The sequence below is a fragment of the Typopeltis vanoorti genome, chromosome 20 (genome assembly GCF_054136105.1).
Source record: "Typopeltis vanoorti isolate ZY-2024b chromosome 20, IOZ_Tvanoo_1.0, whole genome shotgun sequence".
Taxonomy (NCBI): Eukaryota; Metazoa; Arthropoda; class Arachnida; order Uropygi; family Thelyphonidae; genus Typopeltis; species Typopeltis vanoorti.
The window spans coordinates 31,824,263-31,945,165 of record NC_143568.1 but is presented as its reverse complement, the minus strand read 5'-3'; the positions used below and the strand labels follow the sequence as shown (position 1 = coordinate 31,945,165).

Here is a 120,903-nt window from a genome sequence, read left to right as displayed (position 1 = left end):
TTTTAGTGAAGATGGTAAATTATATATGGAAATAGACAACAGAATCAATTTATATGGAATAAGAGAGAAATTAGTCAAAACACTAAATTAGCTGTATACAAGACAGTGTTCAAACCAATTTTAACTTATGGATCTGAGTCAGAAGTAAAACACTTGACCAAAGACTAGAGACCACAGATATGAGAGTCCTGAGAAAGATTAGGGGCGTGAACAGATGGTATCAATGGCAATATCATATTAAAAACGAGGATATTAGGAAAGAACCTGACATTGTCAGCATCCATAAAAAGCATTAGCAGAGCTAATCTCAGGTGATATGGTCACTTAAACAGAATGGACGAGGAAAGATTAGCCAAACAAGTGTTCTCTGCCAGGTTGGCAGGAAAAAGACCAAGATATAGGTGGACTGATACGGTACAAAGTGCCTTAGAAGATAGATATAAAAACGTAAGATCTGACAATGTTGTAGCTTTGACATGTAACAGATTGATTTGGCAGAAAATTGTAGGTAGTAAGTTAGTAATGATGTAAATTTTCATGTAGTACTATCATATCCTGTACATCCTTTGAGGATAAATATCAGGAATTTGATGATGATTTATATATAAAAAAAATTAATAAATATGCTCATTATTTAGATGCACACTGCACTTAACTGTTAAATGACTGAATCTTGAGCACAGTTCTGGAATGGATTTCCTTCAGATTGCTATCTGACTGGCAAAGTAAGCCAGATATTAATAAGTTGATGTAATTACCATCTAAAATAATGTATTCTAATACCAAGTAAACATTGAGTCTTTTGTTTAATTTAGAAATAATACATACATTCATCATTGCCACTGATTCCAAAAATGATCACTCTGACTATTAATGACTTCTATGTGGCACAATCCAGATATCATGTTTAACACTTTCCACTGTATCTGCATTACGTTGTCCAAGTGAAGTCCTATCAGGATCTTGTAAAATGGCAAAATGATTTCGTTATCCTTACATGTCAATGTTCATTTCAGCATTGCAGTTATTTTTGAGGTTGTATTTACAATCTTTGATATATGGCTACTAAACTTCAACTATATATGTGCTGGGTAGTTAGTCTAATATACTAGATTACATTGAAACGGTTAAAGAGGATTAATGAATCCATACAAAAAATTTGAACAAAAATCATATAAGACATTTATTTGCCTAATTTTCACTGGTATAAAATTTTCTATTAAGAGTACAATTCTGTTTTGATAATCCACTTTTAAAAATAGAAGATTCATGACTGATTAATGAACAGCTGTTTGGAAAGGTTGTCAACATTTCTGCATCATGTAAGACATGAAGTGGTTTTAAAGCAAAAAATTTAAAGGGAGGAAAACAAAAACACTGGCTATTAGTTCTTTAAATGGCAAATAGTTGTTACATACAGATCACTGCAAACACTTAGAATGTTTATTTATAAATATATTTTTAAAAGTTGAAATTATGTACATGCTAGTGTATGATTGAGCATGTTTAATTATAGTTAGCATATCAATGCTATCTTTCTTCAAGCTTCATGGAGTAGCCTGTTAAAAGCATTATATGAAGACTCCAAGTCAAAGATTAGTTGTCGTACTTGACTTTCAGTGAGTTCATCAGAGGCAGCCATGGCAGACATTGTTTGTAACCTAGAACAAAAATAAATAAATGAATATCATGTGGCTATTAGATAGTTCAACATTATCTAAGTGAAAAGCAGATTAGATGGTACACAATTTTTCATCATCAAATAGTATTTTATATACACCTTATACAAATGTAAACAAAGTTGCTTAAGGGTCAAAGCCAAATAACTGGGAAGAGACCACCACATTCACCTTTAAGGAATGCAGAGAATTGACTGTGGACTTCTGACCTAATGTCCAATCCTCACTTCAGGTGGTGCACCCCCACATTCTTCAATAACTGAGTCCACTGGATACTGAAAGAACAAGGATCTGGCAATCTGGAACTTAGCTGACCAAATTGCATTCTGTATTAGCTTAAACCAGATGAGATTACATGATGGGTGGGGCATTACCCAGTTAAACAGGATCCCCCTGCTGTTTTGTCAGGAAAGCAGTGAAAAGTCGGCACTGGAACAGACTTGAGTTCAACATCTATAAGAACTGACATCAATATAAGGAATTTTAATGGAAAGGAAATTGAGCTTGCAAAATAACTGGAAAAGTACCATGTGGACATAATTGGCATCACTGAAACAAAAGACAAAAACGTGAAATCTTACTAAATAGTAACTATAGTATGTTATATTCGAGCAATAATGTTCAAGGAAAGGAAGGAATAGCATTCAACACCAAACATGATAAACTTCTTGATGTGAAGGTAATGAGTGATGTGGGCACACTTCAAAATGGGGAAACGGACAATGACACTAATTTGTGCCTATGGTCCCACGAAAGGTCCACAAGTATAATGACTTCACTACAGAGGTAGTATGGCAAATTAAAAAAAAATGATATGAATGATAATCAACCTACGAGGGTTGTCTGAAAAGTTTTGGTAAATTTCCAATAGACAGTGCAACAATTCGTTCATTCATACCCGTGTTGGCATATATCATCTTTTTCATGATCCCCTGGCAAAATTTTAGCCACATGCGATGCATAGTTCTCATTTGGCAAACATTTAAAATGACCGTGTTCGCATTTTTCATAAAAATGGAGAAAAACGAATTTTGTGCAGTGATAAAACACTTTTATTTGAAGAAGTGGATGGCCGCTCACATCAAAGCCGAGTTAGATACAGTTCATGGAGACTCTGCACCAGCATTAAAGACTATTTATTTTTGGATAAATGAGTTTAAACGTGGTCGTAAGTCTATTGAAGATGAAGTGCACTCTGGACGCTCGACTGAGGTCACTACGAAGGAAATGATTGACAAAATCCATGGTATCGCTATGGAAGACTGCCGAGTGAAAGTGCGCAAGATTGCTGAGGTTGTAGGCATCTCAACTGCACGGGTATAAAATAATATCCTGGACGAAAAATTGCACATGAAAAAGCTGTGTGCACAATGGGTGCCACGATTGTTGACTGATCAAAAATGCATGCAAAAAGACATTTTCAACGCAGTGTTTGGTGATGTTTAATCGCAATCTGCAGGACTTTTCTTGCGTTGATTCATAACTGTATACGAAATTTGGATCCATCACTACACATCTGAGTCAAAACAGTGAAAGAGCACCGAAAACAGCGAAGTCCGTTTTGTCAGCTGGGAAGGTGATAGCGACTGTTTTTTGAGATTCCCAAGGAATTATCATGATAGACTATTTGGAAAAGGGTAAGACAATAACAGGAGTCTATTATTCATCACTGTTGGACCATTTAAAAGAACTGAAGAAAAAACGGCCAAGATTGGCACACAAAAAAGTGCTCTTTCAACAAGACAATACACTGTCCCACACATTGAGGTTCGAATTGGTTCCACATCCATCTTATTCTCCAGACTTAGCCCTGTGTGACTTCTTGTTCCCAAACTTCAAAATTTGGCTCAGTGGGCAAAAATTTGCTTCGAACGAGGCTGTCAATGAATATTTTTACAATTTGATATATCCTACTTTTTAGATGGGATGAAAAAATTGGAAACTCACTGGACCAAATGTGTAGACCTCGATGAAGACTATGTTGAGAAATAAAAGTGATTTTTTTCCAAAAAAAAGTGTTTAACTTATTTTTTTTTACCAATCTTCTCAAACAATCCTCTTACTATACATTCAGGTTAAACTCAAAGTAGGTATATATCATTAGTAACAATATTGATTCATTTCAAAGTTTCTGGAACTAAAACTAATCAAAATGAATAATTTATTAACTAAATTGAGGTGCTGACAATGAAAAGGGTGTAAGTGCCAAAATCCAAATTTTACAGGAGAAGCAAAAAACTGAATGATCACCTATATAAAGTTGTATCCGGCGTGCTCTGTTGACGTGAATTAGAATGAATGGGCTAGGGAACTTGTCTCCTTTTTTATACTATTGGTGTTGGAACATACATCTCTTTCAGTGAGAAAACTTTTTGTAAATTTTGGCACTTACACCCTTTTCATTGTCAATGCCTCAATTAATTATTCACAAAATATTTCATCAGCTCAAGCTAACCATTATCAAAGGCACTTTAACAATGCACACTCAGCAAAGACTGAGCACAAGAGCAAAATTGGTGCTCTTAGTCATCATCATCACGAACCATGGGCTCACTGCCCGTTGATGTCTGATGCCTGTTTCACTATCTTCCACCTTTCTTTGTCCAGTGCACAGTGTCGCAGTTTTTGTACACCCATTCCACACCAGTCTTTTATATCGTCTATCCATTCTCTGTATGGTCTACCTCTTCTGTTTAAACCATCCAAAATACTAAACATAAATGTCTTTATCTTCCGGTCCTCACTCATTCTATGGATGTGTCCAAATAATTGCAGCTTCTGTTTTATAATCTTCTGCATTAGATTCTGTTTTGGTTGTATCTTCTGATAGAGCTCTTCATTGGTGATTTTCTGTATCCATCCTATCCTTAGAATCTTCCTATAACAAATTCTTTCAAATGCCAAAATTCTTTTTCTTGATTCCTTATTTATTACCCATGTTTCAGATCCGTACAGTATACCACTGAAGATGCATGTTTCCAATACTCTTAGTTTTGTTTGCAGACTTTACTTTTCCAGATGTTATCCATGGCCTTCAGATTTGTTCTTCCCTTTGCAATCCTGATCTTTATTTCTTTTTTACAGTCCAAGTCATATGTCAGTTTACTTTCCAAATATGTGAATTGTTCTACATTTTCTATATCAGTTCCATCCACTTGCATCTTTTGTTTCATGTTCTTCTCACCAAGTACCATTGTCTTTGTTTTTTCAAAGTTCATAATAAGTCCAAATCTCTTCCCTTCCTCATTTAACAGTTTCAGTGTTTTTGTAGTTCTCTTTCGTCTTCTTCAATAATAACAATGTCATCTGCAAATCTCAGATTGTTAATTCTCATTCCGTGTACAGATATTCCTTTGGCATCTTTTCATTTTATCAATTGCTCTTTCTAAATGTGCGATGAAAATGCTAGGGGATATTGGATCCCCCTGTCTAGTACCTCTGCTTGTTTTAAACCATTTCCCCAAATCCTCACCTATTCTAACTGCTGCAACTGCATTCTGCAAAAAACTAATAGCTATATCTTTTAATATAGCTATTAGTTTTTTTATCAATTCCATAGGATTCCAGAACTGCTAATGTCACTTTCTGGTCAATACTGTCAAATGCTTTCTGAAAATCAACAAAGCAAGTATATATGTTTTTTTTTTCTCCTAGCTTTCTCTGCTATTAACTTCATTGTCAAAATCTGTTGAATTGTAGTTCTATCCTTCCTAAATCCTGCTTGCTCGTCTGCAAGGTATGCTTCCAATTGTGTTCTCAATCTTTCTATCAATATGATCATTATCACTTTACCAAGGTGACTTATCAAGGCAATTGTTCTATAATTTTTACATTCTAGCTTATTTCCTTTCTTGTATAATGTTACTCATTGATTTCACCAACTCCTCTGGCATTTTCCCTTCTTTCTATACCATATTACATAGTTGGTGCATTTCTGTAACCATACTTTCACCACCATATTTCTCGAATAATGTTATCGTTACCAGGACTCTTGTTGTGTTTTAGCAGTCCTATTGCTTTTTCTACCTCCCCTCTTAAAATGTCCATATCATGCTCATTACTTTGGTGGTGATATCTGCTTCAATTCTTCAGTCAGTTTCCCAACGCTATCTGAATCTAGTTCTTCTTCATATAACTCACTACAGTATCTTGTCCACCGCTGTACAATTTTTTCTTTATTCATCAATACTTTGTCTTTTTCATCTTTAATTGTGGTCTGTTTTGGTTGCCACTTTCTATTAATGGTTCTGATCATTTTGTATATCTCCCTTGTTTTATGCTTTCCATAGTACTGTTCTATATTGTTGCATTGGGCTTCTAACCATTTCATCTTATCCATTCTGACTGCTTTTTTCACCTCATTACACTTTCTTCTATATTGCTCTTCTATTTGTTCTGATATATCCCTTCTTATCTTCAACATTCTTTTCTCCTGTACTAACTGCAGTGTTTCTTGTGTAATCCATTTGTTCTTGATCTTATCTTCTTCTGGTACTGTTTCTTCAACTGCATCTTCTATCACCTTCATTACTCTTTTTACTCTTAAATTCGAGTTTTTTTCTTTCTCCACACTTTTAAGTTTCTCTTCTTAACACTGTTCTGTACCTTTTTCCTATTTCTGCTTCACTTATTTGTGCTGTATCTCTTCTATTCTGATGGTGGGGTTTATATTTCTTTTTTAATTTCAACTTGATGTTTGCAATCACTAAAACTATGGTCTGAGTCTATATCCACTCCTTGAAAAGTTCGATATCGCTGTACTGATGTTATCCATCTTCTTTTAATCATATCAATCATGTTTTTGGTTTTCCCATCATTTGATCGCCACGTTCATTTTCTACACTCCTTTTGTTGGAATCTTGTGTTACAGATCATCATCTCGTGGTCCACAGCAAATTCTAACAATTTTTCACCTTGTTCATTTCTTTCTCCCAAACCATATTTTCCCATGACTCTTTTCCAACTTTGGCATTTCAATCTCCTTCAATAATTAGCACATCTTGCTTTGGTATTGTTTCTATTGTCTCTGTCAGATCTTTGTAGAATAAGCCAATATCCTCATCTGTGCTGTCAGATGTGGGTGCATGTATCTGGACTATTGATATGTTGAATGGCTTTGCCTGAAATCTTGCCACTATGATTCGTTCATTAACTGGTTTGTAGCCTAACAGTGCCTCTTGAGCTCTTTTGCTAAGAAGGAAGCCAACTTCTGCTTCGTGCATGGTGTCATGTCCTGACCATATTACTTCGCATCCATTGATCTCTCCAGATGATGTCCATCTCATCTCTGCCAATCCTAGTATATCCCACCGATATCTCTTCATTTCCTCACGAAGTAGTTCTAATTTTCCTGACATCCAGAGTGTCCGCACATTCCACGTTCCTACTGATAACAGTTCTGTTAGTTTCTGTTTCCTTTCAGTATCCCACTTTTCGATCCAACCCCAATCGCTCGATTGGTATCACAGGCCTTGTTTATCCGGGCAACGCCTGAGCCGGCATGTTGTAGCTGTTGATTGTATAGGCATCAGATAACAATCATGTTATCTGATGCCTTTACAGTCAGAGAATCGACACTCATCTGACCGACCCTCCTCCTCTATCCAGGCTTGGGACTGGCATGAGATCCCTAAGCTCTTAGTGATGATCTTTAATTATTGTTGACAGGAAGATAAGGCAATGTACCAAATTTTTAGCAGCACCACACACCAAAGTATTGTTAATTATATTCTGCAGAACTTGAGCTGCTTCCAATCTTTGTGATTTAAATTGTTTTTTTTTTTTGATGGTCCATCCTGTCTGTCCAAAATAAAGTTTCTAATTACTCATTCTAATTATCAATGGAACCAAAAAAAATGTATTTTTACTATGAACTGTTAAAAATATTTATTTACTTCAGATTCAATAATAGGGTATAAATAGTAAATTTGGAAATAATAAAGAAAGCTTTGAAGATGCAACTTTTCTTTTTAATGATAAAGAATATTTTTTCACGGATCAGAGTACAATGAAAATCTTATTATGGAAAAAAGTTTGGCTTGAGCTCAACTAAGTTATGTAAAGCTTTAGGAGGAAGGCATAATTGAAGGTAATATAAAAATATAATGTAAATGATTTTTTCTCTTATTTTTCACAATGCAAAGAACGCTTACATTTTTTTAAAATTCAATTTATGCTCAAAATCTACACAGTTACCAGTAGTCTACAAATGAATTTTTTAGCATTTCTTTTTAAAAAAATAAGTGTACATTAAGAGATCAATGAATATGAATTACTGTTCAATGATCAGAGTTTATTAGAGTGAATTTGAGTCTAGCTTACAGAATCTGATTGAGAGTATAACAAATGAACATGAGCAAGTAACTAACACCTAATAAAAACTGAGAGATCAAGAAGCAGAAAGATAAGTATTGCTTGTGAAATATGCAGCTGTTACACTATTACCATGATGAATTCATGACAGCTTTTATGAAGTTCATGCCACCTTTTCAGTATTTAATTCCCATTATTAAACTCACAATTACCATCAAAAAGTTCATGCTAAAGCTACACAGCATTCTGTTATCAAGAAAATAATTATTTTTATCACATGACACCCTACTATAACAAACTGCTTCTGTGAACCATACAAGTTTGTTATAATGAGAATTCACTGGGTAACTATCTGCAGACAGATCATGAATTTATTTTTTTTATAGTGAATATTAGCAATTTTAGTAATAAGTTTTGGTTTATCTTACTTATTTTAGAGTGTAATGTTGAGCACATGTGTTTATGAAATTTAATATGGGATATCATATTAAATTTCAAAGTGTTTTTATACATGGCACTAATGCATACAAGGAAAATGGCACAAGGCGAATGGGTTGTGGTACAAAAAGTGAGAATGGAGAGAGAGAATTCTGTGTGCCAGTACAAGAAATGCGAATCATGTGGAAAGCAGAAAAATGAAGTGATAAATATTAATGATGTAAGGAAAGATAGCAAAAGTGTTCTAGTGAATGATAGTGGGCAGAATGAGAGCATGAAAGAAGTGGCCGAAAGTAATGTGGGTGATAAAGTGACACAGTAAGGAGTGAAATAGTGCGCTTATGTTGTCTTTCACAAGACAAAATGGGAGCTAGAGTGACTGGAGAAACGAGGTACAGCAGGTGCGAGAATGAAAGAAAAAGTGATGCAAAAATCAAGAATGTTAGTTTGCAGAAGGGAGAAGTGAAGGAGATGATTGTTATGGTAGGAACAAATGATTTGAAATGAGAAAAATATGCAATGAGAGAAGATATGAAAGAGATGTTGAAAGAAGAGTAAGGAAGTAAAAATTGAGTCTGCTGCCTCAGTATAATAGGACAGAGTTGAGAAGGGCCATGATTGCTAATGAGCATATTGTGCAGGAGGAATGGCATCCAGTTCATTGATATACGAAGTGAATTTGATGGACAAAAAGACTTATGTGCCTGACTGACTGCATTTAAGTGTTGCTTTTATTGAGAGTTTGGAAGTGTAATATCTGGAGTATACACATAAATACAGAGACGAGCTAAATTACATTTCACATAGTATGCTGAAGAGACAATGATTTGATCAACGGTTATTCTACTGGCTGACCTCTAGTGAAATTAAAATAAAATTACAATAAATGAATGAAATAAAATAAATTAACTATATCCAAGTTATATTCTATTTAAGACAACATCAGAGAAACATTCTTTCATATAGATAGTTTTGTTACAGTGAAAATAATGTTCTAATTTAACATGACAGTTGTTATATTAGATTTAGAATTCTGGATTACCTATGTTTCTATCTCTTAGGGAGAAATAACAGTGGGTAGAATATGTGCCTTCCATATGTTTGGGATTTTTAGACCATCATTATTGTTAAGATTAGGATGATTGATAAGAATCTCACCGGCCTCCTTAAATTTGCGTTCATACCATGTTTTTGGTGTGATGTAAACAACATGTGCTTTTCAAGTCAATTCTATATAAAATGTTCAGGGCATGATCAGAAAGACCAGCTTGACCATAGTTATTATATTTAATGTGCTGTTTATGTTCCTTTTTTCTGATAGGAATTGTGCATCCTGTTTCCCTTATATAGGGCAAATTACAGGTGCAATGAATATGGTATACCCCAGGGTGGGCCAGTGGGGGGGTGGATCCTTGGATGTATTGAGTAGGTTCTTTAATTTTGCAGGAGATTTAAAGGTGGCTTTAAGGTTGTATTTTTGTGGTATTCTGTTTATTTTGTCTGATATCCCTTTAATGTATGGAATGGTTAGTTTTATTACAATCTTCTTTATTTTTGTTTTTAAGTGAGGTCTTGTATACAGAATTTTGTCAATAGTATTTTGGCTGTAACCATTTTTAGGAAGGTATTGATAACTTTTAATTTATCTTTAAGTGCTTGTTCATTGGAGCAAATCTTCAAAGCCTTGTTTTTAAGTGTATTAACGACCCCTAGGTAGGAGTTTTTGGTACATATTGGCCAGTATGTGTCGGGTTTCCATTTCTAGATACGCTTGTCACACATCTTCCTTCTGGCAGTCTTTCCTTCACTGCCAGAAGGAAGACGTGTGACAAGCGTATATCTAGAAATGGAAGTGTGTTCTGCTTTTCAATCTCGATTGTGACTTGTATGTGTTTACGTTGTTTGTTTAGGTGACTGAGGAAAGTGTCTGGCAACCATGGGGTCAAATAGCAAAAACATCGTCAACATATCTAAGTGCACATTACTCAAAATGTTCCATGTAAAAGTTAGCAATGGGGGGGGGAGATAATGGTGAGTCCATTGCTATGATTTTTTTTTGTAAGTTGAAAATGTTTTGCCCCACAAAATAACCAGAGCATAGTACATGCGCACAGCACTCTTTGCATTAGAGGGATAGGACAGGAGTTGGGATATTGCTGATGATAGCTGAAGAAACAAAATCAGAAGTTAAAAGAGGATTTTAGGTCTGGGGGGGGATGGTTCATTTGAAGCTCTCTAGTGTGAGAGGCCAATCAGACAATATATATTGTAGGTTGCCGCTAAAGGCTGAGGGTCCACAGGAAAATGTAAATGCCATGTATAAGCAGAACAATTATTAGAGGAGACTAACTATGGGGACACAGACTGGAGGGAGGAAAGGGGGTATTGGCAAGATGGAAGAAATGAGGTATAATAATTACCTGAAATAACATGTTATAGAGGGGGGGGACCAGGGGTTGGAGAGTGCTGGATTTGGTAATAGCATCAGAAGATGCATCCATAACCAAGATAGACACTCTGCCTCCAGTTGGGGAGAGTGACCATGCACTCTTGTTTTGGGAAACTGTCAAACATCTGGAATTTTCTGTCAAGAAAAGGCTTATGTTGAACTTGAAAGTTGGTAATTATGACAGACATAGGAGGCAGGAATCTTGGAACAGTACCATGGCTTGAGAAGCTACAAGGAAAGAATGTCAGTAGTGCAAACAACATAGGATTAAGTGGATGAGGAGAGATATAAAGCAAGAGTCAAGGAGATTAAAGAAGAAAGACTAGGCTGAGCATCACAGGCATCTGTTCTGTAACCAATGTTTGATTTGAAGCTTATAGGATGAATATAAAGTGTAGTACAGAACCCTGAGGTTCTGTACTAGGGCTACTACACTTTAATTTGTATATAAATGATATAGGGAAAGATTTAAGGGGAGATATTCAGTTGTTTGCTGATGATGCAAAACTGGAGAGAGCAATAGTGGATAAAGGTGATGTAGTTATCCTGCAGGATGATTTAAACAAATTGGCATTGTGGGCAAAGGAAAATGATTGTCATGTTGCAAAATGTAAGGTTATGCACTTCGGGTTGAAAAGGTAGTATATGGTGTATCATATTGATGGTACTGAATTGCAGGAAATTGTCTATCAGAGGGCATACTGCAAAAGTTGGTAAAATAGCTGTTTTTCAACATCCAAATAAAGGATTACTTGGATGTTGAAAAGCATGCTAACAAGTCAAGTTATCATTCCCCTTTATACAGTATAATTCGGTCACATCTTAACTACTGTGCACAGATTTGGTCACCAGGAGGTGATAGAGAAAATTCAGAGACAAGTGACTAAACTGGTGACAGGTCTGTGGAATGCTCCCTATAAGGATATGTTGTAGGTGTATGGGTTACAAAGTTTAATTAATAGGCAGACAAGAGGGGACATGATAGAAAGTATTAAGATATTAAAGGGATTTTATAAAATTGATGCAAAGAAAATTTTACAATATATGACAAATAGTCAGAGAACCAGCAGTCATCTGTGGAAGTTGTGTAAGAGTGTGTAGACTAGATTTTTTTACACGGAGAGTGGAATGGATTGCCGGAATGAGTTTAAGGAGAGGCATGATAGGTTTTGTGTATATAATAGTTAGTTTGGATCTCCCATGATGAGTCTTTGGATTCCATGGAGATACTCTATAATAAACTAAACAATTAAAATGAAAATTAATATAATTTTAGACTGAAAAGTAACAAAATTGAAAAAACATAACACCGAGGTTTTGGACACATCTCATCATCAAATTCCTGACATGTACCCTCAAGGGGTGTACAGGATATGATAGTACTACATGAAAAATTTACATCATTACTAACTTCCTATCTACAATTTTCCTCCAAATCACTCTGTTACTTGTCAAGACTCCAACATTATCAGATCTTATATTTCTATCATCTAAGGCACTTTGTACCGTATCAATCCACCTATATCTTGGTCTTCCTCTGGGTCGTTTTCCTGCCAACCTGGCAGAGAACACTTGTTTTGCTAATCTTTCCTCACCCATTCTGTTTAAGTGACCATACCACCTGAGATTAGCTCTGCTAACACATTCCTAGATGCCGACAATGTCAAGTTCTTTCCTAATATCCTCATTTTTAATATGATATTGTCATTGATGCCATCTGTTCACGTGTCTAATCTTTCTCAGGACTCTCATATCTGCGGTCTCTAGTCTTTGGTCAAGTGTTTTACTTCTGACCCAGCTCTCAGATCCATAAGTTAAAACTGGTTTGAACACTGTCTTGTATACAGCTAATTTAGTGTTCCAACTAATTTCTCTCTTATTCCATATGAATTTATTCAATTGATTTCCTACCATACCAGCTTTGTTGATTCTGTTGTCTATTTCCATATTTAATTTACCATCTTCACTAAAAATCGTGCCTAATAGCTGAAATGTTTTACTTGTTCCACAGGTTCACTACTCACAACAATTCTACCTATTTTCATTGTCTTTGTCTTTTTAATGCTGACTTTCATACCATATCTATTACAACAGTTATTCAATTTAGTCAGAGAATTTTGCAGACTTGTAGCGGAGTTATTTAGAAGTATAACATTGTCCGCATAAAGCAAAGAGCTGACACTAACATCTCCAATTTTGATATGTTTAATACCACTTTCCTTCATAATGTGATCCATATAGATAATGAATAACAGGGGGGATAATGTACATCCTTGTCTCACTCACACCAGATTTAACATTAAACCATCTTCCTGTACTTCCTTCAATTCTAACTGCTGACTAAGTATTGCTTGATATTATGCCCCATTGACACCATATAACTGTAGCGTATCGAATAGCTTCTCTCTTGGCACCTTGTCATATGCCTTTTCCAGATCTTTGTTATATTCCCATACTTTCTCAACTATTTGTCGTAAATTGAAGATCTGATCCTGACAGCCTCTAGTTGGCCTGAATCCAGCTTGTTCTTCACCAGGCTTTTCTTCCCCAATTCTTCTCAACCGTTTCTCAAGTATACTTACATAGATCATGCCAGGAACACTCAGTAGGGAAATACCTCTGTAATTCTCACATTCAGTTTTATTTCCCTTTTTATATATGGGTACTATTAGAGCTCTACTCCAATCATCGGGAATTCCTCCCTCTGTCCAGGCTTTCTGAACTATGCAGTGCAGCCGCTGCAAGACTTTTATACCACCACATTCCAGCATTTCTGGTCGAATATCATCTACTCCTGCTGCCTTTCCACATTTCAAGCCTTTGGGCTTTTTCTACTTCTAGTATGGATATGTATTCCTGACTGTATGCCTGTTGGGCGTTTTTTACCAATGTGCTATCACTGCTTGTTTCATGTAGCAATTTTTCGAAGTAATTACTCCATACTTGAAGGATATCTTTTTCTCATGTTTTCATGTCGGCTTTATCATCTTTAACTCCTTTTACAGCACTCTTTCCTCCATTTCTTCAACAACCTCCAGAATATCTTACTACCTTCTTGATATTTATTTTCTATGTTCCTGCCAGAGTCCTCCCATGACTTTTGTTTAGCTAGTTTTACACAGTGTTTAGCTTTCTTACATTTGTCTCTGTATTCTCTAAGAGCAAAAGCTGACTTATTTGCCAGGAACTTTTCATATGCTTTCTTATTTTCCTTCACTGCTTCTTTAACTTCCTGTGTCCACCATGGAGTTCTGATTTTTCTATCCTTGCAGACAACCTCACCACATGCCTCTCTGGCTGAATCAATCAGGGTTTTCTTTCATGGCTTGCCACTGAATCTCCAAGGTTTGATTCCTGTTCTCAAACTCTTTCATTTTTTTTTCAATAATCTTTGTGTATTTTAGTCTACAGTTCACATCTGAGAGCTGCTCAACTTTTATTCGCTTTAAAACTTTCTTACATGTTATTCTTTTCAATATGAAATTCAATTTTATCCTGCTCAAGACTAAATAGTGATCGCTTCCAATTTCAAATCCTCTGTACACTCTGGTGTCCTGCACCAGGGAGAAAACATCACTATCAACAATAACATAGTCAATGAGACTTTTCTTATTCCTTGCCTCTTCTCTCCATGTGAATTTGTGCACATTTTTATGTTGGAACATGGTGTTAGTAATAACCAGTCCATGTTCTGAGCAGAAATCCAACAGGTATTTGCCATTATTATTAGCTTTGCTCTTTTCTCCAAATTTTCCCAAAATATTTTTGTATGTCTGACAATCATTTCCTACTCTGCTATTTAGATCCCCATCAAGGACCAACTTTTCCTTTTTCATTGTGTCAGTTGCTTTTTCTAAAGCATCAAAAAATTCCTCCACTTCTACCTTAGTAGAACCTTTTGTGGGACCATAGGCACAAATAAGTCTCATTGTCCAATTCCCCATTCTGATATTTGCCCACATCACTCTACTTGAGACTGCCTGGCACTCAAGAAGATTAGCCTCGTATTTTGTGTTGAATACCATATCTACTCCTTCTTTTCCTTGATTGTTATTGCCTGAGTATAACATTTTGTATTTATTGCTCAGAAAGATCTCACCAGTTTTTGTCTTTTTTGTTTCAGTCACCCCTATGATGTCGATCTAGTACTTATCTAATTCTTCAGCTAGCTCCATTTCTTTGCCATTCAGGCTTCTTATGTTGATAGTACCAATCTTTAACTCTGGTGATGTTGAGTTGGGGTGTGCTTTCAGATTTGTTCCAGTAGCTGACTTTTCGCTGTTCGCCCCTGATTCCCTGGCAAAAACAACGGGGGGCCTTGTTTAACCAGGCGACGCCCCAGCCGGCATGAAATTTTGTCATGTTGTACCATCATTTTCTATATTGGTTTAAGCCAATAAGAGTACAATTTGGTCAGTTAAATCCCAAACTGGTAGCCCATCCTTGTTTGTTCAGTATCTAGGTAGATACCGAATAGGGTGCACCACGAGGTGAGTATTGGACATTAGGTCAGAAGCCCTAGTCAGTTCTCCACATTCCTTTAAAGGAATTTGGACACAAAATTGGACACAATCTTAATATTGTAAAGGACAATGTCATATAAAAAGTAAGAGTAGTTGACTTTGTAATCCATAAAAGCATAGGAAGCATCTATAGTATGTAGATATTTCAGATAGAAGAGCAAAGGTTATTCAGATAAAATTTGTGTTAAAGGATGCTTATAAACATGTACAGGACATCTGCCTGAAAAAAATATAAAATAACCAACACTGGAGGCAGTTCTTTAAATATGTAACACAAAGGGAAAAAAATATTTGTCACACTTTCTTTGGAAGAGTTGTCAAAACCAATGAAGGTAATTTTTCCATTTTGTGATGTGACTTACTTCATAGTGTCATAGTGAGTGAAATCATTTTTCATTATACTCAGCAGGTTCTATATTATTTTCCTGTGTTTATATACTGCATTATGCTATGTATATTGTTCAGCATAATACAGACTTCAGTTCTATTATGTTCTAATAGAACATATGTTCTGTTACAGATATGGCATCATTAAACATGATGCCATATCTGTAATTGATTGGAAATCTTATATTCAATGTTTCAAAATTGAATGAATATGTCTGAATAATGGTATTTTCTGAAGGCAGTTCTGATATCAGGATTTGTCAAAAAGGCATGATCTCTCTGCTTAGGTTTTTTTTTTATAATACAAATCACATCCATTAGAGGTTGCAACCCTATAACACATTAATACTGTGGATGGGCTAAGGGTTACATAATCCAGATCTTCTGCTCTAGGGATGAACATGCTACTATTTCAGGCCTCTAATAAACAGGGTGATGGCCTCAATGTAGGACAATGAAATTCATGTGTCACCAAAATACATTAAAACATCCAAGCCTCACAATGAGATTAGGACACAAAGCCTGCTGCCTGGGAAGCAACGATGCTATCTGCTTCACCAACAATGCCAGTAAATGGTCATATATTCCTTGAAGAAACAATGAATGTAAATATCTGAATATGCTGAGAAACTGACTTGGCAATGCCGAACTGCCGTGAGGCATTGTGGGGCTGTGTATTTCACACAAATTCCCTCGGGGGCACCAACAAAGATATTCACTGCTACCTCATTTAAGTCCCTGGAATTACTTTGTATGGGGGGATTCCTCAAGAACTAAATCTTTGCCTGTTAGTCATCACAAGGCATAACAGCCTAGAGAAAGAAATGTGCAACACCATTTGCCACCCACAGTGGACGAAGTGTATCAACCAGTGAATTCTTCACTGGTTCACATCCATGTTATAGTAGATGAACACCACTATAGCGAAATGATGTGCTATAATGGACTATAGAAAAGAACTGGCCTAATGCCCATAGAACCAAGGCTATTTTAAGGCTCATTACTGCAAAAGTACAATTGCAAACTGAATTTCCTCACAAATAATGTCTCAACACAGCTGTCAAGAGTACTCCCGTGGAAAGTACTGCATAAAATTTATCCATGTTTTGTATTAAAACTAGAAAATAAGAGAGCAGAAAACTGTTCCTTTGTTCCATTTCTCACCATTTTCTTTGATTGACCTCAGCTACAGTTTGGCAATAATTGCACACAGATGATAGAATATAAATGACTGGTATCAACACAAAACCACAACATGAAAAAATATAAATGCAAACACATAAAAGAAAGAAGAGAATTACAATAGTATGAAATTATAACAATGAAAATTAACATTTAAATTTAAAAATGTTATACTGCTTAAATGAATGCCATTTATCTGAAATTCTTTATGGCAAACTATACATGTGTGGTCTGTACCATTAAAATCAAAAATAACATGTAAACTTCAGCAGTCAGTTAACTTTATAGGTCACCCTCCAATTACAAAGAAGGAAAGGATATAGTGATGAACAGACAGCTAGCCTGCATTAGTCAGCTTAAGGGGGAATGGAAAACGATGTCATAGCCCACATAAACAAATCACCTTATTAGTTTACAGAGATCTAATATCCATCATAAGATCCTTATTCAATTAGCAAGATGACTTTTTTTTTTCACAAGCTGTGCCAATCCTGCTCTTAGACTGATAAATGCATGTTAGTAATACATCGCTTGTATCCTTATAACTGAAGGTGACTGCTGAGGTTATCATAATCATTAAATTCCTGATATGTACCCTCAGGGGTACAGGATAATTATGATAGTACCAGAAAGGTCTCACCTGTTTTTGTCTTTGTTTCAGCCACACCTGTTATGTTAATTTGGTAGTTATCCAATTCTTCTGCAAGTTCCATTTCTTTTCCATTCATGCTTCTAATGTTGATAATACGAATCTCAAATTCTGCTGATGTTGAGCTGGGATGTGTTCTGGGATTTGTTCCAGTAGTTGACTTTACACTATTCATCTTGGTTTCCTGACAAAAACTATGAGGCCTTGTTTAACTGGGTGTCATGCAGCTGGCATGAAATTCTGTTCATGTCGTACTATCATTTTACATTGTGGTTTTAAGCCAATAAGCATACAATTTGGTTGGCTAAATTCCAAATTGCCAGCCCTCCCTTGTTTGTTCACTATCTGGGTGGATACCTAACAGGGTGCACTATAAGAAGGTGAGAGTTGGATATTAGATCAGAAGCCCCAGTCAATACTCCGAATTTCTTAAAAGGCTATGTGAAAGTCTCTTCTCTTCCAGCTTTGACCCTTAAGCATCCCCCCCCAAGGTTATCTTGGAATAATAAAATATATAAACGGATAAAGAGTGCTTGAATGAATTCTTCCCTCACCTTGCTAATTATTACATGGATTTTTGAATATGCTCTTGACACAGCTCCACTTAAACCTACTATCTGGCTTAGATGTACTGACAACTTATTCTCAAACTGACCTCATGGCCTAGAATAGAATATGCATAAAATTTCTCACCCCCCCTCTAAGCAGTACAGCATTATTAAATCTGCAATAGAGCCATCAATCTCTTATCTTATCTAATCCTCAACCTTATCAACATCTCCTATGTTTGGAGTACATCAGAAGAAATAGCTAGAACTTTGAAAAAGTTTAATCTCTGCCTTCAAGCACCACTTGAATCCAGCAGCTGTCCTTATCTATTCATTCCTTTAAAGACTATTTTCTTTCTCTCTTAGTACCTGGAGGTATAAGGTTCCGGCAAGTTGGCCTACTAAGGACAGACTTGAAGATCAGCCAACATTCACTTGAAAGAACATAGATATTACATCAGTAATCATGCTATAGAGTCAGGTTTATTAGGCCATGGGAAAAGCCAATATATGATGCATTTCACCATTTTTTTTTTTTTTTTTGTGGTTAAATAATCTGTAACTGTTCTTAAAATTCAACCTAATTTAAATAAGTTAAACTTCCCAAAGTAGGGAAACAGTAAGTAATTTTTGTACATCCTGATTACAACGTAGGTTTCTTGCTAGTATCCATAGAGGTGCATCCTACCAAGCTAGGAATCTAGACTTTGAGTAGGCTGTGTGCTTGTTACAATTTAAATGTTATGTATTATTTTATTCATTCCTTGTGCTGCTTTCATTCCATTAAATGCCCAAAATAAGTTCTAACCATCACCTAAGCACACAGTTCCAAAGAAAACGATATTAAATTCAGAATCATACTAAAAATTAGGCATTAAGTAATATCTGAAATATTCAAGCAAGGTATTCTGAGGTGGTGTTATCATTTAAATATGACAAAAAAATGAAGATTAGGCAAGCGTGCGCACACACACACACAAACAAACAAACAAACAACAGATTACATAAAATTGGCTGGAAAGGCCCAGACTGAGATATAAATGGACCTATGCAGATAGGACTATCCCGGAGGATAGGATATGCAAGGGGCAGAATTCACTAGACCTATAGAAATAACAAAATAATAACACTAAAATTGCTGATACAACTTGCTAGATTGTAACTGTAAGCTTTAAACATAAAATGAATATATATATACACATATAAAAACATAAGCAGTCAAGCTTCAAGTATTATTTGTACAAATACAAAACTAATAATTATGGCTCCTTACCACTCATTAACTTTTGTCTTTCCTTCAAAGTCTGCAGGGATTAAACTTAGCCTACTCATTGTTTCAATAAGCTCTCTCAATTCAGGTTGTAACTGCAAAAAGTTAAGACTTTTATATCAAGATACAATTCATCATATTTTTCATGTATATTTTTAAAATAACAGGATTAAACTGTTAACATACCTGTTATCTACCATTCACCAATCCAACTTTTGCAACAGTCTACATTGTTTTATGGCTATAATAAACCAGACTGGAGGTCTGAAGTGGCTTGAAAAAGTTCTTATGTGTAATCTCTAGAGAAGAATTTCTGGATTATATAAAATGATGTAAATGCTGTATTCAAATCAAGTTCTTGCAACAACTTTGATACCTCTAAAAAATCTGCCTTTATTCTCCTGTCTAGTCAGCATCCCAGAAGATCTGCCAAGAATGTATATTTTACTAAAGTGAAAAATTAACTCTGCTATTTCTAGTGCATGTGACATTTTCCTATCATCCACATAGGTTATCATATTCTTCCTTTGTTCTTCTTCCTTTTACTTTCTACATAATGATAAAATTCTCTGAGATTTCCCTTGGCCTGTTCAACTGACCTTTTCACAATGTAATTTTGCTTTTCTTATAATGGCTATTATTCTCCTGGGCTGCTTTTTTTTTTTCTGCTCCTTAGCCTATCATTACCATTCTTCTGATATCAGATCTACAACACTCTTTTTATACAGTTCTTGCCTTAAAGTGTTATTCAGCCATTCAACAATTTTGACTATTTCCCATGCACTGTTGATTTCTCTAATATCATGATGTTCATGCAGGAGATGCTGGCTGGTCTATAATTTGCTGCATAATTTCACACCAACCTGCCTTCTCGGTTTATTATAATCATATGCCTTATAATTCCACATATGCACCTTCTTAGTCACAGCTCTCCTATGCATTGTCACCACCAAAGCCTAAACTGCATGATAATTCTCACCAACTGGAGACATAAACAGTTATTTATCATTTACAGATTTCTCAGTCATTATTATTAGATCCAATATTCTTGTACCATGTGCTGCTTAAGACAATTATCTCTCAGTAATTCTATAAATTATCTTTCCCAGATTAAGCTCACTTTCTCTTCCATTTGCCCATACAAATTCAGTGTGCTCTTCAGATGACCCCAGTCTGGTGAATTGGGTTTAATTCCTGTATAATCATTAGCAATACTTGTCAGCCTTTTTCATCTTGCCTGACCTTCATGAATACACCCAATCTATCACTTCGATTCCTGTAAGGATATCCTTTTCATCTCACTAATGTTCATAACTTTTGGTCTTGCTACATCTATAAATGATAAGCACTCCTTATCTTTATTTCTGACATGTCTAGCATTATTAAATATACATGAAAGTTAAACACAAGACTGGTAAATTAAAACACCCATTCAAACAGGAAGCAGAAGTTGATCCCTCAACTGGAAATCCTGACCACATTTCTATAGTTTTCACTCTTTTTTTTTATAGTCCTGTCATGCTGGGGTCATCCCTAACTTATTATCAATCTCTCTCTCTCTCTGCATCCACTTAATCTATGCTTTCAATGCAACCAGCTACACATCTAGTTTTTCTAACTATTTACATTCACTCTTTCACTAAACAATTTCTCCAATCATGTAACACTAAATCTATTTGAGTATAACCATCCTTTTCTTTCAATCCTTAAAATTACTCCATACATCAATATACCACACACCATTTCTCCTAAACAAATCAAAGCTCTGTCTCTGCTCACTTTTGTCACACATTATCAATACACATTGTTGAATTTTTTTTTTCTGCCTCACTCAACAGCTCTTTCACATTTTCTGTCACCGTATACTCATGTCCCTTGAAAAATCATTTATTCTGATAAACAGAATTATATCAATCCATTAATTCTACTTGCCCATGGGGGGGGGGGATTGAGACAGCTTGCCTGTGCCCCCCCCCCCTTCATCAGTAGTGTCACCCTTGTGGTATATTGCTGGTAACATGAAGCTAATGTCTCAAACCAGGTGTCCAAAGATACCAAGCCTCCTGGACCACTTGCAGCAACCATGATAATTACACCACTCAAAAAAACTGAATGCTAGCTCGATCATTGCCTGGAATAACAAAGATCGCGTTGCTTATTTGGGAGGAGGGCAAGCTTCGAAAAATAAGTTACAGTCCCCTAAACAACACTCTCTCTCAAGATCTGTTCCTTAAACATAGAAGGCTATCTAAATCCAAAGTCAAAGACAAACTAATTGATGTCCTGGCTCTCCAGGAAACTCACGTGCCTGACACAGCTCTCACTAGACTAAAGATCCCAGGCCTAATTCTTGTGTCTTATAACTTACAACTACATCCGGCCTGGTCTCAAGGACATAACCCAATATGTGCCTGAAGCAGAATACTCCATAGGTATTAAAATTCAAAATACTACCATCTACAAACCACCATCACAATCCTGGCCTGACCAGATGGAATGGCCGCCACCTCACCATGCTATCTATGTTGGTCACTTCAACTCTCATCACACCATGTGGGTTATTCCTCTAACAACCAAGATTCCTATAACAACCGTCATAGATCAAATACATTTGATCTATGATGCCAAGCAGGGGCGAGCTTCACTCAGCCAGCAGCATCTGGCTGAGTGAAGAGTGCCAAGCAAGAAGGCACTCTTCACTCAGCCAGATGGAACAGAACCTACAGCCCTAATCTGTGCATAGTCTCTGAAGACCACCCTCTGCCAACTAGAACTATCCTCAACAGATTCCATAACAGTTAGCATTGTCCTACAATAATAGAGACATGCATATCAATCCCAATCATCAGTAGAACACCAATTGCTAGACGAAACCTTTGCAGATCCAACTGGAATTTATTTGAGAAGCAAATTATTACAGCAATACCATCCACCCCTAATTGCTATCCCATATTTATCGAACTAATCAAAACTGCAGCCAAAGCCTCTATTCCTAGAGGCTACAGAAAATAATACATCCCACGCTGGAGTAGGGATACCGAGGAACTTTTAGCCAAATATGAAAAAACTGAAGATCCAACTATTGCCAAGGAGCCCATAGCAACGCTCAACAAAAACAGAAAGGAAAGATGGATCTCAACCAATGAACTTGACTTCCAACAAATCTAGCTGAAAACGCTGGTCACTTCTGAGAAAATTAGGAGGAGGGGGGGGGGAAGAACTATCAACATACAAGCCACCTTATCAAATGGCTAATCATTTACTGAAACCTCCAAGTAAGTCCCAGCTCTACCAGGAAAATAACTGTGCAATCTTCCAAACAGAAAAAATCCGAAGATGGCCTCTAAGCTTCCTGAACTTGTATGCCAAGTTTCTCTGGAAGAGGGTACAGGAAGCCTTAAACCTCACCAAGAATGACAAGGCTGCAGGAGTGGATAGTATCAAGTTTGTAAAACATCTCAGCCAACGAGGTCAAATATGGCTGGCTGCCCTTTTATCAAAAATTATAACAACTGGAAAACTACTAAAACTGTGTTGGGAAGCCAAAATAATTGCTGTGCCCAAACCAGGGAAGGATCCAAATAATATCAAAAATCTACGACCTATCTCCTTGCTTTGCTTCACCTTTAAGCTCGTTGAACGAATTCTCCTTAAAGGAATTTCACCACTCATCAAAAGAGCATTCCCAATTGAACAAGCAGGCTTCCAGAAGAAACTTAAATCCAGAGTCACTTTCATTGACCTAACATCAGCTTATGACACAGTCTGGATCAGGTACCTCCTCCTAAAGTTAAGCGATATTATAAGGTGCAAAACAACTTTCCAAAAGCAAAAGGTTTATAGTTAAAAATTCAGACGTAATTGAAGAAAACTACGCATAACACACTTGTGTCGCGAAGGCTCGTGAATGACTGAAGCTCCTTCTTACTGATCATTATGCCATTACATACTGTGTGATTCCCCCATACATGCCCCTAATTGTGTGTTGCTTCCTTTGCAACACACAATTTAAAATAAAAATTCAGATCCAAAAAAATCCATAAAGTGAGAACTACCTGTAGTTGAGAAATCATGAGAATATAACAAAGATCTGTATTTAAGTTTCGTAGACCTGCAAAAAGCATATGACTAGGTGCCAAGAGAAAAGCTATTCAAAACGCCAAAATTATAGGGTGTCATTGGAGCATTACGTTGAGCAATACTTTGTCTTTGAGTTGTAAGTCTTAAAGTAAGTTGTAAGTTAGAATTGAAGGAAGTACAGGAAAATGGTTTGATGTTAAATCTGGTGTCAGAAAAACATGTACATTATCCTCTCTGTTATTCATTATCTATATGAGTCACATTATGAAGGAAAGCGGTATTAAACCTGATATCAAAATTAGAGATGTTAATCTCAGCTGTTTATGTTAAGCAGATGATGTTTATACTTTTAAATAAATCCAGTACAAGTCTACAAGATTTCCTGACTAAATTGAATAACTATTGTAATAAATTTGGTATGAAAATCAGCAATAACAAGACCAAGACAATGAAAATATCAACTGCATCATGAATGGAGAACCTATGGAACAAGTAAAACATTTCAGCTACTTAGGCACAATTTTTAGTGAAGATGGTAAATATGGAAATAGACAACAGAATCAACAAAGCCAGTATGGTAGGAAGTCAACTGAATAAATTTATATGGAATAAAAAAGAATTAGTCAAAACACTAAATATGCTGAATACAAGACAATGTTCAAACCAATTTTAACTTATGGATCTGAGATCTGAAGGGTTAGAACTAAATTTGTGGTCTCAAAAACTAGAGACCACAAATATGAGAGTCCTGAGAAGGACTAGGGGCATGAACAGATAACATGAATGACAATATCATATTAAAAATGAGGATATTAGGAAAGAACTTGACATTATTAGCATCCAGGAATGTGTTAGCAGAGCTAATATCAGGTGGTATAGTCACTTAAACAGAATGGGAAAGGAAAGATTAGCAAAACAAATGTTTTCTGCCATTGTTGGCAGGAAAAATACCCAGAGAAATAGAAGACAGAAATATATTTGACAATGTTGGAGTCTTGACAGATAACAGATTAATTTGGAGGAAAATTGTTGATAAGAAGTTAGTAATGATTTAAGTTTTTTTTGTAGTATTATGATAATATTATGTACACTCCAACATTATCATTACAATTTGATTGATGATGAAAAATCCATCAAAAACTTCAATTGTGAAAGCTGAAGTAGATGATATTTGACCAGAAATGCTCAAATATGGAGGTATAAAAGTTTTGCAGTAGCTACACTGCATAACTCAGAAGACTTCTCTAATAGTTCCCATCTATAAAAAAAGGGAATAAAGCTGAAGATAAGAATCACAAAGGAATTTCTCTACTGAGTGCTCCCAGTAATATTTATGTAAGCATACTCAAAAAGAGGTTGAGAAATATTGTGGAAGAGAAACTTCGAAAGAAAAATCTGGGTTCAGGCCAAGTACATGTTATCAGGATCAAATTTTCACTTTATGACAAATAACTGAGATCACGGGAATATAACAGGGATCTGTACTTAAGTTTTTAGATCTGGAAAAGGCATATGACAAGGTGCCCAGAGAAAAGCTTTTCAAAACAAATATATGAAGTAAATGGAACATTATACAGAGCAATACATGGTCTATATTTAAGTTTTAATTCAGCAGTTAGAATTGAAGTAAAAGGAGGAAGATGGTTTGATGTAAAATCAAAGGTAAGACAAGAATACGCATTATCTCCACTTTTATTCATCATCTATATGGATGACATTATTAAAGAAAGGTGGCATTAGGCCTAATATTAGAACTGGAGATGTCAAACTTAGCTCTTTGCTTTTTGTAGATGATGCTGTACTCCTAAACACATGTAGTTCTAATCTCTAGGATTCTTTAACTAAATTGAATAAAAGCCAGCAATCATCATCATCAAATTCCTGACATGTACCCTCAAGGGGTGTACAGGATATGATAGTACTACATGAAAAATATATGTCATTACTAACTTCCTATCTACAATTTTCCTCCAAATCAGTCTGTTACCTGTCAAGACTCCAACATTATCAGATCTTATATTTCTATCATCTAAGGCACTTTGTACCGTATCGATCCACCTATATCTTGGTCTTCCTCTGGGTCGTTTTCCTGCCAACCTGGCAGAGAACACTTGTTTTGCTAATCTTTCCTCACCCATTCTGTTTAAGTGACCATACCACCTGAGATTAGCTCTGCTAATGCATTCTTGGATGCCGACAATGTCAAGTTCTTTATCTAATATCCTCGGTTTTAATATGATATTGTCATTGATGCCATCTGTTCACGCCTCTAATCTTTCTCAGGACTCTCATATCTGCGGTCTCTAGTCTTTGGTTAAGTGTTTTACTTCTGACCCAGCTCTCAGATTCATAAGTTAAAACTGGTTTGAACACTGTCATATATACAACTAATTTAGTGTTCGGAAATTTACTTTTCTTCCACAATTCTACTCGCATAGATCTTGCCAGGAACACTCAGTAGGGAAATGCCCCTGTAATTCTCACATTCAGTTTTATTTCCCTTTTTATATATGGGTACTATTAGAGCTCTACTCCAATCATCGGGAATTCGTCCCTCTGTCCAGGCTTTCTGAACTATGCAGTGTAGCTACTATAAGACTTTTATACCACCATACTTCAGCATTTCTGGTCGAATATCATCTACTTCTGCTGCATTTCCACATTTCAAGCCTTTGATGGCTTTTTCTACTTCAAGTATGAATATGTATTCCTGACTGTATGCCTGTTGAGTGTTTTTTACCACTGTGCTATCACTGCTTGCTTCATGTAGCAATTTTTCGAAGTAATTACTCCATACTTCAAGGATATCTTTTTCTCCAGTTTTCATATCACCTTTATCATCTCTAACTCCTTTTACAGCACTCTTTCCTCCATTTCTAAGCTTCTTCAACAACGTCCAGAATATCTTACCATCTTCTTGATATTTATTTTTTATGTTCTTGCCAAAGTCCTCCCATGACTTTTGTTTTGCTAGTTTTACACAGTGTTTCGCTTTCTTACATTTGTCTCTGTATTCTCTAAGAGCAAAAGCTGACTTATTTGCCAGGAACTTTTGATATGCTTTCTTCTTTTCCTTCACTGCCTCTTTAACTTCCTGTGTCCACCATGGAGTTCTGATTTTTCTATCCTTGCAGACTACCTCACCACATGCCTCTCTGGCTGAATCAATCAGGGTTTTCTTCATGGCTTGCCACTGAATCTCCAAGGTTTGGTTCCTATTCTCAAACTCTTTAATTTTTTCTTCAATAATCTTTGTGTATTTTAATCTACAGTTCACATCTGAGAGCTGCTCAACTTTTATTCGCTTTAAAACTTTCTTACATATTATTCTTTTCAATATGAAATTCAATTTTATCCTGCTCAAGACTAAATAGTGATCGCTTCCAATTTCAAATCCTCTGTACACTCTGGTGTCCTGCACCAGGGAGAAAACATCACTATCAATGAGACTTTTCTTATTCCTTGCCTCTTCTCTCCATGTGAATTTGTGCACATTTTTATGTTGGGACATGGTGTTAGTAATAACCAGTCCATGTCCTGAGCAGAAATCCAACAGGTATTTGCCATTATTATTAGCTTTGCTCTTTTCTCCAAATTTTCCCAAAATATTTTTGTATGTCTGACAATCATTTCCTACTCTGCTATTTAGATCCCCATCAAGGACCAACTTTTCCTTTTTCATTGTGTCAGTTGCTTTTTCTAAAGCATCAAAAAATTCCTCCACTTCTACCTTAGTAGAACCTTCTGTGGGACCATAGGCACAAATAAGTCGCATTGTCCAATTCCCCATTCTGATATTTGCCCACATCACTCTACTTGAGACTGCCTGGCACTCAAGAAGATTAGCCTCGTATTTTGTGTTGAATACCATATCTACTCCTTCTTTTCCTTGATTGTTATTGCCTGAGTATAACATTTTGTATTTATTGCTCAGAAAGATCTCACCAGTTTTTGTCTTTTTTGTTTCAGTCACCCCTATTATGTCGATCTGGTACTTATCTAATTCCTCAGCTAGCTCTCTTTCTTTGCCATTCAGGCTTCTTATGTTGATAGTACTGATCTTTAACTCTGGTGATGTTGAGTTGGTGTGCTTTCGGATTTGTTCCAGTAGCTTCCTTTTAGCTGTTCGCCCTGGTTCCCTGGCGAAAACAATGGGGGGGCCCTTGTTTAACCAGGCGATGCCTCAGCCAGCATTAAATTTTGTCATGTTGTACCATTATTTTGTATATTGGTTTAAGCCAATAAGAATATAATTTGGTTGGCTAAATCCGAAATTGCCAGCCCATCCTCGTTCATTCAGTATCCAGGAAGATACCCAACAGGGTGCACCATGAGAAGGTGAGGATTGGACATTAGGTCAGAAGCCCTGGTCGGTTCTCCTCATTCCTTTAAAGGCTATGTGGAGGTCTCCTCTCAGTTATACCAAAACTATGCAAATAGGCAGAAAAACATTATACACATCAATTGCATTCTAAATGGGGGCCTATAGAACAAGTAACATTTCTGCTATTTAGGCAGTTTTTGGTGAAGATGGCAAGTTAAATCTGTAAATAGACAACAGTATAAGCAAAGCTGATATGGTGGGTAGCCAGCTCAATAGTTATATGGAATAAGAGAGAAATCAGCCCAAACACCAAACTAGCAGTATACTCAAACCAGTTTTAAGTTATGGATCTGAGAGTTAGGTTAGAAATAAAGCAATTGATCAATTTTCTCAAACCCTCATATCTGAGACCACAGATATGAGGGTTTGAGAAAAATAACAGGAGTGACCAGATGACATCAATGGCATAATCATATTAGAAATGAAAATATTAGAAATGTATTTGACTGTTAGCATTCAAGAACATGTAAGCAGAACTAATCTAAGATGGTATAGTCACTTAAACAGAATGGGAGAGGAAAGCTAGCATAACAAGTGTTTGATGCCAAGACGGCAGGAAGGAGATGTAGGGGAAGGCCATGGTGTAGATCAGTGTTTCCCAAACTTATGGATGACAAGGCCCCCTTTGGAAAAATTAAAATAGTTCACGGCTCTCATCGAAAAAAAAAAATCATAATATACACATATATTATTATAATATTTATTGTATTTATATTCAAGATTGTGTTTGTAATCTTTTTTGTGTTTCTTATCAATACCTTTGAAATGAAACTTATATGAATCAGCATATCTCATCTCATCTTCCTTATACCCTCTTTTACCTTGCGGTGTCGAGGGTCCATTGTTTGTCGAGGGTCCATTGATCATCGGACCTCACTCCGTTTACAGGATAAGGTGGTCAGCCATATGCCCCGGTGTATCCTATGGCCTGTAGTGTTGAGTTCTCAAGGCCAGTTTTGCTTGCTATGCGGGATGAAAAACCCCAGAATAAACTGGGAAAAAAACCCTGCTGTCCACGCCCAAGACTGGCTAACTTGGCTATGGCTGAGGAAGATCCTTCAGCTTCTCACGTCACTGACGGGAATCGAACCTAGGACACTCCTTCCCCAGGCATATGGTTGCGAAGCGCATAACCACTAGGCTAACCGTGCGGACTTGAATCAGCATATATCTACTAATATTCATTAAGTGCCGAAACATGCAGGAAGCAAAATTTGGGAACCATCACCAATGTGTGATTTTTTTCATTAAAATATAAAAAAATAACAAAAAAGAAATAATAAATAATAAAAATTAAATATGTTTCTTTTAAGATAAAAAAAATCTACTTCGTCTTAAAACATTTTAAATTTGTTTTCATTATTTCACGGCCCCAAGGGCCACGGCCCACAGTTTGGAAAGCGCTGGTCTAGATCAGCGCTTCCCAAACTTCTGGATGTCAGGGTCCCCTTTGCAAAAATTAAAATATTTCACGCCCCCCCCCCCTCAAAAAAAAATCGGAATAGAGAGATATATTATTATAATATTTATTGTATTTATATTCAATACAAAACATACACAGCGAATATTGCAAAAATCAAATGCATATATTACATTTTTTGCCTCTTACCGTTTGGTTCTGAAGACGATGCGAGCTGTTCTGGTAAAATATGAAATACTGTCTTTTTTTTTTTTTTTTTTTTGAGTCTGTTTTTGCTTCTTCTGATTGTTCGCGGGATTTTTTTTTATTTTTTTATCAGTCACTTATCCATCTCAGGGTTAAATTTTTTAAAGTAGAATAGATCAAATAATATCACCACAGACTGATAACATGAAAATAGTGAATATTACCTGAATAAGGGAATCCCCGGACAAGGAACATTTTTTTTCTCTTTTGTGACTTTTTCCCCTTTACGGTAATTAAGCCTAAAATTAAGCCAGACAGCAAAGGCAGGTTATTGAAACGTGCATATGATTGGTGCGGTATTAACAAAAGATCGCGCAACCGAAAGATAAAAAAGCATAGCTGACATGCTAACTCTCTTCAACCGAATTCCATATGTGAAACTGCCATAATATTCATTATATATATATATATATATATATATATATTACTTAGTTTTAACACTTTTACGAATTTTAACACGTTCGGTTGAATTTTATTGGTGCCTTGGGAAATCGAACTCACACACATCTAATTAATAACAATAGTTTTTAGTTAGATACTGTGTTTGCCCATGCAACATATGGTTTTGTTTCAGTCTATACAGCATAGTTTCTGTATGAGGGGACATGTGATTCATTAATTAGAGTGTTTTTATCCCAGTTGTCTCTAATTGCACTATTTGTTGAGAAATATATTACACAGACCCCTCATACCTTATTTACTGGCATAATAAAAGTACTTGTTTTTATTGCCTCTGCAGTATAGTGGGAGGGCGTGTTGTTTACCACTGCAAGCTAGTTACTATCTCCCCACATGAACTTGCTTAAGCTTTTTTCATGTGTGAAGTATATGCAAAACTTTTATTGGTAACAGAAAACTAGCTCGGATGACAGTGATAATATAAAACGAGTTTTGATATGTATATAAAGTCAATATCAACAGTCCCTGATTACGAACGTGTGATGAAAGGGACAGAAAGATTTGAAGCTTCCCTGAAGAGCATTCGAAGTAAATACAATTAACCACTGCTTTGAAATGAAACATATAAATAAGCAATATTTACTAATATTCATTAAGCGTTGAAATACGCAGGAAGCAAAGTTTGTGAACCAACACCAATGTGTGAATTTTTCCATTAAGAAATAATAAATAATAAAAGTTAAATACGTTTCTTTTAAAATAAAAAAATTCTACTTAGTCTTAAAATATTTTAAATTTGTTTTCATTATTTCACGCCCCCCCCTCAACAAAACCTACGGCCCCCAAAGGGGCCGCGGCCCACAGTTTGGGAAGCACTGGTCTAGATGGATTAATTCAGTCACAAGTACCATAGAAATACGAAATGTTAGATGTGAAAATATTGGAGTGCTGACAAGTAATAGACAAATTTGGAGGAAAATTATGGATAGGAGATTAATAATGTAAACAATCATGCAGTGCTGTCATAGTAGCCTGAACCCCCACCAAGATGTCGAAAGTTTATTTTGTACTTGATTAGACTATAATAAATTTAGTTTAATCCTTTATCCAAGTGCGAGCAAACAAAGTTTGCACCTGAAAATATCTTCAGGACTGAGGTAAGGTAGTAACACCAGGCAACTCGTAGCAAAGGTGACCAAGCTACCATCACTCCTATCTCCCATAATGTGCAAGCTTTGTTTGCTCACACTTGGATAAAGGATTAAACTACATTTATTATAGTCTAACCAAGTGCAAAATAAACTTTCAACATCTTTCTCTAAATCCAGAGTAATTTAATAATAAGGTGGCACACCTTATGGCAACTCCTATAGGTAAAGATGACCTCTCCATTGCTTCTGCCTGTATCTCCACTTCAGGGCCTGGCTCCCACTGATGAGACCTCAATAAAGGTCGAAACCGGTATGGGTAGCGGCCCTTCCCTTAATGCATAACATTATACATATCCGGAAGGAGATGTGTTTTGCATTATGGTTTGGTTAGGTTACTGAGATAGGAGTGATGGTAGCTTGGCCACCTTTGCTATGAGTTGCCTGGTGTTGTACTACCTTACCTGAGTCCTGAAGATATTTTCAGGCGCAAACTTTGTTTGCTCACACTTGGATAAAGGATTAAACTAAATTTATTATAGTCTAACCAAGTGCGAAATAAACTTTCAATAATAAAGATCTTTTATTTTTAATATTTCAGTGTTTGGTTCACAGTTTCGAGTCTGGAAAATTGAATAGGAGTCATTTTGAATGTTTTTGTGCTTGGGTATGGTACCAAACCATTACAATCATTTCAATATTTTACGCAAAGTGCAGTTCAAAGATTTATTAAGTCTTATTAAGGCTTCAGAACCTAAAGAAAACATGACTGATGACATGAGGAGTTCTAAAGTGAAACACATCTATTAAGATAATACTGATAACAGTTTTAATTGCAACTACTATGCTACAAACAGCTAACTGATCACAGCTTTCACCTGTTACTTAGGTTTCTGTCAGCAGAAAATAGAGAAATTTTTTTTCAAGTTTTAAAAATTTCTTTATTTCTTATATTGTATTTATATATTAAGAATCCAACTGGATGAGTACTTATCTGAAACATTAGTCTATTGTACATATATACTATGTGTGTGTACACACACACACACATGTATGTCCAATTTCGATGAAAATCAGAAGATGCAATTTTTGTTCTTTTTTTTTAAGGTGTCATCCTATTTTTATATACATTTTCTCTCTCTCTCTATGCACACACACAGGCAACTCTCATCATTTGTGTTTTTGCATATATGAGGTTTCATTTCAGTACATAAGGACTATTGCTGTTTCCTATCTAGGGTTGCAAAAAGTGCCATATATGCAAATTGTTTTGTAGCTCCATCCACTATATTCAGCATCCATTTTGTGTCCCTATTGCTGTATTGCTCTATGTGGTATTGTTTTATTTTTTATCTGTAAATAATTTCTACACTTTGAGCACTGCAGATCTTCTAGCCATGGAAAAGCACACTGTTGAGGAATCTGAGCTTTAATAAATGGAAGTCAGATGCTGTATAACATCATAGTTCTTCAAATGAAGTAAACTAATATGAACGATCTGTGTGTTGAGGCTTAAGTGCTGTGAGGACATCATGTTGAAGATTTAATGGAATATTATCAGCACTGGGAAAGGATTAAAACTAATTTTAATGCTTCCAATATTTGTGGAGATTGAGCCTGAGTAAAGTCTCACAACAAGGGTCATACCTCAAGCTTTTAAGCTGATAGATGCTTCGAAAACATAACTGAATGACGAGTTAAGTGAAAAAAGAGAGAGAGAGATTGAAAACTTCCTTAAATGCTACAAGGATGTCTACAATGAGAAATTCTTGAAAAAGCAACCTTCAATCTCCTATGAGCCTTCAACATCAGCATGCCTGCTAAAGATGTGATAAGATGTGGTTGTGATGTATTAATCTCAAAAAATAAAGAACTAATTTAATTATTAGTTGTTTTATACATTCTGAATATTTTATTTGCTACTCTTATGTCTAGCTCACTTGGGAACACCACCTCTATTATCCCGTATTATAAGCCTCCTGTTTTACGCAGTTTCAATATATGCGACGATTCTCAAGAATGCAACCCCTACATATATATTTATATTCAAATTTAGACTTATTCATTCAGTTTATAATTTATTACTTACCTCATCAACAGCTTTCATTTCTAAACGCAGTTTATCTATAATAGTAATAAATAACTGCAAAGAGAAAATAAAACTTTAACATCTTATACATTTAATTTCAAAAGAAAAAAATGAATAAAAAAGTTTATATATACATGTGTGTGTACTAATTATAAAAATTATAAATATATAAAATTAAATTAACAAACTATTCAGTCATCTGCAATGCAATAGGTAACAATCCTTTATAATCCTGAGATTGTTATTCAATAAAAGTAAGTGATAAGATTACTTGCGAGTTGACATTCATATTAAGAATGCTCTTTTCTCTGATTTTAGGGTAATTATTTATTTTTATAATGCAGTAATATAATACAAGACAGCTCCATTTTCTTTACTACTAGATAAGTCTGTAAGCTTTTGCTCTGCTACTTGCACACCTCATAATGTATAACTAAAAATAAAGTCTGGCAGTGCATCCCTTAGGTTTACTGTTAAATTGTGAATGAAGAATTTTAGGATTTATTAATACTTCATTCATGATTTAACACGTATTGTATTTCCTGAGCTAAGTTTGCTCCTATGTAAATTATAAATTAAACATACTGTTAAATTTTTATTGATATAATAATTGTTAATTTTTTTAGTTATTTATTCTGTATAAATTCTTTATATAACTTGTAAATATATCCTATATGAATTGTAATATATCTTTTTTATTTTGTTTCTGTATGTAAGAGTGATTTTATGTAATTCTGATTAGAGTTGATTGGCTGTTGTCAAGGAAACGGAGTTAATTTTAGATAGTGCGTGCTTGGAGCGTGAGCTATGGTATTCGAAAGGAGAAGGAGTTGATATGAGCTGGACTGGCTAGAACCGGATTTTGGCAGGAAGAATGAAGGTATTTAATTGGAAAACGAAAGTAAAAAAAAGGAGAAGCGTTCAGGACAGCAAGGAGTGAAGTAACAGGTGGCAAGAAGGAGATTTGGAAATGTCGTAAATCGATTAAGAATATTAAAACATAAGGAACTGGGAAATTAATAGGCAATTAGGAATATTTATACAGAATTCTAAAATTATGACGAATTCCAATTGTTTTGAGGAAGAATAGTGTTAAGCTGAATTTAATGCGAAGAAAACAAGGAATAAGTAGATTACCTAAAACGAGTGCGTCAAGACTTGTGAAGCTCTATGTTTAATATTTCAGTTATTATAGTGAAGATTTCTTTTGAATAGTGTTACTTCAAAGTGATAGTTAACTACAGTTTTAAGTGTGCCTATAGTGAATCCAATGTGAAAAACATGTAACCCGGTAAGAGCAGTCCATTTTTTTATATATCAGAGTGAAGAAATAAGAGTTAGCTCCACATGATATATCTTAACATTAACTGTGGTGTTCTACTAAAAATAGCCGAAATATGGAGCGTAAAAGTGTTTGTTGACTAAGAGAGAATTAGAGAATTCTACTTTAAGAACATTTACTGTAAGATTCTGTAACATTAACTGTGTGAACCATTTTTAATTATTCGGAAGAATGTAGAATTGACAGCTGGATGTCTGATGTCTAATGTTTTATGTTTGTTATGAATATTTGAACTAAGCTGATTTGCATTATCTTGTTTTCAAAGTTATACTTAATGTACATGTTATATAACCCTGCATTAAATGTTTTGTTTTATTGATTTCAATTTGGTGTTTGCTTGATTCTCTTTCATTGCACAGCTCATAAAGTTTATCGGACCTTGCGGAAGCCTTAAATGATAATATTAACCTCGGCCTGTAGAAAAGTGAGATTGCAAAAGTTAGTTGATGATTGATTCCACTATATTATATAAACTAATCTGAATATAGGGTGGTGCAGGATAATATAAATTTCCTTATATTCGGATCAGTAATCAAAGGTTTTAAAAACGGAATTTAAAGAAATAAGAATAGATCTAACTAACAAACATAAATGGATCAATTAGCAAGATGGACGACACAACATTACAAAATACTTCAATTTTCTAAAGGACAAAGCATGTGTGAAAATAAATCTATACTCCAGCATTTCTCAGTTAGCTTAAATTAAAACAAATAGGATTTTGTTTGTTTCAGTGTCAATTATACTAAATATGAAAAATATGGGTATATTATTCTCTGTCTAGTTTACTACAATATATTCACTCTCATCTGCCTTCAGCTCTCTTTGGTGCATCATCAGGAAGTGAACTGAAAGTAACTCAAGAGCAGATAGCATGAACGTTTGGGAAATAGGTATAAAGGTTTTAAAACTAATTATTAGAAGATTAACGTCAGTGTTATCACCTCACTGGAGAAGGAAGGGAAAGAGGAAAATGGATCAGAATGAGTTTAGAGTGATGACTGTAATAGACAACCTATGGTAAGTGAAACTTTCTCTTTTGAAGAGTGAGAAGTTTCTACTCAAAAATGAAATTAATGTATGCACTAACCATATGGGAACTTTATGCAGATTTTTTTGCACAACAATTCATGATGTTATATAAATAATTAGAAAGCATAAGCATACACAAAGTGTGCAATTTAAAAAATTGTTAACCTTTTAACATTATATTAACAATGTGTAGTATTAATTCAGCAGTTTAATAACTGTACATTATTTGAAATCCTCATACCCTTTTCCCCCCTGCACACATGGTTAGTATGCCACACACTGAAATACAGATTCTGATAAATAAGTGTTTCAGATGGTTCCAGTAATAAGAGGGCTGGACAGCTTTAATAAATAGAAGTCAGATGCTATATAACATCATAGTTCTTCAAATGAAGTAAACTAATATGAACAATCCATGTGTTGAAGCTTAAGTGCTGTGAGGACATCATGTTGAAGATTTAATGGAATATTATCAGCACTGGGAAAGGATTAAAACTAATTTTAATGCTTCCAATATTTCGTCTCAGTCACTGAGACATCTTCAGGGATTAAAAATAACTTTTGTAACAACACATTTAAATACAATACAATATAATACTAAGTGAAACACGTAGGTGACTAAAGTCCTATCTAGTGGTGTGCCTTCTATGGGCGTTTATAGGTGGCCTAGGATGTAACGTGGGATCTCTGATAATTAATGTTTCCCAAATTTTGAGAAGTTTTATGCAACCATATTTATTTAAATTCAGTTGATTTCTGAGTGCTGCCACAGATTCTAAAAACAGTCTTTCTTTTTTGAATTTACTATGGTAGAACATGGTTGTTTTTCTCCAGGAGATCCTGTGGGTTGTATCTGGGCAAAAACCACCGTTTTTGATCTGCAAACTGGTTCCACCATAGTAAATTCAAAAAAGAAAAACTGTTTTTAGAATCTGTGTTGGCACTTAGAAATCAACCAAATTTAAATATGGTTGCATAAAACTTCCCAAAATTTGGGAAACATTAATTATCAGAGATCCCACATTACATCCTAGGCCACCTATAAATGCACATAGAGGGTGCACCACCTAGATAGGACTTTAGAGTCACCCACGTGTTTCACTTAGTATTGTATTGTATTCAAGTGTGTTGTTACAAAAGTTATTTTTAATCCCTGAAGATGTCTCAGTGACAGACAAAATATTGGAAGCATTAAAAATAGTTTTAATCCTTTCCCAGTGCTGATAATATTCAATTAAACCTCAAACATAATATCTTATCTAAATACAATAAATTTTTCAAACTTCTTTAAATTTAAAATTAAATCTAAGGCTTTAAAATAATAAAATATAAAAAACAAATATATATATATATACACACACACACACTAGAGTGGTCTGAAAAGTTCTCGGCCTAACAATGAAAAAACGAATTTATAATTTCAAAATTATTTAAATTTTTCAACATAATCTTGCTTAAGATTAATACATTTATTCCAGCGATGCTCCAGCACCATTATCCTGTCCCTGTAGTGGTTCTCAGTAAGATCTGCAAAATACCCCCCTCTACAGCTGCAATCACCTCTTGATTCGAAGAAAAATGCTGACCAGTGAGGAAGAGTTTTAGTTTTGAGAAGAGACAGAAATCAAAGGAAGCCAAATCTGGGGAATAGGGTGGATGTTCCAAATATTCATAGTGCAGATCCCTTAATTTTCCCATTGCCAAAACACTTTTGTGGGCAGGTGCATTGTCCTGATGAAAGATGATTTTTTTTCTTCTGCAAACTGGGTCTTTTCTCATGAATTTTTTCATCTAGTCTGGTTAAAAGATCGGAATAATATTCCCCAGTTATTATTTTACCCTTTTCAAGATAATTAATAAACAAAATGCCTATAGCATCCCAAAACACCGATGCCATGACCTTTCCTGCTGATGAAACCGACTTTATCTTCTTTGGTGCTGAACAACCGGCTTCCGTCCACTGTTTTGACTGCTGTTTGAATTTTGGTATGTAATGGTGAATCATAGTCTCATCCATAGTAATAAATTGATGCACAAAATCAGTTTTATTTTTGTTAAAACGCTCTAAGCACTGTTCAGAGATTTTCATGTGAGTGCGTTTTTGATCTGCTGTGAGCAAGCGCAGCACCCATCTTGCACAAAGCTTTTTCATTTGCAATTCTTCATGCAAAATATATCCTACACGTTCTTTTGAAATGCTTATGACAGATGTACCAACTTTGAAAAAAAAATCATGCTGATAGTGTTGCCATCTATGGTTGAGGCCGAGAACTTTTCAGACCGCCCTCGTGTGTACACACACCAGCTTTCACTACACAGATCACTCTCAACAGTAAACCCAATTCTCTATTTACACGGTAGATTGGTTTCCAGAAAAAATCGCGTAAAATAAGAATACAGTGAATATGAAAAAATAGAAGAATGGTTCCAGATGTGAAAACACGATACAAACAATAAGTTATTTTCAAATAACACACACAAATATATATATGCATCTCTTAAAGAAAATAGTGTGTCACTAATAAAACAGAAATTTGAAAAGGTCCAAATACACCTGTGCATATGGTTATTAGTTAAATTTTATTCGCCATCACTTTCTGACAGTAGCCGCATTATTTTGTGAGAGCCTGGAATTAAATCGCTTCCATCACTTGAAACACTTTGGCTGTCCTGTTCATACCGCAATGGCAAAACGTTTTCTTCAGTAAAAGGAACTAAATTAGCACTAATTTCCAATAATTCAGAAGATTGATTTTTTTTTTTTTTACCATGAACTCTGTATTTAATCCTTGAAATCCTTTTTTGACTAGATCTTTGTATAATTCTTCATATCATACCATACACGACTTCAGTTCACGTTTAAACTGTTCAGCTCGTTCAGTATTTGGATCATGTGTAAGAAAATTACTTTGCAATTTTACTAGCCATTTGAAGCCCTTCTTTAATTAATCCTGCAGTGAGTAGAATCTCTTCATCATCACTTTTTTCTTTTTTATTGAGATTCTCAAGGACAGCTATTATTTTTTCATCACTAACAGCCTTGTCAACCATCAATTCTTCAATATCTGCAGATGAAAAATCATCAAATCCTTCTTAACCAATTGCATGTGTTAATCTAATGATACTGGTCCTTATTCAGTTGTATGCAAAGATACAGGGTTTTTCTTTTTCACACATTCTGGCCAAGTAGCTTTCCAGCATGCATTTAAAGTTGATGATTTCAATTCTGATAATGCCAACATAGCAAGTTTGATGCAATCCAAAATAGAAAATTTCTTCCTCACATCAGTAATTGTCAGTAAATTATTCTTATCTAGTTTATCCAAAATGTATCGGAATGTTCATCTTATGTATTAAGTTCTGAAGGTAGCGATCACACCCTGGTCTAGTGGTTGTATTAGGTGGCAGAAAACAAAATTCTACATTCAGGTATTCTTAAACAGGATGGACATGCACATTGTCTATAATCAATAAAACTTTAAAGTCCAGATTTTTTTTTCCCCTTCAAATAGCATTTAACTTCTGGAACAAAACATTGATGGAATGATTCATTAAAAATTTCTTTTGTAACCCAATCTTTTTTTTTTTTTATTTGCCTTCCAGTGCATTGGTAACTGGTTAAAATCCACACCTTTCATTGCCCATGGTCTTAGGGATTGATTAATGAGTAATGGTTTTAATATACAATCTCCTGAAGCATTGCTGCAAAATAATAGTCACATGATCCTTAGCTGCTTTAACGCAATCAACACTTTTTTTGTGATTTCGCCATATAAGTTCTACTTGGCATTTGTCTACATTCTATAGCATAGAATAATCCCTGCTATTTAAAACATCCAGGGGGAAGGGGGGTTCCCCAAAATTCAAGTTTAAGTACATATGTACTGTACTAGGAAATGATAATTATAATGGCAATACCCTTTTTAACAGAACTGAATTCAAACAGAAATTTTAAAAATAAGTGCCATTTGAACCATGTTAAATCAAAATATGCAATGTAAAAATTGAATTGCTTTTGTATTCTAAACCACATTATTTCGAAATCGTGTAAAAAGAGAATTAGCTGTAGATCTGTATGAGTAGGCATTAATATAAAATTAATTCGCACTGTTTCCTGATTAAACAGTGTAATAACTTGTCCATCTACTTTTATTAAGTAGATTTAATGATATGATTTTGACACTGTTGCCATTGACACACATTCACAGAGTATATAAAACATTTTGCAACTCTTGGATATATGCTATGATAGTGGATGTATCAAGCTCTGAAAAAGCTGGTTTATAATTTCTTGCTACATTTGCACCATCTTTGCTAATATGGTAGTTAAGCCTATTGGTTATTTGCAGTACCTAGATGTGAGAAATAGTAAAATGAAAAAAAAAAAGGTGAGAAAATTTAAAAGATGAGTGGTCAACTTTGAAAACTGTACATGGCAAACCAAGGCACAGCCAAAGTCAGCACATTGTGGAAAAAGCAAATCAGGACATCTAAAATATATTGATGACATGGATCTGGGATAATATCACTAGTAAATGGAATGAAGCACTGCTATTCTTTCAATTTATTTAAAATAGATTATAGCACCAAGTATTAAAGGGACTCCTTATGAATCGATATTCGGCACTGCACCAAATGTAGGCTTATCTACTTCACTATTTGGAAGCATAAAATATGAAGATGATTTAAATTTGTTTAAATCTTCTTCATCTTTTATGGTCCCAAATATATCTTTAAGTAATACTGAAACAGCCAACCCTACTTTTAGTACAGTGCCACACCGCTTCACAGAAAGTCATTTGAAATTTCCAAAGTTTTGGAGAGTTTTGCTAAACTTTGTGTATGTAACCCTTAATGACGGAACAAGAGGTAATGAATTTTCATTTGATATATGAAAATTACAGAGGAAAAGATCAAAGCACATTAAACATCTCTGCTACAAGATGCTCTCCCTCTGCTCATCAAAGATCTATGATGATCAGTTAACTATGAAACAGACAATCTAGGCAGCCCTCAACTTGCAGACTTTTGTTATTAGCACTACAATCCCAATAAAATTTTTAAGTTTCTGCTTTGGGAGTAGTACTATTGTAACATTCTCTGTGATACAGCTTAATAAACCTGTTTTAATTTATACTATACTGTACTGCTATACCTGAATCATTTCTACCTATGCTGATGTATGTCACATTTAATTTACATTTAATTATAATGTTAAAAATTAGAATTAAAACTTTTAATATGAAATGTTTGTATCATTGTCTTACATTCTAACTAGTTTTGCTTTATAATAAATAACTTTAAATAAACGAAAGAATCACTTACAGATACAATATCAGCTATGCACTTGCTGGTGTTGCCTTTATCATCTTTAATTGTTATTGGCCTGTCCTCTCTGATACGTTCCATTGCAGCTGGACAATCCAGCTAAAATAATGAAAATATGATGCGCTGTTACAAATAAAGAATCTTGTTTAATAAGTTGATTACATGAAAGATAAATCAAGAAAATAATAAAGAATGCTCTCAGAATCATAAAATGATGTTAACGGGTGCCTCTCTATCTAGTTGCATAATATAAATCTGAAGGTAATGATTTAATCTGCCATTCTCTGTTAATAAGCAATATATATATATATATATATATATACAGTTTTAATTTATTTAATTTAATTTAATTAATTTTTGGAGACAGAATTAGCTGTGTTCTCCTACCAGGATCTTGGCTGACTAGCCATCAGTCATGCTTATAGCATGTTGAGCACAGTTAAGCCTGGGATGGATTTCCGTGGTGGGTTGGCAACTTACGACATGGTCAAAAACCCTGATGGAACTGATATAAATGGGACTGCCAATATTTCGGTGAAGTCCGGAGGGCCATACCCAGGAAGTCTTAGTATAATGCCTCTACGTGGATCCCCCCCAGGGAAACATGGTGTCGTAATGAGCCATGGCAAAGTTGATACTAAGCAAGGAGCTGGCAGAAAGCTATAAAGTGCATCTCCCAAGACATTACTGGTAATTAGTTTACGGAATTAACAACGCATATAAAGTATATTAATTAAAGGTAACTTTAATGATTAATAACCTAAAGTCCTAATGGTGCCCTCTTGCAGGCTAATTTGGTAGTCTTGGCAGTTGGGCTGAAGTTCTCATAATGAAAGTCTCCCAAATTTGGGGCAGTTTCATGCACCCAAATTTGTTGAGGTTAGGAACGTTTTTTAGAGCTGCTGAAGATTCTTTGAATAATCTTTCGTATTTAAACTTGCTGCGATGAATTATTTTTGTTTTCTTCCAGCGAATTTTATGGTGGGTATCTAAGGTATGGTCTGTCAGCCCAGAGCGGCTGTAGTCTTGGTGTTCTGAAATACTGATATTAGTTGTTCTGCCTGTTTGGCCAAAGTAGGACAATTTGCAGCTGCAAGGGACCTGGTATACACTAGGTAGGTCTAGGGGAAGTGGTTGGTCTTTGGTAGAGCGGATAAGGGATGCCAACTTTTTATATGGTCTGTAACAGGAAGTAAGGTCATATTTTTTGAGGATATTGGTTATTTTCTCAGAGGTGCCCTGGATGTAGGGGATGGTAATAGACTTGGTGTAATCTTTATTGTGGAGGGGGGGAGGGGGGTTGTGGTTTACAGGTTTTAGTATTTTTTGGGGTTATAGCCATTGGCTAAGAAAGTGTTGAGGATGTGGTTTAGTTCAATAGTCAGGGCCTTGTCATCTGAGCAGATTAATTTTGCCCTGTTATATAGTGTTTTTATCACCCCATATTGTTGTGAGGGGGGGGGGGATTGCTGGTGAATGTATCTGCCAGTGTGGGTGGGTTTTCTGTAAACAGAGAAAACCAAAGATCCATCAAGCTGGCGGGTGATTAAAGTGTCTAGGAAGGGGAGGGTGTTGTTTTCCTCTTTTTCTAAGGTGAACTGGACTCTGGGGTGTTGGTTGTTTAAGTGTGTTAGGAAGGAGTGGAGTGTGTCTGAGCCATGTGGCCAAATAGCAAACACATCATCCACATAACGAAGCCAAATAGTGGGTTTTTGTGGGGCGGAGTTTAAGGCTTTCTCTTCAAATGTCTCCATAAAGAAATTGGCCAAGGGTGGGGAAAGTGGTGACCCCATGGCTGTCCCCTCTATCTGTTTGTAGAACTTTCCTTGCCAAACGAAATAGCCTGAGTTCATTGTGAACTGAAATAGGGCTGAGATATCGGGAGGAAACTTGGCTTGGATGAGCTCAAGGGTTTCTTTGAGTGGGACATTAGTGAATAGGGAGGAGACGTCAAAACTGACCATTATGTCAGTGTGTTGGAGTGTGAGGTTTTCTATACTGGCTTTAAAGTGGGCTGAGTTTTTTATGTATGATGGTGTGTTGCCAGTGTAGTGTGTGAGCATTTTGGCTAAATGTTTGGCTAATTTATATGTGGGGGAATCAATGCCATCCACTATGGGACGCAATGGCACATTTTGTTTATGTATTTTTGGGAGTCCATATAATCGGGGGGAGGTCTAAAGTTATAAGGTTTAAGTTTGTTGGTGACTTCCACAGGCCAAGAAGTGACTTTCTTAAGGAGTCTGTGGATAGTTCTAATCTGAGAGCTGGTCGGATTATATTCAATGGGGAGGTAAGTAGTACGGTCTAGTACTAAAGAATTTAGCTTACCTTTGTAGTCTTTTTGATTGAGAACCACAGTGGCACTTCCCTTATCAGCTTTGGTGATTACTATTTTTTTGTTGTTTTTCAATTCTTGTAGGGCTGTATATTTGTTTTTGGATAAGTTGGATTTTGGAGGTTTGGCTTTAGTGAGAACACCGACTACATCCAGTCTTACATTGTTGGTGATATGGTTAGGCAGGTTGCGAATTCCACGCTCTATTTGGATCATGATTTCTTCAGCAGGTATCCTTTTAGGAGCTAGGGCGAAATTGTGACCACGTGAAAGTGCGGTGAGTGCTTCAGGCTTTAAAACTGCCGACGAGAGGTTGACTACAGTGTTGAGTGGTGGCTGGGGTATGGAAGTAGAAGTCTTTGTCAGGTTTTCGTATTTTTTCACGTGCCGACTACGTATTTTTTCGAATTCCTTTCTTGCCGATGCGCATGAGATGTCATGAAGTATAGACCATAGATCAAGGCCGAGTGTATTCGAAAGCTCTTCCTCTAGCACCCATAAGGTTTTGTTTTCATCGGCAAGGAGAACGCAGTCTTGCTACTAGAACCAAGACATTATGTGACCAGCGTGGGAGATGTTAGGACTGCAATGACATCTGTTTCATTATTCGGAAAAGAATTCATATATAAATGGCAATGTGAAACAACTGATGGGCAGAAGAATCTGAATACAAATCAGTTTGAGCCAAGTTAGCTGGCTATTGCAGACGTGGAAGAGATCGGGGCTTCACTTCGTTACTATCCTGTAGTTGACCATAAATAAATGGAAATATTTTACAAACTATGCTTTGGAAGTTGGAACCTCTGCAACGTCCCAAGCTATAAATAATTAGAGAGAAGAAGACACTGAAACTATGAGAAAAATGAGCACTGCAAATGCATCTCACGATTATGTCAACTCAAATCCGAAAGGAATGTTGGCATCTGATATTCCTCGTTTGAAAACAAGAAACAGTCTTGAAAATTGGAACGTGAGAACATTATATAAACTAGGAAATTTTGACAATCTTATAAAGGAAATTAAAAGACTTAAAGTTGATTTGATGGAAATTAGTGAAACCAGATGGCCTAATTCAAGAAAATTAGATAAAGATGGCTTTACATTTGTATATTTTGGTGGAGAGAAGCATGAATAATGGAGTGGGCTTCATGATTTAAAGAAAGGCATCTTTAAATCTGTAATGGAGCTGTGGCCCATAAATGAAAGAATGATACCTATTAAATTAGTTGCAAAGCCTTTTAACATCATAATTAATTAGATAAAGATGGCTTTACATTTGTATATTTTGGTGGAGAGAAGCATGAATAATGGAGTGAGCTTCATGATTTAAAGAAAGGCATCTTTAAATCTGTAATGTGGCTGTGGCCCATAAATGAAAGAATGATACCTATTAAATTATCTGCCTTTTAACATCATAATTATTCAGGTTTAGGTACCTACTCACAATGATGAAGAAACAGAAGATTTTTACAACAACTTACAAAAGTCTACAGAATATGTTAAATCAAATGAGATACTCATAGTGATGGGTGACTTGAATGCAAAGGGGAAGAAAATCCAGTTGTTGAAAAATTTGGATTGGGTGAAGGAAATGAAAGAGGTGAGAGATTGATACAATTCAGCATTCAAAACAACTTGCACATAATGAATACTTTCTTTCAACATCCAAAGCGCAGACTGTATACTTGGACAAACCCAGATAACTCTATAAGAAATCACATAATTTTATAATGATAAACAGATACAAAAATAATATAACTAACATCAAAACATACTCAGGTGCTGATATAGGTTCAGACCATAACCTTATTGTGTCTACTTCAAAGATCAAAACTAAAAAAACATCTCTAAAAACAATCATATTGAAAGGACTTGAAACTCTGAATATACCTGACAACAATGATTTTTAACTCAGAAGTTAAGAAAAAATTAGATCATGTAGGATATAAAACAGAAGACAATATACTCAGCAACACAGAAGAAAGTGAAAAAAGATGGTCAAAATTTAAAAGTGCAATATATGAGATAGGCAATGTGATTATTCCAAAAATTAAATACAATAAGAAAAAAACTTAGATGACAGAATCAATATTAGAACTTATGAATGAAAGAAAAAAAAATGAATGTAGGAAAGCTAAAGACAAGTGGCTAAATGGAAAATGTACAGAAATAGAGGAATTGGTCAACAAACACAAATAGCAAAGAAATGCATAAATCAATCCAAGCTCTGACAAATAATAAAAAGAGAAACTTCAATCATAATCTTTGTATAAATATCAAAATGGAAAATTACTACTAGAGACACAAGATATCATAAAAAGATGGAAAGAATATGGAAAAGAACTGTTTGACTCTGATCGCACAGACGCACCAGATATACAAAATTTAGATGGTGAACCAATTACATATGAAGAAACAGAATACGCTCTAAGCCAAATGAAAACAGGTAAAACACCAGCCCCTGACCAGATCCCTATTGAATTGTTAAAGAAAGTAAATGAAAACACACTTAATGATCTAAAGGTTATTTTTAATAACATCTATGATTTAGGATACATTCCTGATGATCTAAGGAAATCCATCTTTGTTACTATCCCCAAAATTCCAAGAACTTTGAATGTTCAGAACAGATTAATATGTTTAACAAGCCATGTTACAAAATTACTACTGAGAATAATCCTAGAAAGAATAAAAGACATTTTGTCAATAGAATGATACTCAATCAGGTTTTCAAAACGACAAAGGTACTACACATAATTACAAATATATACTGGAATCAAATAGCCTCAATAAGATATAAAAATACATATTCTGGCAACTTTGAAATCAAAAAAGGAGTATGACAAGGATGAGTCTTATTACCTTTATTGTATAATATATATAGTGAACAAGTTTTTTAAGATATTGCAGAATTGAAGGGTGTAAAAGTCAGAGGTAGGAACTTCAACAACTTCAGGTATGCAGATGACATGGTCCTTATTGCAGAATCTGAAGATGATCTTCAAAACAAAAGATACAAAAATTTACAACAGAAGCTTAGACATGGGATTAATTATTAACCTAAAGAAAACAAAGTGCATGATCATATCAAAAGAATCAATAAATAAGAAATTAAATATAACTGTCAAACCAAAAGAAAATTGAACAGGTTAAAAGGTTAAATCTTTTATATATTTGGGACAAATGTTTACAGAAGGAGGAAATTCCCTTAAAGAAATAAAGAGAACAGAGATAGCAAGAAACACCCTCATTGATATGAAAACTGTTCTAATAGACACAAGAAAAAGATTAATAAAGTGCTATATCTGGTCAAGCCTTCTCTATGATAGTAAAACTTGGATGCTAAATAAAGAAGCAGAGAAAAAATTAGAAGCTTTCGAAATGTGGACCATCAGAAGAATGCTGAAAATACCATGGACAGAGAAAATGAAAAACGAAGATGTTTTAAAGAAAGCAAAAATTAGTAGATCACTAATGCAAATTATTAAAGAACAAAAATTTAAGGATTTCTAATTAAACAAGAAGGCATTTAGAAACTAATATTAGAAGGGAAATTGGATGGAAAAAGAGGGAGAGGTAGACCCAGGAGAATGTGGTTCGAAGACATTAAGAACTGGACTGGCTTGAATTACCACAAATGTTCCAGAGCGGCAAAAGAAAGAAAAAAGTTCCATGATGACATGGTTGCCAACCTTCTTCTAGGAGATGACACTTGAAGAAGAAGATATATATAGTTTATAATTATTAACTGACTTAAACACTGAGAAAAAAAAAAAATTAATAATGTTTCACTACTAGTTTCATTGGAAATGTTGACTTCATCAGGTGAATACGGTACCTGGGATTAAACATCTTAAAAATATATTGCTTCACGCCAGAACTAACGCTCAGACTCTATTTCAAACACAACTATTACTTGTTCTAAACTCTATGTTTGTTTAAGTACAATATATTTTTAAGATGTTGTTTACTCCCTGGTACTGTATTCACCTGATGAAGTCGGCATTTCTGATGAAACTAGTAGTGAAATGTTATTAAATCTCTTATATATATATTTTTTTTTATTTTATTTTTTTTATTGGTGTTTAATGTTTAAGTCGGTTAATAATTATAAACATGTCATTAAAAACCAAGTCAATCACTCTGTGTGTATATATATATTGTAGCCTCCATAGCTCAGTCAAGTATAGATCAGGCCTACACAACTTGATTGTCTTTGAGGGCTGAACCCAACTTGGACCACCTGACCAAGGGCCAGATCACTTCGGACCTTGAATCTTAGACTAGTCCACTGCAGCTAAACTTAAGTAAATTTGTTAGTAGGTCTACAGTAAATACTAATTAATATGCATATTTAAATTTTTTTAGAGAGTTACAATTAAAATTATAATCAAAATTATTTACAAACAGATATAACTGCAAAATTTCTCAATATAAACCACTTAAACATAAACACAAAGTTTACTAATAATTTCACTGAGAATATCACACTTATTCTCAGTGAAATATTAGTGATTGAATGTCACAATATGACACATTGCATTTCTTTGTTGCCAACATTTTATCAAAGTTTGGTGTCATGTTTGAAGTGGCCGTTCTTAATATGGCCTCTAAATTGATATCACATAAAGATGAACGGCGTTTGGTTTTGTTCAAGTTCATGACCGAAAATATTTGTTCACAAGTATATGTGCTCCCAAACATACAAAATACATACTGGTAGGCAGTATTCAACAAACTTTTACATTTATCCTGATCCAGAATAGAATAAAACTCTTGTAAAGTACTCTCCCTATGCTTGACCCAATAGTTTTCAGAACACTGGAGATCAATAACTTCCATCTGGAGTTCAAGAGGTAGATTTCCTGCTTCGACAGAAAATGGATCCTTAATCACTTTTATGCAGACTTCGTCTTCATTACTCAATGGCATTCTTTTCTGAAACTCCTCACTTAGAAGTGATATGTGCTTCTTATATTTTCCACCCACCACTGAATGATATTCTAATGGAATATTCTGTCGACAAGTTAAGAAATGTGACATATCTCCCTTAGCAAGTTGATTTTCAAACAAACTTAATTTCATTTTGAATGTCTTTATAAGAGTTATGAACCGAAAAACGAACTCATTTTTTCCTTGAAGCTGTAAGTTAAGGTCATTCAAGTGACCCAAAATGTCACACAAGAAAAATAAATCTCGATTCCATTCTTCATTCATTATTTCTGGGAATTTTCGATATCTTATTGAGATTCCAAAAATTCAACTAGTTTATTTTTTAGAGCAACAAAGCGTGACAAAACTTTACTGTGGCTCAACCAACGTACATCAGTGTGTATGGTAGATCCCCATTCTAGGCATAATTTTCTTCTAGAAATGCCAGAAACATTCTGTGTTTCTAACTTCGAGCTCGAATATAGTTGACCAGAGCAAATACTACTTTAATCACATGATCAAACTGCAAAACCTTTGAACATAATACCAGCTGATGGATTAGGCAGTGAAATTTTGTCAATGGTTTACCTGCATACTTTTCAATAAATGTTACAGCACCAACATTTTTTCCACACATCAGTGCAAACTACTACTAAATTCTTGAAATTTAAGGATAGTTTTTCAGTTACACACACATCTTTACATTTTCTGCAATCTCCTTTCCTGTTTTTCTTCCTTTCATTGAACAAAAACCAGCAAGCTCCTCTGTCACCTCAAAATTCTTATTAATGCCTCTTACATATATTAAAAGCTGCACAGTATCTTTCACGTCAGTACTTTCATCCATAGCAAGCGAATAATAGACAAATTCACTAGCCGATTTTTGCAGGTTATCTTTAAGATCCTCGGCAATACCAGCCACCTGGCGCTGAATGGTCATACGGGAAAAACTGATATTTTCAAAATTATTTTTCTTATCAGGACGGCAATCACAGACACTTTTTTTTATCAACTCTCCCTCAGTAAATGATTTGCCAGCACAAACTATTTCTTGTGATATTTTTAAGCTTACCTTTGTGACACCTTCATTTGCAGATGTCACTTTTTAAAGGCTTGTTGCTCACCGCTAAGGACTTTCAATAACTTTGCTGCTTTTATCTGCTTTTCACTTGCATCCAACTTGCCAAGGTTAGGATGTTTCGATTCAAAATGACGTCTCAGATTGTACTCTTTCAGCACAGTGATAATTCTTGGCAATCAATGCACACTATTTTGTCCTTAAACAACGTAAAAAAATATTTGTTTGTCCACTCAGGGTTAAATGCTCGATGTTGCGAATCTATTTTACGCTTTTTACTTAAGCTCATTATGTCGAGATTGACAATATTAATTACAAAAAACTAATGATGAAAAACTCACAATAATGCAGGTTATGATAACAGTTATGTAATGTATTGCTCCAGCTACAACCAACCACTACACTGCCAAAGCCAGTCAAGGCACGACCAACTTTGTGTAATACAATTCGTTCTCATTCGTAGACATCAAATTGTTATCATGGAGATGTAACTTTGAATTTCCCCGCAGTGACACTAACACTAACAAAACCTCGAAGCAAATGTAATAATTTGTTATTAAATATGCCAGTGGGAATAACTCCAAATGAAATTTATTGTAGAGTTGAAAGAAACACGATTGTGACATTAATCTCATGAACGTAAACATGCAGAGTCTTGGTAAAAATTTAATTCAACGCTAGGAAAAAATCATCTAATTTCATATCCCCCCCCCCGTATGATTAAATAATTTCAATCAGGCAGACAGGCCAAAATAAATAGCATTGCAGGCTGTGTGTTGTGCAGGCCTGGTATAGATGAAGCCCTTTGGCTGGAAAGACCTGGGTTCGATTCCCACCCATGACGAGAGGAACTTTTATCTGGTCTCTTTTGACTAAAGATGAGTTAGCCAGTTAAAGGAGAAAACACCTCATATAGAGGTAGGGGGGTTTTTCCCACCTAGAAACTCAGGTTTTTCATCCCACAAAACAGGCAAATCAGCCCTGTCAACACACACATCTACAGTCATAAATACTTAGGGCGGAAGGCAATGGGAAACCACCTTGTTTCATAATTATTCCCTGGTAATATAGCATATTGAAATACAACCAACCATAAAGTTGAGGACTAAAACAACAACATATAGATATTGTACTGCTCCGACTCCTAAAGAATTACATAGCAAATATGAATGCAATTTAAAATGTGTCCTCCATAGCCTCAACTCAAAATTGTGATACCCTTTGGAAAGACATCGGTTTGAATCCATCGAGAGTGTAAAGAACATTTATAAGGTCTTTTCAACTAAAATTAAGTTAACTGTTCTCATATAGATACAATGTAGATTTTCCTCACAGAAACTTGAGTTTTTCATCCTACAAGATAGGCAAAACCAGCCAGAAAAGATACACAGCTAACAATCAGGGAATTAATTAGGTCCTATGTAGCCAAATTATTTATTTAACTTTGGCAAGCCACTAAGCTTATCACATAAGACGACGACTTTTTTCTCCCCCCCCCAGGATGTTAAAAAGACAATCCTGAAAAAGAAAATATACTGTTTTAGGTTATTTTTGGATTTATGGGCTCAAGCAACTCAGGCTATGATGCCCATGTATTTATGTCTGTTTTATAGAATGGAAACTCTGAGTTGCTGGGAGAAAAAAAATATTATGAAAGCACACTGCTGCTACTTAGAAAGTAAGTCGCAAATGCCCTGAGAGAATACAGAGAAAAATGCAAGAAAGTTAGCTACGTAATAAAAGTAGCTAAACAAAAGTCATGAGAAGATGTTCATAAGAGTACAGAAGATAAATATTATAAAGGAGGTGACAAAACATTTTAAAGGTTCAGGGATCAAATTCCAGATGACTGGAGAAGAGGAAGTTTCCCTTGTGGAAGGAAAACTTACAGAAGAACAAGTGATGTTCAGGCCAAATAAATTTGTCGCAATCTGACTTTCACTTGAAGACAAACAGTTGGGAAATCATGAAAATATAACAAGGATCTCTAAGTTTTATAATGCTGGAAAAGTATGACAGGGTGTGCTGCAAGAAAAGCTGTTCAAAATGCTTTTTCCTGTGTAAATGGGATGTTATATCGAGCAATACATAATCTGTATTTGAGTTGTAAGTGAGCAGTGAGAATTGAAAGAAGTACAGGCAGGTGGTTTCATGTTAAATCAGGCTCATGTTATTTATCATCTATATGGATCACACTATGAAGGAAAGTGGCATTAAGTTTGATATCAAAATTGGAGATATTAAACTCAGCTCTTTACTTTAAGCAGATGATGTTATACTGTTAAATAAATCCAGTACAGTGTGCAAAGTTCAATAACTAAATTAGATAACTATTGTAATAAATTTGGTATGCAAATCAGCAATAAAAAAAGAAGACTATGAAAACAGGCAGACAGTAAAAACATCAACTGCATCCTGAATGGAGAACCTGTTAAACAAGTCGAACACTTCAGCTATTTAGGCACAACTTTTAGTGAAGATGACGAATTAAATATGGAAATAGACAACAGAATAAGGAAAACTGGTATGGTAAGAAGTCAACTGAATAAATTTATATGAAATAAGAGAAAAATTAGTCAAACACTAGACTAGCAGTATATAAGACAGTGTTCAAACCAATTTTAACATGGATTTGAGAGCTGGGTTAGACTGGAGACCACAGATATGAGTAATCTGAAAAAAGATTAAGAAGTGAACATGACGTCAATAGCAGCATCATATTAAAAATGAGGATATTAGGAAAGAACTTGCCACTGTTAGCATGCAGGCGTGAACAGAACTAATCTCAGGTGGTACTGCCACTTAGAATAGAAGAGGAAGGTTAATAAAACGAATGGTTGTTTTTTTCCCAAGATGGAAGGAAAAGATCCAGAGGAAGACCAAGTTGTAGGTGGAGTGGTAGAGCATTAAGTACCTTAGAAGAATGAAATATAAGATCTGATAATACTGCAATATTGATAGATTAATTTGGAAAATTGTTGATAGGAAGTTAGTAATGATATAATGTTTTCATGTAGTGCTATCATAATATCCTATACACACCCTGAGAGTAGGAATTTGATGATGAGAGTGTGTCAACTGTACTCTCCAAAATAAGGTCTGGTAAACTCTTTAACTACGGTATAACTCATGCTCAGATCTTATGATTTACACTGGAATTATTATTATTATTTTTTTTTAAACTTTGAACATTTATATAAAGAATTGCAATTTAAAAATATATGAAAGAAATGATATTTTTCCCATGTAAAACAACTAATTCAAGCTGAACCTATATGTAAAAACTTCTTATATAACATGCATTTAATTATTTATAGTGTATATTGAGGTTACCACAATGCTACATGACTATGTAGCATTGTGGTAACCTCTCTAATGTTAGATTGGCAAAATACTTATAAGTTTGATTATAGTCATCACTAGAGGAACTTTTTGTAGGCTTTTCTTCAGCTGATCCCTGAAGAACATTTAGAAAATCAATCTTTGGTGGATTGAACCACTTCCATCTAGAACTATGCAATTTTACCTGGAACTCATAATAATTGGTTGCAGAGTTCATATTTCAGGATGTGTGAGTATAATGCCTTATTACCAATTAGGTTTAGGAACACAAAATGGCAGTGGTGGTCTGATGTACTCCTGTCATCCACTAGTCTACAAATCAGCATAAATGAACTCTACTAGCAATGACTAATAGTGAAGACTGACTGTTTACTGATTTCTCAAAAATTAGAAGTTCTGTGTAGTACCTCTGAAGGATTAAAAGTACAGAGGAATATAAGTGATGGTAATATATCAACATGGACTTTAGTATAATAAAATGGCTTAGGTTCATATTGCATTTTTACAATAAAAAAAAATTACACACACAGTGGTCATAATTAAACTTCCTCTATTCAGAATCTTATGTAGTTCAATCTAACAACCAGAATGTCACCAATTTGGTAGGGAGACTAATTAAGACATGGGAAGAAGGATTCTGCAAAAAAAAAAAAAAAAACTTTTGGTTCAGAAAGTTGCCAATAGGAGGAATATGGCACTGTTGTAGCCCAGGAAGCCAAAAATTTTCATAAAACAAAGTTGAACACCTGTTTTGCTGGCATCATAAGAGCTATAAAGTAAAAAGGAAACATTGCACATGCATTCTTATTGATAGTCATGTTCAACATGCACCTCACTTTACTGTGCATTACTTGTAAAGTTATATTACTTAATGAGTACAATGCATCAGCTGCTCTTCATGAGTTTAAAACCTGCCAGAACTTGTGTAAAGGTCTTCTGTCAGTTGGTGGAATTAGGCTGATAATTTGCAAGTTTGACCTGGCAGTGAATGAAAACCAGTGCCACTACAGGTAATTAAGTTACCACAGCGATTGTCGACAGATCACATGAAAATGTTGCTGGTAGTAGCCAGGCCCGGCTCGAGGCAGGGGCAGAATGGGTGAATGCCACAGGTGGAAAAGTAAAAGGGCGGCAAACTTACAAAGAGTTTAGGTTACAATTATACTGGAGGCAGAAAAAAATAAAAAATAATGATTAAATTGGATATATCATATATTTAAAAAATATTAAATTTATATATACATATTTATAAAGATGATCATATTTTATTCTAATTATATAAGCTCCAAATAATTATTTTTATTTTGATAATCTCTGGAACAGAAACATTTAGATCCAATTTCATTGAAAAAATTTGATTCTCTTTTTAATAGAATATTTTTATTTAAGAAACAAAATTAATCGGAAATTTTTATTTAGTAATTTAATATTTTAATATAAAAAATTTGATATATTAATAAATGATATAAATATGAAACTTTTTGAAAAAATTAAAAATAATTTTTTTAAAACTATATTATAGTCATAAAAGATGTTATTATCTATAATTATAAATCGTTCAAGCATCCGCAAAATTTTCTTACATGCCAGTTCGCTATCCCTATATTAGTGTTTATTATATTATTAGCTTGCTGAATGAATTTTGTTGCCTCGTATTTATGGAGGTAAGTTTGTAGTTAAATATGTGATTTATCTTAGTAATGATTTTTTTAAATAAATTATTCATTTCATTTTCTTTGTAGCTATAGCCATGGTTGTTTTTAACTTTTTTTATTTTACGAACTCTTGCATATATTTGAAATTGTGCCCATTGACTGCAATAAGGAGTTTTATGTTAATATTAAACAAGGTAATTTTTAATTTTACTTTGCTAATTTATTTGTTTTCTTAATGCCGTAAAATCAGATAAAAGATGATTGTATAAAGAGGCGAGACTTGGCAAATGAAGATTCAATTCTAAATTTTTTACTTTGTTTTGTGCCCATACTTTATGAAAAAAAAATAAAGTTTTTTTATGATGTCAGAAACAGACAAAAATGGCAAACCAGAGAAAAAAAATGAAAACACTTTCTGGTCATCAATACAGAAAAAGATGAGCAGAATGAGAAGTTATTCAAGCTCATCAAGAAAATCAATTGGAGAAATTTTTGAAATTATCAGAAACAAGAGTCAGTGAAAGCGACGTTCCTGTAGGAGTCCCCCACTGACAATGAGTCTGAAAATTCGAATTTGTGTTTAAATGATAATCAAGCTCTTGAGAAACATCCAATAGCTTCAACTTCAAATACAAATATCTCAACATTAAATTACGAGCTTTTTGAATCCAGTTTTATGGGCAAACTTGTCCAATTCAATAACTGATACATTAGTAAAACGAGGTCCTCCTGCTGAATCAAAAGAGACTTTTTTCCCACACGATGAACATAACAGAAGTTTTCATGTATTGCATTATAATAGGATTTTAAGTAACGGAGAAACCATTAAAAGATCTTGGTTAATTTACTCAAGTTCAAAAAATGTAGTATTTTGTTTCTGCTGCAAATTATTTTCTAATATTCGAACTATGAACTTAATTTAGGAAGGAAATAACGATTGGAAACATATGTCTCAAGTTCTTCAGCGCCACAAAAAATCTCAAGAACATTGTAATAATTTTGAAAAATGGATTGATTTGGAAAAGCATTTAAAAAATGAAACTGCAATTAATCAACATCAGCTAAAATTACTCAAAAAGAACAAGAACACTGGATGCATGTTTTAAAACACAATATTGGTTATTAAATTTCTTGCAAAAGAAAACACAGTGTTCAGAGGAAGTTCAGATACTCTATATACAAATAATAATGGAAAATTTTTGAAACTGATTGAATTATTCACCGAATTTGACAGCGTATTACAAAAACATGTAGAACGCATAAAAAACAATGAAATTCACGTTCATTATTTAGGGAAATGTATACAAAATGAAATCATTAATATATTGAGTAATGAATTTTTTTTAAAAATTGCATCTACAATAATGAATGCTAAGTATTTTTCAATAATTGTTGATTGCACCACTGATATTTCGATGCAGGAGCAAATGTCCTTAATTGTACGATATGTTTCTATAAAAGAAAAAAATGAAGAAACCCAAGATATTATACAAATAGAGGAAAGATTTCTAGATTTTATTAAAATTAATAATACGACAGGAAGTGGTATGGCTGAAGTAATTTTAAAATTATTAGAAGAAAAAAACTTAAATATTCAAAATATCCGTGGTCAGGGATATGACAACAGGTCAAATACGAAGGGGAAGAATGCAGGGATAAAGCACTTTTAAGGAACAAAAATCCTAGAGCATTTTTTGTTCTGCATTGTATGCATTCCTTGAACTTGGTATTGAGTGATGCAGCAAGCTGCAGTGTAATACGGTTTTATTTTTTGACATTATGCAGTCAATCTATAATTTCTTTTCTTCATCGAGTCATTGATGGGAAGTTGTTCTAAACCACATCCAAAATTTTACTTTAAAACTTTTATGCACCACAAGATGGGAACGTTGCATTGAAGCTGTAAAAGATATATGAAATCAAGTAAAAGAAATACATGAAGCTTTAGATTATTCATATTTGGTCTTTGTATATTTAATAAACACAAAACTTATTCTTATATAAGACCATCTGTTTAATACAGTGGCGCACCCAGAGGGTGCGCCACTGTATTAAACAGATGGTTTTTTTCCTTTTCTTTGGGGGTGCCCGGGCACCCCCAAAGAAAAGGAAAAAACACTAGAAAATTTTCCAAAAATCTTTTCCTAATTAAAATTCATTTTTTTTTATTTATATTGTGTCGTGTCTTCTATTTCTATACTACTTATGAATTAGCGATCACTGCAGATGCTCAGTCATAGGTCGTATGCGATGCGTAGTGTGAATTTGCAAATCCTCTACTCAATAGTCCCCTCTCCCATAAAAAGGTTAAATCCTGAGCGCTTGGCCCCCTCCAAGATTAAATCCTGAGTGCGCCACTGGTTTAGTACAACTATATACAAGAATGCCTACTAGTTTCGCTGGCCTACTGTCTAACTTTGTCAAGGCTAAAAAGGTGAACAAAAAAAATAATAAATGCAAAAAACGAACTAATACAGAACCGTTTACAACAGTTAGTACACCAAATTTAACAGCTCACGTGACAATGTGTGCATGTAACGAGATGCTTCAGTTATTATTGTGAACACGCGTTACATAGTTTTTAACATACTGTAGTTCCGCTAAACTTAATGAATTAATCAGATTTTTCCATATATCTTTTAATACTGCTCCTTGATTTCGGTTGAGGTTGTTTCCTGTTTGTAGGACCACTGCTGCTTCTTTGAATATTCTGGATCTGTAATCATCCTCTATATATGGCATTGAGCTGTTTACCCAATCTATTGTGTGGTTTGAAGTTGAGAAGTGATGTGCCAAGCCTGAGGTATCCGCTCTGTTGTGATTAACATCCCCAACATGTTCCTTCTGTCTAATTTCCAGGCTTCTTGAAGTTTGGCCAATGTAGGAAAGTACACAAGTGCATGGTATTCTATAAACACCTGCATATTTGAAAAATGGAACACTGTCTTTAGGTGATCTTGAAAATTGTCTAATGGTTGTAGTAGGTTTGAATACAACTCTGATATTGTAAGGCTTTAAAATTCTAGCTATTTTGGTGGAGACTGAACTAACATAGGGGATGACAATGGATGAAACATACTGAGTAGCTATGTTGTTGGAGGTTATTTTTATAAAGCAAAAAGCAAACTTCAAGAAATCTGGAAATTAGACAGAAGGAACACGTTGGGGATGTTAATCACAACAGAGTGGATACCTCAGGCTTGGCACATCACTTCTCAACTTCTAACCATGCGATAGATTGGGTAAACAGCTCAATGCAATATATAGAGGATGATTACAGATCCAGAATATTCAAAGCAGCAGCAGTGGTCCAACCTCAACCGAAATCAAGGAGCAGTATTAAAAGATATATGGTAAAATCTGATTAATTCATTAAGTTTAGCGGAACTACAGTATGCTAAAAACTATGTAAAGCGTGTTCACAATAATAACTGAAGCATCTCGCTACATGCACACATTGTCACGCGAGCTGTTAAATTTGGTGTACTAACCGTTGTAAACGGTTCTGTATTAGTTCGTTTTTTGCTTTTATTATTTTTTTTGTTCACCTTTTTAGTCTCAAAGCTAGACAGTAGGCCAGCGAAACTAGTAGGTGTTTTGTACATAGTTGTATTAAACAGATGGTCTTACATAAGAATAAATTTTGTGTTTATTACATGAAGCTTTAATTTTCATCACAGAAGATGACAGCTTAATTGGCTGTCGATTAATGTCAACAAGGCATTAAAACAAAATGGAAGCTAGTTCATTAGCAATTATTTCAAGTTTATATTTGGCACATTTGTTTGATATGACATTCTAAGTGAAGTCAATGCATCTAGCAAACAATTGCAAAATATCTCTTGCAATATTATGGAAGCCTTGAAATCATTAGATGTCACGAAAAAATTCTTGACGTCATACAGAAGCGAAAATAATTTTTTTAAAGTTAAGCACCAAGCCCATAACTTTGCTCTAAATATTGAGTTAAATGCTGATTTCCCAACTAATGACAGCACATGAATTCAACATGTAAAAACTCAATTTGATCATGTATGTCCTGACGAATCAATTACTAATTTTGAGCGACGTTTTCAAATTAATTTTTTTTAATGTAATTTTCTTGATTCAGCAATAACATCAATTGCTGAGAGATTTGAACAGCTAAATAAATATGAATCAATTTTCGGGTTTCTCTTTAACATTGGTAACTTAACATTTGTTAATGATACAGTAAAAAAAGCTTGTTTCGACTTAGAAATTATTCTGTCTGATGGTGATCAAAAAGCTATTTCAGCAATAGATTTATCAGATGAATTAAAAATATTGTCTCGGAGTATATCAAATAAGTATTCTCCCAAAGAAGTATTAAATTATATTTGTGCAAATAACTGCATAAGTCTGAAAGCCAAACGGCTATTTTTTTCTGGCGAAGTTGATCAGTTAATGGGATAAAAATCCCTTATTGTTTTTCAGCCAGTAAGCGAAACAACGATCGAAAACTACGATCTGAACGTTTCATGCCGACGAACTGTCAGCGTATCCAAGTGTAAGTGACCACTTGGTAGTGCCACACCACGGCACCTCGTTGCAAAGGTGGAGCAAGATCCCTCACTATTCTTGATATTTTCTCATAATGTAAAACACACAGCTCTTCCGAGATGTAATACTGTTTTACATTATGAGGAGAGGTCACTACCCAGACCGATTTCAACCTTTTTCGAGGTCTCATCAGTGAGTAGCTAGACCTAGAATATCAGAGTTTAAGTGAAAAGAACTTACATACTGTTGCTATACGATTGCCCAAAAGGTGTGTCACTTTATTATGAGAAAATATCAAGAATAGTGAGGGATCTTGCTCCACCTTTGCAACGAGTTGCCGTGGTGTGGCACTACCAAGTGGTCACTTACGCTTGGATACGCTTACAGTTCGTCGGCATGAAACGTTCAGATCGTAGTTTTCGATCGTTGTTTCGCTTACTGGCTGAAAAACAATAAGGGATTTTTATCCCATTAACTGAACTGCATAAGTCTTTTTCCTAATGTGTACACATCACTACGATTTCTTTTAACAATCCCAACTACAGTCGTAAGTGCAGAGCTAAATTAAGACTTATTAAAAATTATTTGAGGTCCACAATGTCACAAGAGAGATTAGATGGCTTAGCCACTTTATCTATTGAACGTAACATAGTCAAGACATTAGATCTAGAAGTAGTAGTAAAGTCTTTTTGCTGAAATTAAGGCTAGAAAGGTTTCTTTTTTTTTAAATAATTCATCTCATCTCATCTTCCTTATACCCTCTTTTACCTTGCGGTGTCGAGGGTCCATCGATCATCAGACCTCACTCCGTTTACAGGATAAGGTGGTCAGCCTTATGCCAGGGTGTATCCTTTGGCCTGTAGTGTTGAGTTCTCAAGGCCAGTTTGCCTGCTTTGCGGGATGAAAACCCCCAGAATAAACTGGGGGAAAAAACCCTGCTGCCCACGTCCAAGACTGGCTAACTTGGCTATGGCTGAGGAAGATCCTTCAGCTCCTCATGTCACCGACGGGAATCGAACCTAGGACACTCCTTCCCCAGGCATATGGTTGCGAAGCGCAAATAATTAAAATTGTTAATTCTTAATTTAGATTTTTTCATATTTGTTTTGTCATATTTAATGTGATTTATGTAATATTTATAAATTGCATTAAAATTATGCACTCATTATATAATAAACACAAAAATATTTTATTTATTTATTATTGTTATTTATTTATTCACTATATATATAATTTTTATATATACATATTGTTGGATCACAACTTCTTCTCAATCACGTTTTATCGTCTTACAATTCTCTCTCTTTAGTATTTAACTAGTTGTAGGCTGATATATCAATCGAATACGAAGAAAATTTATATTATACTGCACCACTCCATATTCTGAATTGCAAGAGCAACTTAGATAATCACCCTTCAACTGTACTAGGTTATCATAAGCTGATTTTAGGCAGAGGTTTTTATTTTTATTACATAGGGTTCCTAATTAATTAAAAGAAATACACAATTCAAACAAAATTATTTAATGCAGTGTCACATAAATTACATCATAACACAGCATTCCAACAGGGACATTACAATTAAACAAATACAAAACTCTCATTAAGATTCTAGTATACCACTCAGCTGAGCTCAAACTTTATAATTAAAGATTATATTTAACAGATTTTATCCTTCTTGTTACAAAGGACTTCTATCATAACTTTACTCTGATCAAGGTTATATTTAAAAACATTTTAAATACTAAATCAGTTCAAGATATTCAGAATGAATACAACTCATGAACCATCAGACACTCATTTGTACTTCTCTAAGCTCAGTCAATTAATTTTAGTTCTTGTAAGTTCAAGATTCCTAAATTACAACAAATAGGCTTCTCAGTGTTCTCTGTTCAGTCAATGAACACCTAATTCAATAATATAGCATTTATCACTTGAAGAGGGAAAAGTCTTAGCACATCACACATTAAATCTTGACCCACTGAATACAGCAACTAGGAACAATATACTATAGTTCACTCACTGATTAGAGATCCCTTGACACTTCTGTACATGTCAGAAAAAGGAGAATCCATTCCGATAATAGGGTAATCAATCTGTCTTCTGGGATGAGTTTGTTTATTATTACAGGTTGTAAAATTTAGCTTTTCTTTTATGAACATTGCTGTTTTAAAAGTGTAACTATTTTGCTTGTATAACAGTTGGAAAAATGTATGTAGAGTATTAACAAAATTAAAAAAGGTATAGCATAAAACAAAAATTTAACTAAGTTTATTTTTAAGAAAGTTTTCTATAAAATAAAAATAATTATACAGAAAAACAGAAATTTTTTCAAATGAACTTAGGTTCTAAACTTACAGTTGAGAGAACTGAGACACTTTAATGTCCTAAACTGATTAATTATTTATGACTTGTTGTGACTCTTTTAACAAACCCATGCAAAAAAAATGTGGGAAAAAATACCATTATCAAATCCCTTTAATCTTCAGAGTCATCTGAATCGGTGTCCGAATCGCCATCACTTTCACTTAAACTGATCACCAAAGGTTCGCATAATTCTTCGATAATTCCGTCTCTGTCCCAATACATATTTTCCAATGAGGTGACATAAGTGCAATATTTTCCCCAGTTTTGAACTGTAATACTTTCAATCACCTGTTCTGAAAGCTTAAAAAGTTTCGACATGTCAATATCTCCAGTTACGTTGCGATGGCAAATGAAACTTTTCACTTCTGCCCAAACATACTCAATAGCATTAATATCGCAATGATATTGTGGTAGCCTCAAAGCTAGAAATCCATGCTCTTTGAGCATCGTGTCAAATTTAAATAGTTTAGTTGTGGGCGAGTTTCTTTTGATAAAATTAAGCAATTCAATTTTTCGCATATCTAGGGAATGAGAAATGTTATTTGCAGAGAGCCAATCCATAAGAGCTTGCTTCTTATTAGACCAATTTGGAACTTTGTTTAATCGAATAGAGTGATATGAAGTGTTATCAATTATAACAGCATTTTTAGGAAGGTTTGGAATCAGTTTTTCTTCTTCCCACTTTGCGAAGATCGTAGAATTCATTTGCTTATGGTAATCTCCAGTAGTTGAATTGGCTTTGTATAGTAAGTTTGAATTCGGTAAAAAACCCATTTCTCCACCCGCACACAAAATTATTATGCGCCGCGAGGCATTTCCGATTCTTCTTTAGACTGACAACATTTTCCATAAGTTAAATTACTATCAATCCAAGTTTCATGTAGATACATAATCGGTCTTTTCTCCTCCCTGAAACGTCTTATTGCTCTCAAATACTGCGTTCTAGATAAAACAATGTCACTTCACTCCATGATAAGTTTCCTTTTATTCTGGGACTTTTTAAAACAAAATCCGATTTCATGACGTATTTTCCTTAAAGTTTCTCTTTTCCAAGGAAAATTAATTTTTTCTTTAAGCACAGGAATCAACTTTGGAACAGTTGGCACTCTTTTCTCGACCACATAAAATTCATGAATAGTTCTTATAACATCTACATCAAAATCATTCAAAGCTACGGTTCGCTGGTTTTCTTTCTCTGCCGCTTTTTTTTTTAGGAGATTTAAATTTTGGCTTACCTTCACCTTTTGATTCCCTACGAATTCTTTTAACAGTCGACCCCCGATACGCCCACAATTGCACCTTTTATGACTTGAGAAAGGGGAACAAGGAGACAGCCTTCTGACAATTCTTTTTTTGTAGAATGTCAGCACATTATTCAATATTCTTTTGCAAGAGCTACTGAAACGTTTAACAACAGAACTTGTTGACTGTACTGGATCCATCATACAAATGAATAATAAAAAAAAATGCAAAAAAAACGACAACAAAAATTAAGCTAATACTAGTACAATGAGACAAGAAAGCACATCATTATGTATGTTGGCAACCAATTCGTATACATCCTTCATTTCTTTCTCCCCTTCAGCATGAATCGACTATTCTTGGCAAAATGCAAAGGAGAGACCTACAAATGGTGGGTGAACTATATCGGCGGAATTAATTTTTGTTACTTCTCACTAAGTATAGCAAAGGTAATCTTACCAGGATATAGCTTCATCACATCATAGGGAGATCGAACAACATTTTTAAAGTCCTTGCTGACTTTTACTTTGTAATAACACAGACTTAAAGGAATCTTCCACTTCTGCGACTGATTTATAGACTCGGGAGAATATAACCTTTATGCACTTGGTTTAAATTATCTACCTATTTCTTCTTTTTTTATATGTATTATCCTATTTCCTGCACTATTCCACTGTTAGGCGTTTGGAAGTTTTGGTATAAATCCAACTCAGAAAAATGTAAGTTAAAATACCAAGCGATTCCTGGTCCTTTAAATTCCGTTTTCAGCACGTCAAATTCCCTTCCAGTCTCCAGCTACCGTTCTCTATACTTCCCTACTCGATTCTCTTTTTTACTTTCGTTTTTGTATCCACTCCTTCCTTTTTACTGCCAAAAACTGGTTCTCGCCTAGCTCACATCAAACTTGCCTTTCCCTTCGTATATAGTAGTTCACGCTCCAGCGTGCACTAGGAGAAATTTGCATGTTTTCTCATTATCATTAGTGTTCTGTCTCTTGACAGGTCCAATGGTATAACTCAGCAGATGCTCTTCCCCCAATTTCCTTTGTCTCTTGCTTCCTCCTTCATTTCCTGATATCTTCCTGTTCCCATTATATCGTCAAGCATTGTTAGTCATCGTCTTCCTCTTGGTCGCTTTCCTTCAATTTTCCCTTCTATCATTCTTTTCAGTAGTCTGTCTTCTCTTAATACATGTCCTATCCAGTTATGCTTTCTTCTTCTTATGGTCTTTAGTAAATTCCTTTCTTCTTCAACTCTTTGTAATACTTCTTCATTGGTGATTTTTTCAGTCCACTTTATTTTCTCCATAACCACATTTCAAATGCTTCCAACATTTTAGCTTCTTTCTTCCTAATTGTCCATGTTTCTGACCCATATAAGGTCATACTCCAAATATAGCACTTAATAAGCCTTTTCTTTAGATTTTTATTCATTTTATTAATAAACAAATTTTTCTTGCTATAAAAGGCATATTTTCCTTTGTTAATTCTTTCTTTTATTTCCATGTCACATTTTCCATTTTCTTGTATTATACTACCAAGGTATTTGTATTGTCTCACTTGCTCTACACTTTCTCCATTCATCATCACCTTGATACTTCCTGGTTTCCTGGAGACTCTCATCACTTTTGTTTTCTTTTGCGTTAATTTTCATACCATATTTCTTGCATATATTTTCAAATTTTTGCATTAGGTGCTGTAGTTCATCTTTGGTATTAGCTAATATTGCTTGATCATCTGCAAATCTAATATTTTGTATTGTTCTTCCTCCAATAGTGATTCCTCTTTCCTCTTCATAAAATGCTTCTTTTATCATTTCTTCTGCAAATATATTGAAGAGCGTCAGTGACAGGCAGCATCCCTGTCTTATACCTCTGCCAATCACACATTTTTTAGTTTTTCCTACTTTTGTCTTTATTATGGCCGTCTGGTTCATATATAATTCAGCTATTAACCTTCGATCTCTCCAATCTAAACCTATTTTGCATAATATTTCCATCAGATTTTTCCCATTTCACCATGTCAAATGCTTTTTCAAGGCTGATGAAACAAACATAAACTTCTTTATTTAATTCTATATTCCTTTCGCATATGGTCCTCATTACTCCAATTACATCTCTGGTTCCTCTGTCTTTTCTAAATCCAAATTGATCATTCCCCAGAAAATACTCCACTCTATTATACAATCTTTGATTTAATATTCTTAGCAGTACTTTGGAGGCATGTGAGAGTATGCTTATAGTTCTGTAGTCACTGCACTTAGCAGGATTGCTTTTCTTTTCAATTGGTATAAGAATATTCTCTGTGAAATCTTTAGGCCATACTCCTGTTTTGTAAATGAGGTTGCAGAGTTTCCATGTTTCTGTTATACCTTTGTTCTCCAGTTGTTTTAGGATTTCACTAGGTATTCCATCTACTCCTTCCATCTTTCCACTTTTTAATTCCTGTTCTACTTCTCTCTTTAGTATTTCAGGACCTCTTTCTTCTGTTGAGATTTCATTTTGCTCTTCGAATTCAATTTTTGTTAGTCTTTCATTTTTTGCTTAAATTTCTTCGATGTATTCCTTCCATCTTTCACCCTGTATTTCAATATCATAAATCAGTTTTCCTTGCTTATCTTCTAATGGCAGATTTCTTATGCTTTTTTTAATATTTGTAATTTCTTTTGCTTTTTCAAACATTTTATCATATTGTCCCCTTTTTTCCATTTCTTCAATTTCTTTACATTCTATTTTTAATCATTCCTCTCTTGCTTTATCAGTTTCTCTTCTCAGTTCATTATTTAATACTTTGTATTTTCTTCTTCCCTCTTCAGTGTTTACATTTTTCCATCTTCTTCTTTCTTCCATTTTTCTTATCATTTCATTTGCAATCTATGGCTTTTTAATTCTTTAGCTGTTTCATATATCAAGTTTTTCAGTTGATTCCATTTTGTATTAACATCTATAGTTTCTTCTGATATATTCTCTTTGTTCCTTATTTTAGTTTCCAGTTCTTCTCTGAATTTCCTGCCTGCATCTCCTTTGAGTTTTTCTAGGTTCCATCTTTTCTTGCTTTTATCTTTGTTTATTTTCTTATATCGTATTCTTAATTCCATAACAAGCAAATTATGGTCTGAGTCAATATCAGCTCCTGGATATGTTGATATCCTTTTTACACTGTTTCTGTACCTGTTTTGTATTAACATATAATCAATCTGGTATCTTGCGATATCACCTGGAATTTTCCATGTATATCTTCTTCTCTTTGGAAGTTTAAACCAAGTATTACCAATGATTAGTTTGTGTCTTTTACAAAACTCTATAAGTCTTTCACCTCTCTCATTCCTTTTTCCAAGGCCATATCTTCCTGTTATTCCCTTCTCTACCTTTTCACCTACCACCGCATTCCAGTCTCCCATCCAGATGGTACACCTTTCAGTTCTGTCTTCTTCCATTATCTCTTCTATTTGATTATAATATCTCTTCTACTTCATTTTCATCATGGTCACTTATGGGCTTATATATCTATTTAATCATTATGTCCACAGGCTTTGCTTTCAGTTTAATCATAATCACCCTGTCACCTTTATATATTATTTTTTCTACTGAATTTTTAACCTTTTCATTCAAAATAAATGCTGCTCCATTTTTCCCCCGTGTTTTCTACAGGAATATATAATTCTATAACTATCACTTTCAAAATCTCCTATATCTTCCCATGTGACTTCACTTAGACCAACCACATCCAATTTATTCCTCTCCATTTCTTTCTTCAAGTTCTCTAATTTACCAGCTCTTAACATTGTTCTTACATTCTAAGTTGCAACATGTATAGTTTCTATCTCATTCTCTCTTGGATGTCTTATTTTCTTCCCATTTTCCTCAATACTTGTCCATTTGAGGATTTCGTAGGTTAACGACCTGAGAAGCCTCATTTCTTCTTCTGCTGGTCATGACATCCATCATTTGCCGATAGACCCCCATTTTTTCCAGTTGTGGAAACTAAATTTGCCAAGTTCACCATATTTCTTGGAAATAATACTGAGGTGGTTTCCCATTGTCTTCCTCAGGAAACCATTATGGTATGGTTTCAAACCTGGGAGAGCAGCAGACTCCCACTGCTTAAAATAGGCTTCTCCTCTCATTACTAAAGGTAGAAAATAAAGTAAATAGAAAAGATTCACCCGCGATTACGCCCAAACACATTCCTAAAATGGATTTTCTGTGTGGAATTGAAAAAGGCCTATATCCACTACCACAAAACATGGCTGACACTATTAGATTCAAAAGTACAATAATCCTAGCCAAAGCCAAACAACCTGTTCTCAACACGTCTCCTTATGATAGAAAGGCAATTCTCAACTTGAAGAAAAACAAAGATATCATTATTACAAAAACTGATAAGGGAAATTCTACAGTTATCCTCAACTCTAGAGATTATTATGATAATTAAACGTATTACTATCAGACAACTCCACTTATAAGATCCTAGACAGAGACCCCACAATAAAAAATCATAATGAAACAAACCAACTAATCAGAAATTGTAACATTTGGCCAGAAGAAGTGAACACTAAAATCCTCACATCCTATCACTCCAAGACTATATGGGACACCTAAAATACATAAACAGGATATACCTCTCCATCCAATAGTTGATGGAAGATCATCACCAACCTACCTTTTGGCAAAGCATCTTGCAAACTTATTAAATAATAAAATAAGATCGACAGAATCCTATATCAAGAATAGTCAACATTTTGTAAATAAACTCCAAGCCATTAAGATTGCACCAACAGACATACTAGCCAGTCTAGATGTTGTATCCCTTTTCACTAATGTACCAGTAGAAGAGGTAATAAACATCATCCAAGATCTCTTTCCTCTAGACATCACACAGATGTTTAGACACTGCCTTCAATCTAATTTCTTCAAGGTTAACAAACACCATATACCAACAATTAGAAGGCCTAGCAATGGGAAGCCCACTATCACCATCTTGTGCAGACCTTTTCATGGAAATGAAAAAGAAATTCTCTCCGCAATCTGTCCGAGACCATCTACATGGTGGAGATATGTTGATGAATCTTCATCATATAGCAAGACAGCTTAGATAACCTAAAATCGTTTGTGGATAAAATCAACTCAATACATAGCAAGATAAAATTCACTCTGGAAGTAGAAAACAACAACCAACTGCATTTTTTAGATATCTTGATAAAAAAACAACCTAACAGTGTCAAATCTATGGGGAGATAAGGTGCATTTTTATCTGAATGGGACTGTAAACACCCAAAATATCCAAGTATCTCAAACTTCCTATCTAGATTTCATGCACAATATTGGAAAAAAACACCAGTCATCTGTCTAGTATTGAAGCTAATAGACTATGTTTTGAAATAGAATTTGGGCTTCTGAATCACCCCATAGGCTCCAGGAACTCCTTACATTCACCAAAAATTACCATTTGGTGTGGGTTCATGATGGATTTTATAATAGGGCCATTCTGTTTTTAAGATATTACTCCAACAAGATCAGTAACTTGTTCCATTACTGCAAGGAAATAGTGCAATATGCTGAACAGTTTCGTCATTCTGCAACTTACGATGTCTGGATGAGACCATTTTTATGCAAGATGGAGCACTCAGCATTGCATGATTGGTGCAGCAACTTCTACAGCATCAATTCACAGAAGAACAAGTGGTATCTTGAACTTCCTATCTAGATTTCATACGCAATATTGGAAAAAAATACCAGTCATCTGTCTAGTATTCAAGCTAATAGACTATGTTTTGAAATAGCCAAAGTGACTTAAAGGACAATATCTCATGGATTGTTATAAACATTCCTTCAGTCATGTTACTACATTCTGTTGTTCAGAACACACATACAGAGAGAGAGAGAAAAGAAGCGAGAGCATGGAAGTATTTTCAATTTATGACATTGGCATAATTTATGATATAAATAGTTCTAAAGAGTGCACGTTACATTAAATTTATGTTAATTTAATGTTTTCCTTGGATCATTAGATCTCTGAATAAATGTTCTATAAAACTGCATCAAGTTAAAAATGATTAAGGTGAGAAAAATAATCAGTAAATAATTTTATTTATATGTAAAACAATTTGGATATGTAACACTATAGCTAATTCTATTTTAAAAAAAATTAGACAAGAAAATCAAAACAAACTAACCCTAAATTTCTTCATAAAAGCTTCAACTGTTGGAAATTCATCACTCTGAACTTGTTTAAAGGCAGCTTTGTATTGAACTAAAAGTTTAGAACAGGCTGCTGTATATCTAGGAATGAAAATGTATTTATTACATTATTTTGAGATATTCTGGAGACAAGGAAATTTACAATTTATTAAATTTTATTGAACTCACAGAATGGTTTCATAATCCATTGAAAATGTATGCATTTTGTCAGGGATATGCCATAGCAGGCTCAAGTAAATCACACTTGAGCCCAATACTAGCTGTTAACTGACATTAGCAAAATGCAAGTATTTAGCACATATCTGATTCCATAACAGTGAGCTTGCTGTGTAATGCAGATTATTTACAATATACAAGAAATTAACATTAACTAATTGCCTACACATTCCTGAATTTTTTTACTTTCATTTTTAAGCTAAATCATTCTAAGCACAGAAATTAAAGAAATTCATTAGACCCTGCGCTGTCCTTTACTTGATAAATAGTAACAATCACAGAAAGGTCTACCCTTGCAAGCACTGACGGCAGTGATAGTAAGGTTGGCAGAAATGCCAACCCAGCATCCAAAATATGCAAAATTAAATGACCAATGTGACTTACATTAATTCTAGTGACATTTTGGTTCAGTGAAAAGAGCATTTCTATGAGATGACAAAGAATTTACTAACTATTTATTTGAGGAAGAAGGAGATGGAATAGACTGAACAACCAGTGCTTTCAACCAGCTGAACGCACTGATTGTTCAACCATCTTAATAAATGTACTGAGAGAGAGAGAATAATAGCAATGGCCTTTTTTTCTTCAGATGTTAGAGCATAATACAAATATCTTGTAAGTAATGCAGCAGATCCCAAGTACAGTACATTACTAGGTTTATGGGAGTATTCATGCAAACTTTTTCTGTTGCTGACTAATGAAAAAAGTTTACATAAATTCATGTAAACTTTTTTCATTAGTCATGGGTTACTATAAGCCGTGGTGGGTCTGTAGACATATTTATTCATTTATTGTCAAGAGATAATATGTCCTCCCAAACAAAAACTAAAATCTGCTAAGACATGACCTCATTCATATTGTCTGTAGCCATTAGATGACAGCTATGAATTTGTACAAGGAAACTTTTAATCTTTCATTAACCCTTTCTTCCACTTCTGGTAGTATAATGATTTTTAACTCTTTAATATGGCTATCACAATATAATGATTACATAACTTTTTAACGATTATGTAAGATGGCTAATCCTTTTTTTTAATTTTTTTATTTTATTTTTTAAAGAAGTTAAACTAACTCCTATTGGTTACATTATTGTTAACTGTTAATATTTTCTGAAGTGAAGAGTATAAAAGCATCCTATATTATCAGGTAGAAGCTTTTAAATTAATATCCTACATTAGAAATGGTAATTAATGATGCTATACTTATGATTAGGGTGTGTTTCATCAATGCTACTTCAAAGACAGCTTTTCATTTTTAACAGCTCTATGCAGAACTGTTATCTCATCCACAATACTAGACAAAGAAAGTGTGTAAAGTGTGATTTGTCATTTCTTATATGTTTTTAAGAAGTGTACAGTGCTCTGAAGTCTGAACCTAACAAAATATTAGCTGACATAATAATCTTAAAGTCAAGTGCACACAACATTGAACATATATAAAACAAGTAATTAACTATAATATTTTCTGAAGCTAAGGGGTATAAAAGTTAAGAGTAGAGGCAGATATGAAATAAAAAGTGATCAATAATTTTGAGCAGTATATAAATGAATATCACACTCAAAAGAAAACTTTTTACAAAAGTTCTGAAAAGAATTGAAGTCAAAATTTGGATGTAAACTGCAATAAATGAATATTATTTGGAAAAAAGTGAAAAAGAACACTCCTTGAGGATACATATCAGGAAACTAATGATGATGAAAAAGAGGTTGGAAAATAAAAGCGATAACTTAAGACTGCATTGAAAATTTTGAAGTAACAGTGACTAACTCACCAAGGAAGGATATAACAAAGTCATGTGAAAAGATAGAAAAAATAAACTCTTATAGACACAGGAAGTTAAAGATACAGTCTATGAAAGTTCTGGATAGCAAATCAGCACGTGTTCTTAGAGAACAGAGAAAATATAAGAAAGTAGTTAGGGTGTAAAAGAAATTTTATAATATTATATAATATATAAAGTTTTAAATAAAATTTTATAATAAAGATTCATGGCAAGTTTTGTTAAGAATATAGAAGATATAAAGCCTAAAAATAGGGAAAATATTCAAAGTTAATGAAAAAAGCTTAGAAATGGAAGAAAAAGTACCATATAAAGAGTCAAAGATCATAAATATGTAAAAAAATGAAGATATTCTGAAAATCTCAAGCAATTATTTGAAGTTATTAAACAAGGTATCTAGCAACAGAACTACAACAGAAAATATCATGGAGGTATGCCATCACAAGTACATTTCAATACTGGAAGGGAAAAAAGTTATCAGAAAACTGAAATGTAGAAAGGTAACTGGAGTTGATGGCATTCAATTCAAAATGTTTAAATACAGGAGTATAGCAGTTTTGCAGTGGTTACACTGTATAATTCAGAAGATCAAATCCCAGATAATGAGAAGATTATACAAATATAAGAAAACAGAAAGGAATATGACAATCTAGATAGTTCTAAAGCTCATCTGCAGATTCAGCTTCAAGTTAACAAAAGACTTGATAAAAGAGCCATCAAGTGTCCTGAGCATAACTTTGCAGTAGCACTTTAACTAGCTTTGATGTTAAATCATGTTGCATAAAGAATGTGGCATCCACAACCTTCGATTATTGCCAACAATTTCAAGCTTTCTTGTATCTAATATCCTTAGGTGAACTTTGTTGTCTAAAGGCATCTTTCCAATAGCAATTCTACACACACATTATAAATTATTGTTGTGTCATCCCTTCTTTTCTATAATGATGTGTATCTTGTATCTTTCTCATTGATATATTGGGACAACTTATTCAAGTTTAGTATTTATTATTACAGTCGCAATATCAAATTCTATCGCTTGAGTCACCATGTTAAGTGGGTGCATCATTGTTATGCGATCCACATTAATAATAAACTAAGCCTTATGTCCTGCTTCTTATTGCTCCTACTTATATAACTTAACCTTTAAGGGCCACCAGAAATTTACCCGTTCCCTGAATTCTATAAAATATCCTGATCACTCAGGCAAATTATTTTTTTACTGCGCCAGCCTGAGCCTTAAAGTTAGAGATAGACTCTGCCTTTAGGTTAATTATAGAATATCAGGTGTTACTAACAATATAAATCTAATTCCTAGAAACTTGGGCTCTCTGGCATAATTTTACTCTTATTTGCAGTCGTGCCCTTACTTTCAATTGGGGTATTCCCACCGACACACACACACACACACACACGTTCTTAGGTTCGATATTTTATGAAGGGTCAGGGTCAGTCATCATGATCAGAAACACATAAGTAAAGAATCAAATCATTTCTTAAATTCAATTAGTAATGCCATACAAGTTAAATTGATCATAAAATCTAATGTTAAACCTCTACCTTTCATTCACTCTCTCAGTCTTAAAGCATTTTAGTACATTACTTCAAAATATCAGTAAATTCAATAACTCAATACATATTACATTTATGATTACAACTCATTTTGGGACATTTAAGGTACTTTAACACATTATATAACCTCTCTCGGAATAAACATGACAGAATCTCTATTTGGTTGAAAGTCCTTAAAGTTCGCTCCAAGAAAACATAGTCATTTACACAGATCTTAATTCTTCACTCTTTCTTTTAATACAAATTTCAGATTGCATTCTTTTAAATGTTAGTCAATTCTCAAAAAAGGGGCTAGAACAAGTGAAAGTACTTATCTATTCTTTTTCTTCGGTTTTCTGCCAACCTTCGTTCTTTGTTTTGAATCTGGTTGTCTCGATTTTTATCGCCTCGTGGGTTACACGTGCTCGCCTGGGCTGGACGCTGTCCTTCTGCTTAGGTTTTTTCGTTGATGATCTTCTCACCACGGCCTGCGATTAGTCTTGCCAAAACTCTACTGCAGTGTCATACCGAACTCTATCGTAAGTCAGCCCTCAGAAATGAGAGCTGAACCGCGAAGAACTCTCGGAGCACACAGAGAGAAACTCAGGAACAAGAAAAAACGGGGGTCATTTACTTCCGTGTCGCGGGTTTATTCGCTCTCCTAGAGTGCCACCTTTTCGAGTTTGAAATATCTTATCGTCTCACCCATTGGTCTCCGTTTGGGTGACTTCACCGATTAACATACGGGACTTCTTGTTTCAGGGAACGTATGCGTCGTGATGCCTTCGAAGATGTGATGCCCGCGAGCGCTTACCCTGATCTTACAGTATTTAGGATGATCTTTTATATCTAAGACACTTAGATATAAAGCTTTAAAATTCACAAAATTCACATGTTCATCATATAGGAAGTTCTTATAAATAAAAACATATTCATACTGTGCTAAAAAGATAAGTATGCAAGTATGTTTTTATGTTAATTATTAGATTCTGGAATGGTGATGTCAAGTAAAGTTTGAAGTCGCCTATTTCAGATCTAACATTATGCAAAGTATATGTATAAGCATACTTCGGAAAATACTAAGAAAACTAACTGAAGTAAAAATGAATGAAAAACCAATTTTCACTTCATTTAGGCCAAATCAAGGTTATCAAGACCAGTAAAATTTGTGAAATCATGAGAATAAAAGATAAAAAGGATCTAATAAGTTTTGTAGATCTTAAAAAGGCATATGATAAAGTATCAAAGACAACACTGTTCCAAACACAAGCTGTTTAATATAAATGAACACACACACACACACACACACAAAAAAAAATCATTGTTTCAGTGAGTGAGTGAGTGAGAGAGAGAGATACTGCTTAATGCTAGGAGATGTACATTAGCAGTAAGAACTGAAATATTTAGAGGAACGATGGTTTGACTTTGTATCTGGTTTAATGTAAACAGTAAAGAATATATAATCAACAGTAAAGAATGCTATCCTTACTGTTTAAGAGGATGATGTTATCCTCTTAAAAATCTACCACAATCATTTATTCAAGTTTTTAATTTGATTAAAGATTGCTCGATTTTGATTGACTGCCTGACAAATTTAAAATAAAAAGATTAAAATTATAAAAATAAATAGAAATAAGCTGAATAACCTCATGGTACCATCCATGAGGTTATTCGGCTTATTTTCTGCCATCCATGATACTGGATAACAGAAAAAGACTTTACAGGTTTGATTCTAGTAACTGAATCAAATTGCCAAGGTCTGGGTAGTGGCCTTTCTAATAATGCATAGCATTATACATGTCTGTAAGGATATGTGCTTTGCATTATGGGATACCAAGGCAACTGATGTGAAGTCATTAGCCTCCATGTACAAGTTGTCCTGTCATGAAGTTACTTCATGCGCAAATTTTGTTTGCTTACACTTGGATGAAGGATGAAACCAGGTATATAATTTCTTGGCACCTTATTTTATAATTGGAAATAATTCAAGTGGAAAAACTTTCAACATCCTTTCCTATATTGCTGATGTACAAATTAAATAGCAGTGGCCAAAGAACAGAGCCCTGTGGCAAGCCACTAGTCATAGGCCTTCTACTAGACTCCTCCTGAATAAGCTACTCTCTGATATCTTTCCCTTAACTCTTATCCACTTCACTAACTTTATATCCATCCCCCATGTGGTGCAATTTACTGATTAGAATTCCATGCAGTATCTTGTCCAAAGCTTTTGCAAAGTTCAGCAGTATCACTGTAAACCCATTACCTTTATCCAACTCAGCTGCCACTGTATTATAAAATGTGAGCAAGTTATTGAGGCTCGACCTACCCTTGACAAAACCATGTTCCTCACCCCCTCCCTCCCCATAGAGTATCTTATTTCTGTTTATTCATTAAGAATAAATTTTCCTTTTATATCTTGTACACCTTACTTTTTGTTTTGGGATTGCAAGTGTGCAACAACAGTTATTCAATATGTTTTGTCAGCTCCTCCTTTTTTTTAAGTTATGTTCAATTTCTTTACATGTTATCCAGTTCTCCTTTGCAATCTTCCTTAATCTTGTTCCTTAGTCTTTAATATTGCTCATTGCTTTCTACAGTCTTATTTTCCCTAGCTTTATTTTGTTCTTCTATTAAATTAAGAATCTCATTTGTAATCCAAGGCTCGCACAGTTGTAATTATGTAAATCCTAATATTCTGCCTCCTGATCTTTTAGTTATTTTCTTGATGACTGTCCCATTATTTTTCATTGTTCATCTCAAACATGCAGTCTGCATTTTTTTTTTAAATCATTTTTTTATATCTAAGGTCTTCAATAATTCAATATTACATTTTCACCTTAAATCTGTGTATTTTATTATGTTTTATTTTACACTTTGCAATAACAACAAATGAGTAGTCACTCTCTAATTTCAACTCCTGGGTAACTGTAGCACTTGAATTGGTTTCTATATCTCTTCTTGACTAGCATGTAATCAATCTGGTATTGTGCGACATCTGGTAATTCCCATTTGTGGTATCTTTGTTTTGGTACTTCAATAAAGCATGTTACCAACTATAAAGGCCATATGGTTTATAGAAATTAACAATCTTTATCATCTTCCATTCTTCCTATCTAGTCCAAATCATCAAGTTTCTTCACTTTCACTGTTCTCTCCAACTATTGCATTAAAGTCACCATTATAATTAAATTATCTTTAACTAATGTTATTAGTTCCTCTAGTTGTTCACCTCTTCTATCTCATGATCTTCTGAATTAGTTGTTGGCATGCATACCTTGAATGATGGCAAGATTCACTAGGAGTGCCATTAAGGTTGTCATCAGTATTCTGCCATTCAGGTGATAAGATTAGGGAAAGAAAGTAAAAAAAAATCCACACCATTTTGTTCTTTATCTCTTCCACTCCAGTAATCACCACTACCCTTTTATTTGGTTTCATTAACTCCCACAATTTCTACATCTTTTTTCTTACTTGTTCTTTTGGTTCTTCTAATTTCCAACATTGTTCTCACATTCCAAGTTCCACTCCACATTCAGATTTCTTTACACTCCTGATATACTTTCTCTCTCTCTAGATAATTTATCGTTTTTCTTCTCATTATGTACATTCATTGTATTGCCTAGGGATTCTTAGCACCATTGTCCCACTGAAATGACAACGTGAACTCAGGGGCATGGGTGGAGTTTCCTCACCATAGTTATATGTGTGGAGAAAACAGTGCAACAGTCCTCTTGTTTTATGCACTGCAGTTTTGCAACCATTTTTTAACTAATAACATGACTGCTGCCTCTTGCTATTTTTTTTTCACTTAGCATTTAGATGGGCTGAGTGGAATGACCTCCACGCCTAGGGTGGTCCTACCAGGAGTATACTCCTGACATACTTTGTATCCATTCCATCAAACCCCCCCCACACACACCATGATGCAACAGCTAGCAGGACTTTGGGGGTGGGGATAGGGAGAATTCTTCAATAAAGTTGGTTGTAATAATCTTGTTTAATGCTTAAATAACTCAATCCTGTATTATTTCTCCTAAAAATGCACTCTTTGGGTATTACTTTTGATAATACCAAAATTGATAGGGAAGATAAAACCTCTTTTCTTAAGATAACACTTTTGTGGCATAAATATACAGAGGATTATAAATACAGTATAAAATAAATATATATTCCTCTAAATCCATTACAACATATGCAGTGGTTAATCAAATTTTTTTTTCAGTTCAATAGTGAGCCTCACATGGTGGCTCATTGTGCAACTATAAACACAGTCCTCTGGAACAGCCTTCCTCATGAAATATTCCCAAACAACTACAATGACAACTACAGCTCTTCAAAAAATATCAACAAACTTCTCAGTCCTCATATTTGCACTGCACACAGCACCAATGTGCTTATAGGTCTTTTACCTCTCACGTATGCATGGAATACACACACACACACACACACACACACACACACACACACACACACACACACACATATATATATACTGTGTAAATAACTATCTAAACAAAAGTCATGGGAGGACTTTGGCAAGAACATAGAAAATAAATATCAAGAAGGTGGAAAGATATTCTAGAGGTTGTTGAAGAAGCTTAGAAATGGAAGAAAGAGTGTTGTAAAAGGAGTTAGAGATGATAAAGATGACATGAAAATGGGAGAAAAAGATATCCTTGAAGTATGGAGTAATTACTTCAAAACATTGCTAAATGAAACAAGCAGTGATAGCACAGTGATAAAAAACACTCAACAGGCATACAGTCAGGAATACATATCCATACTTGAAGTAGAAAAAGCCATCAAGGGCTTGAAATATGGAAAGGCAGCAGGAGTAGATGATATTTGCCCAGAAATGGTGGTATAAAAGTCTGTGTATACCACTATACTTATACCATAAAAGGTGGTATAAGTATGGTGGTATAAAAGTCTTACAGTGGCTGCACTGCATAGTTCAGAAAGCCTGGACAGAGGGACAAATTCCCGATGATTGGAGTAGAGCTCTAATAGTACCCATATATAAAAAGGGAAATGAAACTGAATGTGAGAATTACAGAGGTATTTCCCTACTGAGTGTTAGTGGCAAGATCTATGCAAGTATACTTGAGAAACGGTTGAGAAGAATTGTGGAAGAAAAGCTTGGTGAAGAACAAGCTGGATTTAGGCCAAATAGAGGCTGTCAGGATCAGATCTTCACTTTATGACAAATAGTTGAGAAAGGATGGGAATTTAACAAAGATCTGTATTTAAGTTTTGTCATTCTGGAAAAGGCATATGACAAGGTGCCAAGAGAGAAGTTATTCAATATGCTACAGTTATATGGTGTCAATGGGGCATTATATCAAACAATACTCAGTCTTTATTTGAGTTGCAAGTCAGCAGATAGAATTGAAGGAAATACAGGAAGATGGTTTAATGTTAAATTTGGTGTGAGACAAGGATGTACATTATCCCCTCTGTTATTCATTATTTATATGGATCACATTATGAAGGAAAGTGGTATTAAACATGATATCAGAATTGGAGATGTTAATGTCAGCTCTTTGCTTTATGCGGACAATGTTATATTTCTAAATAAATCCGCTACAAGTCTGCAAAATTCTCTGACTAAATTGAATAACTGTTGTAATAGATATGGTATGAAGGTCAGCAATAAAAAGACAAAGGCAATGAAAATAGGTAGAATTGTTGAAAATGTCAACTGTGTTGTGAACGGGGAACCTGTGGAACAAGTAAAACATTTCAGCTACTTAGGTACAATTTTTAGTGAAGATGGTAAATTAAATATGGAAATAGACAACAGAATCAACAAAGCTGGTATGGTAGGAAGTCAATTGAATAAATTCATATGGAATAAGAGAGAAATTAGTCGGAACACTAAATTAGCTGTATACAAGACAGTGTTCAAACCAGTTTTAACTTATGGATCTGAGAGCTTGGTCAGAAGTAAAACACTTGACCAAAGACTAGAGACCGCAGATATGAGAGTCCTGAGAAAGATTGGAGGCATGAACAGATGGCATCAATGGCAATATCATATTAAAAATGAGGATATTAGGTAAAAACTTGACATTGTCAGCATACAGGAATGAGTTTGCAGAGCTAATCTCAGGTGATATGGTCACTTAAACAGAATGGGTGAGGAAAGATTAGCAAAACAAGTGTTCTCTGCCAGATTGGCAGGAAAACGACCCAGAGGAAGACCAAGATATAGGTGGATTGATACGGTACAATGTGCCTTAGCCAATAGAAATATAAGATCTGATAATGTTGGAGTCTTGACAGGTAATAGACTGATTTGGAGGAAAATTGTAAATTGGAAGTTAATAATGATGTAAATTTTTCATGTAGTAGTATCATATCCTGTACACCTCTTGAGGGTACATGTGAGGAATTTGATGATGATGATATATATATACAGGGTGTTCGGGATAAATTTGACAGTTTCGTAAGGCAAAAGAAAATCTTCTTTGTATCTATTAAATTTAATGAATTGACAAAAAAACATTACAGGCAGAGTTAATTACAATACTATCAACAAGATTTACTCAAAATAACCACCATTAGCATCGATCACAGCTTCAATTCTGCTTCGGAACCTCGAACAAGCTGATGCTACAGTCTCCCTGGGAAGGGCCGCAAAAACTGTTTTAATTTTATCCATTAACTGGGCTTTTGTATTACTGGAAGTGCGATTGGTGTCTTTTTCAACTGCGCCCCATACAAAATAATCCATGGGGTTAAGGTCTGGGGAGTTTGGAGGCCAAACATTTGGACTGGTGAAGTCGTAGAAATTTTCAGACAACCATTTTTGACTTTTCCCAGAGGTGTGGCAAGGGGCCGAATCCTGCTGCCATACATACGGCCTACCATTGGCTACCCTTGTTATCCAGGGCTTGACTACAGTTAGCAACTCCACGAACAAAGCCCGAATTCCAATGCCAGGGTTCTTCAACACCTGTTCCTGCAGATTTGCGAGGAATTCTGCTGTACGAACGCAATCAGATCGTCTGCTAGGGATCTTTCTTCTTGCTACATCCTCGTAGTCACCATTGCAAGTCTCTAGTTCATGCCTGATTGTTTTTACTGTATTCAGGGAGCATTGGGCAGCAGTCGTAATATCCTTATTTTGATGGCGGGCACGAATCATCATGATACAAGTTATTCTCTTCCATGATTCAGGTGGGTTCCAGCTATCCATCCTTTCTGACATCTTGTATATGAATGAAGAAGGGTCCAAACTTTTAAATGAAGAGAAGTGTGTGTTAATACATGTAACTTACGGAAAAATATAATTAATTATAAATATGTCAAATTTATCCCGAACATCCTGTATATATATATATATATATATATATATATATATATATATATATAAAGGCAAGCAATCAACTATCTTCATGGGAAGCACCACATTCTCAACCTTCATCAGTACTTACATCATCCTCATCCAATCATATTTTAATTACATCAATGATTTTATGATTTTTTGGGTAAATGAACTCAAGAAGTGCAACATATTCTCTCTTAATGCCCTATCTGTATTTTGAAAAACAAAATACACTTTTGTTTTTCACTAGATCCAAGTCAAAAATATATGACTCTATTGAAATTTATATTTATGCAATCAGAAATTATGTTATTGAAAACACGCAAATCTATGTAAATTTCTGCAGAAAACTATAATTTATATGTTTGAAAGCAAAATTGCCAAATTTTATGTTCATAACAAGATATAACTTGAAATCCAATATATCATAACAATCAAGAATTTACTTAACATCTACATTTCACTTCTTTTTCTAGCAGCGAATAGAGGTAATATTTATAGCAACTAGAAAACATGAATTCAATGATATTTAAAACTCATGGAAAGATTAACATGTTTTTTTTTTGAACCAAAGCTAAGGAGGAAAAAAATGTAAAAATGTGACCACTTGTACAACTAATTCACTTGTAATAGCTAAAAAAAAAAAAAAAAACGCATCTATAAATCACAACAAAGAATAAAGCTACTGAAGAATTCAGGTATATGGACTATTTCCCTGTCACACCTTAAGTATGGTTTCTAAACTAGTTTCTAAACTGGCATAAAATATTAATGCCAGTTTAGAAACTTCATGCTTTTTATCTTCCAAAGTCAGTATTGTTGCTTTTCAATAGTATTCTATTGTATAAAAAGAGAATAAATGTTAAAGTAAGTTTCATGGATACATATGTAACAAAAATTATATAGAATTTATTCAATATAATTTATAATTAGTCATAAATCATATGTATATTAGCTTGTATCTCAGTTGCAGCTGAAGCATATGATATTACACTATTAGAGGTTCAAAGGAATGATTGTAATAAGTTGTGTAGATTAAAGAAAAATATTTTAAATAATTATTAATTTAAAAAAATTAGATCCCATTGATGGGGTCTAAATATGCAATGCACAATTTATGATGATGTGCTAAATAAAATTATAAAACGAACAATGCAGCTGAAGGAAGACATTTAACTTCATTCAATTATATGGTGCTCAAAACTGCAATGTCAAAATTTATCAATGATATTAGAGAAGCTTTGTTTAAATGGATTTTAAATAATCATCACACATTGTTTTCTTAAAAGTAATTGTGATTTGCTTAAAGGATTTTGCAGAACTGTTAATAAACAAACTTCCTAATTTTACAGAATAGAGAATATCCATATGAATGTTTGGAGTATAAAATACAGCTTAATCTAATCTGCTTACAACTGAGTTTCACAGATAAAAAAATATTTTAATTATTTAATTAAAAATAAACTTTTTATTTGAATTGGTACTGTTGCCTTTAAAAAAAAAAGAAAAAAAAAGGTGATTCAAATATGTTGTTCCGCTTATTATAGTACAGGTATCACTTGATTAATGCAATTTATTAATCCGCCGATATTACCGCATATATCAAAATCGCATTAATCAAATATAATAATCAATGGTAAAAATTACACTTCGTCTATGTTCGATTACTGTATTAATAATTCATTTTATATGGTACTCTTTTAGTAAAGATAAAAAAAAAATGAATGCAAAATAAATGTTTAATAAATGCTTGTACCTACATTAGTTACTGCAATTTGTTTTTATCAAAAAAAGTTATCAAGAGTCATTTGAACAGTTTTAGTTTTTTTCTTATTGGCATAAATTCTATGATAACAAACAAAATGACTCTCTAGGCCTCGGCAAACAAGCACTCTTTGATTAACATCTGGATCCATAATCCATCACTTGCTGCTTAAGCAATTCTAAACTACGAAATATTCCATTCAGTTCTTTGATTGTTATCTCCTTTGAAACCACATCTTCACATTTCATTTGTTCATTGTCTTCATATGCACGTTCTTGTTCAATTTCAAGAAAATTGTTGTCACTGAAATCTTTTGAATTTAAATCTAATAATTCTTTAACATCTTCTGCATCAACACCATCAAAACCAAGGTCTTCACCAGTTGCAATGATTTCTTCAACCATGTTGTTCACAGGATTTTGAAAACCACCTAAGTCATTAATACATTCTGACAAAAGGCTTTTCCAAACAACCTCTCATGCAGCTAGAAGATACTTGCTCCCACGAGTTATGAATGTTTTCAATTGCATGTTTAATGTTAATTTTTCCAAAATTCTTGGTGCATAATCGCATTTTCTCCCATTGTTGTTTCTACAGCCTTTGAGAATGTCTTAAGAAAATAAGCTTTGAAAGTTGCAATGACGTCTATGTCCATGGGCAAAACAAAACTTTCACATTCTCACACAGATCATTAAGAGAATTTGGATGACCAGGTGCATTATCTAAAAGCAAAAGAGCTTTGAAAGCCAAGTTATTTCACCTTGCAATAAGCTTCAACTGCCAGACAAAAATAAGACTTAAATTAAGCTTTGAATAGGCTTTAGGTAACCCAAGCCTTCGGATTCGCCCACCAAATTACAGGTAAAGAGTCCTTGTTACATCCTTTTAAAGCCCTTGGGTTCTGAGTTCGATAGACAAACAGTGGTTTCAATTTAAAATCTCCATTAGCATTTACTCCAAATATAACAGTTAAGTGATCTTTTGATACTTTATAGCCAGGCTGTGATATAAAAGTTCTAGATAGCACTTTTTCCAATAGATGCCAGTTTCATCTACATTGATAATTTGGCAGTAATCTTAATAATTTTCTTCGATAATTTTCTGCAGCTCAGCAGGAAATGTAGATGCATCATCTTCATTGGCACTTGCAACTTCACCTGTTATTTTCACATTCTTTAGTCTAGCATTTTTTAGATTTAAAATTTTCAAGTCCGCCTTTGCTAGCTGTGAATTTTGAATTGTTTTCTTTATATTTAGTCTCTTTAAGTCTTGAAAAGAGGTTTAGAGTTTTGGATGTGATATTATAGGCGTTAATTGGAATTCTCTTTTGATTCTGAAAAAATTTACAAAGACATAATTTGTAAATACAGCAGAACAACTGGAGCTTGTAACTCACCCACTCTTAATGCTTAATGGGAGGATTACATCATCATGCTCACGACTATCTTTCTCTTGGCCAGGCTTACACTTGTAAGCCTCGAGGCTTACACGTGTTTGCGTGGTAAATTTAAAGGCACATTAATTAAAACTCTTGCCACATATAAAGGGATTGTTGCAATTAATTTTGCTGGGTTAATCAAGCGATACCTGTACAGCTATATACTGTGGATGTATGAAAATATGCAAGTCCAAAAGAAAGAATAATCTAAAAGGTATAATCAGGTCTTCTATTTGAAGAACTGCAGATTATACTTTTTAGGAAATACTTGAAAGGAGGCTGTTCCAATGTGAATGAACGAGGAGGAAAAAACTGAGAACTGAAGATACTAATCAAGGCAATTAAGGCCACAAAGCCAGTATATAGCTGTTAATTGTATGTATTCTGCAATCAATTTTACAGGGTAAAAATGAAAAGGAATCTTTTTTTGATAAACTGATTCTGAGTTTGACGTCAAATTGTGAAGAGATGGTGATAATGTTGTGAATGTTTTATTAAATTCCACTCATGACTAGTCCACTTGTATGCAAAGGCCGCTGACTTCATGTCAATTACATCAGTATACTATAATACAAAAACATTATGGGAGTGATAACTATCCAGACCACTTTTGACCTTCATTGAGATTTCATCATTGGGAACTGGACCAGAAAGATACTAAGGTTAAAATCAATGAAAAAGTCATATTTTTCTCCCCATATACAAATAGTAAAAAGGCGTATCACACCATATTAAAATACGCTAGATCAGAGATAGTTGTAGGAAATTTTTCCACTTGGTTACAAAGTATCCTGTAAAGATGATAATTATCTTGATATTTATCTTTTTAAATGCCAAAACACTAAGAAGTTTGCCCTTAGGAAATGTTATTACTGATCTCAGACTCATGTGTTCAACTCAATACAAAGAAACCTTATCTTAATTATTTTAAGTTAAGTCAGAAATTACTCCAAGTATATTAAACTAAATAAAGCCTCCATAGTTCAGTCGGTATAGACGAAGCACTTTGATCGGAAAGACCTGGGTTCGATTTCCATCCAAGATACGAGGAACCTTTATCTGGTCTCTTTTGACTAAAGGTGATTTAGGTGGTCTCATACAGAGGCATGGGGTTTTTTTCCAGAAGAAACTAGGGATTTTTGTCCCCAGAAGGGCAAACCGGCCTCGTGAATACACATATTTACAGACATAAGATATATCAGGAGGCATAGGCTAACCACCTTATCCTCGAGGCAGTAACGGTTTTGAATCATAATAGGCCATGCCTAATAAGAATATAACAGGCCACTATGGCCTAATATATGTATACGGAGGAGGATATCAAACTAAATAATTTAATCAATAAAATATTATTTACAGCATTATATACAGTCATCTAGTAAACATACAAACAAGTCAATTTTTTTTTTCACTTGGCTATAATATAAATTAAAGATGCCAAGAAATTATATTCTTGGTTTATCCAAGAGTTTGCACTGTTGCCTCATGTAATCCAAAATCAAGTGCAAATTTGCTTTTTTTCTCCCCTATCTTTAATTAATTCTAGTTTTGTTCTAAAGTGATAACTTTTGTTTATTTTTCATTGGCATTTGCTATTTCACTATTCTGGTTGCCCAAAGTCAATGATGATGGATAATTTTTTAATATAAAAATGTTTATATAAGGGCAGTCAACACATGCTTTTGAACTTATAAAGCACCTCTTGGCAAAAACACTGAATTAGTTCACAGTGAACTAAGTGAATTCGTTTGACAGTATGTTACATTCCTTCCATGTGGGAAAGATCAATTTTTATGTTTTCAATATACAGTATACAACATGCTAGTATAAATGTTTTTGGTTAAATTTTATTTGGAAACTTATTATTTATGAACTGTCTTAATGATATTTGATACAAAAAATCTCAAATGCAATTATTATTTCAAGTTATATAAATCTTTTATCTACTTTTGAAAATTTGCTATACATAAACTGTTTGGTTTCTAAACCCAATGAATGCATTATAAACAGGTGTTATGCATTTTCTGCAACTGAAAATTTGAAACAGGATATTAGAACAATGCATCTAATTATATGCTTTGTCTGGCACTACAATAAAACTTTGTTTTGCTTGTGTGTATACAGTATAGTGTCTGTGAGATGGGAGGCATTTTTAATTCCAGCTGTCTCTCTAGTTGCACTAACTGTTGCTACATATGGTACACATACTGTCTCTGTATGTATTTAGCAATATGATAAAGCTACTTCTTGCCTCAAAGTCAAGGACAGTTTGAAAAGTTTCATCTGGACCAGCATGGATGGAACGTTTTAAGTGAATTTTAACCCATAATAAATAAACTGTCATATCAATTTCTTAACTACATTAATTCGAAACTGGATAGAGTTAGGGATTTCTGTATTCTCAAATAAATGCAGCATTTTCCTAAGAATCATTCCCAATACAAACTAGCCTATAAACTATAGAAAAATGACAAATGAAGACTTACTCTTTTGGAGTTACACAATCTTTGATGTAGGCTTTCTCCAGGCATTGTAATGTGTTTGTGACTGCATACAGATCTGCCATGTTATCATATCTAAAAATAATTTAAAAAAGTAGTTTAAATTTGTATTACACCTAGTAAAAGATTATCAGAGGACTGGCTTTCCTACCATTAATTCTCAATCCACTATGATATGAGCTATATAAATTTTAGTGAATTTATGTCTAGTGCCTAATGTCTAGTTTGACATTCATAGTCTGGCAATAACTTACATAAGAGCTATATTTTTATCTAACATTGATAATATCATATGATAGTGACAGATAAATGAAATATTTGATAAAAATAAAGATTCTTATGCAAGTTATTTCCAGTGAAATTTTACTTAAATCTGCAGTTATTTTAGTTGGTATCAATCTGTCAGTTCATTGGAATTCTTAAAAAAATATGAAATTTGCTTTTTTTCAAAAATTGTCTTCTAAGCGATATCACAGCCATTGATGCTTAAGTTCTCAGAGAAAGCCACAGAACATTTATTAATTATGGACATTTCATAGTGCAAACATCAGTCTGCCTGCTTGACTGAATAAAAATTTTAGGTCTTTCATTATTAATTAGAATCAGACAGGTTAATCCTTCTACAGATATATAAAATATATCTTACCTACAGCGACCCTGACAAAAAATTTTTTTCGAAGATTTAACATTATATGTGAAATACAGATTCCAATGCATTCCCTAATTTTACTATGCATTGCTATTATTGATATTAAAATGTCACTGAAAATTGTGTGTGTGTATAAGAGAAGAAAATAAAGGGGGGGGGGGACTATATAGCCATTCAATCTGTGCTAATTCAAAATTATCAATAACATTTTAATGGTATTACAAAATGAAATCAACTAAATTATAAAAAAAGATGTTTATTAACTGGCTTATATTTTGTTGGATTTCAAACCAGCATGTTCAGAGCATATTATGTTACAGTTAAAACACACGACAATGAGTAGGTGAAACAATTCAAACTGTAATGGACAAGAGATCTAAAGTCCTAAATTGGCTCCCTCTACGGTTGTAAAAAAAGAAATATTACAGATATGCAGAAGTTGATCTTAAGATAACAGGTTCCCAAATTTTTGGCAAATGAATGCAACCATACATGTTCAGGTTAGGAGAATGCTTCATAGCCATATCTGACTTTAAAAATAATTTTTCTGACCTGTAATGACTTATATAAAGCACGTTTGTTTTCTTCCATCTAATCCTGTATGAAGGGATGTCCAAAACATGCTCTGCCATTCCAGACCATGTTTTGGACACCCCTAATAATGATAGCAAATGTATTTTTTATGTTCTCAGATCTTCCTGTCTATCTATCCATAGTAGGCCAAGTCACAGTTACATGGAACCACATACACTCCAGGATATGTCAGGGGATGGAGTTTATCCTTAGAAGAACAAGAGTTCTAATTTAACATGCAGTTTGAATGTTATTAATACTTTGGCTATCTTTTTAGATGTATACCTCAGGCATAAGGAATAAGAATAATGGTGTTCTGTTCTTGTGTGTTTGAAGATGGGGAAGTAAGAGGGCCATGTAGTATTTTATCTATTTTGTAGGAGCTGTAGCCATTGGCCAGGAAAGTATGGTGAAGATATTTAAGTTAAGTGGAAAGAGCTGCATCATTGGAACATACAGCCATAGCCCTGTGTATAAGTGTTTTAAGAATACCACACTGCTGGGCTGTTGATGATGGGATTGTTTATATAGATATCTTCTTGTGTGTGTCGGTTTTCTATAAATGGAAAAAGATGGTGAACCATCTGAACACTTTGAAGTGAATTTTGGGGTGTTGACTGTTTAAGTAGGAAATAAAAGAATCCAAGGTGTCTTTGTCCATGGCAAACACATCATCAAATCATCAACATAACCACACTAATGATTTCTATGTAGTTGTACTTTGTTTTCAAAGTATTCCATGTAAAAAACAGGCTAATCGTACTGGGAACCCAGTACGATTAGCCTGTTTGTAGATTTTTCCTTTGCTGTAAAGTAACCTGCATGCATAGTAAATTTGAATAATTCAAATATAACGAGGGGAAATTTAGATTTTATTAATTCTAGAGTGTCTATTAGTGGTATGTTAATAAATAAAGATGTGACATAGAAATTAATTGTTATGTCTATAATTTTAAAGATCTGATTTTTAACTAGTGATTTGAAATTGATAGATTTTTTTTTTATAAAAGTAGAGAAGATGCCAGTAAAGGGGGGGGGGGGGCAGGTGACTTAGCTAATTGTTGTCTATGTTATTAAGGGCATAGGAGAATATTAGATTTGTGGGGGTTTAGGTATCCCATAAATACAAGGTGGTTTAACATGAATGGGTTTTATTTTGGTGATGATTTCTCTGGACCAAGAAGTCACTTTTTCAATAATTTATGGACTTTTTTCTTTTGAGACAGTAGAAAGAAAGAAAGGAGTAGCTATAGTACTGATAGATTTAGGTTTCAGGACAGGCATAATTATTATTAACACGTTCGCTGCCAACTACGAGTATACTCATAGTTCGTATATGAGCTTCACAAGCCAACTACGAGTATACTTGTATGTCGATTTACTGACCTCCTATGCCAAACACGAGTTAACCCTTAGTATAATTACCTTAATTTGGACCCTTGGATTCTGAAAAAAGTGGAGAGCATGTCTGGGGGTTTGATAGAAGGGAAATAATTTCAACTAAAATATAGTATATTATGTATGTGTCTCATAAGCCAACTACGAATATACTCGTATGTTGATTACCAACCTCCTATGCCAAGCATGAGCTAATCCGTAGTATAACACGTAATTTGTAAATTAATTTAAAACTAATAAAAATCAATAAAAATAATAAAATGAAATCAATAAAATAAAAACCAATTTATTCAAATTACGAATGATTCACTTTAAACTAATTTTCCACGCCCAATGGTGGTTTTCCTGGCAAACAGGACAATAATAACGTGTTTCGCATCGTTGTTTGTTGTGTGTACATACTCGGCGTGGCTTTGTCAGCGAATATTTTTTTCTGTAGGTGGTAAAATTTCCAAATAATGAAGATCCCAAATACTGCTGATAATCTGTGATGCTATAAGCTTATCCATTCCAACAAAAACTGAGATAAATTGATCTCTAAATTTTAACGCAGTCATTACGTTTCCAGTAATTATATTATAAAATTTATGCGCATTTTGAATGTATATATCAAGAATGCGTATTGCCAATTAATTTGGCCATCTAACTGTCTTTCGTAAGGGGGAGGGGGGGAATAGTAAGAAAGCATTTGATCAGAAATATCGATGCCTGACATACCCAAATTATAGTCTCTAATGATATTTGGTTTTAAATGAATTTTACCATTCCGATTTTTTGCTTCAACCATTTAAAATTTGTGCATATTTGAAATGGAAAGAACTTCCCTCTTATCCTTCCATTTGTGATGATAAATTCATTATATTCATCATCGCTCATATTAGCGTAAACTTCTAATTCTTTATCGGTAAGTTTTCTTTTACTGGTCATGGCAAAACTGCAGGTTTTTAGAGACTACACGCAATAAACACATTCGTCAGCACATGTAATATATGGGTGGGGGTGATATGAGATTACTCGTAGTTGGCATATGAAACAAAATTCTGTCTGATAAGCTGGCTACGAGATTACTCATAGTGACCTTGAAGACGCAAAAGCGCTTGGCGTGTGGGAACAAACTATGCCCGAGGAGCATGGCAGTGAACGTGTTAACATCATTTAATATCACGTTCCAACAAAAATGTCTATTTTGTTTTGATCAGGAAAAAAATGAATATCATATTAAAAATATGCACAAAAATTTTAAAAAAGAATCAAAGCTGAACAGTTTTCAGAGATAAGCTGCAGACTCAAATATACCAGTATTACTCAAGAAAAAAATTTACCTAAACCTAAAAAAAATATAAAATAAAATAAAAACTTGAAGATTCCTTGGCAGATTCTGAAGAATATACTGACTGATTCAGATAGGGAGGTATGTGATGAAGTTGTCAGCAAGGATAGAAAGAAGCTCTGTTCTTTATGGTAGTCTCAAGAAGATAAAGAGGCAATTCTGGAAAGAAGAAAGCTTAGTGAAAGTACTCAGGAAGTAAGTCAGCAGATGCCCTGAGAGAAAAATGTAAGAAAGGTAACTATGTCTAAAAGTTAACAGGAAACTTGGTAAATAACCTATAGGCACTGGACCACCTAAGTAGCTAAACAAAGGTACAGGAAGATTTTTGTAAGAATATAGAAGATAAAAACTATGCAAAAACACTTCAGGCTATTTAAAAGGCTTACATATCTTAAAGGGCAAAGATAACTGGGAGGAGACCTCCACATAGCCTTTAAAGAAATGTGGAAAATCAAATGAATAAGCGTGAGATTTCTGACCTCATGTCCAATCCTTCTCATGGTGCATCCTGTTAGTAGGTAGTCTCAAGAACCTGGCCAATAAACAAATGAGAATTGGCTGGCAATTTGGGATATAGCCAATAAAATTGTGTTCTTATTGGCCTAAACCAAAATAAAATTATGGACCCCCACTGTTTTCATAAGGGGATCAAAGCAAATAGTGAAGTCACCTACTGGAACAAATTCACAAACTTCAAATCACCATCATCGGAATTCAAGATCGGTATCATCAATATTATAAGAATCATCAACAGAACAGAAAAGAAGTGGAACCAAAAGAAGAAGAAATGGATAAGTACCAGATCAACATAATAAGCATTACCAAACCAAAGCAGAAGACAAAAACAGGTGAGATTCTTCTAAATAACAAACATATGTTATAATATAATATATAATATTATAATATTATATATTTTAATATATAATAAAAACATACAAAGACATATAAAAATGTCTGGTAATCATTTGGGAAAATTACAGGAAAAATTTGGAGAAAAGAGTAAAGCTAATAATAAGCAATAAAGTACTCACTGGATTTCTGTTCAGGATATAGATTAGTCATCACTAACAAGTTCTTCAACATAAAGATGTGCACAAATTTACAAGGAGAGAAGACACAAGAAAATAAGTGTTATTGCTTATGATATTGTTGTTAGTAATATCTTCATGCTGAACACAAAACTATACTGAGGATTTGAAATAGGAAGTGATTACGATTTAATTTTGAATACGACAAAAGTGACTATTATATTCATAAGAAAGTTTTAAAAAGAATCACAGTTGAGCCGCTTTCAGAAATGAATAGTAAACAAATGCACAAATGTTATTCAAGAAAAAAAAAAAAAATGAAAGTTTGAAATTAAAAATCAATTCTTAATGATTTGGTGGCAGACCCTGAAGAAAACACTGACTGATTCAGCCAGCCAGACATGTGGGTGAGATTGTCTGCAAGAATAGAAAAATCAGAACTCCATAAAAGACTAAGCAATTTAAAGTAAAAGAAAAGAAGAAAGTATTTTGAAAATTTCTAGCAAGTAAGTCAACATGCACTCTGAAAATACAAAGAAAAAATGTAAGAAAGAAAAGCAATGTAATAAAATTAGCTAGACAAAAGTCATATAAAGACTATGGTAAGATCATCATCATCAATTTCCTGATATCTACCCTCAAGGGGTGTTCAGGCTACTATGACAACACTACATGATTACGTTTACTTTATTATTAATCTTCTTTCAACAATTTCCTCCAAATTAGTCTATTAATTGTCAGCATTCCAATTCATATTTAACATTTCATTCTTGTAAGGCACCTAGACCTTGGTCTTCCTATGGGCAGGAAAGAGTCCTACCATCTTGCATCAAACACTTGTTTTGCTAACCTTCCCCTCATCCATTCTATTTAAGTGACCATACCACCTTAAATTAGCCCTACTTGCAAATTCTTGCTAACAATGTCAAGTTCATTTCTAATATCTTTATTTTTAATATAATTTTGCCAGTGATTCCATTTGTTCACTCCTCTAATTTTTCTCAGAACTCTCATATCAGTTGTCTCTAGTCTTTGATCAAGAGCTTTATTTCTAACCCAACTCTCAGATCCATAACTTAAAATTGGTTTGAACACTGTCTTGTACACTGCTACTTTCGTGTTTTGGCTAATTTCTCTCTTATTCTACATAAATTTATTCAACTGGCTCCCCACCATACCAACTTTATTTATTCTGTTGTCTATTTCCAAATTTAATTTCCCATCTTCACTAAAAACTAAATAGCAGAAATATTTTACCTTTTAATTTTTTTTTTTTTGGTTCTCCCTGCCTATTTTCATAGTTTTGGTCTTTTTATTGCTGATTTTCAAGTCAAATTTGTTACAGCTGTTATGCAATTCAGTTAGAGAATTTTGGAGATGTACTGGATGTGTTTAGGAGTACACCTGCATAAAGCAAAGAGCTAAGTTTGATATCAGGTTTAATGTCACTTTGTTTCATAATGTAATCAATATATATGATGAATAAGAGTGGACATAATGTGCATCCTTGTCTTACACCTGATTTTACATCAAACCATCTTCCTGTATTTCCTTCAATTCTAACTGCTGACTGACAACCTACATATAAACTATGTATTGCTCGTATAATGTTCCATTTATCCCAGATACAACTGCAGGGTTTTGAAAAGATTTTCTCTGGCCATCTTGTCATATGCCTTTTCCCAATCTGCATAACTTAACACGTTTGCTGTCATGCTCCTCAGCATGACAGCAAACACTTCTACAAGGTCAGTACGAGTTATCTTGTAGCTGGCTTATCAGATAGAATTTTGTTTCATATGCCAACTACAAGTAATCAAACCCCCACCTATGTCTTACATGCGCTGACGACTGTGTAACTTGAGTTCAGAGTCAGTGACTTTCAGCATTCAGTGCAGTAAGGTTTATTGCGATCTAGTCTTACAATTATTTAAAATTATCTAAATAAAAACCTTCAATTATGCCATGGCCAGTAAAAGAAAGCTTACTGATGAAGAATTAGAAGCTTAAGCTAATATGAGCGATGATGAATGGAATGAATTATTTGGTTCCAATTCCGAAGATGATTATAATCCTACAGATGACTCTAGCGATGACTCAGATGATGATATATCGTATAGAAATATATGTATATGTTGAAAAAACTTCAAAAAAATTGTTTTATTTGCATTAATAAATACACAGTTTACGCAACAATACCTCTTATAATATACTATACTTTTGCTGAAATTATTTTCCTTCTACCAAGCCCCCAGAAGTGCTCTCCGCTTTATTCACAAGCCAAGGGTCCAAATTAACGTATATTACTGGTTAACTCACGCTTGGCATAGGAGGTCGGTAATCAACATACGAGTATATTCGTAGTTGGCTTGTGAGGCTCATATACCAACTACAAATATACTTGTAGTTGGCAGCGAATGTGTTAAGTACACATCCTTATTATGTTCTCAAGATTTCTCAAGTATTTGTCTTAAAGTGAAAGTCTGATCTTGACAACCTCTATTTGTCCTGAACCCAACTTGAATTTCTTCAAGTTTCTCTTCCAATTTTTATCAACTTCTTTTCAAGCAGGCTTGCATAAATCTTACCTTGGAAACTTCTCTGTAATTTGATTCTTGCATTCAGTTTTATTTCTTCTTTTTAGAACACAGAAGATAATAATAATAATTTATTATTATTATTATTATGTGACACCTCCAGGGAGCTTAAAGACTCATCGAGGGAGGGCAGCCACTCCACAGCCCCTAGTATTTTCACAATCACAAACCTCCATGCCCATGGCAGGATTCGAACCCACAGCCTTTTGGCTGGAGAGCGGATACGCTAACCACTTGGCCAGCTATCAAGAAGGCTGCAAAATGTTCTGGAGGCTTTTGAAAAAAAGTGAGAAGAGTACTGTAAAAGGAATCAGATGATCAAGATGGCATGAAAACTGAAGATATTCTAAATGTCTGGATTAATTACTCTGAAGCATTCCTATATGAAACAAACAATGACAGCATGGTGATAGAAAACATTCAAGAGGAATATAAACAGGAGTATAAGTATTGTACTCCAATGAAGTATCAATACTTGAGGTAGAAAAAGCATTCAAAAACCTGAAATGTGGAAGGCAGCAGGAGTAGATGATAATAAATCAGAAATGCTCAATGTGGAAATATCAAAGTTTAAATCGGCTAAACTACATAATTCAGAATGCAAGGTCAGATGGTCAAATTCCAGGTGACTAGAATAGAGAAAGTACTCCCTGTGGAAGGAAAACATACAGATAAACAAGTTGGATTCAAGTCAAATAGAGGATTGTCAGAATCAGATTATCACTTTAAGATGAACACTTAAGAAATCATGGGAGTATAACAAGGATCTCTAAGTTTTGTAAAGCTTAGACAAAGTCTAAGTCTTAGCATATGACAAAATGCCAAAAGAAAAACTGTTCAAAATACTATAATTATAAGGAATAAATGGGAAATTATAAGGAGTAATACACAGTCTATATATAAACTCTAAGTGAGCAGTGAGAATCGAAAAAAGTACAGGATGATGGTTTCAAGTTAAATCAGGTTCATGTTATTTATACAGAGTGGCCACTTTATTAGGAACAGAAAATAGCAGTGAAAACATCAACTGCATACTAAATGGAAAACCTATAGAATAAATAAAAACATTTCAGCTATTTGGGCACACTTTTAGTGAAAATGGCAAATGAAATATAGAAATAGACAACAGAATTAGGAAAACTGGTAAGTAGGAAGTCAACAGAATAAATTTATATGGAATAAAAAGGGAAATTAGTCAAACCATTAAACTAGCTGTATTCATCATCTATATGGACACATTCTAAAGGAAAGTGACATTAAGATTGATATCGAATATTCAACCATATGAGATATTCAATTCAGCTCTTTACTTTATGGAGATGACATTATACTGTTAAATATGCTGGGTTGCCATTTATCAGGAACACTTTCCCATTTAGGAAAATAGTGTTCCTAAAAGATATCACGTGGCTGCAGTTTACTACATAAATCAGGCATCCAACAATTCTATTTTTTTTTGTGTGTGTGTTTAATACATCAGGTTGGGTAAAAGGTGTGGCTTTGAGTGCCATATGATTGTTGGTACCAGATGTGCTGATGCCAATATCTCACAAATATATACTCTTCTGGGCTTCTCATGCACAACAATGTTTAGGGTATACTAGGAGTAGTGTAATAACCAGATCACTTGAAAAGCTATTTGGTTATGTGGCAGTTGTACAGATGAAAACAGCTCAATGACTGAAATAGCAAGGATTGTGAAATGTAACAGAAAGACCACAACCAATCAAATCACCTTCCTGCCAAGCAGCAACAACTCAGTCTGTAAGCATGGGTGTAATGGTGTGAGAATGTTTTCTTGGAACATGTTAGGTCCCCTGATACCAGATGAACTCCACCTGAATACTACAGCCTATCATAACATCACTGCTTTAGTATTCATGTTCATCCATTCATGGCTGAAGTTTACCCACTGTCAAAGGGTACTTCCAGCAAGATAATACATCATACCACAAAGCATGTAGCATGTTGAAGTAGTTCAGGGAAAATGACAGCGACTTTACTTCAGTGACCAGCTCAGTCCCTAAACCTCAACCCAATAGAGTATCTCTGGGATGAAGTGAAATGAGCAGTAACAACAACAACATGCCACCATCCAATCTGTTTTCACTGTTTTTTTTATTCCTGATTTTCATACCAAATTTATTATAACAGTTATTCAATTCAGGTATTGAATCTTGCTGATTTGGCACTGGATTTATACAGAGTGGTCACTTTATTAGGAATAGAAAATTGTAGTAAAAACATTAACTGCACTCTAAATGGAGAACCTATAGAATAAGTAAAACAATTCAGCTATTTAGGCACACTTTTAATGAAAATGGCAAATGAAATATAGAAACAGACAACAGAATTAGGAAAACTGGTAAGTAGGAAGTCAACTGAATAAATTGATATGGAATAAAGAGGGAAATTAGTCAAAACACTAAACTAGCCGTATACAAGACAGTGTTTAAACCATTTTATGTTATGCATCTGATAGCTGAGGTAAAAATAAAACACTGGATACCATATGTATGATTATTCTGAGACACCAATGACAGAATCAAATGAAAAATGGGATATTAGGAAGGAATTTGACACTTAGCATTTAGGAATGTGTGAACAGAGTTCATCTAAGGTATACCACCTTAAAAAGGTCACTTAAAAAGAATGAGAAAAAGTTAGCAAAAGAAGTGTTTTTGTCAGGATGGTGCAAGAAACAATGTAAGAGAAAACAAGTTCTAGGTGGATCAATACAGTAAGAAGTAGAATTTCTTCTTGAAAATCTCTAGAAAAATTCATAATTTTAAAATTCATTATTTTTGTGAATAGTAGAAACATTTCCCAAGAAATTTAACTTTTTTATATTTGATCTGAAATTTCCCATTCTTGCTGAGTAAGAAATAAAATAAATTCTCCAAGTTCACCATAATCTGAGTCCCGTTATGTGTGCTATATGTATGCAGTGTGAAATCAAGTAATGTTAGTAAAATAATTATAAATATTAAATTATTATTTTGAATAAATATTCATTTTACTTTATTGCAGTTACTCCTAATAATGAATAAAATGGATGAGGAAGGCAAATGTGTTTCAAAACATTGCGGTGCAAAGCATCATCAAAAAAGTGGACTGTCATCTGGATTCTATTAATGGCATGAAAAGAAAGAAAAGCAGTGAAGACGATGTGCAAATGCAAATGCTTCAAAATAATAATAATAAAAATTAATGTTTTTATTTATCATACAGTGCACACTAGAAGTAGATGCATTAGTTGCTAAATTTGCACCAGTAGATAGAATTTCTACCACTACTACTGTAAAGACCAATTTTAATAGAGAAAGCTTTCTCTAAAAGAGGCTTGCAGTTACCAAATGAGTCTTTGACTCCATGAGGTCTTGGGAAATAATAATAATAATAATAAATTAATAAGAATTCATGGTACTTTTCTGCAGCAAAGGCCTATTCTTTAGTTAAAGAAAGATTGGCATCCTTTAAGATTTGTTTTGAAAGAGATGTAATTGCAAATACTAGTGATGGTGCTGCAGTTACGAAAAAATCTGAAAAATTATTGCCAGTCTTTCAACAGTTCTTACTACCTTTATCTTGCTGTGATAATTGTATGTCGAAAAATTGAAAGACAGGAATAGCAATGATAGTAGCAAAAGGAAGAGTTACAACAACAACGATGTTAAATATAATAATGAAAAAATATGAATTAGATTTTGATAATATAGAAGACAATTTATGGGATGATGTTTCTTAATTTCTAGTATAAAGAAAATTTGAAAATTTTTTAAATTGTTTACATATTCTTCAACAAGAAATTCTATTTTGCAAAAGGAAATAATAAAGAGTGAAAAAATAGAGTTACATGTCATTTTGGATAATACAAAACCCTTTGGTATACATCAGGAGGTATGATTGAATATTTTAAGAAAAGCTCTCTCCATTATGGAAGGATGAGTATTAAAAACTTGGTGAAAATATAAATTGTTTAAAAACACCTAAGACTTGCAGCTGACAAACTAAGTAATTATAATACAAATCTATTATTAAAAAGTGAAGGAATTTTTAGATTCTTCTTTTGTAATTTGAAAAAACAAAATTTTGTTGTGAATAAGAAGCTTTTGGAATGAACTAAAGCAAATTTTTAAACAAAAAGTCTTAGTATCTCTTATTTTTTTTAATGACATCAATGATTTTGTGTTATTATTATTATTATTATTATTATTACATGACACCTCCAGGGAGTCCAAAGACTCAAGGAGGGAGGGCACCTACTCCACCATTCTCCATCTCTACCACTCAATCCACCAACTACAACTACTTTCATTATCTACACCAGTGTTTCTCAAACTTCAGATATCTGTGTACCCCTTCTTAAATTTTCATTATTACCAAGTACCTCCTAATTAATTAATTAAAATTAATAAATTAATTTAAAATAATAATTAAAATTAAATATCTATTTTATTTGAATTTATATGTTCACGTAAACAAAAAATATGATTTTTTTTTAAAGTTTGGTTCTCTAGAGATGTCAGACGACACACTCTTATCAATTTCATTTGATCCAGATGCAATATCAACGTTTTCTTGTTGCTTAAAGCTACTTGTATTTGCTATATTGCTCTCTTTTGGGGGTTTTATAAATCCAATCTTTAACCAATGATCCATACGTAAGAATTTGAAAGCTAAAAAAATACTGTATTTACTCGAATAAAACAAACTTTTTTTCCCAAAATTAAAGTTAAAAATTGGTGTTGCGAGATACGTGCGGGAATTTTTGGAAACTAAAGTTTTCAGAAAAAAACTGAAAATGGTGCGACTTACCAAGAAGCTCCTACTCACTATCACTACTTTTGGCATCGAGAACAGTTTCTTTATGTGCATCGTCAAAGTCAGCTACCCAAATAGCGTCATCTTCTTTCCCATTATTTCAAGCAAAAATTACCAGTAATTTACAAGACTTGAGATACGTAGAGCAGTGAAGAACTGCATATGATTGGTGCGGTATTAACAAAAGATCGCACAAACCAAAGACAAATTAGCATTTCAACAGTTGAGTTGAAATGCTAATTCCCTTCAACCGAATTCCATAATATCTGAAACACATTTACTATATATTTTTTAGTTTTAACACGTTAACGATGGGGGCTGGTGTCAAGCAAAACCATATGTTCCATCGGCAACATATGGTTTTGCATCTATACAGCAGTTTCTGTTGGAGAGGGGAAGTGATTCATTAGTTAGTGCCTTTATCCCAGTTGTCTCTAATTGCACTCTTTGTTGAAAAATATAATGACTCCTTTAATTATGCATAGCCGAAAATTGCCACGTACTTCCTAACGACCTTTCGCGTACTCCCTGGGGTACGAGTACCACACTTTCAGAAACTCTGATCTACACCAACGGCATCTACCACTGACCACGACCACTAATTTTTTTTTTTTTTTTTTAAGACAATCACAAACATCCATGCCCACAGCAGGATTCAAACCCGCAGCCTCTTGGCTGGAGAGCAGATATGCTAACTACTCGGCCAACCAGGCCAGTTATGGCAAATAAAAATGAAATTATGTGATCATAAAATAGATAATGGAACGAATTTTCAAAGAAAACTGTACTTCAGCAGATGTTTGAAACAGAAAATAATATGAACAAATGGAAAATTAAGTTCTTGGGTTCTCCAAGATCATAATTTTCCATAAAAGCAGATGTAAAAACAGAGATATTGAGAGAGATATTCATTTTACCAGCAAAATCAAAGCCAATTCATTCAAACAAAGTTTTTTCAACTTTAAAAAGGGAAATGAATTTATATGAAGCAATAAATATCCTGATAATGAACCTAAAATTTCTCCTAGATGTGCTACTAACAATTAGACCAATGCCAACCCAAAATGAAAGAAATTTTTCTACTTTAGATTTATTTGTAACTAAACAAAGATCCAGACTTACAATTAAAGCTTTGTGTTTCGGCACTATCAACATAAAAAGCCTGAATGGCAAAGAAATGGAGCTAGATGAGGAACTAGATAAGTACCAGATCGACATAATAGGAGTGACTGAAACAAAGAAGACAAAAACTGGTGAGATCTTTCTGAGCAATAAATACAAAATGTTATATTCAGGCAATAACAATCAAGGAAAAGGAGTATCCATTGTATTCAACACTAAATAAGCTAATAGGCTAATCTTTTTGAATGGCAGGCAGTCTCAAGTAGAGTGATGCGGACAAATATCAGAATGAGGAACTGGACAATGAGACTTATTTGTGCCTATGGTCCCACAGAAGGTTCTACAAAGGTAAAAGTGGAGGAATTTTTTGAGGATTTAGAGAAAGCATCTGACACAATGAAAAAGGAAAAGTTGGTCCTTGTTGGGGATCTAAATAGCAGAGTAGGAAATGATTGTCAGACATACCAAAATATTTTGGGAAAATTTGGAGAAAAGAGCAAAGCTAAAAATAATGGCAAATATTTGTTGGATTTCTGCTCTAGATATGGACTGGTTATTACTAACACCATGTTCCAACATAAAAATGTGCACAAATTCACATGGAGAAAGAGTCAAGAAATAAGAAAAGTCTCATTGACTATGTTATTGTTGATAGTGATGTTTTCTCCCTGGTGCAAGACACCAGAGTGTACAGAGGATTTGAAATTGGAAGTGATCACTATTTAGTCTTGAGCAAGATAAAATTGAATTTTGTATTGAAAAGAATAACATGTAAGAAAGTTTTAAAGCGAATTAAAGTTGAGCAGCTCTCAGATGTGAACTGTAGACTAAAATACACAAAGATTATTGAAGGAAAAATGAAAGTGTTTGAGAACAGGAATCAAACCTTGGAGATTCAGTGGCAGGCATTGAAGAAAGCCCTGAATGATTCAGCTAGAGAGGCATGTGATGAAGTTATCTGCAAAGATAGAAAATTAGAACTCCATGGTGGACACAGGAAGTTAAAGAGGCAGTGAAGGAAAAGAAGAAAGCATATCAAAAGTTCCTGGCAAATAAATCAGCTTGTGCTCTTAAAGAATACAGAGACAAATGTAAGAAAGCTAAACACTGTGTAAAACTAGCTAAACAAAAGCCATGGGAGGACTTTGGCAAGAACACAGAAAATAAATATCAAGAAGATGGCAAAATATTTTGGAGGTTGTTGAAAAAGCTTAGAAATAGAGAAAAGAGTACTGTAAAAGGAGTTAAGAGATGATAAAGGTGACTTGAAAATGGGAGAAAAAGATATCCTTGAAGTATGGATCAATTACTTCGAGAAATTGCTAAATGAAACAAGCAGTTTCATTTAGCAATTTCTTTTTTTTTAGCAATCAAAATTTCCCTACTGATAGCACAGAGGTAAAAAACACTCAACAGGCATACAGTCAGGAATACATATCCATACTTGAAGTAGAAAAAGCCATCAAAGGCTTAAAATGTGGAAAGGCAGCAGGAGTAGATGATATTCTACCAAAAATGCTGAAGTATGGTGGTATAAATGTCTTGCAGTGGCTGCACTGCATAGTTCAGAAGGCCTGGACAGAGGGACGAATTCCTGCTGATAGGAGTAGAGCTCTCATAGTACCCATATATAAAAAGGGAAATAAAACTGAATGTGAGAATTACAGAGGTATTTCCCTACTGAGTGTTCCTGGTAAGATATATGCAAGTATACTTGAGAAACGGTTGAGAAGAATTGTAGAAGAAAAGCTTGGTGAAGAACAAGCTGGATTAAGGCCAAATAGAGGCTGTCAGGATCAGATCTTCACTTACGACAAATAATGGAGAAATCATGGGAATATAACAAAGATCTCTATTTGAGTTTTGTAGAACTGGAAAAGGCATATGATAAGGCGCTAAGAGAGAAGCTATTCAATACGCTACAGTTATATGGTGTCAATGGGGCATTATATCAAGCAATACCTAGTCTTTATTTGAGTTGTAAGTCAGCAGTTAGAATTGATGGAAGTACAAGAAGATGGTTTAATGTTAAATCTGGTGTGAGACAAGGAATGACATTATCCCCTCTGTTATTCATTATCTATATGGATCACATTATGAAGGAAAGTGGTGTTAAACATGATATCAGAATTGGAGATGTTAATGTCAGGTCTTTGCTTTATGCGGACAATGTTATACTTATCAATAAATCTGCTATGAGTCTGCAAGATTCCTTGACTAAATTGAATAATTGTTGTAATAGATATGGTGACAAAACTTGCAAAAGAATGTCTCGACATAAAATTCCGAAATTAGCATGTTATGTAATTTGTTACCTTTTAGTGGGAATAGCGCAACTTACTAAAATTCCGGCTTGTTTCAGGTTTGTGAATTAATCCATTACAAAAATTGGACGCCTTCCTTTCCAACGGCTGGTTCTTTAACATGGTAGCCTATGGGAGACCGCAGTGGACACACTAATGCGTGAGCGGGTACCTCGTCTTCGTTCACTACTGGAAGAGATGTCACCGGAAGGGGGATGAAACGGAAGTAACATCAGGTTGACTTCACTGTGATGCTTGGCTCTCTCTCAGCCTGCAAGTAGGATAGCGGCCATGGTCTTCGTATGTCTCTGGTTACGATACGGTCGCTTGTGCGAATATGCGGCCGACCACACGCAGCTTGTTTACCGAGGTTCCCTATCTTGCTTTGGATGGTGTTTGACTCCTTTGGAAAATTGCAAGACACATTGCATGGTTAGGTTAGTTCTTAAGGTTAGGTTAGTTCTTAAGTTCTTCACTAATAGGTTTTATATGTGGTGACATCCTGCAAAAATGCTTCTGATTTGTGTTATAGCTGTTTTCTTTATATCCTACGTACGTTCAGTTCCTCTGGTAAAGGTATATCTATTTCAAAATCGGCGGGCGCCATTATTCCAGTAGCGCAAAGCTAGTCTTCTCTACATATCGGTGTGTCAGTGTGACGTCTGCGTGATGTAACATCCGCTTCATCCCCCTCACTTCCACTTGCGGACGAGGACTAGGCGCCTGCTAACGCATCACGACGTGCACAGCGGTCTCCCATAGACTTAAATGTTAAAAAACAGACCGTTGATTCCCTTCTAAAAATGGATTAATTCAAAAACTAAGGATTATCCATATTTCCAGTTAGTTGTGCTGTGACATTCTGCAGTTAAGGGATTGTGTGTCATGCAATTTTGAAATTTTACAAACGAGACATTACACAGTAAGTCATACCGATATGGTATGAAGGTCAGCAATAAAAAGACAAAGACAATGAAAATAGACAGAATCGTTGAAAATATCAACTGCATTGTGAACGGAGAACCTGTGGAACAAGTAATACATTTCAGCTACTTAGACATGATTTTTAGTGAAGATGGTAAATTAAATATGGAAATAAACAACAGAATCAATAAAGCTGGTATAGTAGGAAGTCAATTGAATAAATTCATATGGAATAAGAGAGAAATTACTCCGAACACTAAATTAGTTGTATATATGACAGTGTTCAAACCAGTTTTAACTTATGAATCTGAGAGCTGGGTCAGAAGTAAAACACTTAACCAAAGACTAGACCACAGATATGAGAATCCAGAGAAAGATTAGAGGCGTGAACAGATGGCATCAATGGCAATATCATATTGAAAACATGGATATTAGGAAAGAACTTGACATTGTCAGCATCCAGGAATGCGTTAGCAGAGCTAATCTCAGGCGGTCACTTAAACAGAATGGGCGAGGAAAGATTGGCAAAACAAGTGTTCTCTGCCAGGTTGGCAGGAAAACGATCCAGAGGAAGACCAAGATATAGGTGGACTGATACGGTACAAAGTACCTTAGATGACAGAAATATAAGATCTAATAATATTGGAGTCTTGACAAGTAACAGACTGATCTGGAGGAAAATTGTACAGAGGAGTTAGTAATGATGTAAATTTTTCATGTAGTACTATCATATCCTTTACACCCCTTGAGGGTACATGGCAGGAATTTGATGATGATGATGATGTTTTTTAAAGTTCTGTTTTAACAATAAATGTAAATGTTGGAATTGCTGTTTTCCCCAGCATTAGTACGTAGTACTTCGAATTTATGTTACCTGAAACTCAGTGTTTTTCAACAAGCATAATGTTATTATCTATCTATATTATTTTTATGCTTTTTTTTTATTATTTTTTTTTACAGTCATCAAACTTGGAGTGTCTTATATTTTAATATCTCATACTAATTAAATTTTACTTTTTTCTTATATACTAAAATATACAATTCATTATTTAAGAGAAACTGCAAAGATTAAATCAATAAATTTTTTTCTGGAATTCTTGGGAAGTGCATCCCTTTCCAAAGATTAGAAACTTCAGCAAGATGTGCCTTAGAAGACTGAAATATAAGATATGAAAATAATTGTTCTGATAGATAACAGATTAATTTGGAGAAAAATTGGTGATAGGAAAGTAATGATATAAACTTTTCATGGAGTACTATCATAATATCTTATAAACCTCCTGAGGATACTTATTAGGAATCTGATGATGAGAAATGGAGTAATATAAAAGAAATAAGACAATGATGATCAAAAATGAAGATGAAAAATTTCCATATGTGAAGTAATTACTTTAAAATATCATTAAAGGTCAAGTAGTGACAGAACAGGTAAAAAATATTCAAGAGGAATGCAGTCAATGAGTAGTCCCAAATACCAAAGGTAGAAAATGCCATAAGAAATCTGAAATGCAGCTGGAGTAGATGACATCTGACCAGAAATGCTCAAAAATGGCAGGATGAAAGCAGAGTGGCTGCAATGCATAATTTAAAACGCATGGTAAAAAGGCTGAACTCCAGATAATTAAAGTAGAACTCTCATATCCATTTATAAAAAGGGGAAATAAAACAATGTGAGAACTACAGAGAAATTTCTCTAGCAAGTGTGATATTGAGTGAGATTCTTACATGGAATCATGCAAGCTTATTTGAGAAGATAAACAAAAATAAACAAAGATAAACAAGTAAAATAATTAAATAATGAAATAAAACTATGACAAATAAGACAAACTAAGGCAAATCCTTGCTATATTCAACTGAAAAATCAGTTGAATAAAGCAAGGATTTGCATTTAGGTTCTGTAGATTGAGAAAAGGCACATGAAAAGGTGCCAAGAGAAAAGATGTTCAAAACACTATAATAATATGATGTAAACAAGATATTATGTCGAACAATATTTAATCTGTATTTAAGTTGTAAGTCAGCAGTTAGAAATGAAGTATTTACAAGATATTTTGATGCAAGATCAGACAAGGGCAGACATTATTTCTACTGTTATTTATCATTTATATAGATCAAATATGTAATATCAAAATTGGAGATACTAATCTCAGCTCTTTGCTTTGCAAAAAATTATTTTATGTCAAAACAAATTTGGCACGAAAATCAGCAACAAAAAGAAAGAATATGAAAACAGGCAGTGATAAAGAAAAACCTATAGAAAAAGTAGAACATTTCAATTATTTAGGCACAATTTTTAGTGAAGGCAAATTAAATATGGAAATAAATAAGAGAATAAACAAAACTGGGATGGCAGAGAGTCAACTGAATACATTTATATAGAATAAGAGAGAAATTAGTCAAAATACTAAATTAGCTATATATAGGAAGATATTCAGACAAGTCTCAACTTATGGATCTGAGAACCAGGTTAGAAATAAAACAGTTGATCAAAGAATAGAAACCACAGATATGAGAGTGAGAAGAATTACTGGAGTGTATATAGATTCCTCACAATAGAAAGATCATATTAAAAATTAAGATATTAGGAAGGAACTTAACATTGTTAGCATTCAGGAATGCATGAGCAGAACTAATATTAGATGGTATGGTACCTTAAACAGAATGGGAGAGAAAAGGCTGGCAAAACAAGTGTTTGATGCCAGCATGGCAGGAAAAGACCAGAGGAAGATGAGAGATCTAGGTAGCGTCTGTTAGAAATGTTAATTAACATTAGTAACAATGTTTTTTTTTCCATTTCCAGATTTGGTTCCAGGTATGTGACCTCAGGTGTGGGGGGAAGAGGAGAGGCCATCATTTCAATGTATTTCCTGTGGATGTGAGACGTGTTACGAGAGCGTAGTTACCCGCTATAAATCGCGGTGACATTGGCACACTAATTTGAAAGGAAGTTAGTAATAATGTAAATTTATCATGTAGTAACAGATCCCTTGAGAGTATATATCAAAAACTTCACAATGATGACATGCAGGCACACTAGAGCAGGAATCCAAACTGGTTAGGAAGTCTTTCAGACAAAGCTGCGTATTATGACAAAATGTAGCATTTTACCTAATTAAAGAGGAATGGCTGATGTGAGACTCAAAGGAGCAAACAAATTTTGACAACATCCAGTTGGAGAATTGATACCATTCATGAGAAGGTAGGTATCCTGCTTGTGTATTTTTGGCAAACAACCATACAGGTGTAAAATCTCTCACGAGAAATTTTATTGATTAAATTTTCGAGATTGATTTTACAGAGATTTCCGAACATATAGAAATTAGAAATTATAATGTGTTAAAATAAATGTTATACTTCTACTGTTAAAATGCATAATTGAATGTATATTTAAGTACAGTGGTATCTCGCTAATCCGAACAAATAAAAATCGCGCTCGTTCAGATTAGCAAATTTTCCCCCAAGAGGCAACAATAACTAGCGTTTAAGACAAAAATAATCAGATTCTAATGATACATCAATTTAATTCTGTAAATAAATGAATTAACTGATAGAAAAAATGCTACTGTACTGTAATATAAAACTTACAAAATAATACAGTGCACAAGTTTATTTTAGTAAAAAATTTTGTTTATATGTACCTGGTTGAGGATTCTGATTTAATAAAATTGCATAGTTCAGTACATAACTTAATTTGCATAAAAAATATCACTTTCTTGTACACAACACACAAAAAAAGTTTCACAAAATAACACAAAAAAGTTTTTTTTTTTTATTTCTTTGTAAAAAAAGTCACTGATTTTCTTTTGCTTCTTGGAAGCTAAACTTTTTTTCGAATGCTTCTTCTCGGAGCTGCATTAGCAATAAAATTTTGTGGAATGGCGTATCATTCTGCTTAGCCCATTCTATACACATTAAAACAGTCAACTGCTTCTTCATGTTTAACTTTTTTTTTTCTTCGAATTCTTTATCGTCATCATCATCTGCTAATTCATTCTGTAGTGTCATATTTATAATTTAAGCATTTAATTTGATTTCGAATTCACTTTCGGTTCTGCCTGTAATCCATTCCGTAACATCTGTTTGTGAAATTTCAACATTTGGATTTATATTTTTAACCAAATTATGCCAGTTTTGAATTTCCATTTTTTGTGTATCACCGTAGTTATCTTTGTAAATTCTAGAAGGCTACAGTTTTTTCCATGATGCTCGACAGAGGTGATTCATACCGACAATACAGTACGTACCGTACAGTATAAAAAAGCAAACGTGAACACGCAATAAATCAAAATAGGCCTACAGTGTAACCATACAATCGACAGTGTGAAAAAAATATATACTGTACTGTAATAATAATAAAATAAATAATAAAATAATAATAGTTAAAATAATAATTATTAAATAAAAATAATAGCACATAAAATAATAATACGTAATAAATAAAACTTTTTTTCTTTCAAACCACAGTTCGGATTAGCGAGATACTACTGTATATGTAAAATGAAAAGTAAGGGATTAATCCAGATTATAGCAATGACGAAGTAAGAACAAAAGTTTGCAAGGTCACATGAATATAGAAATATGCCCCCAAGAACAGAGGGAGCTGAAGTGACATCATCGTGCTCGCGGGTAATCCTGGAAACTACATCTTGGCAACAAAGAAGTAGCAACGATATAAAAGGGGGCTAAAAACACACACACTCTCTCTCTCTCTCTAGGATCTTGTTTTTTTTTTTTCCATTTCCAGATTTGGTTCCAGGTATGTGACCTCAGGTGCAGGGGGAAGAGGAGAGGCCATTATTTTGATGTATTTCCTGTGGATGTGAGACGTATTACAAGAGCGTAGTTACCCGCTATAAATCGCGGTGACTTTGGCAGTTCCATTCCAGTTTCCCCGATGGAAAATCAACCTAAGCTTTTCGGAAAAACTTCTACAGCATAACCGCCATGATCATCCAGCTAGCAGCCAGTACCCATGAAGAAGACGCAACGTCAAGCTAAACTAGCTAAGGTTTGTCCAAGTTGCTTGAACTGTGTTTGTAAAAGTCAATGTAAGTAAGCACAATTTTGTTAATGTCTTGAAGGCTTACAACTGTGATTTGTGCTTACAAGAAATGGTTAGTATTTAGTTAGTTAATAGGTTATGGTAATGAAAGGGAAGACGAAGACCTATGTATGTAGTGAACGATGTTTAGCTAAGTCTAACATAAGAAGCAGCTACACGTCCAATTTAGATAACTAAGTATTACTGTGACAGGGTTAACTAAGTGTTGTGTGTAATGTTCAGTTGTATATGTTGCCTACTGTGCATGAAAAAAGGCTTAGAGAGATAATCTCTCCCATTTGTTTGTGCATTGTACTATCTTACTAGGTTAAAATAAAATGTTTTGTTTGTGTAACTATCTTGCCTGATCTATTTGCCAATGCACTGTCTCCAAAAAATTAGCAAACCTGCAAGCCTGTTTAATTAAGAATTGCCACAACTAGCTATAAAGGATTGTGTATGCTAAATTTGATCTTGCATATATTCCACACTTAAATTCTCAAGCTATATATATAATTTAGAATGGCAAGTCATTAACAAATAATTTTTTCTAAATTGCATAGTTTGAGAGTTGGTAACCTGTTTATCATGGATGGACTAATAACAAAGGTCATTCACTAGCAGTGCTGACATAAAGATTGTAAAGGATTAACAGCGAGGTCTATATTAAGCAGATTACAGTTTTATTTGAGTAAAGTAGAAGAAATACGTTAGGCCTAAAGTGCACGTGTATAAGGAATAAAAGGCACGGTTGATAGCAAGTTGATGATAGAATATTAGAATATTTTACAATGGCACAGCCAACAAATAGACATATATTTACACAGGTATGGAATTACTTGATGTGAAGTAAAAAGCGATTAATTCTTCAAGCTAATTTATGATATACGTGATCCAGTGACATAGCTAGGGGGGTGCGGTCCACCCCGAGCAGCACTTTGAACCTTTTTGAACTTTTGCAGTTAATTCTAAAATACAGTCTCGAGAACTCAGTTCCAAATATTGTAATATTACTGCGAATTTTCTTCAAATTTTCTTCTGTAAGTATTGCTAGTTGTAAAAGGAGTTTTAGAATTACCTACATTACTATGAAATAGACTTTGCCAATGTCATCGACGATTTTGCTAACAAGAAAATTAACATTTTTAAATGTTGAAATTAAAGTTTTACTTCAAAACTAAACATAGTGTTTTAATTTATTTCCCTATACGTCGTTTTGACTTTTTGTAATATTTTTGATGTGTATTGAGAGGGGCGGCAAACTCAGGGACTGCTCGAGGCGGCAACAGCTCTAGCTACGCTACTGACGTGATCAGATCTTTATTAGGAAGATCAGTTTTTCCAAATGGGATCCTGTTTCAGAATACTGTAGTGGTTCCAGGTTAGGCTGCAATTTTCTTGCTCCAGTAAAAATTTGGCACGAGTGGCTTGTTTTGTTATATTTCTAAAGGTGAACATGAGTCGAGGGATACAGACCAGGAAACAACAAGTATGTCCAGTTTTTACTAAAATCTCAGATAAAGTAAAGTAACAAGAATTTCATTTCATTCCATTCACATAATGTACTTGGCATTATGTGAATGGAATCAAAGCATGTCATATTAGGATATATTGTGTGTTTGTTTGTAATCTTCATGAAGTATGCTAATATTTCATTAATATATGTATATATTTTTATTATTATTATTACTATTTTATTTATTTATTTTTTTGCATGAAGTGGTTATTCATGTTTTAAATGAAATATAAATAAAAGCAGTTTTCTGGAGTTTCTGAAATAAGTTTTGGAAATTTATTCATTCCTCACCATGAACTACAATAAAGTAGCAACAGTTAAGGTAAAATCATTACTGCGTAAATAAAATCACGCGATATGGTGGGCTGTACAATTCAAATGTCACTAGAAGTACATCATGGCAACTGGTATGCCACTGAGTGGAAGATTGGGAAGCATTATATTTCGCCACACAGAAGAAGAAGAAGAGAAACTGTTATGCAGATAATTTTTTAAAAATTTTAATGGGCTATTTGATTAGTTGTTTGCTTTTCATGATTTTCTTATGTGGAGTTTTATTAAGTGACTTGGTTGTAAGCTTGTTTTTATTGTGCTCTTGTTTGTGATGGTTGTTTTGTTACTTTGTGTTTGTATTATATGTGAGTTGTGTAAAAAATAAATAAAAATAAAATTTTAAAAATCACATTACAATTTCATGTTTCATCTTAAACAAACTGGGTAAATCTACAAGCACAATTTTATTAAAACAAATAAGAAAATAATGAAAATTTCTTTGTAATCTTATGAACTGCAAATATCTTACTTTTCTCTTTCTCTTGCTGTTCGATACAATCTCACTTCTTCGTATAGTTCTGGTCGGTTATCTATAAAAATAGAAATTTATATTTGCACCAAAACAAACAAACAACATTTAATTACAGAAAAAAGGAGCAATTCAACTCAGTGATAAGAAATTTGCATGCAAATGTCTGAAACTGGTCAAGCTTTACACCTTAAATTCCTAATCTATTAATTATACTGAACATAAAGACAAATTTTTAGCTGGAATTTTATGGAAAACACATTAAAACATAAAGAATACAATAAATTAGACATCATAAGATCACTGACATAAAGATATTACTTTCAGAAAAAGATTAGTTTCTCTTGCTATTCATATTATGAGATAATTAACACTTTTATTAGCCCAACTAGAAATAATCATCTCATACATGCTTTTGATATCGAGTACATGAAAATTATTTATAGAATAGACAACAGTGCTAAAAATGTGAAATATGTAAAATGTAAAAGTGCTAAAAATGTGATGGAAAAAAAAATCTAGAAAAATTATAATAAAACTGAATGATATATGCATGTAAACACAAGAAAGATATTTAATTAACCAAATATTAATCAAATATACCACTGAGGATGGTCTGCTATTTCCAGACCGAAATATTTGGTTAATTAAATATCGTTCTTGTGTTTACGTGCATATATCATTCAGTCTTATGTCACAAGTATCCTTAAAACAGCAAATAATAAAACTATTTACTGGGAATAAATACACTGAAAAAAAGAAGAAAAAAAGAAATGACATTTTTTCACACTAAGAATAGCTTTCACTTGGATTTATTACAGAGACTACAACTGTGGTAAGAATAATTAATTTCCCGATGTAGAACAGGGTATTTTATATACTCTAGTCACTGAGAGAGGAGGGAGCTGATGGTAGAACGGATAAGGGTAAGTTTTTGGTGAGGCTTAAAAGCTGTGTAGAGGTTGTAGTTTTTATTTAAAGACCCAGCTATTTTTTTCCAATGTGCCATGGATGTAAGGGATGGTGATGGCATTTCTGAAATCCTTTTGAAGCGATGGTCAAGGAATGGGGGAGGAACTGATTATTTTTTTTAATTCTGTAATCACTGTAGCCATTGGATAGGAAGGTTGTGTGTATATGATTGAGTTCAGTTGAAAGAGAGGTTTCACTGGAACAATGATTATAGGCTCTATTGGTTACAGTTATAATGATGCCCTATTGTTGAGAGGGGTGGTGATCGTGGGAAAGTTTGTGAATGTATCTGCTTGTGCGAATGGGTTTTCTATATAGTGCAGGAGAGGTTACCATTCGGAAGACATGTTACTAAGGGGTCTAAGAAGGGTAAACTATTGTTATTTTCTTTTCCCATCATAAACTGGATTCTTGGATGTAGACTACTGAGGTGACTGAGGAAGGAGTCTAATGTGTCTGGGCCATGAGGCCAAATAGAGAACACATCATCTAGGTATCATAGCCAGACAGGTTTGAAAGAGGCTGAGTATGGCTCGTTTTTCAAAATTTTCCATGTAAAAATTGGCAAGAGGGGTATGAGAGGTGGAACCAATAGTGGTTCCCTCTGTAAATTTCATTCTTCTAAGAACAATAACTAGAATTGATGGCAAAGGAAAAGAGATCTAAGATATCAGAAGGAAATTTTTTAAGAGTGTTAAGGTGTCATTTAAGTCAATATTGGTAAACACTGAGGTGATGTCAAAGCTTTCCAATATATCTGTATTATTTAAAGTTAGATTTTCAATCAAGGTTTTAAAATAAGTAGAGTTTTTCTTTATATAGAAGGTGGTGAATTTGTCAGTTGTTTTGTCAATTTGTAGCATGGAGCATCAATGGCATCCACTATAGGTCTTAAGGACAAAATAGGTTTGTGAAAGCAGGTAAACCATATATCCGGAGGGGGGGGGGGGAAGAACCAAAAGGTTTCAGTTTTTTTGTAATGTCTGGCGACCAGGAAGATACTACTCTTTTAAGTAAGTTTTTTTAAAAAACTTACTTAAAAAAAAAAAAAAACAAGGCCAAAATGATTATGGTCAACCTGACCTCGCAGACCATGTACTGGATACAACTCACAGGATCTTCTGGAAGAAAAACACCTGCTCCACCATAGTAAATTTAAAATGGAAAGAATCTGCAGTGGCACTCAGAAATCAACCTAATTTAAACATATACAGATGGATAAAACTTCCCAAAATTTGGAAAACAATAATTATCATTGGTCCCATTTTACATCCTAGGCAGCCTACAAATGCCCATAGAGGGTGCACACCTAGATAGGACTTTGGAGTCACCTATATGTTTCATTAAAAAGACAGCACCCATATGTGCTGTCTTTGTGTGTGTTTGTGTCACAAGTGTTATTTGTACTCCCTGAAGATGTCTTAAAATTAGTTTTTAATTCTTACTTAGTGCTGTCAATACTTCATTAAACCTCCAACATGATGTCTTTCTAGCACTTAAGCCTTAACACATGAATATACAATACTGTTCTTCACAGATTATGTATCATTATACCTGCCTTTGCTCTTTCTTCTTCTTTTTTTTTTACTCTACTATAGATTTGTATATAGTTATTTGCTTCTTTGGTACCCTTTTGTTTTTCTCTTTCTTTTGGTTACTATATATATATCTCTTTACATTGGCTTGGCTTGGTTTAGTTGTTCACCAGGTTCCTCTTCTTTGTGTGCAATGCTCCTTACATTCCAAGTTGTGGTTTTCATTATTTTCATTAAGGTAACAGCATTTGCACTGTTGGGGCTATACTGCCCATACCCAGTCACCAGCATCTTGTTTGTACCTTCTGGACATATCTTTATCAACTTCAATTTACATCTTTTACCAACCTCTGAATTTTGCTTAATCATTCACCACTATAAGGTATACAACTTCTAATCACTTCTCTGCTAACACAAATTCCTTTTTTTTTCCTGAATATATATCTATCAGTGATTTCAAAGTGATCCATAATTTTGATGATGATATTCTACACTGTCTTTCTCATTTCAGTAATTCTGCAATAAAACAAGATCTCAAGAATATTTAGGATTGTTTAAATATGAAACTACATGCTATTCTCCAATGAAGTAACTGTAACTTAAAAAAGCTCTTCAAACCTCAACTTTAATTCATTTTTCAAAAAATTAATAATAATCATCGATCATTATCTTGATTTGTCTTGATCTTTTTTATGCTGCTTAGATTAGATGCATAATAGAAAGAAAAAAAAAACTGTCGTCTTGGAATAACGCTTTTCAACTTCTTCAGACATACACACATTGCATTTATAACTGGAATACAATTATAAGTGGTGATATGTGTATTACCTCCCACATAATCACACATGGATAGGAGACTGACAGGAATCAGAACATATATAAGGAGGGACTGTGCCTATAAAATGAAAGTGACCACTGGTGTATCACAGGGCACCCTAAAAACTACCAATGTTCACGTTAAAAGTTTATTTTTCACTTGGTTAGACTATAATAAATTTAGTTTAATCCTTTATCCAAGTGTGAGCAAACAAAGTTTGTACTACCTTACTCCTGTCCTGAAGATATTTTCAGGTGCAAACTTCGCTTGCTCACACTTGGATAAAGGATTAAACTAAATTTATTATATACTAATGTTCACCTTTTACATTAATGATATTAGGAATGATCTGGGACATTGTTAGCATCCAGGAATGTGTTAGCAGAGCTAATCTCAGGTGGTAATGGGAGAGGAAAGATTAGCAAAACAAATGTTCTCTGCCAGGATGGCAGAAAAAAGACCCAGAGGAAGACCAAGATATAGGTGGATTGATACAGTAAAAAGTGCTTTAGAAGACAGAAATAAAAGATTTGATAATGGTGGAGTCTTGATAGGTAACAGATTGATTTGGAGGAAAATTGTAGATAGGAAGTTAGTAATGATGTAAGTTTTTTATGTGTGATATTATCATATCCTGTACACCTCTTGAGGGTACATGTCAGGAATTTGATGATGATGATGGAATGATCTGGAGGATAATGTAATGTCCATTTGTATGCTAATGGTGCAATCTTAGATTTCAAGTGTTTTAGATATGAATCCTGTAAGATGATTTACAATTATGAGTATCATAATTGTAAATTATGACAGGAAAATAATTATGAGTATCAGGTCAATGTTATCAAGTGCAAGACTATGCATTTAAGAGAGAAGAGATTATAGAACGAATATTATGTTGATGGAAATTTTCTGAAAATAACTGGTAAAGCTAGAGATCTAGAAGGAATAGTAGAGAGAGAGGGAGTTGTTGACAAATCACAATGCTGAAATGATAAACTCATGAAAATGAAGAGAACATTTAAAAAAACTGTAGGCAAAGAAAATTATTCTCATCTTTACAAAGTTTTGTTAAAATCACATCTGCATTACTATGTTCAGATATAATCTGGTATGGATACTTAAATGTTCAATATTATTCATGTTGAAGTTTAATGGAGAAAACACATATCTAGAGATAACAAGTACTAAATTCATTGGCTAATAAATGATGTTATTTCACCTTGGTCATTAAGGCATCTTCACAGGCACAAAGAGTATAACTAAGCATGTGCAATGCAAGCACACTAGTACCTGCAGGCACTCACTATGGGTGAGTGATGGAAACTTCCTGGAGGTCTCAAAATAACAGTCTCTCATATTTTATGTAAAGTGAGCCAGCCAAATTTGTTCAGATTTGGTGACTGTTGTAATGCTGTGGCAGATTCTAGGAATAATCTCTCCAATTTATGTGTGTTTCTCTATAAAAGGGAAGTTTTCCCCTATGGGATCCAGTGATTCATGTCCATGGCATGGCATGGCCTGCTGTAGTGAAGGTAATGAACAGATTCTGTGTTCTTCCAGATGGATGTTGTCAATTATTCCTGTCTGTCTAAAATAGAAAAGTTTTCTGGAGCAAGAGATGCTCTTGATCCTAGAACGGGGTAGATGGAGAGGATCTTTCAGTGAGTGGATAAAAGTAGGTAATTTTTTATATGGCTGTATATATATTTTTTTTATATGGCAGTCTGTGTTATACCTTTTAAAATTTGAAATTTTTTCTGAGGTGCCCCAGATGTAAGAAATAGCAATTGAATTATTGTGTTCCAGATTGGGGGAGGGGGGGGGGGTAAGAAGGATGGGCAGTGTTCTGTTGATGTTTTAAAGGTAACGTCATTAGCTAAAAAATTATTGTGCATGTGATGATTTTAGATCTCATATCAAGGTAGCCAGGTTTTTTCTTCTTGGAAACTCAATTTTTTCCATCCTACATACAGAAAAATCAATCAAGAGAACATGTACAATTTACGAACAAAAAAATATTAGTCAATGATAGATGGAATTGTGTATAGATGGTGGATCATGCATAAATTGTATAGAACAAGGATTAAGTAGTGGAGATGGTGGGTTGTGTGGAGTGGAGTGCCCTCCCACAATGAATCTTTGGACTTGGGGCTGGACACAATAATAATAATAACATATGTTTCATTTTATCTTCATATATCTATGTGTTCCTCAGGTCTTCATCTCAGGAACACCTTGAACCCATAATCCATGGCAACCTAACCAAACACTTGTGGTTTATGACAAGTTGTTTTGTATTTCAATAATGGTAACAACATATCACAATATATATTGTGATATGTTGCTACAATTGTTCAACAGTTCAGAAGCTATATTATTAAACTATTCCTATTTTTATTCAATGAATGAAATACTCAAATACTGAATATTAAGTGCTTAAGGTATTCGATATTCAAATATAATTTAAAGTACTCAGCAAGGCTCAGCGTATAGACTTTTCATACCCTATTTGTGGTGTAACACTACGAACGAATGATGTTAATTTTCCATTGAATTATATCTTTAGACCATTCGCATTATTATATTGACTATTAAGAAGATACGGAATTCGTGTTGTAACTAAGGTATATATTTTGAAACATATAAAATTAACTTATACCTCTGCACTGATATTTTTTAAATTTATACCATATATTCCCCTCCCCTCAAATTATATTGAATGGTATTAACCGATCACAAAGCGTGAACTATGTCTTCATATACACTGGTCTTTAAATCCTTAACATTTAATACTACTCCGAAAATTTCTGACTCCTTCACCTTGAGATGATGCAGCTGGAGGAATACCACCAAATAAAGGCATTTTAAATGAAAATGAATACTTGAAACTTATTCAACACTCGAAATACTAAAGTACACGACACTTCCTTAAACATCAGACTCGTTTACAATAGAGTGACAATTACCTCACCACTATTACAATGACATCTTGCGTCAATTTCAAGAATCATTTCCGAAGCGCCCTCTATTCAGAAAAAAAATACTACTTAAAGCTAGTAAGCAATGATGAGAATAGAGACAGTTGAGATTTTGGAGGTTGGTTGATGTTTTATTTACAAAATTAGCCGCAAAGAAATTAAATGGCAAACATTTGCAATATATACTAAACCGCAGTGTTATCATTCGTTTTAGCTTGCTGAAAGCACAGCTTTCTATCTGTTGATCGCGTGTAATTTCGGTATTTATTTGTTCACTTAAAGTTTATTCAACTCTATTGCTGTAATCAAATACGGAAGGCAAGATAACAAGGACGTCGTGATGGCTCTTTTCGTGATCTAGTGCTAAGTCTGTACCGGTGGATCAACAAAAAGTGAAGATTATCTAGCCGTCTAAAATCTTGGTACGCACGTTTTCATTCAATTGCACCTCGCTATTTTAAATCGATATATTTGACTGCATGCGATGTATCCAATTATATTTTTCTCTCTGTTTGAAATGTGTATATTTGAAGAATTGATGTCATGTCCTTTTTAATACCTTGTATTCATTTTGATATTGTATCTCACTGATAAAGCATAACGAAATATTTGGGCATTATATGCCTGTAATTATATACTCAAATTACAGTGATTTTAAAATTAAAATGCCTTATTATTATTCATGTTTATCCCATTATATCCTACTCTTAATACAAATGACACCTGTTAAGGATTTTCATAATTTTATAAAATTCATGTTTCATATTTTTAAACATCTTAAAGCAACCTGAATTGTTTGCAAAATTAGAAATTTGCATGAAAAGATTTCTGAGTAGAGATTAGTTTATTTGTTTTATGGAATGTTTATCAGATTGCTCACAAACAAAGTATCTATATCGCCATGGATTATAAATTATTTTAATTACAAAATATATAATTAATTAAATAATTTATCTGCCCATGTGCTATGCATATGCAGATTTATTGTTATGAATATTATGAAATGATCCCATGGAGCCTATTGATTCTCTGCGGGGAGTGTAAATAAACCTGATTATGAAATTAACGGTCAACTAAGTAGGAGAAAAAAAAACTTTTAAGGAGAAAAAGTTATGTTGTATTATAACAGCAATACGACAGCACAATTAAACTAATAAAAAAGTATAAAAATTTATATATATATATATATATATATATATAAAAAAAATAATATTAATAATCTTGCTTTATATAGAGGATATTATTGTACTTGTTTACATCGTCGGTTTTATTGTTTTATGGTATGTGAATTGGTTAGAAGTTAGTCTGCCATTTTTACACCCTAAACCTAGCCTTTTGGTTTGGAAGACGATTTAGATTTTAGGAGAGCAGTTAATTATATTTTTTCAGTATTTGTTGTATTAATACTGCTATAATTTGCTTCCACTCTCCACAAACAACTGATTCGATTTTTATTTTGTATTATAATTAATAAAATATACAGGTTTCATTTATCTTATTTAACTTATAATTTTTCTTTTCCTCCCTGATATCTGCTGGCCTTCTTTATCTTCCTGGGTAGATAAGATCTGATGGTCTTACAGAGACTCAAATTGGAGAAGAAAAAAGGTTGATAATTCCTGATCTAAATAATCAACCTGAGTTCGGTCTGATTTTAATTGTAAATTAAAATTGCGCACTTTACTTATTGTTCACATCTTAAAGGTTATTGTGGACGCTATGCTATTGATTTACCCCCCCCCCCCCGCTGAGTTAATTTTAGGTAATCTATACTGAGTCGGATTCTTCTTGTAAATGCGAGGCTGAAAGTTGTAATAGGTCTGTCTTATGCGTAAATCCGGCTTTGTCTCCATTGTTATGTAGTGGAAAGGACGACTTGACACATTTTGGTTGGAAAAACATCTGTCGGTGTTTGTCGTGACATGAGGAATCTTTATAAAGGCCTTTTCAGTTACAGTTGAAGATGGGTTTTACCATCCCATACAAAGGAGGTTTGCAAGTTTATTTCATCCAGAAACTCGGACTTTATCACAAAAAAACAAAACAAATCAAACAAGAATGCTGATTGGAGAATGCTCATTCGGGTGTGTGTGCGTGCAAGAATCAGGAAACTCGCATAGCGATGACGCCATGTAATAATAATAATAAATATTACATTTTATATCAAAGCTTTTGTATTTGTGCACCCCCATTTTATATAACATTTCAAATTAAATTATGTAAAACAGTCCCCTTTGTTTGTTTTGACATTGTTCAGTCTTCCTCTTCCTTTAGTTGGAAAGGTGTACCGATTCCATCGATCGGATACTAAAATAGAAGTCACGTCCCACATAGCACAAGGATTTCTTTAGAAAAATTGTTCCACAGTTGATATCGTAGGCAAATGTTGAGAATCTTTCCAGAGACAGAAAATTATACAATTAAATTTATTCCATTTTAAATAAAGAAATCCCTATTCAAGTCAGAGAGAAGGAAACCATAAACCTACTAAAACGAATATTAGTTTATTAAAATAGATATATTGACATATACGTGCATAGTATTAAGGGGGTCTTCGTAATTGCACACTCGTATAGTGATATTATTCATTTCCCCAGACTGAACCAAGAATCGTTTGGAGCATGTTTGTTTTTACTAATAGTGCCCCTAAGTCAGCAAATTTTATTAATTCAGGAAGAAATTGTTGTTTTGAATCCTTTAGCCACTGAAATAAAATTATATAACAAATGCATAATAATTAAACTTGTCACTTATTGCATATAATATGGGTTGAGTCTAGAATTTTCATTATTGATTTATTTTCGCGAGAATGTCATGTCCGCGAAAAAAAAAAAAAAAACTTATTCAAAGAACTTTATCGAACAGTGATACTTTCCTTTTTTTTTTCCGTAAAAAAAAAAAAAAGTGTCGCGCTATAAAGTTCGATCCGTTTTTCACATTTTCACTATAAATGCTCCTCCGATTGAAACCAAAATTGAACCCTGTGAGCATCTCGTGTATAATCTCATCTCATCTTCCTTTTACCTTGCAGTGTCGAGGGTTAATTAATCATCGGATCTCAAACCGTTCACAGGATAAGGTGGTCAGCCCTACGCCCCGGTGTATCTTATGTCCGTAGTGCTGAGTTCTCAAGGCCAGTTTGCCTGCTTTGCGGGATGAAAAACCCTAGGATAAACTGGGGAAAAAACCCTACTTTCCATGCCCTTCACTTGGCTATGGCTGAGGAAGATCCTTCAGCTCCTCGCGTCTCTGACGCGAGGAGCTGAAGGATCGAATCTAGGCCACTCCTTCCCCAGGCATATGGTTGCGAAGCGAACAGCCACTATGCTTACCGCGCGGACTCTCGTGTATAATATACATTTTAAATTTTACTCCCACTTACAAAAGGTTGTAAACCTATAGTACATTAGTAGTGTGAGTGGACTAAGAATTGTTTCTATTTTTATTACTTTTATATATTTTTTTGTATTTTCACGTAATCCGGAAACCACATTCCACACTAAACATGACTTTATCAAGCTACTTCAGGCCTCTAATAAGCGGTGATGGTCTCGCACCAGATGATGAAGTTCATCGTCCACCTAAGACAAACACGAACATCAATTCTCATGGCTGGATTCGAATCCGCAGTCTGTTTGTTGGAGAGCAAATACGGTAATCACTTGGCCAATTATATATATAATATTTTTGTTTCACGTACCACCCCCCCCCCCATAAAAGTTTTTTTTTTTTAGTAAACCTATTCATTCGTATCGTGAGTGTGCTAAGGATTTTTTCGATTTGAATTTATTTTACTTTTCATAGCCAGGAACTCTTCCCCCCCCCCCCACACTTCCCCTCTAGAGACTAAACATGGAACTTTTTCAACGCATTTCAGACTTTAGTAAGCAAGCCGGTTGTCTCATGCAGGCGACGAACTTCATCTTACACCTAATGACCATTACAAAAATTCATGCAGCACATGGTGGGATTTGAACTAGCAGCCTGATGGTTGGATAACAGATATACTAAACACTCGCCTACCCAGTCTGGCAAAATTATAATATCCGTAATTTTGATACATTTTCGTTTCTGCAAATGATCTGATTGAAACTTATAATTTCTATACATTTAAAAAAAAAAAAAAATATATATATATATATATATATATATATATATATAAGGATGAAAAATATCATATTTGATTAAAATCCGTTCAGCCAGAGTTCTGGAATAACAGACAAAACGAATCATATGTAGGATCTTAAGTTTTGTGAAACTCAATTTTGGAATAATTTAAAATTGAGTTCTCTAATTCCGCCCCCCCCCCCTCAAAAAAAAATTATGATCCTCCATTTTGTGGTGCAGAATTTCAGGGGAAAACATGAAATTTCGGACTCCAGAGTCTCTAGGCTGTCCTTCCTCAGAATCCAAAGTATAAAAGAAAGGGATGATGACCTTGAAACTTGCTTAACTTAGTTTTAATATTCCCAATACTGTGGTAAGCTTTTTTTTTTTTTTTTTCCAGATTTAAAATATTCTAACTTGCAAGTTCTCTAAATTATTCTTTTCCAAATTTATCAGGTTCTTGAGCTCCCCCCCCCCCCATCGATCGCTTTCTAAGTATTCCTACTTCTTCAAGTGATTCGTTCGAACTGAGTGTGCATGAAATGAATGAATGCAATCCGTTTTTTAATGACCTGAATTTTATTAAGTTTAAGTTTTCCTTATATTATCTTTTGACCTCAAATCCTTAGGAGTGTTTTATAGAAAACTGGAGTATACGTAACTGCATAATTCTGTGTCTGCAAAGATTCTTAATATTTAACTATGGTGTCAACAGTTGGACCACTTTTTTTTTTTTTCGAACAGAATCCATCTGATACAAAATAGAAGTTCACAATATTGAAACAAGCAAATCATAGGATGGAGTAAAAAACTGAACCATTTCTGGGAACTGACTATATTTTTAAATTATTTAGTTTGAAACGTAATCCGCTGACGAATTGGTTTGGAGAAGGAAAGGATTTATAAAATTCTTTCCTTCTCCAAAATATAAAAAGTGTCAGTGATCCATTCAATGAGCATACACGCTGTAGATCTCTAATAAACTGGCTAATTTTTCAAACCTATACAGTCACACTTCACTTAGGCATTAATCGTTTACACAAACCTTATTGTTTTCAAACATCCCAAGCTTCTCTATAACCGATCCATTAAATACTAATCTCCTTAAATTTCCCCATACCTCTAATAGTACTTAGATCTCCAGATAAGATCGCATTTCTTTTCTTGGGCAGATTATATCTCTTTCTTCTCCTAGCATAAACACATCATATCAATAGCCTCCAAAAAAAAAA

General features: G+C 34.0%; 1 protein-coding gene across 1 annotated transcript; it reads right to left on the bottom strand.

Moving 5' to 3' along the window:
• Positions 1-1,158: 1,158 nt before the first annotated feature.
• Vps28 (vacuolar protein sorting 28) lies at positions 1,159-115,546 on the bottom strand. The gene is made up of 8 exons (XM_090410731.1): positions 115,407-115,546; positions 109,263-109,323; positions 85,141-85,230; positions 68,553-68,658; positions 40,903-41,004; positions 33,204-33,257; positions 19,441-19,532; positions 1,159-1,661 (listed from the first exon to the last, which is right to left on the bottom strand). Exons 1-8 carry the CDS (start codon positions 115,447-115,449, stop codon positions 1,541-1,543), a joined length of 669 nt encoding a protein of 222 aa, XP_090266857.1. The 5' UTR covers positions 115,450-115,546; the 3' UTR covers positions 1,159-1,540.
• Between the last annotated feature and the right edge of the window lie 5,357 nt (positions 115,547-120,903).

What these genes read in the sequence shown, in the direction of transcription:
- Vps28 (XM_090410731.1), bottom strand. Translation starts at nt 115,449, where the DNA reads ATGCCTTTATTTGGTGGTATTCCTCCAGCTGCATCATCTCAAG. An exon ending in GATTGTGTAACTCCAAAAGA is followed by an intron (nt 68,659 to 85,140) that starts GTAAGTCTTCAT and finishes TTTCATTCCTAG; the next exon opens with ATATACAGCAGCCTGTTCTA. An exon ending in CTTTTATGAAGAAATTTAGG is followed by an intron (nt 41,005 to 68,552) that starts GTTAGTTTGTTT and finishes TCATTATTTTAG; the next exon opens with CTGGATTGTCCAGCTGCAAT.